Source organism: Ochotona curzoniae, unplaced genomic scaffold, assembly GCF_017591425.1.
Source record: "Ochotona curzoniae isolate NIBS_2020 unplaced genomic scaffold, NIBS_Ocur_1.0 scaffold_2683, whole genome shotgun sequence".
NCBI classification, from domain to species: Eukaryota; Metazoa; Chordata; class Mammalia; order Lagomorpha; family Ochotonidae; genus Ochotona; species Ochotona curzoniae.
In genome coordinates, this window is record NW_024467100.1 from 1 (window position 1) to 109,735 (window position 109,735).

At 62.6% G+C, this 109,735-nt stretch overlaps 1 protein-coding gene and 30 pseudogenes across 2 annotated transcripts; all 31 read left to right on the plus strand.

Annotated features, from left to right (window-relative positions):
* Nucleotides 1-1,090: 1,090 nt before the first annotated feature.
* On the plus strand, nucleotides 1,091-1,205 carry LOC121171692 (annotated as a pseudogene).
* Nucleotides 1,206-2,755: 1,550 nt separating this feature from the next.
* On the plus strand, nucleotides 2,756-2,870 carry LOC121171672 (annotated as a pseudogene).
* Nucleotides 2,871-4,418: 1,548 nt separating this feature from the next.
* LOC121171673 lies at nucleotides 4,419-4,533 on the plus strand (annotated as a pseudogene).
* A 1,557-nt stretch (nucleotides 4,534-6,090) lies between these two features.
* On the plus strand, nucleotides 6,091-6,205 carry LOC121171674 (annotated as a pseudogene).
* A 1,549-nt stretch (nucleotides 6,206-7,754) lies between these two features.
* On the plus strand, nucleotides 7,755-7,869 carry LOC121171675 (annotated as a pseudogene).
* A 1,547-nt stretch (nucleotides 7,870-9,416) lies between these two features.
* LOC121171676 lies at nucleotides 9,417-9,531 on the plus strand (annotated as a pseudogene).
* A 1,548-nt stretch (nucleotides 9,532-11,079) lies between these two features.
* On the plus strand, nucleotides 11,080-11,194 carry LOC121171678 (annotated as a pseudogene).
* Nucleotides 11,195-12,746: 1,552 nt separating this feature from the next.
* Nucleotides 12,747-12,861, plus strand: LOC121171679 (annotated as a pseudogene).
* Nucleotides 12,862-14,409: 1,548 nt separating this feature from the next.
* Nucleotides 14,410-14,524, plus strand: LOC121171680 (annotated as a pseudogene).
* A 1,548-nt stretch (nucleotides 14,525-16,072) lies between these two features.
* Nucleotides 16,073-16,187, plus strand: LOC121171681 (annotated as a pseudogene).
* A 1,549-nt stretch (nucleotides 16,188-17,736) lies between these two features.
* Nucleotides 17,737-17,851, plus strand: LOC121171682 (annotated as a pseudogene).
* Nucleotides 17,852-19,398: 1,547 nt separating this feature from the next.
* On the plus strand, nucleotides 19,399-19,513 carry LOC121171683 (annotated as a pseudogene).
* A 1,559-nt stretch (nucleotides 19,514-21,072) lies between these two features.
* Nucleotides 21,073-21,187, plus strand: LOC121171684 (annotated as a pseudogene).
* Nucleotides 21,188-22,735: 1,548 nt separating this feature from the next.
* LOC121171685 lies at nucleotides 22,736-22,850 on the plus strand (annotated as a pseudogene).
* Nucleotides 22,851-24,390: 1,540 nt separating this feature from the next.
* On the plus strand, nucleotides 24,391-24,505 carry LOC121171687 (annotated as a pseudogene).
* A 1,546-nt stretch (nucleotides 24,506-26,051) lies between these two features.
* LOC121171688 lies at nucleotides 26,052-26,166 on the plus strand (annotated as a pseudogene).
* Nucleotides 26,167-38,496: 12,330 nt separating this feature from the next.
* LOC121171691 lies at nucleotides 38,497-38,605 on the plus strand (annotated as a pseudogene).
* A 1,719-nt stretch (nucleotides 38,606-40,324) lies between these two features.
* Nucleotides 40,325-40,433, plus strand: LOC121171662 (annotated as a pseudogene).
* A 1,720-nt stretch (nucleotides 40,434-42,153) lies between these two features.
* LOC121171677 lies at nucleotides 42,154-42,262 on the plus strand (annotated as a pseudogene).
* A 1,693-nt stretch (nucleotides 42,263-43,955) lies between these two features.
* LOC121171668 lies at nucleotides 43,956-44,064 on the plus strand (annotated as a pseudogene).
* A 1,697-nt stretch (nucleotides 44,065-45,761) lies between these two features.
* Nucleotides 45,762-45,870, plus strand: LOC121171689 (annotated as a pseudogene).
* Nucleotides 45,871-47,552: 1,682 nt separating this feature from the next.
* Nucleotides 47,553-47,661, plus strand: LOC121171695 (annotated as a pseudogene).
* Nucleotides 47,662-49,365: 1,704 nt separating this feature from the next.
* Nucleotides 49,366-49,474, plus strand: LOC121171698 (annotated as a pseudogene).
* Nucleotides 49,475-52,948: 3,474 nt separating this feature from the next.
* Nucleotides 52,949-53,057, plus strand: LOC121171693 (annotated as a pseudogene).
* Nucleotides 53,058-54,749: 1,692 nt separating this feature from the next.
* On the plus strand, nucleotides 54,750-54,858 carry LOC121171666 (annotated as a pseudogene).
* A 1,714-nt stretch (nucleotides 54,859-56,572) lies between these two features.
* Nucleotides 56,573-56,681, plus strand: LOC121171694 (annotated as a pseudogene).
* A 1,691-nt stretch (nucleotides 56,682-58,372) lies between these two features.
* LOC121171671 lies at nucleotides 58,373-58,481 on the plus strand (annotated as a pseudogene).
* A 1,691-nt stretch (nucleotides 58,482-60,172) lies between these two features.
* LOC121171667 lies at nucleotides 60,173-60,281 on the plus strand (annotated as a pseudogene).
* Nucleotides 60,282-61,980: 1,699 nt separating this feature from the next.
* On the plus strand, nucleotides 61,981-62,089 carry LOC121171669 (annotated as a pseudogene).
* Nucleotides 62,090-63,727: 1,638 nt separating this feature from the next.
* On the plus strand, nucleotides 63,728-63,836 carry LOC121171690 (annotated as a pseudogene).
* Nucleotides 63,837-76,572: 12,736 nt separating this feature from the next.
* CREG1 (cellular repressor of E1A stimulated genes 1) lies at nucleotides 76,573-93,309 on the plus strand. 2 transcript variants are annotated; one of them, XM_041003191.1, is made up of 4 exons: nucleotides 76,573-76,963; nucleotides 87,837-87,956; nucleotides 88,943-89,127; nucleotides 93,043-93,309. In XM_041003191.1, exons 1-4 carry the CDS (start codon nucleotides 76,610-76,612, stop codon nucleotides 93,044-93,046), a joined length of 663 nt encoding a protein of 220 aa, XP_040859125.1. In that variant the 5' UTR covers nucleotides 76,573-76,609; the 3' UTR covers nucleotides 93,047-93,309. The 2 variants fall into 2 exon arrangements, with proteins under 2 accessions (XP_040859125.1, XP_040859126.1); XM_041003192.1 differs by lacking the exon at nucleotides 93,043-93,309 and having other exon boundaries at nucleotides 88,943-89,131.
* Nucleotides 93,310-109,735: the final 16,426 nt, after the last annotated feature.

The window sequence follows — 109,735 nt, forward strand, 5'->3', positions numbered from 1 at the left end:
TCCTGTGCCAGGCCTGGGGAGAAACTTGCCTGCACGCCACCTGCCAGAGCCCACCCGAGGGACCCCCTCACCACCCACCCAGCCGGCAGGCAACCCTCTAGTTGGCACCCTCCCCTGGCCCCCGCAGACACACCCCCACCTCAGACACCCGCAGCAGTCCCGCCCGTGGGTGTAGGAGATGCCCAGGCGCCGCACTGTGGCCTGGGCAAACCTGCCCTGTGGACCGAAATCCCTCTTGTGCCTCGAAGCCTGTGGGTGGTGTAGGACTGAGTGCGTGCCTGCTGCCTGCGTGCTGGCCTGTGCGTGCGTGTGTGCATCAGTCGGTGGGTGAGGGTGACCCCGTGCGCTGGAGTGTGCCGTGCGGCGCGGCCCGGCCACCCCGGCTCCCTCGCGACCCTCGGCTCCCGGTGCCCGGTCCCAGGTCCCGACCCGTGGTGGTGCCCAGCGTGGCTGATTGCTTGCTGCCTGGCTTGCTTGCTCGGCGGGAGCGAGGGTGGCTCTGGGGAGGGAAGGGGTGGGGATGGGAGAGGTGTCCCAGGTCCCGACCCGTGGTGGTGCCAGCGTGGCTGATTGCTTGCTGCCTGGCTGCTTGCTCGGCGGGAGGAGGGTGGCTGTGGGGAAGGGTGGGGATGGAGAGGGGTGGGATGGGGAGCGTCCCCGGGCCCCAGGTCTCCAAGGGGCCCGCCCGCTCGCCCACCCGCCCTCCGGCCAGGGCTGGGTGTGTGGGACCCCGTGGGTGCGTGGGTGCGTGCGTGCGTGTGCCAGCTGCCGGGGCTCCCAGCATCGTGCCCAGCCGTAGGAGGGCAGGGCGCAGCAGTGTGAGGCGGCCCCTCGAAGCCTGGCGGCGAAGTCCACCCCTCCAGCGCTCTCCAGTGGAGGAGGAGGCAGCAGCACCTCCCCAGCTGCGGGAGGCGGGCAGGAGGAGGAGAATGCGGGGGTGCAGGGTGAGGCGCCCTGGCTGCGGGCAGGGGGAGGCGGCCTGGGAAGAGAGCTGGAGTGTCCTGGGGGTCGCTGAAGCAGGAGGTGGGCCGGTGTTGGCCTGGCGGTGCGGTGCGGGCAGGGGCGGCAACAGGCTGAAGAGCGGCTGTGAGGCGGTGTACCACCCTGAACGCGCCCGATCTCGTCTGATCTGGGAAGCTAAGCAGGGTGGGACCTGGTTAGTACTTGGATGGGAGACCGCCTGGGAATACTGGGTGCTGTAGGCTTTTGCCCCCAGCCCGTGCCCGCTCCCTCCTTTTCCTGCCTGCCTGCCCGCCCCGCTCGCCCACCCAGCCCCAGCCCACACACCCGACCACCTCGGAACCCCGGCACACAACCAGCGCCCGGCCTGCTTGCCCTGCCACCTGCTGCCCTGCCTACCTGCTCTGGTCTGCCCAGCTTCCCTTCCCACACGCCTCCCACGCCCCATGCAACCCAGGGGCCCGCCGCCACCGCCGCGTGCAGTGCTGCCCACCCCGAGGCCCCCCACACACTAGCCAGCGCCCCAGCCCGCCCTACCCTGCACAGCCACCTGCCACACACACACACACACAGCCGCCCAGCCAACCTCTTCTGCCAAGCACGCACACACTCACGCACGCCACGCCACCATCTGCCCTCGGCCCGCAGCTCCCTGGGCACCTGCCCCCACCCACACCCACACCCACACCCGGAATCGGGCCCCTCCAGGGCACACAGCGCCCGCAGCCAGCCCCCAACAGCACCAACAGCAGCACCACCTCGCCAGCCCAGGCTCGCCACTGCGCAGGGCCCGGCTGCACGCACACTCAGTGTTCCTGTGCCAGGCCTGGGGAGAAACTTGCCTGCACGCCACCTGCCAGAGCCCACCCGAGGGACCCCCTCACCCACCCACCCGGCCGGCAGGCAACCCTCCGGTGGGCACCCTCCCCTGGCCCCCGCAGACACACCCCCACCTCAGACACCCGCAGCAGTCCCGCCCGTGGGTGTAGGGGATGCCCAGGCGCCGCACTGTGGCCTGGGCAAACCTGCCCTGTGGACCGAAATCCCTCTTGTGCCTCGAAGCCTGTGGGTGGTGTAGGACTGAGTGCGTGCCTGCTGCCTGCGTGCTGGCCTGTGCGTGCGTGTGTGCATCAGTCGGTGGGTGAGGGTGACCCCGTGCGCTGGAGTGTGCCGTGCGGCGCGGCCCGGCCACCCCGGCTCCCTCGCGACCCTCGGCTCCCGGTGCCCGGTCCCAGGTCCCGACCCGTGGTGGTGCCCAGCGTGGCTGATTGCTTGCTGCCTGGCTTGCTTGCTCGGCGGGAGTGAGGGTGGCTGTGGGGGAAGGGGTGGGGATGGGAGAGGGGGTGGGATGGGGAGCGTCCCCGGGGCCCCAGGTCTCCAAGGGGCCCGCCCGCTCGCCCACCCGCCCTCCGGCCAGGGCTGGGTGTGTGGGACCCCGTGGGTGCGTGCGTGCGTGCGTGCGTGTGCCAGCTGCCGGGGCTCCCAGCGTCGTGCCCAGCCGTAGGAGGGCAGGGCGCAGCAGTGTGAGGCGCCCCCTCGAAGCCTGGCGGCGAAGTCCACCCCTCCAGCGCTCTCCAGTGGAGGAGGAGGCAGCAGCACCTCCCCAGCTGCGGGAGGCGGGCAGGAGGAGGAGAATGCGGGGGTGCAGGGTGAGGCGCCCTGGCTGCGGGCAGGGGGAGGCGGCCTGGGAAGAGAGCTGGAGTGTCCTGGGGGTCGCTGAAGCAGGAGGTGGGCCGGTGTTGGCCTGGCGGTGCGGTGCGGGCAGGGGCGGCAACAGGCTGAAGAGCGGCTGTGAGGCGGTGTACCACCCTGAACGCGCCCGATCTCGTCTGATCTGGGAAGCTAAGCAGGGTCGGGCCTGGTTAGTACTTGGATGGGAGACCGCCTGGGAATACTGGGTGCTGTAGGCTTTTGCCCCCAGCCCGTGCCCGCTCCCTCCTTTTCCTGCCTGCCTGCCCGCCCCGCTCGCCCACCCAGCCCCAGCCCACACACCCGACCACCTCGGAACCCCGGCACACAACCAGCGCCCGGCCTGCTTGCCCTGCCACCTGCTGCCCTGCCTACCTGCTCTGGTCTGCCCAGCTTCCCTTCCCACACGCCTCCCACGCCCCATGCAACCCAGGGGCCCGCCGCCACCGCCGCGTGCAGTGCTGCCCACCCCGAGGCCCCCCACACACTAGCCAGCGCCCCAGCCCGCCCTACCCTGCACAGCCACCTGCCACACACACACACACAGCCGCCCAGCCAACCTCTTCTGCCAAGCACGCACACACTCACGCACGCCACGCCACCATCTGCCCTCGGCCCGCAGCTCCCTGGGCACCTGCCCCCACCCACACCCACACCCACACCCGGAATCGGGCCCCTCCAGGGCACACAGCGCCCGCAGCCAGCCCCCAACAGCACCAACAGCAGCACCACCTCGCCAGCCCAGGCTCGCCACTGCGCAGGGCCCGGCTGCACGCACACTCAGTGTTCCTGTGCCAGGCCTGGGGAGAAACTTGCCTGCACGCCACCTGCCAGAGCCCACCCGAGGGACCCCCTCACCCACCCACCCGGCCGGCAGGCAACCCTCCGGTGGGCACCCTCCCCTGGCCCCCGCAGACACACCCCCACCTCAGACACCCGCAGCAGTCCCGCCCGTGGGTGTAGGGGATGCCCAGGCGCCGCACTGTGGCCTGGGCAAACCTGCCCTGTGGACCGAAATCCCTCTTGTGCCTCGAAGCCTGTGGGTGGTGTAGGACTGAGTGCGTGCCTGCTGCCTGCGTGCTGGCCTGTGCGTGCGTGTGTGCATCAGTCGGTGGGTGAGGGTGACCCCGTGCGCTGGAGTGTGCCGTGCGGCGCGGCCCGGCCACCCCGGCTCCCTCGCGACCCTCGGCTCCCGGTGCCCGGTCCCAGGTCCCGACCCGTGGTGGTGCCCAGCGTGGCTGATTGCTTGCTGCCTGGCTTGCTTGCTCGGCGGGAGTGAGGGTGGCTGTGGGGGAAGGGGTGGGGATGGGAGAGGGGGAGGGATCGGGAGCGTTCCCGGGGCCCCAGGTCTCCAAGGGGCCCGCCCGCTCGCCCACCCGCCCTCCGGCCAGGGCTGGGTGTCTGGGACCCCGTGGGTGCGTGCGTGCGTGCGTGCGTGTGCCAGCTGCCGGGGCTCCCAGCGTCGTGCCCAGCCGTAGGAGGGCAGGGCGCAGCAGTGTGAGGCGGCCCCTCGAAGCCTGGCGGCAAAGGCCACCCCTCCAGCGCTCTCCAGTGGAGGAGGAGGCAGCAGCACCTCCCCAGCTGCGGGAGGCGGGCAGGAGGAGGAGAATGCGGGGGTGCAGGGTGAGGCGCCCTGGCTGCGGGCAGGGGGAGGCGGCCTGGGAAGAGAGCTGGAGTGTCCTGGGGGTCGCTGAAGCAGGAGGTGGGCCGGTGTTGGCCTGGCGGTGCGGTGCGGGCAGGGGCGGCAACAGGCTGAAGAGCGGCTGTGAGGCGGTGTACCACCCTGAACGCGCCCGATCTCGTCTGATCTGGGAAGCTAAGCAGGGTCGGGCCTGGTTAGTACTTGGATGGGAGACCGCCTGGGAATACTGGGTGCTGTAGGCTTTTGCCCCCAGCCCGTGCCCGCTCCCTCCTTTTCCTGCCTGCCTGCCCGCCCCGCTCGCCCACCCAGCCCCAGCCCACACACCCGACCACCTCGGAACCCCGGCACACAACCAGCGCCCGGCCTGCTTGCCCTGCCACCTGCTGCCCTGCCTACCTGCTCTGGTCTGCCCAGCTTCCCTTCCCACACGCCTCCCACGCCCCATGCAACCCAGGGGCCCGCCGCCACCGCCGCGTGCAGTGCTGCCCACCCCGAGGCCCCCCACACACTAGCCAGCGCCCCAGCCCGCCCTACCCTGCACAGCCACCTGCCACACACACACACACAGCCGCCCAGCCAACCTCTTCTGCCAAGCACGCACACACTCACGCACGCCACGCCACCATCTGCCCTCGGCCCGCAGCTCCCTGGGCACCTGCCCCCACCCACACCCACACCCACACCCGGAATCGGGCCCCTCCAGGGCACACAGCGCCCGCAGCCAGCCCCCAACAGCACCAACAGCAGCACCACCTCGCCAGCCCAGGCTCGCCACTGCGCAGGGCCCGGCTGCACGCACACTCAGTGTTCCTGTGCCAGGCCTGGGGAGAAACTTGCCTGCACGCCACCTGCCAGAGCCCACCCGAGGGACCCCCTCACCCACCCACCCGGCCGGCAGGCAACCCTCCGGTGGGCACCCTCCCCTGGCCCCCGCAGACACACCCCCACCTCAGACACCCGCAGCAGTCCCGCCCGTGGGTGTAGGGGATGCCCAGGCGCCGCACTGTGGCCTGGGCAAACCTGCCCTGTGGACCGAAATCCCTCTTGTGCCTCGAAGCCTGTGGGTGGTGTAGGACTGAGTGCGTGCCTGCTGCCTGCGTGCTGGCCTGTGCGTGCGTGTGTGCATCAGTCGGTGGGTGAGGGTGACCCCGTGCGCTGGAGTGTGCCGTGCGGCGCGGCCCGGCCACCCCGGCTCCCTCGCGACCCTCGGCTCCCGGTGCCCGGTCCCAGGTCCCGACCCGTGGTGGTGCCCAGCGTGGCTGATTGCTTGCTGCCTGGCTTGCTTGCTCGGCGGGAGTGAGGGTGGCTGTGGGGGAAGGGGTGGGGATGGGAGAGGGGGTGGGATGGGAGCGGGAGCGTCCCCGGGGCCCCAGGTCTCCAAGGGGCCCGCCCGCTCGCCCACCCGCCCTCCGGCCAGGGCTGGGTGTCTGGGACCCCGTGGGTGCGTGCGTGCGTGCGTGCGTGCGTGTGCCAGCTGCCGGGGCTCCCAGCGTCGTGCCCAGCCGTAGGAGGGCAGGGCGCAGCAGTGTGAGGCGCCCCCTCGAAGCCTGGCGGCGAAGTCCACCCCTCCAGTGCTCTCCAGTGGAGGAGGAGGCAGCAGCACCTCCCCAGCTGCGGGAGGCGGGCAGGAGGAGGAGAATGCGGGGGTGCAGGGTGAGGCGCCCTGGCTGCGGGCAGGGGGAGGCGGCCTGGGAAGAGAGCTGGAGTGTCCTGGGGGTCGCTGAAGCAGGAGGTGGGCCGGTGTTGGCCTGGCGGTGCGGTGCGGGCAGGGGCGGCAACAGGCTGAAGAGCGGCTGTGAGGCGGTGTACCACCCTGAACGCGCCCGATCTCGTCTGATCTGGGAAGCTAAGCAGGGTCGGGCCTGGTTAGTACTTGGATGGGAGACCGCCTGGGAATACTGGGTGCTGTAGGCTTTTGCCCCCAGCCCGTGCCCGCTCCCTCCTTTTCCTGCCTGCCTGCCCGCCCCGCTCGCCCACCCAGCCCCAGCCCACACACCCGACCACCTCGGAACCCCGGCACACAACCAGCGCCCGGCCTGCTTGCCCTGCCACCTGCTGCCCTGCCTACCTGCTCTGGTCTGCCCAGCTTCCCTTCCCACACGCCTCCCACGCCCCATGCAACCCAGGGGCCCGCCGCCACCGCCGCGTGCAGTGCTGCCCACCCCGAGGCCCCCCACACACTAGCCAGCGCCCCAGCCCGCCCTACCCTGCACAGCCACCTGCCACACACACACACACAGCCGCCCAGCCAACCTCTTCTGCCAAGCACGCACACACTCACGCACGCCACGCCACCATCTGCCCTCGGCCCGCAGCTCCCTGGGCACCTGCCCCCACCCACACCCACACCCACACCCGGAATCGGGCCCCTCCAGGGCACACAGCGCCCGCAGCCAGCCCCCAACAGCACCAACAGCAGCACCACCTCGCCAGCCCAGGCTCGCCACTGCGCAGGGCCCGGCTGCACGCACACTCAGTGTTCCTGTGCCAGGCCTGGGGAGAAACTTGCCTGCACGCCACCTGCCAGAGCCCACCCGAGGGACCCCCTCACCCACCCACCCGGCCGGCAGGCAACCCTCCGGTGGGCACCCTCCCCTGGCCCCCGCAGACACACCCCCACCTCAGACACCCGCAGCAGTCCCGCCCGTGGGTGTAGGGGATGCCCAGGCGCCGCACTGTGGCCTGGGCAAACCTGCCCTGTGGACCGAAATCCCTCTTGTGCCTCGAAGCCTGTGGGTGGTGTAGGACTGAGTGCGTGCCTGCTGCCTGCGTGCTGGCCTGTGCGTGCGTGTGTGCATCAGTCGGTGGGTGAGGGTGACCCCGTGCGCTGGAGTGTGCCGTGCGGCGCGGCCCGGCCACCCCGGCTCCCTCGCGACCCTCGGCTCCCGGTGCCCGGTCCCAGGTCCCGACCCGTGGTGGTGCCCAGCGTGGCTGATTGCTTGCTGCCTGGCTTGCTTGCTCGGCGGGAGTGAGGGTGGCTGTGGGGGAAGGGGTGGGGATGGGAGAGGGGGAGGGATGCGGGAGCGTCCCCGGGGCCCCAGGTCTCCAAGGGGCCCGCCCGCTCGCCCACCCGCCCTCCGGCCAGGGCTGGGTGTCTGGGACCCCGTGGGTGCGTGGGTGCGTGCGTGCGTGTGCCAGCTGCCGGGGCTCCCAGCGTCGTGCCCAGCCGTAGGAGGGCAGGGCGCAGCAGTGTGAGGCGGCCCCTCGAAGCCTGGCGGCAAAGGCCACCCCTCCAGCGCTCTCCAGTGGAGGAGGAGGCAGCAGCACCTCCCCAGCTGCGGGAGGCGGGCAGGAGGAGGAGAATGCGGGGGTGCAGGGTGAGGCGCCCTGGCTGCGGGCAGGGGGAGGCGGCCTGGGAAGAGAGCTGGAGTGTCCTGGGGGTCGCTGAAGCAGGAGGTGGGCCGGTGTTGGCCTGGCGGTGCGGTGCGGGCAGGGGCGGCAGCAGGCTGAAGAGTGGCTGTGAGGCGGTGTACCACCCTGAACGCGCCCGATCTCGTCTGATCTGGGAAGCTAAGCAGGGTCGGGCCTGGTTAGTACTTGGATGGGAGACCGCCTGGGAATACTGGGTGCTGTAGGCTTTTGCCCCCAGCCCGTGCCCGCTCCCTCCTTTTCCTGCCTGCCTGCCCGCCCCGCTCGCCCACCCAGCCCCAGCCCACACACCCGACCACCTCGGAACCCCGGCACACAACCAGCGCCCGGCCTGCTTGCCCTGCCACCTGCTGCCCTGCCTACCTGCTCTGGTCTGCCCAGCTTCCCTTCCCACACGCCTCCCACGCCCCATGCAACCCAGGGGCCCGCCGCCACCGCCGCGTGCAGTGCTGCCCACCCCGAGGCCCCCCACACACTAGCCAGCGCCCCAGCCCGCCCTACCCTGCACAGCCACCTGCCACACACACACACACAGCCGCCCAGCCAACCTCTTCTGCCAAGCACGCACACACTCACGCACGCCACGCCACCATCTGCCCTCGGCCCGCAGCTCCCTGGGCACCTGCCCCCACCCACACCCACACCCACACCCGGAATCGGGCCCCTCCAGGGCACACAGCGCCCGCAGCCAGCCCCCAACAGCACCAACAGCAGCACCACCTCGCCAGCCCAGGCTCGCCACTGCGCAGGGCCCGGCTGCACGCACACTCAGTGTTCCTGTGCCAGGCCTGGGGAGAAACTTGCCTGCACGCCACCTGCCAGAGCCCACCCGAGGGACCCCCTCACCCACCCACCCGGCCGGCAGGCAACCCTCCGGTGGGCACCCTCCCCTGGCCCCCGCAGACACACCCCCACCTCAGACACCCGCAGCAGTCCCGCCCGTGGGTGTAGGGGATGCCCAGGCGCCGCACTGTGGCCTGGGCAAACCTGCCCTGTGGACCGAAATCCCTCTTGTGCCTCGAAGCCTGTGGGTGGTGTAGGACTGAGTGCGTGCCTGCTGCCTGCGTGCTGGCCTGTGCGTGCGTGTGTGCATCAGTCGGTGGGTGAGGGTGACCCCGTGCGCTGGAGTGTGCCGTGCGGCGCGGCCCGGCCACCCCGGCTCCCTCGCGACCCTCGGCTCCCGGTGCCCGGTCCCAGGTCCCGACCCGTGGTGGTGCCCAGCGTGGCTGATTGCTTGCTGCCTGGCTTGCTTGCTCGGCGGGAGTGAGGGTGGCTGTGGGGGAAGGGGGGGGGGGGGAGGGGGGGTGGGATGGGGAGCGTCCCCGGGGCCCCAGGTCTCCAAGGGGCCCGCCCGCTCGCCCACCCGCCCTCCGGCCAGGGCTGGGTGTGTGGGACCCCGTGGGTGCGTGGGTGCGTGCGTGCGTGTGCCAGCTGCCGGGGCTCCCAGCATCGTGCCCAGCCGTAGGAGGGCAGGGCGCAGCAGTGTGAGGCGGCCCCTCGAAGCCTGGCGGCGAAGTCCACCCCTCCAGCGCTCTCCAGTGGAGGAGGAGGCAGCAGCACCTCCCCAGCTGCGGGAGGCGGGCAGGAGGAGGAGAATGCGGGGGTGCAGGGTGAGGCGCCCTGGCTGCGGGCAGGGGGAGGCGGCCTGGGAAGAGAGCTGGAGTGTCCTGGGGGTCGCTGAAGCAGGAGGTGGGCCGGTGTTGGCCTGGCGGTGCGGTGCGGGCAGGGGCGGCAACAGGCTGAAGAGCGGCTGTGAGGCGGTGTACCACCCTGAACGCGCCCGATCTCGTCTGATCTGGGAAGCTAAGCAGGGTCGGGCCTGGTTAGTACTTGGATGGGAGACCGCCTGGGAATACTGGGTGCTGTAGGCTTTTGCCCCCAGCCCGTGCCCGCTCCCTCCTTTTCCTGCCTGCCTGCCCGCCCCGCTCGCCCACCCAGCCCCAGCCCACACACCCGACCACCTCGGAACCCCGGCACACAACCAGCGCCCGGCCTGCTTGCCCTGCCACCTGCTGCCCTGCCTACCTGCTCTGGTCTGCCCAGCTTCCCTTGCCACACGCCTCCCACGCCCCATGCAACCCAGGGGCCCGCCGCCACCGCCGCGTGCAGTGCTGCCCACCCCGAGGCCCCCCACACACTAGCCAGCGCCCCAGCCCGCCCTACCCTGCACAGCCACCTGCCACACACACACACACAGCCGCCCAGCCAACCTCTTCTGCCAAGCACGCACACACTCACGCACGCCACGCCACCATCTGCCCTCGGCCCGCAGCTCCCTGGGCACCTGCCCCCACCCACACCCACACCCACACCCGGAATCGGGCCCCTCCAGGGCACACAGCGCCCGCAGCCAGCCCCCAACAGCACCAACAGCAGCACCACCTCGCCAGCCCAGGCTCGCCACTGCGCAGGGCCCGGCTGCACGCACACTCAGTGTTCCTGTGCCAGGCCTGGGGAGAAACTTGCCTGCACGCCACCTGCCAGAGCCCACCCGAGGGACCCCCTCACCCACCCACCCGGCCGGCAGGCAACCCTCCGGTGGGCACCCTCCCCTGGCCCCCGCAGACACACCCCCACCTCAGACACCCGCAGCAGTCCCGCCCGTGGGTGTAGGGGATGCCCAGGCGCCGCACTGTGGCCTGGGCAAACCTGCCCTGTGGACCGAAATCCCTCTTGTGCCTCGAAGCCTGTGGGTGGTGTAGGACTGAGTGCGTGCCTGCTGCCTGCGTGCTGGCCTGTGCGTGCGTGTGTGCATCAGTCGGTGGGTGAGGGTGACCCCGTGCGCTGGAGTGTGCCGTGCGGCGCGGCCCGGCCACCCCGGCTCCCTCGCGACCCTCGGCTCCCGGTGCCCGGTCCCAGGTCCCGACCCGTGGTGGTGCCCAGCGTGGCTGATTGCTTGCTGCCTGGCTTGCTTGCTCGGCGGGAGTGAGGGTGGCTGTGGGGGAAGGGGTGGGGATGGGAGAGGGGGAGGGATCGGGAGCGTTCCCGGGGCCCCAGGTCTCCAAGGGGCCCGCCCGCTCGCCCACCCGCCCTCCGGCCAGGGCTGGGTGTCTGGGACCCCGTGGGTGCGTGCGTGCGTGCGTGCGTGTGCCAGCTGCCGGGGCTCCCAGCGTCGTGCCCAGCCGTAGGAGGGCAGGGCGCAGCAGTGTGAGGCGCCCCCTCGAAGCCTGGCGGCAAAGGCCACCCCTCCAGCGCTCTCCAGTGGAGGAGGAGGCAGCAGCACCTCCCCAGCTGCGGGAGGCGGGCACTAGGAGGAGAATGCGGGGGTGCAGGGTGAGGCGCCCTGGCTGCGGGCAGGGGGAGGCGGCCTGGGAAGAGAGCTGGAGTGTCCTGGGGGTCGCTGAAGCAGGAGGTGGGCCGGTGTTGGCCTGGCGGTGCGGTGCGGGCAGGGGCGGCAGCAGGCTGAAGAGTGGCTGTGAGGCGGTGTACCACCCTGAACGCGCCCGATCTCGTCTGATCTGGGAAGCTAAGCAGGGTCGGGCCTGGTTAGTACTTGGATGGGAGACCGCCTGGGAATACTGGGTGCTGTAGGCTTTTGCCCCCAGCCCGTGCCCGCTCCCTCCTTTTCCTGCCTGCCTGCCCGCCCCGCTCGCCCACCCAGCCCCAGCCCACACACCCGACCACCTCGGAACCCCGGCACACAACCAGCGCCCGGCCTGCTTGCCCTGCCACCTGCTGCCCTGCCTACCTGCTCTGGTCTGCCCAGCTTCCCTTCCCACACGCCTCCCACGCCCCATGCAACCCAGGGGCCCGCCGCCACCGCCGCGTGCAGTGCTGCCCACCCCGAGGCCCCCCACACACTAGCCAGCGCCCCAGCCCGCCCTACCCTGCACAGCCACCTGCCACACACACACACACAGCCGCCCAGCCAACCTCTTCTGCCAAGCACGCACACACTCACGCACGCCACGCCACCATCTGCCCTCGGCCCGCAGCTCCCTGGGCACCTGCCCCCACCCACACCCACACCCACACCCGGAATCGGGCCCCTCCAGGGCACACAGCGCCCGCAGCCAGCCCCCAACAGCACCAACAGCAGCACCACCTCGCCAGCCCAGGCTCGCCACTGCGCAGGGCCCGGCTGCACGCACACTCAGTGTTCCTGTGCCAGGCCTGGGGAGAAACTTGCCTGCACGCCACCTGCCAGAGCCCACCCGAGGGACCCCCTCACCCACCCACCCGGCCGGCAGGCAACCCTCCGGTGGGCACCCTCCCCTGGCCCCCGCAGACACACCCCCACCTCAGACACCCGCAGCAGTCCCGCCCGTGGGTGTAGGGGATGCCCAGGCGCCGCACTGTGGCCTGGGCAAACCTGCCCTGTGGACCGAAATCCCTCTTGTGCCTCGAAGCCTGTGGGTGGTGTAGGACTGAGTGCGTGCCTGCTGCCTGCGTGCTGGCCTGTGCGTGCGTGTGTGCATCAGTCGGTGGGTGAGGGTGACCCCGTGCGCTGGAGTGTGCCGTGCGGCGCGGCCCGGCCACCCCGGCTCCCTCGCGACCCTCGGCTCCCGGTGCCCGGTCCCAGGTCCCGACCCGTGGTGGTGCCCAGCGTGGCTGATTGCTTGCTGCCTGGCTTGCTTGCTCGGCGGGAGTGAGGGTGGCTGTGGGGGAAGGGGTGGGGGTGGGAGAGGGGGTGGGATGGGGAGCGTCCCCGGGGCCCCAGGTCTCCAAGGGGCCCGCCCGCTCGCCCACCCGCCCTCCGGCCAGGGCTGGGTGTCTGGGACCCCGTGGGTGCGTGCGTGCGTGCGTGCGTGCGTGTGCCAGCTGCCGGGGCTCCCAGCGTCGTGCCCAGCCGTAGGAGGGCAGGGCGCAGCAGTGTGAGGCGGCCCCTCGAAGCCTGGCGGCGAAGTCCACCCCTCCAGCGCTCTCCAGTGGAGGAGGAGGCAGCAGCACCTCCCCAGCTGCGGGAGGCGGGCAGGAGGAGGAGAATGCGGGGGTGCAGGGTGAGGCGCCCTGGCTGCGGGCAGGGGGAGGCGGCCTGGGAAGAGAGCTGGAGTGTCCTGGGGGTCGCTGAAGCAGGAGGTGGGCCGGTGTTGGCCTGGCGGTGCGGTGCGGGCAGGGGCGGCAACAGGCTGAAGAGCGGCTGTGAGGCGGTGTACCACCCTGAACGCGCCCGATCTCGTCTGATCTGGGAAGCTAAGCAGGGTCGGGCCTGGTTAGTACTTGGATGGGAGACCGCCTGGGAATACTGGGTGCTGTAGGCTTTTGCCCCCAGCCCGTGCCCGCTCCCTCCTTTTCCTGCCTGCCTGCCCGCCCCGCTCGCCCACCCAGCCCCAGCCCACACACCCGACCACCTCGGAACCCCGGCACACAACCAGCGCCCGGCCTGCTTGCCCTGCCACCTGCTGCCCTGCCTACCTGCTCTGGTCTGCCCAGCTTCCCTTGCCACACGCCTCCCACGCCCCATGCAACCCAGGGGCCCGCCGCCACCGCCGCGTGCAGTGCTGCCCACCCCGAGGCCCCCCACACACTAGCCAGCGCCCCAGCCCGCCCTACCCTGCACAGCCACCTGCCACACACACACACACAGCCGCCCAGCCAACCTCTTCTGCCAAGCACGCACACACTCACGCACGCCACGCCACCATCTGCCCTCGGCCCGCAGCTCCCTGGGCACCTGCCCCCACCCACACCCACACCCACACCCGGAATCGGGCCCCTCCAGGGCACACAGCGCCCGCAGCCAGCCCCCAACAGCACCAACAGCAGCACCACCTCGCCAGCCCAGGCTCGCCACTGCGCAGGGCCCGGCTGCACGCACACTCAGTGTTCCTGTGCCAGGCCTGGGGAGAAACTTGCCTGCACGCCACCTGCCAGAGCCCACCCGAGGGACCCCCTCACCCACCCACCCGGCCGGCAGGCAACCCTCCGGTGGGCACCCTCCCCTGGCCCCCGCAGACACACCCCCACCTCAGACACCCGCAGCAGTCCCGCCCGTGGGTGTAGGGGATGCCCAGGCGCCGCACTGTGGCCTGGGCAAACCTGCCCTGTGGACCGAAATCCCTCTTGTGCCTCGAAGCCTGTGGGTGGTGTAGGACTGAGTGCGTGCCTGCTGCCTGCGTGCTGGCCTGTGCGTGCGTGTGTGCATCAGTCGGTGGGTGAGGGTGACCCCGTGCGCTGGAGTGTGCCGTGCGGCGCGGCCCGGCCACCCCGGCTCCCTCGCGACCCTCGGCTCCCGGTGCCCGGTCCCAGGTCCCGACCCGTGGTGGTGCCCAGCGTGGCTGATTGCTTGCTGCCTGGCTTGCTTGCTCGGCGGGAGTGAGGGTGGCTGTGGGGGAAGGGGTGGGGATGGGAGAGGGGGTGGGATGGGGAGCGTCCCCGGGGCCCCAGGTCTCCAAGGGGCCCGCCCGCTCGCCCACCCGCCCTCCGGCCAGGGCTGGGTGTGTGGGACCCCGTGGGTGCGTGGGTGCGTGCGTGCGTGTGCCAGCTGCCGGGGCTCCCAGCGTCGTGCCCAGCCGTAGGAGGGCAGGGCGCAGCAGTGTGAGGCGCCCCCTCGAAGCCTGGCGGCGAAGGCCACCCCTCCAGCGCTCTCCAGTGGAGGAGGAGGCAGCAGCACCTCCCCAGCTGCGGGAGGCGGGCAGGAGGAGGAGAATGCGGGGGTGCAGGGTGAGGCGCCCTGGCTGCGGGCAGGGGGAGGCGGCCTGGGAAGAGAGCTGGAGTGTCCTGGGGGTCGCTGAAGCAGGAGGTGGGCCGGTGTTGGCCTGGCGGTGCGGTGCGGGCAGGGGCGGCAGCAGGCTGAAGAGTGGCTGTGAGGCGGTGTACCACCCTGAACGCGCCCGATCTCGTCTGATCTGGGAAGCTAAGCAGGGTCGGGCCTGGTTAGTACTTGGATGGGAGACCGCCTGGGAATACTGGGTGCTGTAGGCTTTTGCCCCCAGCCCGTGCCCGCTCCCTCCTTTTCCTGCCTGCCTGCCCGCCCCGCTCGCCCACCCAGCCCCAGCCCACACACCCGACCACCTCGGAACCCCGGCACACAACCAGCGCCCGGCCTGCTTGCCCTGCCACCTGCTGCCCTGCCTACCTGCTCTGGTCTGCCCAGCTTCCCTTGCCACACGCCTCCCACGCCCCATGCAACCCAGGGGCCCGCCGCCACCGCCGCGTGCAGTGCTGCCCACCCCGAGGCCCCCCACACACTAGCCAGCGCCCCAGCCCGCCCTACCCTGCACAGCCACCTGCCACACACACACACACAGCCGCCCAGCCAACCTCTTCTGCCAAGCACGCACACACTCACGCACGCCACGCCACCATCTGCCCTCGGCCCGCAGCTCCCTGGGCACCTGCCCCCACCCACACCCACACCCACACCCGGAATCGGGCCCCTCCAGGGCACACAGCGCCCGCAGCCAGCCCCCAACAGCACCAACAGCAGCACCACCTCGCCAGCCCAGGCTCGCCACTGCGCAGGGCCCGGCTGCACGCACACTCAGTGTTCCTGTGCCAGGCCTGGGGAGAAACTTGCCTGCACGCCACCTGCCAGAGCCCACCCGAGGGACCCCCTCACCCCCCCACCCGGCCGGCAGGCAACCCTCCGGTGGGCACCCTCCCCTGGCCCCCGCAGACACACCCCCACCTCAGACACCCGCAGCAGTCCCGCCCGTGGGTGTAGGGGATGCCCAGGCGCCGCACTGTGGCCTGGGCAAACCTGCCCTGTGGACCGAAATCCCTCTTGTGCCTCGAAGCCTGTGGGTGGTGTAGGACTGAGTGCGTGCCTGCTGCCTGCGTGCTGGCCTGTGCGTGCGTGTGTGCATCAGTCGGTGGGTGAGGGTGACCCCGTGCGCTGGAGTGTGCCGTGCGGCGCGGCCCGGCCACCCCGGCTCCCTCGCGACCCTCGGCTCCCGGTGCCCGGTCCCAGGTCCCGACCCGTGGTGGTGCCCAGCGTGGCTGATTGCTTGCTGCCTGGCTTGCTTGCTCGGCGGGAGTGAGGGTGGCTGTGGGGGAAGGGGTGGGCGTGGGAGAGGGGGTGGGATGGGGAGCGTCCCCGGGGCCCCAGGTCTCCAAGGGGCCCGCCCGCTCGCCCACCCGCCCTCCGGCCAGGGCTGGGTGTGTGGGACCCCGTGGGTGCGTGGGTGCGTGCGTGCGTGTGCCAGCTGCCGGGGCTCCCAGCGTCGTGCCCAGCCGTAGGAGGGCAGGGCGCAGCAGTGTGAGGCGGCCCCTCGAAGCCTGGCGGCGAAGTCCACCCCTCCAGCGCTCTCCAGTGGAGGAGGAGGCAGCAGCACCTCCCCAGCTGCGGGAGGCGGGCAGGAGGAGGAGAATGCGGGGGTGCAGGGTGAGGCGCCCTGGCTGCGGGCAGGGGGAGGCGGCCTGGGAAGAGAGCTGGAGTGTCCTGGGGGTCGCTGAAGCAGGAGGTGGGCCGGTGTTGGCCTGGCGGTGCGGTGCGGGCAGGGGCGGCAACAGGCTGAAGAGCGGCTGTGAGGCGGTGTACCACCCTGAACGCGCCCGATCTCGTCTGATCTGGGAAGCTAAGCAGGGTCGGGCCTGGTTAGTACTTGGATGGGAGACCGCCTGGGAATACTGGGTGCTGTAGGCTTTTGCCCCCAGCCCGTGCCCGCTCCCTCCTTTTCCTGCCTGCCTGCCCGCCCCGCTCGCCCACCCAGCCCCAGCCCACACACCCGACCACCTCGGAACCCCGGCACACAACCAGCGCCCGGCCTGCTTGCCCTGCCACCTGCTGCCCTGCCTACCTGCTCTGGTCTGCCCAGCTTCCCTTGCCACACGCCTCCCACGCCCCATGCAACCCAGGGGCCCGCCGCCACCGCCGCGTGCAGTGCTGCCCACCCCGAGGCCCCCCACACACTAGCCAGCGCCCCAGCCCGCCCTACCCTGCACAGCCACCTGCCACACACACACACACAGCCGCCCAGCCAACCTCTTCTGCCAAGCACGCACACACTCACGCACGCCACGCCACCATCTGCCCTCGGCCCGCAGCTCCCTGGGCACCTGCCCCCACCCACACCCACACCCACACCCGGAATCGGGCCCCTCCAGGGCACACAGCGCCCGCAGCCAGCCCCCAACAGCACCAACAGCAGCACCACCTCGCCAGCCCAGGCTCGCCACTGCGCAGGGCCCGGCTGCACGCACACTCAGTGTTCCTGTGCCAGGCCTGGGGAGAAACTTGCCTGCACGCCACCTGCCAGAGCCCACCCGAGGGACCCCCTCACCCACCCACCCCGGCCGGCAGGCAACCCTCCGGTGGGCACCCTCCCCTGGCCCCCGCAGACACACCCCCACCTCAGACACCCGCAGCAGTCCCGCCCGTGGGTGTAGGGGATGCCCAGGCGCCGCACTGTGGCCTGGGCAAACCTGCCCTGTGGACCGAAATCCCTCTTGTGCCTCGAAGCCTGTGGGTGGTGTAGGACTGAGTGCGTGCCTGCTGCCTGCGTGCTGGCCTGTGCGTGCGTGTGTGCATCAGTCGGTGGGTGAGGGTGACCCCGTGCGCTGGAGTGTGCCGTGCGGCGCGGCCCGGCCACCCCGGCTCCCTCGCGACCCTCGGCTCCCGGTGCCCGGTCCCAGGTCCCGACCCGTGGTGGTGCCCAGCGTGGCTGATTGCTTGCTGCCTGGCTTGCTTGCTCGGCGGGAGTGAGGGTGGCTGTGGGGGAAGGGGTGGGCGTGGGAGAGGGGGTGGGATGGGGAGCGTCCCCGGGGCCCCAGGTCTCCAAGGGGCCCGCCCGCTCGCCCACCCGCCCTCCGGCCAGGGCTGGGTGTGTGGGACCCCGTGGGTGCGTGGGTGCGTGCGTGCGTGTGCCAGCTGCCGGGGCTCCCAGCGTCGTGCCCAGCCGTAGGAGGGCAGGGCGCAGCAGTGTGAGGCGGCCCCTCGAAGCCTGGCGGCGAAGTCCACCCCTCCAGCGCTCTCCAGTGGAGGAGGAGGCAGCAGCACCTCCCCAGCTGCGGGAGGCGGGCAGGAGGAGGAGAATGCGGGGGTGCAGGGTGAGGCGCCCTGGCTGCGGGCAGGGGGAGGCGGCCTGGGAAGAGAGCTGGAGTGTCCTGGGGGTCGCTGAAGCAGGAGGTGGGCCGGTGTTGGCCTGGCGGTGCGGTGCGGGCAGGGGCGGCAACAGGCTGAAGAGCGGCTGTGAGGCGGTGTACCACCCTGAACGCGCCCGATCTCGTCTGATCTGGGAAGCTAAGCAGGGTCGGGCCTGGTTAGTACTTGGATGGGAGACCGCCTGGGAATACTGGGTGCTGTAGGCTTTTGCCCCCAGCCCGTGCCCGCTCCCTCCTTTTCCTGCCTGCCTGCCCGCCCCGCTCGCCCACCCAGCCCCAGCCCACACACCCGACCACCTCGGAACCCCGGCACACAACCAGCGCCCGGCCTGCTTGCCCTGCCACCTGCTGCCCTGCCTACCTGCTCTGGTCTGCCCAGCTTCCCTTCCCACACGCCTCCCACGCCCCATGCAACCCAGGGGCCCGCCGCCACCGCCGCGTGCAGTGCTGCCCACCCCGAGGCCCCCCACACACTAGCCAGCGCCCCAGCCCGCCCTACCCTGCACAGCCACCTGCCACACACACACACACAGCCGCCCAGCCAACCTCTTCTGCCAAGCACGCACACACTCACGCACGCCACGCCACCATCTGCCCTCGGCCCGCAGCTCCCTGGGCACCTGCCCCCACCCACACCCACACCCACACCCGAATCGGGCCCCTCCAGGGCACACAGCGCCCGCAGCCAGCCCCCAACAGCACCAACAGCAGCACCACCTCGCCAGCCCAGGCTCGCCACTGCGCAGGGCCCGGCTGCACGCACACTCAGTGTTCCTGTGCCAGGCCTGGGGAGAAACTTGCCTGCACGCCACCTGCCAGAGCCCACCCGAGGGACCCCCTCACCCACCCACCCGGCCGGCAGGCAACCCTCCGGTGGGCACCCTCCCCTGGCCCCCGCAGACACACCCCCACCTCAGACACCCGCAGCAGTCCCGCCCGTGGGTGTAGGGGATGCCCAGGCGCCGCACTGTGGCCTGGGCAAACCTGCCCTGTGGACCGAAATCCCTCTTGTGCCTCGAAGCCTGTGGGTGGTGTAGGACTGAGTGCGTGCCTGCTGCCTGCGTGCTGGCCTGTGCGTGCGTGTGTGCATCAGTCGGTGGGTGAGGGTGACCCCGTGCGCTGGAGTGTGCCGTGCGGCGCGGCCCGGCCACCCCGGCTCCCTCGCGACCCTCGGCTCCCGGTGCCCGGTCCCAGGTCCCGACCCGTGGTGGTGCCCAGCGTGGCTGATTGCTTGCTGCCTGGCTTGCTTGCTCGGCGGGAGTGAGGGTGGCTGTGGGGGAAGGGGTGGGCGTGGGAGAGGGGGTGGGATGGGGAGCGTCCCCGGGGCCCCAGGTCTCCAAGGGGCCCGCCCGCTCGCCCACCCGCCCTCCGGCCAGGGCTGGGTGTGTGGGACCCCGTGGGTGCGTGGGTGCGTGCGTGCGTGTGCCAGCTGCCGGGGCTCCCAGCGTCGTGCCCAGCCGTAGGAGGGCAGGGCGCAGCAGTGTGAGGCGGCCCCTCGAAGCCTGGCGGCGAAGTCCACCCCTCCAGCGCTCTCCAGTGGAGGAGGAGGCAGCAGCACCTCCCCAGCTGCGGGAGGCGGGCAGGAGGAGGAGAATGCGGGGGTGCAGGGTGAGGCGCCCTGGCTGCGGGCAGGGGGAGGCGGCCTGGGAAGAGAGCTGGAGTGTCCTGGGGGTCGCTGAAGCAGGAGGTGGGCCGGTGTTGGCCTGGCGGTGCGGTGCGGGCAGGGGCGGCAACAGGCTGAAGAGCGGCTGTGAGGCGGTGTACCACCCTGAACGCGCCCGATCTCGTCTGATCTGGGAAGCTAAGCAGGGTCGGGCCTGGTTAGTACTTGGATGGGAGACCGCCTGGGAATACTGGGTGCTGTAGGCTTTTGCCCCCAGCCCGTGCCCGCTCCCTCCTTTTCCTGCCTGCCTGCCCGCCCCGCTCGCCCACCCAGCCCCAGCCCACACACCCGACCACCTCGGAACCCCGGCACACAACCAGCGCCCGGCCTGCTTGCCCTGCCACCTGCTGCCCTGCCTACCTGCTCTGGTCTGCCCAGCTTCCCTTGCCACACGCCTCCCACGCCCCATGCAACCCAGGGGCCCGCCGCCACCGCCGCGTGCAGTGCTGCCCACCCCGAGGCCCCCCACACACTAGCCAGCGCCCCAGCCCGCCCTACCCTGCACAGCCACCTGCCACACACACACACACAGCCGCCCAGCCAACCTCTTCTGCCAAGCACGCACACACTCACGCACGCCACGCCACCATCTGCCCTCGGCCCGCAGCTCCCTGGGCACCTGCCCACACCCACACCCACACCCACACCCGGAATCGGGCCCCTCCAGGGCACACAGCGCCCGCAGCCAGCCCCCAACAGCACCAACAGCAGCACCACCTCGCCAGCCCAGGCTCGCCACTGCGCAGGGCCCGGCTGCACGCACACTCAGTGTTCCTGTGCCAGGCCTGGGGAGAAACTTGCCTGCACGCCACCTGCCAGAGCCCACCCGAGGGACCCCCTCACCCACCCACCCACCCCTCCGGCAGGCAACCCTCCGGTGGGCACCCTCCCCTGGCCCCCGCAGACACACCCCCACCTCAGACACCCGCAGCAGTCCCGCCCGTGGGTGTAGGGGATGCCCAGGCGCCGCACTGTGGCCTGGGCAAACCTGCCCTGTGGACCGAAATCCCTCTTGTGCCTCGAAGCCTGTGGGTGGTGTAGGACTGAGTGCGTGCCTGCTGCCTGCGTGCTGGCCTGTGCGTGCGTGTGTGCATCAGTCGGTGGGTGAGGGTGACCCCGTGCGCTGGAGTGTGCCGTGCGGCGCGGCCCGGCCACCCCGGCTCCCTCGCGACCCTCGGCTCCCGGTGCCCGGTCCCAGGTCCCGACCCGTGGTGGTGCCCAGCGTGGCTGATTGCTTGCTGCCTGGCTTGCTTGCTCGGCGGGAGTGAGGGTGGCTGTGGGGGAAGGGGTGGGGATGGGAGAGGGGGTGGGATGGGGAGAGGGGAGCGTCCCCGGGGCCCCAGGTCTCCAAGGGGCCCGCCCGCTCGCCCACCCGCCCTCCGGCCAGGGCTGGGTGTCTGGGACCCCGTGGGTGCGTGCGTGCGTGCGTGCGTGTGCCAGCTGCCGGGGCTCCCAGCGTCGTGCCCAGCCGTAGGAGGGCAGGGCGCAGCAGTGTGAGGCGCCCCCTCGAAGCCTGGCGGCAAAGGCCACCCCTCCAGCGCTCTCCAGTGGAGGAGGAGGCAGCAGCACCTCCCCAGCTGCGGGAGGCGGGCAGGAGGAGGAGAATGCGGGGGTGCAGGGTGAGGCGCCCTGGCTGCGGGCAGGGGGAGGCGGCCTGGGAAGAGAGCTGGAGTGTCCTGGGGGTCGCTGAAGCAGGAGGTGGGCCGGTGTTGGCCTGGCGGTGCGGTGCGGGCAGGGGCGGCAGCAGGCTGAAGAGTGGCTGTGAGGCGGTGTACCACCCTGAACGCGCCCGATCTCGTCTGATCTGGGAAGCTAAGCAGGGTCGGGCCTGGTTAGTACTTGGATGGGAGACCGCCTGGGAATACTGGGTGCTGTAGGCTTTTGCCCCCAGCCCGTGCCCGCTCCCTCCTTTTCCTGCCTGCCTGCCCGCCCCGCTCGCCCACCCAGCCCCAGCCCACACACCCGACCACCTCGGAACCCCGGCACACAACCAGCGCCCGGCCTGCTTGCCCTGCCACCTGCTGCCCTGCCTACCTGCTCTGGTCTGCCCAGCTTCCCTTCCCACACGCCTCCCACGCCCCATGCAACCCAGGGGCCCGCCGCCACCGCCGCGTGCAGTGCTGCCCACCCCGAGGCCCCCCACACACTAGCCAGCGCCCCAGCCCGCCCTACCCTGCACAGCCACCTGCCACACACACACACACAGCCGCCCAGCCAACCTCTTCTGCCAAGCACGCACACACTCACGCACGCCACGCCACCATCTGCCCTCGGCCCGCAGCTCCCTGGGCACCTGCCCCCACCCACACCCACACCCACACCCGGAATCGGGCCCCTCCAGGGCACACAGCGCCCGCAGCCAGCCCCCAACAGCACCAACAGCAGCACCACCTCGCCAGCCCAGGCTCGCCACTGCGCAGGGCCCGGCTGCACGCACACTCAGTGTTCCTGTGCCAGGCCTGGGGAGAAACTTGCCTGCACGCCACCTGCCAGAGCCCACCCGAGGGACCCCCTCACCCACCCCCCCCGCCGGCAGGCAACCCTCCGGTGGGCACCCTCCCCTGGCCCCCGCAGACACACCCCCACCTCAGACACCCGCAGCAGTCCCGCCCGTGGGTGTAGGGGATGCCCAGGCGCCGCACTGTGGCCTGGGCAAACCTGCCCTGTGGACCGAAATCCCTCTTGTGCCTCGAAGCCTGTGGGTGGTGTAGGACTGAGTGCGTGCCTGCTGCCTGCGTGCTGGCCTGTGCGTGCGTGTGTGCATCAGTCGGTGGGTGAGGGTGACCCCGTGCGCTGGAGTGTGCCGTGCGGCGCGGCCCGGCCACCCCGGCTCCCTCGCGACCCTCGGCTCCCGGTGCCCGGTCCCAGGTCCCGACCCGTGGTGGTGCCCAGCGTGGCTGATTGCTTGCTGCCTGGCTTGCTTGCTCGGCGGGAGTGAGGGTGGCTGTGGGGGAAGGGGTGGGCGTGGGAGAGGGGGTGGGATGGGGAGCGTCCCCGGGGCCCCAGGTCTCCAAGGGGCCCGCCCGCTCGCCCACCCGCCCTCCGGCCAGGGCTGGGTGTGTGGGACCCCGTGGGTGCGTGGGTGCGTGCGTGCGTGTGCCAGCTGCCGGGGCTCCCAGCGTCGTGCCCAGCCGTAGGAGGGCAGGGCGCAGCAGTGTGAGGCGGCCCCTCGAAGCCTGGCGGCGAAGGCCACCCCTCCAGCGCTCTCCAGTGGAGGAGGAGGCAGCAGCACCTCCCCAGCTGCGGGAGGCGGGCAGGAGGAGGAGAATGCGGGGGTGCAGGGTGAGGCGCCCTGGCTGCGGGCAGGGGGAGGCGGCCTGGGAAGAGAGCTGGAGTGTCCTGGGGGTCGCTGAAGCAGGAGGTGGGCCGGTGTTGGCCTGGCGGTGCGGTGCGGGCAGGGGCGGCAGCAGGCTGAAGAGCGGCTGTGAGGCGGTGTACCACCCTGAACGCGCCCGATCTCGTCTGATCTGGGAAGCTAAGCAGGGTCGGGCCTGGTTAGTACTTGGATGGGAGACCGCCTGGGAATACTGGGTGCTGTAGGCTTTTGCCCCCAGCCCGTGCCCGCTCCCTCCTTTTCCTGCCTGCCTGCCCGCCCCGCTCGCCCACCCAGCCCCAGCCCACACACCCGACCACCTCGGAACCCCGGCACACAACCAGCGCCCGGCCTGCTTGCCCTGCCACCTGCTGCCCTGCCTACCTGCTCTGGTCTGCCCAGCTTCCCTTCCCACACGCCTCCCACGCCCCATGCAACCCAGGGGCCCGCCGCCACCGCCGCGTGCAGTGCTGCCCACCCCGAGGCCCCCCACACACTAGCCAGCGCCCCAGCCCGCCCTACCCTGCACAGCCACCTGCCACACACACACACACAGCCGCCCAGCCAACCTCTTCTGCCAAGCACGCACACACTCACGCACGCCACGCCACCATCTGCCCTCGGCCCGCAGCTCCCTGGGCACCTGCCCCCACCCACACCCACACCCACACCCGGAATCGGGCCCCTCCAGGGCACACAGCGCCCGCAGCCAGCCCCCAACAGCACCAACAGCAGCACCACCTCGCCAGCCCAGGCTCGCCACTGCGCAGGGCCCGGCTGCACGCACACTCAGTGTTCCTGTGCCAGGCCTGGGGAGAAACTTGCCTGCACGCCACCTGCCAGAGCCCACCCGAGGGACCCCCTCACCCACCCACCCGGCCGGCAGGCAACCCTCCGGTGGGCACCCTCCCCTGGCCCCCGCAGACACACCCCCACCTCAGACACCCGCAGCAGTCCCGCCCGTGGGTGTAGGGGATGCCCAGGCGCCGCACTGTGGCCTGGGCAAACCTGCCCTGTGGACCGAAATCCCTCTTGTGCCTCGAAGCCTGTGGGTGGTGTAGGACTGAGTGCGTGCCTGCTGCCTGCGTGCTGGCCTGTGCGTGCGTGTGTGCATCAGTCGGTGGGTGAGGGTGACCCCGTGCGCTGGAGTGTGCCGTGCGGCGCGGCCCGGCCACCCCGGCTCCCTCGCGACCCTCGGCTCCCGGTGCCCGGTCCCAGGTCCCGACCCGTGGTGGTGCCCAGCGTGGCTGATTGCTTGCTGCCTGGCTTGCTTGCTCGGCGGGAGTGAGGGTGGCTGTGGGGGAAGGGGTGGGGGTGGGAGAGGGGGTGGGATGGGGAGCGTCCCCGGGGCCCCAGGTCTCCAAGGGGCCCGCCCGCTCGCCCACCCGCCCTCCGGCCAGGGCTGGGTGTGTGGGACCCCGTGGGTGCGTGCGTGCGTGTGCCAGCTGCCGGGGCTCCCAGCGTCGTGCCCAGCCGTAGGAGGGCAGGGCGCAGCAGTGTGAGGCGGCCCCTCGAAGCCTGGCGGCGAAGTCCACCCCTCCAGCGCTCTCCAGTGGAGGAGGAGGCAGCAGCACCTCCCCAGCTGCGGGAGGCGGGCAGGAGGAGGAGAATGCGGGGGTGCAGGGTGAGGCGCCCTGGCTGCGGGCAGGGGGAGGCGGCCTGGGAAGAGAGCTGGAGTGTCCTGGGGGTCGCTGAAGCAGGAGGTGGGCCGGTGTTGGCCTGGCGGTGCGGTGCGGGCAGGGGCGGCAACAGGCTGAAGAGTGGCTGTGAGGCGGTGTACCACCCTGAACGCGCCCGATCTCGTCTGATCTGGGAAGCTAAGCAGGGTCGGGCCTGGTTAGTACTTGGATGGGAGACCGCCTGGGAATACTGGGTGCTGTAGGCTTTTGCCCCCAGCCCGTGCCCGCTCCCTCCTTTTCCTGCCTGCCTGCCCGCCCCGCTCGCCCACCCAGCCCCAGCCCACACACCCGACCACCTCGGAACCCCGGCACACAACCAGCGCCCGGCCTGCTTGCCCTGCCACCTGCTGCCCTGCCTACCTGCTCTGGTCTGCCCAGCTTCCCTTCCCACACGCCTCCCACGCCCCATGCAACCCAGGGGCCCGCCGCCACCGCCGCGTGCAGTGCTGCCCACCCCGAGGCCCCCCACACACTAGCCAGCGCCCCAGCCCGCCCTACCCTGCACAGCCACCTGCCACACACACACACACAGCCGCCCAGCCAACCTCTTCTGCCAAGCACGCACACACTCACGCACGCCACGCCACCATCTGCCCTCGGCCCGCAGCTCCCTGGGCACCTGCCCCCACCCACACCCACACCCACACCCGGAATCGGGCCCCTCCAGGGCACACAGCGCCCGCAGCCAGCCCCCAACAGCACCAACAGCAGCACCACCTCGCCAGCCCAGGCTCGCCACTGCGCAGGGCCCGGCTGCACGCACACTCAGTGTTCCTGTGCCAGGCCTGGGGAGAAACTTGCCTGCACGCCACCTGCCAGAGCCCACCCGAGGGACCCCCTCACCCACCCACCCGGCCGGCAGGCAACCCTCCGGTGGGCACCCTCCCCTGGCCCCCGCAGACACACCCCCACCTCAGACACCCGCAGCAGTCCCGCCCGTGGGTGTAGGGGATGCCCAGGCGCCGCACTGTGGCCTGGGCAAACCTGCCCTGTGGACCGAAATCCCTCTTGTGCCTCGAAGCCTGTGGGTGGTGTAGGACTGAGTGCGTGCCTGCTGCCTGCGTGCTGGCCTGTGCGTGCGTGTGTGCATCAGTCGGTGGGTGAGGGTGACCCCGTGCGCTGGAGTGTGCCGTGCGGCGCGGCCCGGCCACCCCGGCTCCCTCGCGACCCTCGGCTCCCGGTGCCCGGTCCCAGGTCCCGACCCGTGGTGGTGCCCAGCGTGGCTGATTGCTTGCTGCCTGGCTTGCTTGCTCGGCGGGAGTGAGGGTGGCTGTGGGGGAAGGGGTGGGCGTGGGAGAGGGGGTGGGATGGGGAGCGTCCCCGGGGCCCCAGGTCTCCAAGGGGCCCGCCCGCTCACCCACCCGCCCTCCGGCCAGGGCTGGGTGTGTGGGACCCCGTGGGTGCGTGGGTGCGTGCGTGCGTGTGCCAGCTGCCGGGGCTCCCAGCGTCGTGCCCAGCCGTAGGAGGGCAGGGCGCAGCAGTGTGAGGCGCCCCTCGAAGCCTGGCGGCGAAGTCCACCCCTCCAGCGCTCTCCAGTGGAGGAGGAGGCAGCAGCACCTCCCCAGCTGCGGAGGCGGGCAGGAGGAGGAGAATGCGGGGGTGCAGGGTGAGGCGCCCTGGCTGCGGGCAGGGGGAGGCGGCCTGGGAAGAGAGCTGGAGTGTCCTGGGGGTCGCTGAAGCAGGAGGTGGGCCGGTGTTGGCCTGGCGGTGCGGTGCGGGCAGGGGCGGCAGCAGGCTGAAGAGCGGCTGTGAGGCGGTGTACCACCCTGAACGCGCCCGATCTCGTCTGATCTGGGAAGCTAAGCAGGGTCGGGCCTGGTTAGTACTTGGATGGGAGACCGCCTGGGAATACTGGGTGCTGTAGGCTTTTGCCCCCAGCCCGTGCCTGCTCCCTCCTTTTCCTGCCTGCCTGCCCGCCCCGCTCGCCCACCCAGCCCCAGCCCACACACCCGACCACCTCGGAACCCCGGCACACAACCAGCGCCCGGCCTGCTTGCCCTGCCACCTGCTGCCCTGCCTACCTGCTCTGGTCTGCCCAGCTTCCCTTCCCACACGCCTCCCACGCCCCATGCAACCCAGGGGCCCGCCGCCACCGCCGCGTGCAGTGCTGCCCACCCCGAGGCCCCCCACACACTAGCCAGCGCCCCAGCCCGCCCTACCCTGCACAGCCACCTGCCACACACACACACACAGCCGCCCAGCCAACCTCTTCTGCCAAGCACGCACACACTCACGCACGCCACGCCACCATCTGCCCTCGGCCCGCAGCTCCCTGGGCACCTGCCCACACCCACACCCACACCCACACCCGGAATCGGGCCCCTCCAGGGCACACAGCGCCCGCAGCCAGCCCCCAACAGCACCAACAGCAGCACCACCTCGCCAGCCCAGGCTCGCCACTGCGCAGGGCCCGGCTGCACGCACACTCAGTGTTCCTGTGCCAGGCCTGGGGAGAAACTTGCCTGCACGCCACCTGCCAGAGCCCACCCGAGGGACCCCCTCACCCACCCACCCGGCCGGCAGGCAACCCTCCGGTGGGCACCCTCCCCTGGCCCCCGCAGACACACCCCCACCTCAGACACCCGCAGCAGTCCCGCCCGTGGGTGTAGGGGATGCCCAGGCGCCGCACTGTGGCCTGGGCAAACCTGCCCTGTGGACCGAAATCCCTCTTGTGCCTCGAAGCCTGTGGGTGGTGTAGGACTGAGTGCGTGCCTGCTGCCTGCGTGCTGGCCTGTGCGTGCGTGTGTGCATCAGTCGGTGGGTGAGGGTGACCCCGTGCGCTGGAGTGTGCCGTGCGGCGCGGCCCGGCCACCCCGGCTCCCTCGCGACCCTCGGCTCCCGGTGCCCGGTCCCAGGTCCCGACCCGTGGTGGTGCCCAGCGTGGCTGATTGCTTGCTGCCTGGCTTGCTTGCTCGGCGGGAGTGAGGGTGGCTGTGGGGGAAGGGATGGGGGTGGGAGAGGGGGTGGGATGGGGAGCGGGGAGCGTCCCCGGGGCCCCAGGTCTCCAAGGGGCCCGCCCGCTCGCCCACCCGCCCTCCGGCCAGGGCTGGGTGTCTGGGACCCCGTGGGTGCGTGCGTGCGTGCGTGTGCCAGCTGCCGGGGCTCCCAGCGTCGTGCCCAGCCGTAGGAGGGCAGGGCGCAGCAGTGTGAGGCGCCCCCTCGAAGCCTGGCGGCGAAGGCCACCCCTCCAGCGCTCTCCAGTGGAGGAGGAGGCAGCAGCACCTCCCCAGCTGCGGGAGGCGGGCAGGAGGAGGAGAATGCAGGGGTGCGGGGTGAGGCGCCCTGGCTGCGGGCAGGGGGAGGCGGCCTGGGAAGAGAGCTGGAGTGTCCTGGGGGTCGCTGAAGCGGGAGGTGGGCCGGTGTTGGCCTGGCGGTGCGGTGCAGGCAGGAGCGGCAGCAGGCTGACGAGCGGCTGTGAGGTGGTGTACCACCCTGAACGCGCCTGATCTGATCTGGGAGGCTAAGCAGGGTCGGGCCTGGTTAGTACTTGGATGGGAGACCGCCTGGGAATACTGGGTGCTGTAGGCTTTTGCCCCCAGCCCGTGCCTGCTCCCTCCTTTTCCTGCCTGCCTGCCCGCCCCGCTCGCCCACCCAGCCCCAGCCCACACACCCGACCACCTCGGAACCCCAGCACACAACCAGCGCCCGGCCTGCTTGCCCTGCCACCTGCTGCCCTGCCTACCTGCTCTGGTCTGCCCAGCTTCCCTTCCCACACGCCTCCCACGCCCCATGCAACCCAGGGGCCCGCCGCCACCGCCGCGTGCAGTGCTGCCCACCCCGAGGCCCCCCACACACTAGCCAGCGCCCCAGCCCGCCCTACCCTGCACAGCCACCTGCCACACACACACACACAGCCGCCCAGCCAACCTCTTCTGCCAAGCACGCACACACTCACGCACGCCACGCCACCATCTGCCCTCGGCCCGCAGCTCCCTGGGCACCTGCCCACACCCACACCCACACCCGGAATCGGGCCCCTCCAGGGCACACAGCGCCCGCAGCCAGCCCCCAACAGCACCAACAGCAGCACCACCTCGCCAGCCCAGGCTCGCCACTGCGCAGGGCCCGGCTGCACGCACACTCAGTGTTCCTGTGCCAGGCCTGGGGAGAAACTTGCCTGCACGCCACCTGCCAGAGCCCACCCGAGGGACCCCCTCACCCACCCACCCACCCGGCCGGCAGGCAACCCTCCGGTGGGCACCCTCCCCTGGCCCCCGCAGACACACCCCCACCTCAGACACCCGCAGCAGTCCCGCCCGTGGGTGTAGGGGATGCCCAGGCGCCGCACTGTGGCCTGGGCAAACCTGCCCTGTGGACCGAAATCCCTCTTGTGCCTCGAAGCCTGTGGGTGGTGTAGGACTGAGTGCGTGCCTGCTGCCTGCGTGCTGGCCTGTGCGTGCGTGTGTGCATCAGTCGGTGGGTGAGGGTGACCCCGTGCGCTGGAGTGTGCCGTGCGGCGCGGCCCGGCCACCCCGGCTCCCTCGCGACCCTCGGCTCCCGGTGCCCGGTCCCAGGTCCCGACCCGTGGTGGTGCCCAGCGTGGCTGATTGCTTGCTGCCTGGCTTGCTTGCTCGGCGGGAGTGAGGGTGGCTGTGGGGGAAGGGGTGGGGGTGGGAGAGGGGGTGGGATGGGGAGCGGGGAGCGTCCCCGGGGCCCCAGGTCTCCAAGGGGCCCGCCCGCTCGCCCACCCGCCCTCCGGCCAGGGCTGGGTGTCTGGGACCCCGTGGGTGCGTGCGTGCGTGCGTGCGTGTGCCAGCTGCCGGGGCTCCCAGCGTCGTGCCCAGCCGTAGGAGGGCAGGGCGCAGCAGTGTGAGGCGCCCCCTCGAAGCCTGGCGGCGAAGGCCACCCCTCCAGCGCTCTCCAGTGGAGGAGGAGGCAGCAGCACCTCCCCAGCTGCGGGAGGCGGGCAGGAGGAGGAGAATGCGGGGGTGCGGGGTGAGGCGCCCTGGCTGCGGGCAGGGGGAGGCGGCCTGGGAAGAGAGCTGGAGTGTCCTGGGGGTCGCTGAAGCGGGAGGTGGGCCGGTGTTGGCCTGGCGGTGCGGTGCGGGCAGGAGCGGCAGCAGGCTGACGAGCGGCTGTGAGGTGGTGTACCACCCTGAACGCGCCTGATCTGATCTGGGAGGCTAAGCAGGGTCGGGCCTGGTTAGTACTTGGATGGGAGACCGCCTGGGAATACTGGGTGCTGTAGGCTTTTGCCCCCAGCCCGTGCCTGCTCCCTCCTTTTCCTGCCTGCCTGCCCGCCCCGCTCGCCCACCCAGCCCCAGCCCACACACCCGACCACCTCGGAACCCCAGCACACAACCAGCGCCCGGCCTGCTTGCCCTGCCACCTGCTGCCCTGCCTACCTGCTCTGGTCTGCCCAGCTTCCCTTCCCACACGCCTCCCACGCCCCATGCAACCCAGGGGCCCGCCGCCACCGCCGCGTGCAGTGCTGCCCACCCCGAGGCCCCCCACACACTAGCCAGCGCCCCAGCCCGCCCTACCCTGCACAGCCACCTGCCACACACACACACACAGCCGCCCAGCCAACCTCTTCTGCCAAGCACGCACACACTCACGCACGCCACGCCACCATCTGCCCTCGGCCCGCAGCTCCCTGGCCACCTGCCCACACACCCACACCCACACCCGGAATCGGGCCCCTCCAGGGCACACAGCGCCCGCAGCCAGCCCCCAACAGCACCAACAGCAGCACCACCTCGCCAGCCCAGGCTCGCCACTGCGCAGGGCCCGGCTGCACGCACACTCAGTGTTCCTGTGCCAGGCCTGGGGAGAAACTTGCCTGCACGCCACCTGCCAGAGCCCACCCGAGGGACCCCCTCACCCACCCACCCACCCGGCCGGCAGGCAACCCTCCGGTGGGCACCCTCCCCTGGCCCCCGCAGACACACCCCCACCTCAGACACCCGCAGCAGTCCCGCCCGTGGGTGTAGGGGATGCCCAGGCGCCGCACTGTGGCCTGGGCAAACCTGCCCTGTGGACCGAAATCCCTCTTGTGCCTCGAAGCCTGTGGGTGGTGTAGGACTGAGTGCGTGCCTGCTGCCTGCGTGCTGGCCTGTGCGTGCGTGTGTGCATCAGTCGGTGGGTGAGGGTGACCCCGTGCGCTGGAGTGTGCCGTGCGGCGCGGCCCGGCCACCCCGGCTCCCTCGCGACCCTCGGCTCCCGGTGCCCGGTCCCAGGTCCCGACCCGTGGTGGTGCCCAGCGTGGCTGATTGCTTGCTGCCTGGCTTGCTTGCTCGGCGGGAGTGAGGGTGGCTGTGGGGGAAGGGTGGGGGTGGGAGAGGGGGTGGGATGGGGAGCGGGGAGCGTCCCCGGGGCCCCAGGTCTCCAAGGGCCCGCCCGCTCGCCCACCCGCCCTCCGGCCAGGGCTGGGTGTCTGGGACCCCGTGGGTGCGTGCGTGCGTGCGTGTGCCAGCTGCCGGGGCTCCCAGCGTCGTGCCCAGCCGTAGGAGGGCAGGGCGCAGCAGTGTGAGGCGCCCCCTCGAAGCCTGGCGGCGAAGGCCACCCCTCCAGCGCTCTCCAGTGGAGGAGGAGGCAGCAGCACCTCCCCAGCTGCGGGAGGCGGGCAGGAGGAGGAGAATGCGGGGTGCGGGGTGAGGCGCCCTGGCTGCGGGCAGGGGGAGGCGGCCTGGGAAGAGAGCTGGAGTGTCCTGGGGGTCGCTGAAGCGGGAGGTGGGCCGGTGTTGGCCTGGCGGTGCGGTGCGGGCAGGAGCGGCAGCAGGCTGACGAGCGGCTGTGAGGTGGTGTACCACCCTGAACGCGCCTGATCTGATCTGGGAGGCTAAGCAGGGTCGGGCCTGGTTAGTACTTGGATGGGAGACCGCCTGGGAATACTGGGTGCTGTAGGCTTTTGCCCCCAGCCCGTGCCTGCTCCCTCCTTTTCCTGCCTGCCTGCCCGCCCCGCTCGCCCACCCAGCCCCAGCCCACACACCCGACCACCTCGGAACCCCAGCACACAACCAGCGCCCGGCCTGCTTGCCCTGCCACCTGCTGCCCTGCCTACCTGCTCTGGTCTGCCCAGCTTCCCTTCCCACACGCCTCCCACGCCCCATGCAACCCAGGGGCCCGCCGCCACCGCCGCGTGCAGTGCTGCCCACCCCGAGGCCCCCCACACACTAGCCAGCGCCCCAGCCCGCCCTACCCTGCACAGCCACCTGCCACACACACACACACAGCCGCCCAGCCAACCTCTTCTGCCAAGCACGCACACACTCACGCACGCCACGCCACCATCTGCCCTCGGCCCGCAGCTCCCTGGGCACCTGCCCACACCCACACCCACACCCGGAATCGGGCCCCTCCAGGGCACACAGCGCCCGCAGCCAGCCCCCAACAGCACCAACAGCAGCACCACCTCGCCAGCCCAGGCTCGCCACTGCGCAGGGCCCGGCTGCACGCACACTCAGTGTTCCTGTGCCAGGCCTGGGGAGAAACTTGCCTGCACGCCACCTGCCAGAGCCCACCCGAGGGACCCCCTCACCCACCCACCCACCCGGCCGGCAGGCAACCCTCCGGTGGGCACCCTCCCCTGGCCCCCGCAGACACACCCCCACCTCAGACACCCGCAGCAGTCCCGCCCGTGGGTGTAGGGGATGCCCAGGCGCCGCACTGTGGCCTGGGCAAACCTGCCCTGTGGACCGAAATCCCTCTTGTGCCTCGAAGCCTGTGGGTGGTGTAGGACTGAGTGCGTGCCTGCTGCCTGCGTGCTGGCCTGTGCGTGCGTGTGTGCATCAGTCGGTGGGTGAGGGTGACCCCGTGCGCTGGAGTGTGCCGTGCGGCGCGGCCCGGCCACCCCGGCTCCCTCGCGACTCTCAGCTCCCGGTGCCCGGTCCCAGGTCCCGACCCGTGGTGGTGCCCAGCGTGGCTGATTGCTTGCTGCCTGGCTTGCTTGCTCGGCGGGAGTGAGGGTGGCTGTGGGGGAAGGGGTGGGGGTGGGAGAGGGGGTGGGATGGGGAGCGGGGAGCGTCCCCGGGGCCCCAGGTCTCCAAGGGGCTCGCCCACCCGCCCTCCGGCCAGGGCTGGGTGTCTGGGACCCCGTGGGTGCGTGCGTGCGTGCGTGTGCCAGCTGCCGGGGCTCCCAGCGTCGTGCCCAGCCGTAGGAGGGCAGGGCGCAGCAGTGTGAGGCGCCCCCTGGAAGCCTGGCGGCGAAGGCCACCCCTCCAGCGCTCTCCAGTGGAGGAGGAGGCAGCAGCACCTCCCCAGCTGCGGGAGGCGGGCAGGAGGAGGAGAATGCGGGGGTGCGGGGTGAGGCGCCCTGGCTGCGGGCAGGGGGAGGCGGCCTGGGAAGAGAGCTGGAGTGTCCTGGGGGTCGCTGAAGCGGGAGGTGGGCCGGTGTTGGCCTGGCGGTGCGGTGCGGGCAGGAGCGGCAGCAGGCTGACGAGCGGCTGTGAGGTGGTGTACCACCCTGAACGCGCCTGATCTGATCTGGGAGGCTAAGCAGGGTCGGGCCTGGTTAGTACTTGGATGGGAGACCGCCTGGGAATACTGGGTGCTGTAGGCTTTTGCCCCCAGCCCGTGCCTGCTCCCTCCTTTTCCTGCCTGCCTGCCCGCCCCGCTCGCCCACCCAGCCCCAGCCCACACACCCGACCACCTCGGAACCCCAGCACACAACCAGCGCCCGGCCTGCTTGCCCTGCCACCTGCTGCCCTGCCTACCTGCTCTGGTCTGCCCAGCTTCCCTTCCCACACGCCTCCCACGCCCCATGCAACCCAGGGGCCCGCCGCCACCGCCGCGTGCAGTGCTGCCCACCCCGAGGCCCCCCACACACTAGCCAGCGCCCCAGCCCGCCCTACCCTGCACAGCCACCTGCCACACACACACACACAGCCGCCCAGCCAACCTCTTCTGCCAAGCACGCACACACTCACGCACGCCACGCCACCATCTGCCCTCGGCCCGCAGCCTCCCTGGCCACCTGCCCACACCCACACCCACACCCGGAATCGGGCCCCTCCAGGGCACACAGCGCCCGCAGCCAGCCCCCAACAGCACCAACAGCAGCACCACCTCGCCAGCCCAGGCTCGCCACTGCGCAGGGCCCGCCTGCACGCACACTCAGTGGTCCTGTGCCAGGCCTGGGGAGAAACTTGCCTGCACGCCACCTGCCAGAGCCCACCCGAGGGACCCCCTCACCCACCCACCCACCCGGCCGGCAGGCAACCCTCCGGTGGGCACCCTCCCCTGGCCCCCGCAGACACACCCCCACCTCAGACACCCGCAGCAGTCCCGCCCGTGGGTGTAGGGGATGCCCAGGCGCCGCACTGTGGCCTGGGCAAACCTGCCCTGTGGACCGAAATCCCTCTTGTGCCTCGAAGCCTGTGGGTGGTGTAGGACTGAGTGCGTGCCTGCTGCCTGCGTGCTGGCCTGTGCGTGCGTGTGTGCATCAGTCGGTGGGTGAGGGTGACCCCGTGCGCTGGAGTGTGCCGTGCGGCGCGGCCCGGCCACCCCGGCTCCCTCGCGACCCTCGGCTCCCGGTGCCCGGTCCCAGGTCCCGACCCGTGGTGGTGCCCAGCGTGGCTGATTGCTTGCTGCCTGGCTTGCTTGCTCGGCGGGAGTGAGGGTGGCTGTGGGGGAAGGGGTGGGGGTGGGAGAGGGGGTGGGATGGGGAATGGGGAGCGTCCCCGGGGCCCCAGGTCTCCAAGGGGCTCGCCCACCCGCCCTCCGGCCAGGGCTGGGTGTCTGGGACCCCGTGGGTGCGTGCGTGCGTGCGTGTGCCAGCTGCCGGGGCTCCCAGCGTCGTGCCCAGCCGTAGGAGGGCAGGGCGCAGCAGTGTGAGGCGCCCCCTGGAAGCCTGGCGGCGAAGGCCACCCCTCCAGCGCTCTCCAGTGGAGGAGGAGGCAGCAGCACCTCCCCAGCTGCGGGAGGCGGGCAGGAGGAGGAGAATGCGGGGGTGCGGGGTGAGGCGCCCTGGCTGCGGGCAGGGGGAGGCGGCCTGGGAAGAGAGCTGGAGTGTCCTGGGGGTCGCTGAAGCGGGAGGTGGGCCGGTGTTGGCCTGGCGGTGCGGTGCGGGCAGGAGCGGCAGCAGGCTGACGAGCGGCTGTGAGGTGGTGTACCACCCTGAACGCGCCTGATCTGATCTGGGAGGCTAAGCAGGGTCGGGCCTGGTTAGTACTTGGATGGGAGACCGCCTGGGAATACTGGGTGCTGTAGGCTTTTGCCCCCAGCCCGTGCCTGCTCCCTCCTTTTCCTGCCTGCCTGCCCGCCCCGCTCGCCCACCCAGCCCCAGCCCACACACCCGACCACCTCGGAACCCCAGCACACAACCAGCGCCCGGCCTGCTTGCCCTGCCACCTGCTGCCCTGCCTACCTGCTCTGGTCTGCCCAGCTTCCCTTCCCACACGCCTCCCACGCCCCATGCAACCCAGGGCCCGCCGCCACCGCCGCGTGCAGTGCTGCCCACCCCGAGGCCCCCCACACACTAGCCAGCGCCCCAGCCCGCCCTACCCTGCACAGCCACCTGCCACACACACACACACAGCCGCCCAGCCAACCTCTTCTGCCAAGCACGCACACACTCACGCACGCCACGCCACCATCTGCCCTCGGCCCGCAGCTCCCTGGGCACCTGCCCACACCCACACCCACACCCACACCCACACCCGGAATCGGGCCCCTCCAGGGCACACAGCGCCCGCAGCCAGCCCCCAACAGCACCAACAGCAGCACCACCTCGCCAGCCCAGGCTCGCCACTGCGCAGGGCCCGGCTGCACGCACACTCAGTGTTCCTGTGCCAGGCCTGGGGAGAAACTTGCCTGCACGCCACCTGCCAGAGCCCACCCGAGGGACCCCCTCACCCACCCACCCACCCGGCCGGCAGGCAACCCTCCGGTGGGCACCCTCCCCTGGCCCCCGCAGACACACCCCCACCTCAGACACCTGCAGCAGTCCCACCCGTGGGTGTAGGGGATGCCCAGGCGCCGCACTGTGGCCTGGGCAAACCTGCCCTGTGGACCGAAATCCCTCTTGTGCCTCGAAGCCTGTGGGTGGTGTAGGACTGAGTGCGTGCCTGCTGCCTGCGTGCTGGCCTGTGCGTGCGTGTGTGCATCAGTCGGTGGGTGAGGGTGACCCCGTGCGCTGGAGTGTGCCGTGCGGCGCGGCCCGGCCACCCCGGCTCCCTCGCGACCCTCGGCTCCTGGTGCCCGGTCCCAGGTCCCGACCCGTGGTGGTGCCCAGCGTGGCTGATTGCTTGCTGCCTGGCTTGCTTGCTCGGCGGGAGTGAGGGTGGCTGTGGGGGAAGGGGTGGGGGTGGGAGAGGGGGTGGGATGGGGAGCGGGGAGCGTCCCCGGGGCCCCAGGTCTCCAAGGGGCTCGCCCACCCGCCCTCCGGCCAGGGCTGGGTGGCTGGGACCCCGTGGGTGCGTGCGTGCGTGCGTGTGCCAGCTGCCGGGGCTCCCAGCGTCGTGCCCAGCCGTAGGAGGGCAGGGCGCAGCAGTGTGAGGCGCCCCCTCGAAGCCTGGCGGCGAAGGCCACCCCTCCAGCACTCTCCAGTGGAGGAGGAGGCAGCAGCACCTCCCCAGCTGCGGGAGGCGGGCAGGAGGAGGAGAATGCAGGGGTGCGGGGTGAGGCGCCCTGGCTGCGGGCAGGGGGAGGCGGCCTGGGAAGAGAGCTGGAGTGTCCTGGGGGTCGCTGAAGCGGGAGGTGGGCCGGTGTTGGCCTGGCGGTGCGGTGCGGGCAGGAGCGGCAGCAGGCTGACGAGCGGCTGTGAGGTGGTGTACCACCCTGAACGCGCCTGATCTGATCTGGGAGGCTAAGCAGGGTCGGGCCTGGTTAGTACTTGGATGGGAGACCGCCTGGGAATACTGGGTGCTGTAGGCTTTTGCCCCCAGCCCGTGCCTGCTCCCTCCTTTTCCTGCCTGCCTGCCCGCCCCGCTCGCCCACCCAGCCCCAGCCCACACACCCGACCACCTCGGAACCCCAGCACACAACCAGCGCCCGGCCTGCTTGACCTGCCACCTGCTGCCCTGCCTACCTGCTCTGGTCTGCCCAGCTTCCCTTCCCACACGCCTCCCACGCCCCATGCAACCCAGGGCCCGCCGCCACCGCCGCGTGCAGTGCTGCCCACCCCGAGGCCCCCCACACACTAGCCAGCGCCCCAGCCCGCCCTACCCTGCACAGCCACCTGCCACACACACACACACAGCAGCCCAGCCAACCTCTTCTGCCAAGCACGCACACACTCACGCATGCCACGCCACCATCTGCCCTTGTCCCGCAGCTCCCTGGGCACCTGCCCACACCCACACCCACACCCACACCCACACCCGGAATCGGGCCCCTCCAGGGCACACAGCGCCCGCAGCCAGCCCCCAACAGCACCAACAGCAGCACCACCTCGCCAGCCCAGGCTCGCCACTGCGCAGGGCCCGCCTGCACGCACACTCAGTGTTCCTGTGCCAGGCCTGGGGAGAAACTTGCCTGCACGCCACCTGCCAGAGCCCACCCGAGGGACCCCCTCACCCACCCACCCACCCGGCCGGCAGGCAACCCTCCGGTGGGCACCCTCCCCTGGCCCCCGCAGACACACCCCCACCTCAGACACCCGCAGCAGTCCCGCCCGTGGGTGTAGGGGATGCCCAGGCGCCGCACTGTGGCCTGGGCAAACCTGCCCTGTGGACCGAAATCCCTCTTGTGCCTCGAAGCCTGTGGGTGGTGTAGGACTGAGTGCGTGCCTGCTGCCTGCGTGCTGGCCTGTGCGTGCGTGTGTGCATCAGTCGGTGGGTGAGGGTGACCCCGTGCGCTGGAGTGTGCCGTGCGGCGCGGCCCGGCCACCCCGGCTCCCTCGCGACCCTCGGCTCCCGGTGCCCGGTCCCAGGTCCCGACCCGTGGTGGTGCCCAGCGTGGCTGATTGCTTGCTGCCTGGCTTGCTTGCTCGGCGGGAGTGAGGGTGGCTGTGGGGGAAGGGATGGGGGTGGGAGAGGGGGTGGGATGGGGAGCGGGGAGCGTCCCCGGGGCCCCAGGTCTCCAAGGGGCTCGCCCACCCGCCCTCCGGCCAGGGCTGGGTGTCTGGGACCCCGTGGGTGCGTGCGTGCGTGCGTGTGCCAGCTGCCGGGGCTCCCAGCGTCGTGCCCAGCCGTAGGAGGGCAGGGCGCAGCAGTGTGAGGCGCCCCCTGGAAGCCTGGCGGCGAAGGCCACCCCTCCAGCGCTCTCCAGTGGAGGAGGAGGCAGCAGCACCTCCCCAGCTGCGGGAGGCGGGCAGGAGGAGGAGAATGCGGGGGTGCGGGGTGAGGCGCCCTGGCTGCGGGCAGGGGGAGGCGGCCTGGGAAGAGAGCTGGAGTGTCCTGGGGGTCGCTGAAGCGGGAGGTGGGCCGGTGTTGGCCTGGCGGTGCGGTGCGGGCAGGAGCGGCAGCAGGCTGACGAGCGGCTGTGAGGTGGTGTACCACCCTGAACGCGCCTGATCTGATCTGGGAGGCTAAGCAGGGTCGGGCCTGGTTAGTACTTGGATGGGAGACCGCCTGGGAATACTGGGTGCTGTAGGCTTTTGCCCCCAGCCCGTGCCTGCTCCCTCCTTTTCCTGCTTGCCTGCCCGCCCCGCTCGCCCACCCAGCCCCAGCCCACACCCCCGACCACCTCGGAACCCCAGCACACAACCAGCGCCCGGCCTGCTTGCCCTGCCACCTGCTGCCCTGCCTACCTGCTCTGGTCTGCCCAGCTTCCCTTCCCACACGCCTCCCACGCCCCATGCAACCCAGGGGCCCGCCGCCACCGCCGCGTGCAGTGCTGCCCACCCCGAGGCCCCCACACACTAGCCAGCGCCCCAGCCCGCCCTACCCTGCACAGCCACCTGCCACACACACACACACAGCCGCCCAGCCAACCTCTTCTGCCAAGCACGCACACACTCACGCACGCCACGCCACCATCTGCCCTCGGCCCGCAGCTCCCTGGGCACCTGCCCACACCCACACCCACACCCACACCCGGAATCGGGCCCCTCCAGGGCACACAGCGCCCGCAGCCAGCCCCCAACAGCACCAACAGCAGCACCACCTCGCCAGCCCAGGCTCGCACCCCGTGGCGGCAGCGGGTGCAGCAGGGCTGGAGGGTGGGCTTGGGCAGGCGGTGCAGCTGGTGTGCGGGCTTGGGTGGGCTTGGGCGGGCAGGCGGTCGGGCAGGGTGGTCGAGCAAAGCAGGGCAGGGCTGGGCAGGGGCGGGCAGGGGCGGCAACAGGCTGAAGAGCGGCTGTGATGTGGTGTGTGTCGTCTACGGCCATACCACCCTGAACATGCCCGATCTGGGAAGCTAAGCAGGGTCAGGCCTGGTTAGTACTTGGATGGGAGAGCGCCTGGGAATACCGGGTGCTGTAGGCTTTTGCCCCCAGCCCGTTTCCGCTCCCTCCTTTTCCTGCTTACCTGCCCACCCCGCTCGCCCACCAAGCCCCAGCCCACACCCCCGACCAGCTCAGAACCCCGGCACACCACCAGCACCCTGCCACCTGCTCCCCTGCCTACCTGCTTTGGCCTGCCCAGTTTCCCTTCACACTCGCCTCCCAGGTCCCATGCATCCCAGGCCCCCCCGCCACCGCCAGGTACAACGGTGCCCACCCCGAGGCCCCACACACACTAGCCAGCGCCCCAGCCCGCCCTACCCTGCACAGCCAAATGCCACAAACACACACACACACACACACACACACACACACACACACACACAGAGCCAACCTCTTCTGCCAAGCATGCACACACTCACGCACGCCACGCCACCCTCTGCCCTCGGCCCGCAGCCTCCCTGGCCACCTGCCCACACCCACACCCACACCCGGAATCGGGCCCCTCCAGGGCACACAGCGCCCGCAGCCAGCCCCCAACAGCACCAACAGCAGCACCACCTCGCCAGCCCAGGCTCGCCACTGCGCAGGGCCCGCCTGCACGCACACTCAGTGGTCCTGTGCCAGGCCTGGGGAGAAACTTGCCTGCACGCCACCTGCCACAGCCCACCCGAGGGACCCCCTCACCGACCAACCCACCCACACACCCACCCGGCCAGCAACCCTCCGCTGGGCACCCTCCCCCGGCCCCCGCAGACACACCCCCACCGCAGACACCAGCCGCAGTCCCGCCCCTGTGTGTAGGGGATGCCCAGGCGCCCCACTATGGCGTGGGCAAACCTGCCCTGTGGACCGAAATCCCTCTTGTGCCCCGAAGCCTGTGGGTGGTGTAGGACTGAGTGCGTGCCTGCTGCCTGCGTGCTGGCCTGTGCGTACGTGTGTGCATCAGTCGGTGGGTGAGGGTGACCCCATGCGCTGGAGTGTGCCGTGCGGCGCGGCCCGGCCACCCCGGCTCCCTCGCGACCCTCGGCTCCCGGTGCCCGGTCCCAGGTCCCGACCCGTGGTGGTGCCCAGCATGGCTGATTGCTTGCTGCGTCACTTGCTTGCTCGGCGGGAGTGAGGGTGGCTGTGGGGGAAGGGATGGGGGTGGGAGAGGGGGTGGGATGGGGAGCGGGGAGCGTCCCCGGGGCGCCCGTTCTCCATGGGGCCGGCCTGCCTGCCTGCTCGCCCGCCGGGGCTGGGTGTCCGGGACCCCGTGGGTGCGTGCGTGCGTGCGTGTGCCAGCTGCCGGGGCTCCCAGCGTCGTGCCCAGCCGTAGGAGGGCAGGGCGCAGCAGTGTGAGGCGCCCCCTCTAAGCCCAGCCGCGAAGGCCAGCCCTCCAGCCCTCCGGCGGCGGCAGAGGAGGCAGCAGCGCCTCCCGAGCTGCAGGAGGCCTAGGGACCAGGAGAATGCGGGGGTGCGGGGTGAGGCGCCCTGGCTGGGTGCAGGGGGAGGCGGCCTGCGATGAGAGCTGGAGTGTCCTGGGGGGTCGCTGAAGCAGGAGGTGGGCCGGTGTTGGCCTGGCGGTGCGGGCAGGGGCGGCAGCGGGTGCAGCAGGGGTGGAGGGTGGGCTTGGGCGGGCGGTGCAGCTGGTGTGCGGACTTGGGTGGGCTTGGGCGGGCGGTCGGGCAGGGCAGGGTGGTCGAGCAAAGCAGGGCAGGGCTGGGCAGGGGCGGGCAGGGGCGGCAGCAGGCTGAAGAGCGGCTGTGATGTGGTGTGTGTCGTCTACGGCCATACCACCCTGAACGTGCCCGATCTCGGAAGCTAAGCAGGGTCGGGCCTGGTTAGTACTTGGATGGGAGAGCGCCTGGGAATACCGGGTGCTGTAGGCTTTTGCCCCCAGCCCGTTTCCGCTCCCTCCTTTTCCTGCCTGCCTGCCCGCCCCGCTCGCCCACCAAGCCCCAGCCCACACCCCCGACCAGCTCAGAACCCCGGCACACCACCAGCACCCTGCCACCTGCTCCCCTGCCTACCTGCTTTGGCCTGCCCAGCTTCCCTTCCCACACGCCTCCCACGCCCCATGCAACCCAGGGCCCCCCCACCACCGCTGCGTGCAACGGTGCCCACCCCAGGCCTCACACACACTAGCCAGCGCCCCAGCCCGCCCTACCCTGCACAGCCAAATGCCACAAACACACACACACACACACACACACACACACACACACACAGCCAACCTCTTCTGCCAAGCACGCACACACTCACGCACGCCACGCCACCATCTGCCCTCGGCCCGCAGCCTCCCTGGCCACCTGCCCACACCCACACCCACACCTGGAATCGGGCCCCTCCAGGGCACACAGCGCCCGCAGCCAGCCTCCAACAGCACCAACAGCAGCACCACCTCGCCAGCCCAGGCTCGCCACTGCGCAGGGCCCGCCTGCACGCACACTCAGTGGTCCTGTGCCAGGCCTGGGGAGAAACTTGCCTGCACGCCACCTGCCACAGCCCACCCGAGGGACCCCCTCACCCACCAACCCACCCACCCACCCACCCGGCCAGCAACCCTCCGCTGGGCACCCTCCCTCGGCCCCCGCAGACACACCCCCACCGCAGACACCAGCCGCAGTCCCGCCCCTGTGTGTAGGGGATGCCCAGGCGCCCCACTGTGGCGTGGGCAAACCTGCCCTGTGGACCGAAATGCCTCTTGTGCCCCGAAGCCTGTGGGTGGTGTAGGACTGAGTGCGTGCCTGCTGCCTGCGTGCTGGCCTGTGCGTGCGTGTGTGCATCAGTCGGTGGGTGAGGGTGACCCCATGCGCTGGAGTGTGCCGTGCCATGCGGCACGGCCCGGCCACCCCGGCTCCCTCGCGACCCTCGGCTCCCGGTGCCCGGTCCCAGGTCCCGACCCGTGGTGGTGCCCAGCATGGCTGATTGCTTGCTGCGTCACTTGCTTGCTCGGCGGGAGTGAGGGTGGCTGTGGGGGAAGGGATGGGGGTGGGAGAGGGGTGGGATGGGGAGCGGGGAGCGTCCCCGGGGCGCCCGTTCTCCATGGGGCCGGCCTGCCTGCCTGCTCGCCCGCCGGGGCTGGGTGTCCGGGACCCCGTGGGTGCGTGCGTGCGTGCGTGCGTGTGCCAGCTGCCGGGGCTCCCAGCGTCGTGCCCAGCCGTAGGAGGGCAGGGCGCAGCAGTGTGAGGCGCCCCCTCGAAGCCCAGCCGCGAAGGCCAGCCCTCCAGCCCTCTGGCGGCGGCAGAGGAGGCAGCAGCGCCTCCCGAGCTGCAGGAGGCCTAGGGACCAGGAGAATGCGGGGGTGCGGTGTGAGGCGCCCTGGCTGGGGGCAGGGGGAGGCGGCCTGCGATGAGAGCTGGAGTGTCCTGGGGGTCGCTGAAGCAGGAGGTGGGCCGGTGTTGGCCTGGCGGTGCGGGCAGGGGCGGCAGCGGGTGCAGCAGGGCTGGAGGGTGGGCTTGGGCGGGCGGTGCAGCTGGTGTGCGGGCTTGGGTGGGCTTGGGCGGGCGGTCGGGCAGGGCAGGGTGGTCGAGCAAAGCAGGGCAGGGCTGGGCAGGGGCGGGCAGGGGCGGCAGCAGGCTGAAGAGCGGCTGTGATGTGGTGTGTGTCGTCTACGGCCATACCACCCTGAACGTGCCCGATCTCGGAAGCTAAGCAGGGTCGGGCCTGGTTAGTACTTGGATGGGAGAGCGCCTGGGAATACCGGGTGCTGTAGGCTTTTGCCCCAGCCCGTTTCCGCTCCCTCCTTTTCCTGCCTGCCTGCCCGCCCCGCTCGCCCACCAAGCCCCAGCCCACACCCCCGACCAGCTCAGAACCCCGGCACACCACCAGCACCCTGCCACCTGCTCCCCTGCCTACCTGCTTTGGCCTGCCCAGCTTCCCTTCCCACACGCCTCCCATGCCCCATGCAACCCAGGGCCCCCCCGCCACCGCCGCGTGCAACGGTGCCCACCCCGAGGCCCCACACACACTAGCCAGCGCCCCAGCCCGCCCTACCCTGCACAGCCAAATGCCACACACACACACACACACACACACACACACACACAGAGCCAACCTCTTCTGCCAAGCACGCACACACTCACGCACGCCACGCCACCATCTGCCCTCGGCCCGCAGCCTCCCTGGCCACCTGCCCACACCCACACCCACACCCACACCTGGAATCGGGCCCCTCCAGGGCACACAGCGCCCGCAGCCAGCCTCCAACAGCACCAACAGCAGCACCACCTCGCCAGCCCAGGCTCGCCACTGCGCAGGGCCCGCCTGCACGCACACTCAGTGGTCCTGTGCCAGGCCTGGGGAGAAACTTGCCTGCACGCCACCTGCCACAGCCCACCCGAGGGACCCCCTCACCCACCAACCCACCCACCCACCCGCCCGGCAACCCTCCGCTGGGCACCCTCCCCCGGCCCCCGCAGACACACCCCCAACCCAGACACCAGCCGCAGTCCCGCCCCTGGGTGTAGGGGATGCCCAGGCGCCCCACTGTGGCGTGGGCAAACCTGCCCTGTGGACCGAAGACTGTGGGTGGTGTAGGACTGAGTGCGTGCCTGCTGCCTGCGTGCTGGCCTGTGCGTACGTGTGTGCATCAGTCGGTGGGTGAGGGTGACCCCGTGCGCTGGAGTGTGCCGTGCGGCACGGCCCGGCCACCCCGGCTCCCTCGCGACCCTCGGCCCCCGTTGCCCGGTCCCAGGTCCCGACCCGTGGTGGTGCCAAGCGTGGCTGATTGCTTGCTGCGTCACTTGCTTGCTCGGCGGGAGTGAGGGTGGCTGTGGGGGAAGGGATGGGGGTGGGAGAGGGGGTGGGATGGGGAGCGGGGAGCGTCCCCGGGGCGCCCGTTCTCCATGGGGCCGGCCTGCCTGCCTGCTCGCCCGCCGGGGCTGGGTGTCCGGGACCCCGTGAGTGCGTGCGTGCGTGCGTGCGTGTGCCAGCTGCCGGGGCTCCCAGCGTCGTGCCCAGCCGTAGGAGGGCAGGACGCAGCAGTGTGAGGCGCCCCCTCGAAGCCCAGCCGCGAAGGCCAGCCCTCCAGCCCTCTGGCGGCGGCAGAGGAGGCAGCAGCGCCTCCCGAGCTGCAGGAGGCCTAGGGACCAGGAGAATGCGGGGGTGCGGTGTGAGGCGCCCTGGCTGCGGGCAGGGGGAGGCGGCCTGCGATGAGAGCTGGAGTGTCCTGGGGTTCGCTGAAGCAGGAGGTGGGCCGGTGTTGGCCTGGCGGTGCGGGCAGGGGCGGCAGCGGGTGCAGCAGGGCTGGAGGGTGGGCTTGGGCGGGCGGTGCAGCTGGTGTGCGGGCTTGGGTGGGCTTGGGCAGGCGGTCGGGCAGGGCAGGGTGGTCGAGCAAAGCAGGGCAGGGCTGGGCAGGGGCGGGCAGGGGCGGCAGCAGGCTGAAGATCGGCTGTGATGTGGTGTGTGCCGTCTACGGCCATACCACCCTGAACGTGCCCGATCTCGCAAGCTAAGCAGGGTCGGGCCTGGTTAGTACTTGGATGGGAGAGCGCCTGGGAATACCGGGTGCTGTAGGCTTTTGCCCGTGCCTGCTCCCTCCTTTTCCTGCCTGCCTGCCCGCCCCGCTCGCCCACCAAGCCCCAGCCCACACCCCCGACCAGCTCAGAACCCTGGCACACCACCAGCACCCTGCCACCTGCTCCCCTGCCTACCTGCTTTGGCCTGCCCAGCTTCCCTTCCCACACGCCTCCCATGCCCCATGCAACCCAGGGCCCCCCCGCCACCGCCGCGTGCAACGGTGCCCACCCCGAGGCCTCACACACACTAGCCAGCGCCCCAGCCCGCCCTACCCTGCACAGCCAAATGCCACACACACACACACACACACACACACACACAGAGCCAACCTCTTCTGCCAAGCACGCACACACTCACGCACGCCACGCCACCATCTGCCCTCGGCCCGCAGCCTCCCTGGCCACCTGCCCACACCCACACCCACACCTGGAATCGGGCCCCTCCAGGGCACACAGCGCCCGCAGCCAGCCTCCAACAGCACCAACAGCAGCACCACCTCGCCAGCCCAGGCTCGCCACTGCGCAGGGCCCGCCTGCACGCACACTCAGTGTTCCTGTGCCAGGCCTGGGGAGAAACTTGCCTGCACGCCACTTGCCACAGCCCACCCGAGGGACCCCCTCACCCACCAACCCACCCACCCACCCGGCCGGCAACCCTCCGCTGGGCACCCTCCCCCGGCCCCCGCAGACACACCCCCACCGCAGACACCAGCCGCAGTCCCGCCCCTGTGTGTAGGGGATGCCCAGGCGCCCCACTGTGGCGTGGGCAAACCTGCCCTGTGGACCGAAATGCCTCTTGTGCCCCGAAGCCTGTGGGTGGTGTAGGACTGAGTGCGTGCCTGCTGCCTGCGTGCTGGCCTGTGCGTGCGTGTGTGCATCAGTCGGTGGGTGAGGGTGACCCCGTGCGCTGGAGTGTGCCGTGCGGCGCGGCCCGGCCACCCCGGCTCCCTCGCGACCCTCGGCTCCCGGTGCCCGGTCCCAGGTCCCGACCCGTGGTGGTGCCCAGCATGGCTGATTGCTTGCTGCGTCACTTGCTTGCTCGGCGGGAGTGAGGGTGGCTGTGGGGGAAGGGATGGGGGTGGGAGAGGGGGTGGGATGGGGAGCGGGGAGCGTCCCCGGGGCGCCCGTTCTCCATGGGGCCGGCCTGCCTGCCTGCTCGCCCGCCGGGGCTGGGTGTCCGGGACCCCGTGGGTGCGTGCGTGCGTGCGTGCGTGTGCCAGCTGCCGGGGCTCCCAGCGTCGTGCCCAGCCGTAGGAGGGCAGGGCGCAGCAGTGTGAGGCGCTCCCTCGAAGCCCAGCCGCGAAGGCCAGTCCTCCAGCCCTCTGGCGGCAGCAGAGGAGGCAGCAGCGCCTCTGGAGCTGCAGGAGGCCTAGGGACCAGGAGAATGCGGGGGTGCGGTGTGAGGCGCCCTGGCTGGGGGCAGGGGGAGGCGGCCTGCGATGAGAGCTGGAGTGTCCTGGGGGGTCGCTGAAGCAGGAGGTGGGCTGGTGTTGGCCTGGCGGTGCGGGCAGGGGCTGCAGCGGGTGCAGCAGGGCTGGAGGGTGGGCTTGGGCGGGCGGTGCAGCTGGTGTGCGGGCTTGGGTGGGCTTGGGCGGGCGGTCGGGCAGGGCAGGGTGGTCGAGCAAAGCAGGGCAGGGCTGGGCAGGGGCGGGCAGGGGCGGCAGCAGGCTGAAGAGCGGCTGTGATGTGGTGTGTGTCGTCTACGGCCATACCACCCTGAACGTGCCCGATCTCGGAAGCTAAGCAGGGTCGGGCCTGGTTAGTACTTGGATGGGAGAGCGCCTGGGAATACCGGGTGCTGTAGGCTTTTGCCCGTACCCGCTCCCTCCTTTTCCTGCCTGCCTGCCCGCCCCGCTCGCCCACCAAGCCCCAGCCCACACCCCCGACCAGCTCAGAACCCCGGCACACCACCAGCACCCTGCCACCTGCTCCCCTGCCTACCTGCTTTGGCCTGCCCAGCTTCCCTTCCCACACGCCTCCCATGCCCCATGCAACCCAGGGCCCCCCCGCCACCGCCGCGTGCAACGGTGCCCACCCCGAGGCCCCACACACACTAGCCAGCGCCCCAGCCCGCCCTACCCTGCACAGCCAAATGCCACAAACACACACACACACACACACACACACAGAGCCAACCTCTTCTGCCAAGCACGCACACACTCACGCACGCCACGCCACCATCTGCCCTCGGCCCGCAGCCTCCCTGGCCACCTGCCCACACCCACACCCACCCCCGGAATCGGGCCCCTCCAGGGCACACAGCGCCCGCAGCCAGCCTCCAACAGCACCAACAGCAGCACCACCTCGCCAGCCCAGGCTCGCCACTGCGCAGGGCCCGCCTGCACGCACACTCAGTGGTCCTGTGCCAGGCCTGGGGAGAAACTTGCCTGCACGCCACCTGCCACAGCCCACCCGAGGGACCCCCTCACCCACCAACCCACCCACCCACCCGGCCGGCAACCCTCCACTGGGACCCTCCCCCGGCCCCCGCAGACACACCCCCACCGCAGACACCAGCCGCAGTCCCGCCCCTGGGTGTAGGGGATGCCCAGGCGCCCCACTGTGGCGTGGGCAAACCTGCCCTGTGGACCGAAGCCTGTGGGTGGTGTAGGACTGAGTGCGTGCCTGCTGCCTGCGTGCTGGCCTGTGCGTGCGTGTGTGCATCAGTCGGTGGGTGAGGGTGACCCCGTGCGCTGGAGTGTGCCATGCGGCACAGCCCGGCCACCCCGGCTCCCTCGCGACCCTCGGCTCCCGGTGCCCGGTCCCAGGTCCCGACCCGTGGTGGTGCCCAGCATGGCTGATTGCTTGCTGTGTCACTTGCTTGCTCGGCGGGCGGGAGTGAGGGTGGCTGTGGGGGAAGGGATGGGGGTGGGAGAGGGGGTGGGATGGGGAGCGGGGAGCGTCCCCGGGGCGCCCGTTCTCCATGGGGCCGGCCTGCCTGCCTGCTCGCCCGCCGGGGCTGGGTGTCCGGGACCCCGTGGGTGCGTGCGTGCGTGCGTGCGTGTGCCAGCTGCCGGGGCTCCCAGCGTCGTGCCCAGCCGTAGGAGGGCAGGGCGCAGCAGTGTGAGGCGCCCCCTCGAAGCCCAGCCGTGAAGGCCAGTCCTCCAGCCCTCTGGCGGCGGCAGGGGAGGCAGCAGCGCCTCCCGAGCTGCAGGAGGCCTAGGGACCAGGAGAATGCGGGGGGGGGCGGGGTGAGGCGCCCTGGCTGCGGGCAGGGGGAGGCGGCCTGCGATGAGAGCTGGAGTGTCCTGGGGTTCGCTGAAGCAGGAGGTGGGCTGGTGTTGGCCTGGCGGTGCGGGCAGGGGCGGCAGCGGGTGCAGCAGGGGTGGAGGGTGGGCTTGGGCGGGCGGTGCAGCTGGTGTGCGGGCTTGGGTGAGCTTGGGCGGGCGGTCGGGCAGGGCAGGGTGGTCGAGCAAAGCAGGGCAGGGCTGGGCAGGGGCGGGCAGGGGCGGCAGCAGGCTGAAGAGCGGCTGTGATGTGGTGTGTGTCGTCTACGGCCATACCACCCTGAACGTGCCCGATCTCGGAAGCTAAGCAGGGTCGGGCCTGGTTAGTACTTGGATGGGAGAGCGCCTGGGAATACCGGGTGCTGTAGGCTTTTGCCCGTGCCTGCTCCCCCCTTTTCCTGCCTGCCTGGCTGCCCCGCTCACCCACCAAGCCCCAGCCCACACCCCCGACCAGCTCAGAACCCCGGCACACCACCAGCACCCTGCCACCTGCTCCCCTGCCTACCTGCTTTGGCCTGCCCAGCTTCCCTTCCCACACGCCTCCCACGCCCCATGCAACCCAGGGCCCCCCCGCCACCGTCGCGTGCAACGGTACCCACCCCGAGGCCTCACACACACTAGCCAGCGCCCCAGCCCGCCCTACCCTGCACAGCCAAATGCCACACACACACACACACACACACACACACACACACACAGAGCCAACCTCTTCTGCCAAGCACGCACACACTCATGCACGCCACGCCACCATCTGCCCTCGGCCCGCAGCCTCCCTGGCCACCTGCCCACACCCACACCCACACCTGGAATTGGGCCCCTCCAGGGCACACAGCGCCCGCAGCCAGCCTCCAACAGCACCAACAGCAGCACCACCTCGCCAGCCCAGGCTCGCCACTGCGCAGGGCCCGCCTGCACGCACACTCAGTGGTCCTGTGCCAGGCCTGGGGAGAAACTTGCCTGCACGCCACCTGCCACAGCCCACCCGAGGGACCCCCTCACCCACCAACCCACCCACCCACCCGGCCGGCAACCCTCCGCTGGGCACCCTCCCCCGGCCCCCGCAGACACACCCCCACCGCAGACACCAGCCGCAGTCCCGCCCCTGGGTGTAGGGGATGCCCAGGCGCCCCACTGTGGCGTGGGCAAACCTGCCCTGTGGACCGAAATGCCTCTTGTGCCCCGAAGCCTGTGGGTGGTGTAGGACTGAGTGCGTGCCTGCTGCCTGCGTGCTGGCCTGTGCGTACGTGTGTGCATCAGTCGGTGGGTGAGGGTGACCCCATGCGCTGGAGTGTGCCATGCGGCGCGGCCCGGCCACCCCGGCTCCCTCGCGACCCTCGGCTCCCGGTGCCCGGTCCCAGGTCCCGACCCGTAGTGGTGCCCAGCGTTGCTGATTGCTTGCTGCGTCACTTGCTTGGCGGGCGGGAGTGAGGGTGGCTGTGGGGGAAGGGATGGGGGTGGGAGAGGGGGTGGGATGGGGAGCGGGGAGCGTCCCCGGGGCGCCCGTTCTCCATGGGGCCGGCCTGCCTGCCTGCTCGCCCGCCGGGGCTGGGTGTCCGGGACCCCGTGGGTGCGTGCGTGCGTGCGTGCGTGTGCCAGCTGCCGGGGCTCCCAGCGTCGTGCCCAGCCATAGGAGGGCAGGGCGCAGCAGTGTGAGGCGCCCCCTCGAAGCCCAGCCGCGAAGGCCAGCCCTCCAGCCCTCTGGTGGCAGCAGAGGAGGCAGCAGTGCCTCCTGAGCTGCAGGAGGCCTAGGAACCAGGAGAATGCGGGTGTGCGGGGTGAGGCGCCCTGGCTGCGGGCAGGGGGAGGCGGCCTGCGATGAGAGCTGGAGTGTCCTGGGGGGTCGCTGAAGCAGGAGGTGGCCTGGGGTTGGCCTGGCGGTGTGAGCAGGGGCGGCAGCGGTTTGCAGCAGGGGTGGAGGGTGGGCTTGGGCGGGCGGTGCAGCTGGTGTGCGGGCTTGGGTGGGCCTGGGCGGGCGGTCGGGCAAGGCAGGGTGGTCGAGCAAAGCAGGGCAGGGCTGGGCAGGGGCGGGCAGGGGCGGCAGCAGGCTGAAGAGCGGCTGTGATGTGGTGTGTGTCGTCTACGGCCATACCACCCTGAACGTGCCCGATCTCGGAAGCTAAGCAGGGTCGGGCCTGGTTAGTACTTGGATGGGAGAGCGCCTGGGAATACCGGGTGCTGTAGGCTTTTGCCCGTGCCCACACCCTCCTTTTCCTGCCTGCCTGCCCGCCCCGCTCGCCCACCAAGCCCAGCCCACACCCCCGACCAGCTCAGAACCCCGGCACACCACCAGCACCCTGCCACCTGCTCCCCTGCCTACCTGCTTTGGCCTGCCCAGCTTCCCTTCCCACACGCCTCCCATGCCCCATGCAACCCAGGGCCCCCCCACCACCGCCGCGTGCAACGGTGCCCACCCCGAGGCCCCACACACACTAGCCAGCGCCCCAGCCCGCCCTACCCTGCACAGCCAAATGCCACACACACACACACACACACACACACACACACACACACACACACAGCCAACCTCTATTGCCAAGCACGCACACACTCACGCACGCCACGCCACCATCTGCCCTCGGCCCGCAGCCTCCCTGGCCACCTGCCCACACCCACACCCACACCCGGAATCGGGCCCCTCCAGGGCACACAGCGCCCGCAGCCAGCCTCCAACAGCACCAACAGCAGCACCACCTCGCCAGCCCAGGCTCGCCACTGCGCAGGCCCGCCTGCACGCACACTCAGTGGTCCTGTGCCAGGCCTGGGGAGAAACTTGCCTGCACGCCACCTGCCACAGCCCACCCGAGGGACCCCCTCACCCACCAACCCACCCACCCACCCGGCCGGCAACCCTCCGCTGGGCACCCTCCCCCGGCCCCCGCAGACACACCCCCACCGCAGACACCAGCTGCAGTCCTGCCCCTGGGTGTAGGGGATGCCCAGGCGCCCCACTGTGGCGTGGGCAAACCTGCCCTGTGGACCGAAGCCTGTGGGTGGTGTAGGACTGAGTGCGTGCCTGCTGCCTGCGTGCTGGCCTGTGCGTACGTGTGTGCATCAGTCGGTGGGTGAGGGTGACCCCGTGCGCTGGAGTGTGCCATGCGGCACAGCCCGGCCACCCCGGCTCCCTCGCGACCCTCGGCTCCCGGTGCCCGGTCCCAGGTCCCGACCCGTGGTGGTGCCCAGCATGGCTGATTGCTTGCTGCGTCACTTGCTTGCTCGGCGGGAGTGAGGGTGGCTGTGGGTGAAGGGATGGGGTGGGAGAGGGGGTGGGATGGGGAGCGGGGAGCGTCCCCGGGGCGCCCGTTCTCCATGGGGCCGGCCTGCCTGCCTGCTCGCCCGCCGGGGCTGGGTGTCCGGGACCCCGTGGGTGCGTGCGTGCGTGTGCCAGCTGCCGGGGCTCCCAGCGTCGTGCCCAGCCGTAGGAGGGCAGGGCGCAGCAGTGTGAGGCGCCCCCTCGAAGCCCAGCCGCGAAGGCCAGCCCTCCAGCCCTCTGGCGGCGGCAGAGGAGGCAGCAGCGCCTCTGGAGCTGCAGGAGGCCTAGGGACCAGGAGAATGCGGGGGTGCGGGGTGAGGCGCCCTGGCTGCGGGCAGGGGGAGGCGGCCTGCGATGAGAGCTGGAGTGTCCTGGGGGGTCGCTGAAGCAGGAGGTGGGCCGGTGTTGGCCTGGCGGTGCGGGCAGGGGCGGCAGCGGGTACAGCAGGGCTGGAGGGTGGGCTTGGGCGGGCGGTGCAGCTGGTGTGCGGGCTTGGGTGGGCTTGGGCGGGCGGTCGGGCAGGGCAGGGTGGTCGAGCAAAGCAGGGCAGGGCTGGGCAGGAGCGGGCAGGGGCGGCAGCAGGCTGAAGAGCGGCTGTGATGTGGTGTGTGTCGTCTACGGCCATACCACCCTGAATGTGCCCGATCTAGGAAGCTAAGCAGGTTCGGGCGTGGTTAGTACTTGAATGGGAGAGCGCCTGGGAATACCGGGTGCTGTAGGTTTTGCCCGTGCCCGCTCCCTCCTTTTCCTGCCTGCCTGCCCGCCCCGCTCGCCCACCAAGCCCCAGCCCACACCCCCGACCAGCTCAGAACCCCGGCACACCACCAGCACCCTGCCACCTGCCACCTGCTCCCCTGCCTACCTGCTTTGGCCTGCCCAGCTTCCCTTCCCACACGCCTCCCACGCCCCATGCAACCCAGGGCCCCCCCTCCACCACCGCGTGCAACGGTGCCCACCCCGAGGCCCCACACACACTAGCCAGCGCCCCAGCCCGCCCTACCCTGCACAGCCAAATGCCACAAACACACACACACACAGCCAACCTCTTCTGCCAAGCACGCACACACTCACGCACGCCACGCCACCATCTGCCCTCGGCCCGCAGCCTCCCTGGCCACCTGCCCACACCCACACCCACACCCACACCCGGAATCGGGCCCCTCCAGGGCACACAGCGCCCGCAGCCAGCCTCCAACAGCACCAACAGCAGCACCACCTCGCCAGCCCAGGCTCGCCACTGTGCAAGGCCCGCCTGCACGCACACTCAGTGGTCCTGTGCCAGGCCTGGGGAGAAACTTGCCTGCACGCCACCTGCCAGAGCCCACCCGAGGGACCCCCTCACCCACCAACCCACCCACCCGGCCGGCAACCCTCCGCTGGGCACCCTCCCCCGGCCCCCGCAGACACACCCCCACCGCAGACACCAGCCGCAGTCCCGCCCCTGGGTGTAGGGGATGCCCAGGCGCCCCACTGTGGCGTGGGCAAACCTGCCCTGTGGACCGAAATGCCTCTTGTGCCCCGAAGCCTGTGGGTGGTGTAGGACTGAGTGCGTGCCTGCTGCCTGCGTGCTGGCCTGTGCGTGCGTGTGTGCATCAGTCGGTGGGTGAGGGTGACCCCGTGCGCTGGAGTGTGCCGTGCGGCGCGGCCCGGCCACCCCGGCTCCCTCGCGACCCTCGGCTCCCGTTGTCCGGGCCCAGGTCCCGACCCGTGGTGGTGCCCAGCGTGGCTGATTGCTTGCTGCGTCACTTGCTTGCTCGGCGGGAGTGAGGGTGGCTGTGGGGGAAGGGATGGGGGTGGGAGAGGGGGTGGGGCGGGGAGCGTCCCCGGGGCGCCCGTTCTCCATGGGGCCTGCCTGCCTGCCTGCCTGCTCGCCCGCCGGGGCTGGGTGTCCGGGACCCCGTGGGTGCGTGCGTGCGTGCGTGCGTGTGCCAGCTGCTGGGGCTCCCAGCGTCGTGGCCAGTCGTAGGAGGGCAGGGCGCAGCAGTGTGAGGCGCCCCCTCGAAGCCCAGCCGCGAAGGCCAGCCCTCCAGCCCTCTGGCGGCGGCAGAGGAGGCAGCAGCGCCTCCTGAGCTGCAGGAGGCCGAGGGACCAGGAGAATGCAGGGGTGCGGGGTGAGGCGCCCTGGCTGCGGGCAGGGGGAGGCGGCCTGCGATGAGAGCTGGAGTGTCTTGGGGGTTGTTGAAGCAGGAGGTGGGCCGGTGTTGGCCTGGCGGTGCGGGCAGGGGCGGCAGTGGGTGCAGCAGGGGTGGAGGGTGGGCTTGGGCGGGCGGTGCAGCTGGTGTGCGGGCTTGGGTGGGCTTGGGCAGGGGTCGGGCAGGGCAGGGTGGTCGAGCAAAGCAGGGCAGGGCTGGGCAGGGGCGGGCAGGGGCGGCAGCAGGCTGAAGAGCGGCTGTGATGTGGTGTGTGTCGTCTACGGCCATACCACCCTGAATGTGCCCGATCTGGGAAGCTAAGCAGGTTCGGGCGTGGTTAGTACTTGGATGGGAGAGCGCCTGGGAATACCGGGTGCTGTAGGCTTTTGCCCGTGCCCGCTCCCTCCTTTTCCTGCCTGCCTGCCCGCCCCGCTCGCCCACCAAGCCCCAGCCCACACCCCCGACCAGCTCAGAACCCCGGCACACCACCAGCACCCTGCCACCTGCCACCTGCTCCCCTGCCTACCTGCTTTGGCCTGCCCAGCTTCCCTTCCCACACGCCTCCCACGCCCCATGCAACCCAGGGCCCCCCCGCCACCACCGCGTGCAACGGTGCCCACCCCGAGGCCCCACACACACTAGCCAGCGCCCCAGCCCGCCCTACCCTGCACAGCCAAATGCCACAAACACACACACACACAGCCAACCTCTTCTGCCAAGCACGCACACACTCACGCACGCCACGCCACCATCTGCCCTCGGCCCGCAGCCTCCCTGGCCACCTGCCCACACCCACACCCACACCCACACCCGGAATCGGGCCCCTCCAGGGCACACAGCGCCCGCAGCCAGCCTCCAACAGCACCAACAGCAGCACCACCTCGCCAGCCCAGGCTTGCCACTGCGCAGGCCCGCCTGCACGCACACTCAGTGGTCTTGTGCCAGGCCTGGGGAGAAACGTGCCTGCACGCCACCTGCCAGAGCCCACCTGAGGGACCCCCTCACCCACCAACCCACCCACCCACCCGGCCGGCAACCCTCCGCTGGGCACCCTCCCCCGGCCCCCGCAGACACACCCCCACCGCAGACACCAGCCGCAGTCCCGCCCCTGGGTGTAGGGGATGCCCAGGCGCCCCACTGTGGCGTGGGCAAACCTGCCCTGTGGACCGAAATGCCTCTTGTGCCCCGAAGCCTGTGGGTGCTGTAGGACTGAGTGCGTGCCTGCTGCCTGCGTGCTGGCCTGTGCGTGCGTGTGTGCATCAGTCGGTGGGTGAGGGTGACCCCGTGCGCTGGAGTGTGCCGTGCGGCGCGGCCCGGCCACCCCGGCTCCCTCGCGACCCTCGGCTCCCGTTGCCCGGGCCCAGGTCCCGACCAGTGGTGGTGCCCAGCGTGGCTGATTGCTTGCTGCGTCACTTGCTTGCTCGGCGGGAGTGAGGGTGGCTGTGGGGGAAGGGATGGGGGTGGGAGAGGGGGTGGGGCGGGGAGCGTCCCCGGGGCGCCCGTTCTCCATGGGGCCTGCCTGCCTGCCTGCCTGCTCGCCCGCCGGGGCTGGGTGTCCGGGACCCCGTGGGTGCGTGCGTGCGTGCGTGCGTGTGCCAGCTGCCGGGGCTCCCAGCGTCGTGCCCAGCCGTAGGAGGGCAGGGCGCAGCAGTGTGAGGCGCCCCCTCGAAGCCCAGCCGCGAAGGCCAGCCCTCCAGCACTCTGGCGGCGGCAGAGGAGGCAGCAGCGCCTCCCGAGCTGCAGGAGGCCTAGGGACCAGGAGAATGCAGGGGTGCGGGGTGAGGCGCCCTGGCTGCGGGCAGGGGGAGGCGGCCTGCGATGAGAGCTGGAGTGTCCTGGGGGGTCGCTCAAGCAGGAGGTGGGCCGGTGTTGGCCTGGCGGTGCAGGCAGGGGCGGCAACGGGTGCAGCAGGGGTGGAGGGTGGGCTTGGGCGGGCGGTGCAGCTGGTGTGCGGGCTTGGGTGGGCTTGGGCGGGCGGTCGGGCAGGGCCGGGTGGTCGAGCAAAGCAGGGCAGGGCTGGGCAGGAGCGGGCAGGGGCGGCAGCAGGCTGAAGAGCGGCTGTGATGTGGTGTGTGTCGTCTACGGCCATACCACCCTGAATGTGCCTGATCTCAGAAGCTAAGCAGGGTTGGGCCTGGTTAGTACTTGAATGGGAGAGCGCCTGGGAATACCGGGTGCTGTAGGTTTTGCCCGTGCCCGGTCCCTCCTTTTCCTGCCTGCCCGCCTGCCCCGCTCGCCCACCAAGCCCCAGCCCACACCCCCCCCGACCAGCTCAGAACCCCGGCACACCACCAGCACCCTGCCTGCTTGCCCTGCCACCTGCTCCCCTGCCTACCTGCTTTGGCCTGCCCAGCTTCCCTTCCCACACGCCTCCCACGCCCCATGCAACCCAGGGCCCCCCCGCCACCACCGCGTGCAACGGTGCCCACCCCGAGGCCCCACACACACTAGCCAGCGCCCCAGCCCGCCCTACCCTGCACAGCCAAATGCCACAAACACACACACACACAGCCAACCTCTTCTGCCAAGCACACACACTCACGCACGCCACGCCACCATCTGCCCTCGGCCCGCAGCCTCCCTGGCCACCTGCCCACACCCACACCCACACCCACACCCGGAATCGGGCCCCTCCAGGGCACACAGCGCCCGCAGCCAGCCTCCAACAGCACCAACAGCAGCACCACCTCGCCAGCCCAGGCTTGCCACTGCGCAGGGCCCGCCTGCACGCACACTCAGTGGTCTTGTGCCAGGCCTGGGGAGAAACTTGCCTGCACGCCACCTGCCAGAGCCCACCCGAGGGACCCCCTCACCCACCAACCCACCCACCCGGCCGGCAACCCTCCGCTGGGCACCCTCCCCCGGCCCCCGCAGACACACCCCCACCGCAGACACCAGCCGCAGTCCCGCCCCTGGGTGTACCCTGTGTGTAGGGGATGCCCAGGCGCCCCACTGTGGCGTGGGCAAACCTGCCCTGTGGACCGAAATGCCTCTTGTGCCCCGAAGCCTGTGGGTGCTGTAGGACTGAGTGCGTGCCTGCTGCCTGCGTGCTGGCCTGTGCGTGCGTGTGTGCATCAGTCGGTGGGTGAGGGTGACCCCGTGCGCTGGAGTGTGCCATGCGGCGCGGCCCGGCCACCCCGGCTCCCTCGCGACCCTCGGCTCCCGGTGCCCGGGCCCAGGTCCCGACCCGTGGTGGTGCCCAGCGTGGCTGATTGCTTGCTGCGTCACTTGCTTGCTCGGCGGGAGTGAGGGTGGCTGTGGGGGAAGGGATGGGGGTGGGAGAGGGGGTGGGATAGGGAGCGGGGAGCGTCCCCGGGGCGCCCGTTCTCCATGGGGCCTGCCTGCCTGCCTGCCTGCTCGCCCGCCGGGGCTGGGTGTCCGGGACCCCGTGGGTGCGTGCGTGCGTGCGTGCGTGTGCCAGCTGCCGGGGCTCCCAGCGTCGTGCCCAGCCGTAGGAGGGCAGGGCGCAGCAGTGTGAGGCGCCCCCTCGAAGCCCAGCCGCGAAGGCCAGCCCTCCAGCCCTCTGGCGGCGGCAGAGGAGGCAGCAGCGCCTCCCGAGCTGCAGGAGGCCGAGGGACCAGGAGAATGCGGGGGGTGCGGGGTGAGGCGCCCTGGCTGCGGGCAGGGGGAGGCGGCCTGCGATGAGAGCTGGAGTGTCCTGGGGGGTCGCTGAAGCAGGAGGTGGGCCGGTGTTGGCCTGGCGGTGCGGGCAGGGGCGGCAGCGGGTGCAGCAGGGGTGGAGGGTGGGCTTGGGCGGGCGGTGCAGCTGGTGTGCGGGCTTGGGTGGGCTTGGGCGGGCGGTCGGGCAGGGCCGGGTGGTCGAGCAAAGCAGGGCAGGGCTGGGCAGGAGCGGGTAGGGGCGGCAGCAGGCTGAAGAGCGGCTGTGATGTGGTGTGTGTCGTCTACGGCCATACCACCCTGACCGTGCCCGATCTGGGAAGCTAAGCAGGGTCGGGCGTGGTTAGTACTTGGATGGGAGAGCGCCTGGGAATACTGGGTGCTGTAGGCTTTTGCCCGTGCCCGCTCCCTCCTTTTCCTGCCTGCCTACCCGCCCCGCTCGCCCACCAAGCCCCAGCCCCCCCCCCGGACCAGCTCAGAACCCCGGCACACCACCAGCACCCTGCCACCTGCCACCTGCTCCCCTGCCTACCTGCTTTGGCCTGCCCAGCTTCCCTTCCCACACGCCTCCCACGCCCCATGCAACCCAGGGCCCCCCCGCCACCACCGCGTGCAACGGTGCCCACCCCGAGGCCCCACACACACTAGCCAGCGCCCCAGCCCGCCCTACCCTGCACAGCCAAATGCCACAAACACACACACACACAGCCAACCTCTTCTGCCAAGCACGCACACACACACGCACGCCACGCCACCATCTGCCCTCGGCCCGCAGCCTCCCTGGCCACCTGTCCACACCCACACCCACACCCACACCCGGAATCGGGCCCCTCCAGGGCACACAGCGCCCGCAGCCAGCCTCCAACAGCACCAACAGCAGCACCACCTCGCCAGCCCAGGCTTGCCACTGCGCAGGGCCCGCCTGCACGCACACTCAGTGGTCCTGTGCCAGGCCTGGGGAGAAACGTGCCTGCACGCCACCTGCCACAGCCCACCCGAGGGACCCCCTCACCCACCAACCCACCCACCCACCCGGCCGGCAACCCTCCGCTGGGCACCCTCCCCCGGCCCCCGCAGACACACCCCCACCGCAGACACCAGCCGCAGTCCCGCCCCTGGGTGTAGGGGATGCCCAGGCGCCCCACTGTGGCGTGGGCAAACCTGCCCTGTGGACCGAAATGCTTCTTGTGCCCCGAAGCCTGTGGGTGGTGTAGGACTGAGTGCGTGCCTGCTGCCTGCGTGCTGGCCTGTGCGTGCGTGTGTGCATCAGTCGGTGGGTGAGGGTGACCCCGTGCGCTGGAGTGTGCCGTGCGGCGCGGCCCGGCCACCCCGGCTCCCTCGCGACCCTCGGCTCCCGTTGTCCGGGCCCAGGTCCCGACCCGTGGTGGTGCCCAGCGTGGCTGATTGCTTGCTGCGTCACTTGCTTGCTCGGCGGGAGTGAGGGTGGCTGTGGGGGAAGGGATGGGGGTGGGAGAGGGGGTGGGGCGGGGAGCGTCCCCGGGGCGCCCGTTCTCCATGGGGCCTGCCTGCCTGCCTGCCTGCTCGCCCGCCGGGGCTGGGTGTCCGGGACCCCGTGGGTGCGTGCGTGCGTGCGTGCGTGTGCCAGCTGCTGGGGCTCCCAGCGTCGTGGCCAGTCGTAGGAGGGCAGGGCGCAGCAGTGTGAGGCGCCCCCTCGAAGCCCAGCCGCGAAGGCCAGCCCTCCAGCCCTCTGGCGGCGGCAGAGGAGGCAGCAGCGCCTCCCGAGCTGCAGGAGGCCGAGGGACCAGGAGAATGCAGGGGTGCGGGGTGAGGCGCCCTGGCTGCGGGCAGGGGGAGGCGGCCTGCGATGAGAGCTGGAGTGTCTTGGGGGTTGTTGAAGCAGGAGGTGGGCCGGTGTTGGCCTGGCGGTGCGGGCAGGGGCGGCAGCGGGTGCAGCAGGGGTGGAGGGTGGGCTTGGGCGGGCGGTGCAGCTGGTGTGCGGGCTTGGGTGGGCTTGGGCAGGGGTCGGGCAGGGCAGGGTGGTCGAGCAAAGCAGGGCAGGGCTGGGCAGGGGCGGGCAGGGGCGGCAGCAGGCTGAAGAGCGGCTGTGATGTGGTGTGTGTCGTCTACGGCCATACCACCCTGAATGTGCCCGATCTCGGAAGCTAAGCAGGTTCGGGCGTGGTTAGTACTTGGATGGGAGAGCGCCTGGGAATACCGGGTGCTGTAGGCTTTTGCCCGTGCCCGCTCCCTCCTTTTCCTGCCTGCCTGCCCGCCCCGCTCGCCCACCAAGCCCCAGCCCACACCCCCGACCAGCTCAGAACCCCGGCACACCACCAGCACCCTGCCACCTGCCACCTGCTCCCCTGCCTACCTGCTTTGGCCTGCCCAGCTTCCCTTCCCACACGCCTCCCACGCCCCATGCAACCCAGGGCCCATCAGCCACCACCGCGTGCAACGGTGCCCACCCCGAGGCCCCACACACACTAGCCAGCGCCCCAGCCCGCCCTACCCTGCACAGCCAAATGCCACAAACACACACACACACAGCCAACCTCTTCTGCCAAGCACACACACTCACGCACGCCACGCCACCATCTGCCCTCGGCCCGCAGCCTCCCTGGCCACCTGCCCACACCCACACCCACACCCACACCCGGAATCGGGCCCCTCCAGGGCACACAGCGCCCGCAGCCAGCCTCCAACAGCACCAACAGCAGCACCACCTCGCCAGCCCAGGCTTGCCACTGCGCAGGGCCCGCCTGCACGCACACTCAGTGGTCTTGTGCCAGGCCTGGGGAGAAACGTGCCTGCACGCCACCTGCCAGAGCCCACCTGAGGGACCCCCTCACCCACCAACCCACCCACCCACCCGGCCGGCAACCCTCCGCTGGGCACCCTCCCCTGGCCCCCGCAGACACACCCCCACCGCAGACACCAGCCGCAGTCCCGCCCCTGGGTGTAGGGGATGCCCAGGCGCCCCACTGTGGCGTGGGCAAACCTGCCCTGTGGACCGAAATGCCTCTTGTGCCCCGAAGCCTGTGGGTGCTGTAGGACTGAGTGCGTGCCTGCTGCCTGCGTGCTGGCCTGTGCGTGCGTGTGTGCATCAGTCGGTGGGTGAGGGTGACCCCGTGCGCTGGAGTGTGCCGTGCGGCGCGGCCCGGCCACCCCGGCTCCCTCGCGACCCTCGGCTCCCGTTGCCCGGGCCCAGGTCCCGACCCGTGGTGGTGCCCAGCGTGGCTGATTGCTTGCTGCGTCACTTGCTTGCTCGGCGGGAGTGAGGGTGGCTGTGGGGGAAGGGATGGGGGTGGGAGAGGGGGTGGGGCGGGGAGCGTCCCCGGGGCGCCCGTTCTCCATGGGGCCTGCCTGCCTGCCTGCCTGCTCGCCCGCCGGGGCTGGGTGTCCGGGACCCCGTGGGTGCGTGCGTGGGTGCGTGCGTGTGCCAGCTGCCGGGGCTCCCAGCGTCGTGCCCAGCCGTAGGAGGGCAGGGCGCAGCAGTGTGAGGCGCCCCCTCGAAGCCCAGCCGCGAAGGCCAGCCCTCCAGCCCTCTGGCGGCGGCAGAGGAGGCAGCAGCGCCTCCCGAGCTGCAGGAGGCCTAGGGACCAGGAGAATGCAGGGGTGCGGGGTGAGGCGCCCTGGCTGCGGGCAGGGGGAGGCGGCCTGCGATGAGAGCTGGAGTGTCCTGGGGGGTCGCTCAAGCAGGAGGTGGGCCGGTGTTGGCCTGGCGGTGCAGGCAGGGGCGGCAACGGGTGCAGCAGGGGTGGGGGGGGGGCTTGGGCGGGCGGTGCAGCTGGTGTGCGGGCTTGGGTGGGCTTGGGCGGGCGGTCGGGCAGGGCCGGGTGGTCGAGCAAAGCAGGGCAGGGCTGGGCAGGAGCGGGCAGGGGCGGCAGCAGGCTGAAGAGCGGCTGTGATGTGGTGTGTGTCGTCTACGGCCATACCACCCTGAATGTGCCTGATCTCAGAAGCTAAGCAGGGTTGGGCCTGGTTAGTACTTGAATGGGAGAGCGCCTGGGAATACCGGGTGCTGTAGGTTTTGCCCGTGCCCGGTCCCTCCTTTTCCTGCCTGCCCGCCTGCCCCGCTCGCCCACCAAGCCCCAGCCCACACCCCCGACCAGCTCAGAACCCCGGCACACCACCAGCACCCTGCCTGCTTGCCCTGCCACCTGCTCCCCTGCCTACCTGCTTTGGCCTGCCCAGCTTCCCTTCCCACACGCCTCCCACGCCCCATGCAACCCAGGGCCCCCCGCCACCGCCGCGTGCAACGGTGCCCACCCCGAGGCCCCACACACACTAGCCAGCGCCCCAGCCCGCCCTACCCTGCACAGCCAAATGCCACAAACACACACACACACAGCCAACCTCTTCTGCCAAGCACGCACACACTCACGCACGCCACGCCACCATCTGCCCTCGGCCCGCAGCCTCCCTGGCCACCTGCCCACACCCACACCCACACCCACACCCGGAATCGGGCCCCTCCAGGGCACACAGCACCCGCAGCCAGCCTCCAACAGCACCAACAGCAGCACCACCTCGCCAGCCCAGGCTTGCCACTGCGCAGGGCCCGCCTGCACGCACACTCAGTGGTCTTGTGCCAGGCCTGGGGAGAAACGTGCCTGCACGCCACCTGCCAGAGCCCACCCGAGGGACCCCCTCACCCACCAACCCACCCACCCACCCGGCCGGCAACCCTCCGCTGGACACCCTCCCCCGGCCCCCGCAGACACACCCCCACCGCAGACACCAGCCGCAGTCCCGCCCCTGGGTGTACCCTGGGTGTAGGGGATGCCCAGGCGCCCCACTGTGGCGTGGGCAAACCTGCCCTGTGGACCGAAGCCTGTGGGTGGTGTAGGACTGAGTGCGTGCCTGCTGCCTGCGTGCTGGCCTGTGCGTGCGTGTGTGCATCAGTCGGTGGGTGAGGGTGACCCCGTGCGCTGGAGTGTGCCGTGCGGCGCGGCCCGGCCACCCCGGCTCCCTCGCGACCCTCGGCTCCCGGTGCCCGGGCCCAGGTCCCGACCCGTGGTGGTGCCCAGCGTGGCTGATTGCTTGCTGCATCACTTGCTTGCTCGGCGGGAGTGAGGGTGGCTGTGGGGGAAGGGATGGGGGTGGGAGAGGGGGTGGGATGGGGAGCGGGGAGCGTCCCCGGGGCGCCCGTTCTCCATGGGGCCTGCCTGCCTGCCTGCCTGCTCGCCCGCCGGGGCTGGGTGTCCGGGACCCCGTGGGTGCGTGCGTGCGTGCGTGCGTGCGTGTGCCAGCTGCTGGGGCTCCCAGCGTCGTGCCCAGCCGTAGGAGGGCAGGGCGCAGCAGTGTGAGGCGCCCCCTCGAAGCCCAGCCGCGAAGGCCAGCCCTCCAGCCCTCTGGCGGCGGCAGAGGAGGCAGCAGCGCCTCCCGAGCTGCAGGAGGCCGAGGGACCAGGAGAATGCGGAGGTGCGGGGTGAGGCGCCCTGGCTGCGGGCAGGGGGAGGCGGCCTGCGATGAGAGCTGGAGTGTCCTGGGGGGTCGCTCAAGCAGGAGGTGGGCCGGTGTTGGCCTGGCGGTGCGGGCAGGGGCGGCAGCGGGTGCAGCAGGGGTGGAGGGTGGGCTTGGGCGGGCGGTGCAGCTGGTGTGCGGGCTTGGGTGGGCTTGGGCAGGGGTCGGGCAGGGCAGGGTGGTCGAGCAAAGCAGGGCAGGGCTGGGCAGGGGCGGGCAGGGGCGGCAGCAGGCTGAAGAGCGGCTGTGATGTGGTGTGTGTCGTCTACGGCCATACCACCCTGAATGTGCCCGATCTGGGAAGCTAAGCAGGGTCGGGCCTGGTTAGTACTTGGATGGGAGAGCGCCTGGGAATACCGGGTGCTGTAGGCTTTTGCCCGTGCCCGCTCCCTCCTTTTCCTGCCTGCCTGCCCGCCCCGCTCGCCCACCAAGCCCCAGCCCACACCCCCGACCAGCTCAGAACCCCGGCACACCACCAGCACCCTGCCACCTGCCACCTGCTCCCCTGCCTACCTGCTTTGGCCTGCCCAGCTTCCCTTCCCACACGCCTCCCACGCCCCATGCAACCCAGGGCCTCCCCGCCACCACCGCGTGCAACGGTGCCCACCCCGAGGCCCCACACACACACTAGCCAGCGCCCCAGCCCGCCCTACCCTGCACAGCCAAATGCCACAAACACACACACACACAGCCAACCTCTTCTGCCAAGCACACACACTCACGCACGCCACGCCACCATCTGCCCTCGGCCCGCAGCCTCCCTGGCCACCTGCCCACACCCACACCCACACCCACACCCGGAATCGGGCCCCTCCAGGGCACACAGCGCCCGCAGCCAGCCTCCAACAGCACCAACAGCAGCACCACCTCGCCAGCCCAGGCTCGCCACTGTGCAAGGCCCGCCTGCACGCACACTCAGTGGTCCTGTGCCAGGCCTGGGGAGAAACTTGCCTGCACGCCACCTGCCAGAGCCCACCCGAGGGACCCCCTCACCCACCAACCCACCCACCCACCCGGCCGGCAACCCTCCGCTGGGCACCCTCCCCCGGCCCCCGCAGACACACCCCCACCGCAGACACCAGCCGCAGTCCCGCCCCTGGGTGTAGGGGATGCCCAGGCGCCCCACTGTGGCCCGAAATGCCTCTTGCGCCCCGAAGCCTGTGGGTGGTGTAGGACTGAGTGCGTGCCTGCTGCCTGCGTGCTGGCCTGTGCGTGCGTGTGTGCATCAGTCGGTGGGTGAGGGTGACCCCGTGCGCTGGAGTGTGCCGTGCGGCGCGGCCCGGCCACCCCGGCTCCCTCGCGACCCTCGGCTCCCGTTGTCCGGGCCCAGGTCCCGACCCGTGGTGGTGCCCAGCGTGGCTGATTGCTTGCTGCGTCACTTGCTTGCTCGGCGGGAGTGAGGGTGGCTGTGGGGGAAGGGATGGGGGTGGGAGAGGGGGTGGGATGGGGAGCGGGGAGCATCCCCGGGGCGCCCGTTCTCCATGGGGCCTGCCTGCCTGCCTGCCTGCTCGCCCGCCGGGGCTGGGTGTCCGGGACCCCGTGGGTGCGTGCGTGCGTGTGCCAGCTGCCGGGGCTCCCAGCGTCGTGCCCAGCCGTAGGAGGGCAGGGCGCAGCAGTGTGAGGCGCCCCCTCGAAGCCCAGCCGCGAAGGCCAGCCCTCCAGCCCTCTGGCGGTGGCAGAGGAGGCAGCAGCGCCTCCCGAGCTGCAGGAGGCCTAGGGACCAGGAGAATGCGGGGGTGCGGGGTGAGGCCCCTGGCTGCGGGCAGGGGGAGGCGGCCTGCAATGAGAGCTGGAGTGTCCTGGGGGGTCGCTGAAGCAGGAGGTGGGCCGGTGTTGGCCTGGCGGTGCGGGCAGTGGCGGCAGCGGGTGCAGCAGGGGTGGAGGGTGGGCTTGGGCGGGCTTGGGCGGACGGTCGGGCAGGGCAGGGTGTCGGGCAAAGCAGCGCAGGGCTGGGCAGGGGCGGGCAGGGGCAGCAGCAGGCTGAAGAGCGGCTGTCAGGCAGTGTGTGTCGTCTACGGTCATACCACCCTGAACGCGCCCGATCTCGCAAGCTAAGCAGCGTCGGGCCTGGTTAGTACTTGGATGGGAGAGCACCTGGGAATACCTGGTGCTGTAGGGTTTTGCCCGTGCCCGCTCCTTCCTTTTCCTTCTCTGTCGGTTGCGGAGGAGGCAGCAGCGCCTCCGAGCTGCGGGAGGCAGATGGACAAGGAGAATGCGGGGGTGCGGGGTGAGGCGCCCTGTCTGCAGGCAGATGGAGGCGGCCTTGGAAGAGAGCTGGAGTGTCCTGGGGTGCTGGGATCTGTGCAGTAGGTATGGATGACACGAAGGTGTGAAGAGAACAGCTCCCCTGCTTGGCAGGACCTGGTGGAGCCTACAGCTGTTTGGCAGGGCCTGGCAGATTTCTCTCTGACCACCTTACGCAGTCTCACCTCCTGTTTGCATGGACACTCAACCACCCCAGTAAAAATTCTGCAATCTATTAGGCATAGTTTGCCCCTGTGAGATGGCTTTTACAACCAACATGAGCTTAAAAGTTAATGTTACCAGGGCCCGGCGCGGTGGCGCAAGTGGTTAAGTCCTCGCCTTACAACCCCGGGATCCCATATGGGCGCCGGTTCTGTTCCCGGCAGCCCCGCTTCCCTTCCAGCTCCCTGCTTGTGGGAACCTGCACCCGTGCGGGGGACCCGGAAGAGGCTCCTGGCTTCGGATCGGCATAGTATCGGCCCGTTGCGCTCACTTGGGGAGTGAATCATCGGACCGAAGATCTTCCTCTCTCTCTCTCCTCTCTCTGTATATCCAATGAAAAAATAATAAAATAATAAATCTTAAAAAAAAAAAAAAGTTAATGTTACTGATAATGTCTTGGTGAGTGGGCCTTTAACTGCGCATAGGATTACAACTTAGCCCATGCTGTTTCCAGACACCTTATTATGTGCCTAACCATTGCTGTGAGATCTGGCCCAAATATTTAGCATGCTTTCTGGGAAATGGCCTGATAAGAGTTTCACAAACTAATGGAAGTGATGGGAGTATGGGTTGAAATTGCTATGACAAAAAATATAGCTATCCTGTTACTGGGACCCTAAAGGTTATCCTGTGACCCCAAAAGGCCATCCTGCTATGGCAAAACTATAGTTACTGTGATCCTAAAGGCTATCCTGCTATGGCAAAATATAGCTACTGTGACCTTAAAGGTTAGCCTGTCCTTGCAACTCTCAACTCTTTAGAACATAGTAAATGTAGTTGCTTTGGCTGCCTTCATAATTATAAGGACTTACTCCAATATCCCACCCTGGACCCTGCGCCATTTCTTCTTCCTCACTGCTCACGGAATTCGCACCAGTCCAGCCATCCACCAATCAGATGTAACCTGGCATTCCACCTGAGAATCCCACCCCCAATCTCCCAGCCCCTTCCCCAAACCCGCCCACTCGCCAATCATCCCCAGGCATTCACCTGCAGGCACCAATCCCCTGGGGCCTGCCCTCAATCCCTCTGAATCCCCGCCCCCCCCACACCTGGCAGACAAAAAAGGCCCCCAGGTGCGGTTCGCCCTTTTTTGCTCTCTCTCTTCCTCTCCTTGGTTCCTCTCCCCTGCTCTTCCTCCCTTCCCTCCCCTTCCCTTGTTCCTGCCCCACTCGGTTCTCTCTCTCTCTCTCTTGCTCTCTCTCTTGCTCTCCCTTGCTCTTGCTCTTGCTCTCTCCTTGGTTCCTCTCCCCTGCTCTCCCTCTCCTCCTTCTTACCTCCCTTCCCCCTCTTTCCCCTTCCCTTTTTCCTGCCCCGCTGGAATAAACCTCTAAGATAACTTCTTAAGATATGTCGTTGCGTCTGGTGTTTTCAGCTCACGGTAAAGAACCAGGTTGCGAGAATTAGCTGCACGTAAAGTATCTTAATATCGTATAACCTAAAACTAGAACTCTTCCACTCTTTTAAATAACTAACAATAATTTTTAACTAGAGGAAATAGGGTGACTTTACTAACATCATGTATACTTTTGATTATTGTTTGATTATTTATGAGGTTGTAGAGCCTACAATTGTAGAGGGATTTAATGTTTGAAACTTTTGCCTTAGATTTTTATATTTCTTCTCTTTTAATGCATTTCTCTCATTAAGTGATGGATAAGTTATAGAATAAGAATTGTAGTAGGAGTGTATTACTGAATAAGATGTGTCGTCTACTGAGAAAATGTTGGCTGCAACATCAGAATGGATAATGTCCTGTCTTAAGGTGAAACTATCTGTAGAGTTTTCTTTGGAAACATTTACTTGCCCTTTGTAGAGCAGAAACCTAAATAGAGTAAACATGGCTCATTGCTAATTGCAGTTCCTTCCGTCGTTGTAACTCTTGCTTAGTTAGCAAACTGTGTGGGCCTGCAGACCTAATGAACTTTGGTGCCAATACCCTAATCCCCATAAACCAAGTTCTCAGCCCTTTTCCCATGCATAATTCAAGGTAGGGATCTGGTTGTCACAGACAGTGCCAAGGATGGGACCCAGACTTGAGGGAAGTAAGTAGGGGCTGGCAAGCCGAGAAAGAATGTGGGATCCTCCCTCACTCGCCTCTCAAGCGGTTGTAAATTGTGCCCCCCTTGAAGCTATGTCAAAATGCCCTAAAAAAAGAGACTGTGTACTACTTCTGAATAAATAAAGCAGACAGCTTTCTCGCGTGGTCCACAATGATGTTGGAATTGTAGTGGTCCGTCTCTTCTTTCTACGCCTACTTCACGCACCCTTCTCGAGCTCCGAACTCAGCTGGAGCTGGACTCCGGCAGCTGTCCAACCTGTTCTGTTCTGTCTTTTGACATGGCACTTGACGTCCTCTGCAGGCCTAAATGAGCTGGTCATCATGTCCCCCATATGCACAAGGCATGTCATCTATTGCACAGGCATCAGCAATCATGGAGGTCCAGTCCTGACAAATGCATTCTAATGTTGGACCACAAATCCTACAATCCTCCCTGTGGCCAGAGCTTTCAGTCCAGTGGTCTAGCCAGGGAGTCCCCTAAACTTCACCTGGGGTGACTCTTGTATATGCCAGCCAGTACAGGGTCTAGTTTAGTTTGTCACCCGCATCATACAATGTATACTCATGTATACATTGGTGATTATACTTGCCTGGTTAGTTCCAACCCCAGCCCCATGTCCTATGCAAATCAATGGGTACTGCAGCCTAATCTGCCACAGACCTGGCCAGTATGCACACAGGCAGGAACTGCAGCCTAGTTGGGATGGCCCCCAATAACCCTCTCCAAGACCACCCCAACCCCAGTCTCTGTGTGTACAGATGACTAGCCCAGTCAGTACCACATCTCAATGGGACTCTTGTATACACTGTTGGTCTTGCAGCTTAACTCAGCCAAACTCACCCAATGAACCAGTCCACACATATGCCAAAGAATACCACCTTGTCCAGCCTGGTCCACCCACTTGTCCTGGCTCTCATGCACATCAATGGGAGCTGCAGCCTAACAGGGGAGTGCAAACAGTTTCCCTACTAGGCCCACTCCCAGTCCTGGGTCTTGCACTCTCTAGGGGGTACTGTGGTCCAGCCTGACACAATTTGTACCCTGTCCTGGCCTTTGCCAGTGAATGCTGAGGCAAAACCTGGCCAGTCAGCACTTGTCCTGGCTCTTGCATGTGCCAGTGAATGCAGTGGCCTGGCCTGGCCTCTCTCAAACCTAGTTTGCATGCAGTTTCTTGCAGCCTTCCCAGCCCAGACCACCCCCCAGTCCTAGCTCTCGTGCTTCCCCAGTCTGAACAGTAGCCTAGCTTTCGAGCAAAGCAGCAGGTCCCCCCACAGCCAATTCAATGGACTCACTCCTGGCCTGGGGTCTTGTGCATGCCAGTATGTGCTGTGGCCCAGTCTGGCATGGCTCATCTCACTTGGCATTTGCTGGTGCCTGTTGCAGTCTGCCTCTGCCTGGCCTGCCTTCAGTCCCAGCTTACGTTTGGGGGTGTTGCAGCTTAGCCCAGCCCAGCCCAGCCAGCCCCCAGTCCCTGCTCTAATGTAAACTGGTGACTTTTGTTTCCCAGCATGACTTGGCCTGCACCTTGTCTTGACCCTTGCAACTGCCAGTGGGTGTTGCAGACTGGCTCAGCCTGGCCCACCCCAGAGCCTGATCCACATGTATGCCAACAGGTACTGTAACCCAGCCTGGTTTAGACTGCCCCAGCCTTAGTTCTTGTGCTCAAAACCCAGGGCTGTATCTTAATAAGGGAGTTCCCCAAGCTCCCCTATCAGCTCAGCTCCCAGTTGCAGATATCACACATTTGTGGGTGCTTGGCTCAGCCTGACTTGGCCCACCTCCAATCCAGACATTCATTGGCAGTTACTGTGGCCTTGCCAGATCACCCCACACCCATTCTGGCTCTCATGGGTGGGTGACACATCCCAATTCTGCCTGGCTCACCCCCAGATCCGAACCTCACATGAATCAGCGGGTGCTGTGACCTAGCTCAGTCGGTTCCCATAGCACTCTGGCTCTTGTAAGTGCCAGCAGCTACTGGAGTCTGGATCAGTCTGGCACACATCCAGACCCAGGCCACACATATGCCGAGTGGTGTTGCAACCATATTCAGCCATGTCTGCCCCCATTCCTGGTTCTCACGTTCACCACTGGAAATTACCACCCAGCAAGTACATCTCCTTAGCTCTATTACCAGGCCTGCTTCCAGCCCAGATCTTGTGTGTGCCAATGGTTGCTCCAACTCAGCTTAGCTCTTGCCATCGGATACTGCAGCCTGGCCTGGCTTGGTCTGCCCTCAGTCCCAACTCTCACTGGTGGATGCTGCAGCCTAGCCCTGCCCAGCTTTTCCCCATATTTTGCTTTCGTGAATAGCCAGCGTTCATGAATACCCCATCCTGGCTCCTGTGCATGCCAGTATGCTATGGTTTGGTTCAGCTCTGCCAGTCTGTCCCCCAAACCATTGACCAGTGGAGCAGCTTTGCCTGATTTAGACCATACCCAGCCCTCACTAACTTGCTCACCAGCAGGAGGTACAGCCCACTAGAGGAGTTCCATAAGTTCCCCCACCAGGTACTCTCAGACCCAGATCTCAGCCAGCGGGTACTAGGCCCCTATCCAATATAGTGTATCCCCCCATACCTTATATGGGCTGGTGGATATTGCAGCTTGGCCTGCCCTACACCCAATAAATGGGTGCAACCTGTGTATGCTTCAGCCTGGACCAGCCTGATCTGTTCCCAACCACAGTTCCCACAAGTATAGGTGAATTCCATGGTCATGCTTAGCTCAAACCGTTGCCTCTCCCAGCTAGCAAGCAAAGCAGCAGATATTGCATTTCCTCAGGGGTGAGCCCATATATCCCCCACAGTATCTGCCCCCAGACCTAGTTCTCTTGTGTGCTGGCTAGTGTCATGGCCCAGCCCAATGTGATTCTCCCCCTGCCCCAACAATCACTGGCAGGTACTGCAGCTTACTCCCTGCCAGGCAGACCCCTCACAAGCCCTCGCTTTTGTGTGTGCCAATGGGTGATGGTCAATGCTTCCTAGCCCAGTTTAAGTCTCCCACATGAGCAGGTGCATTGTTCTGACCCAGACATGTCCTCTGGTGTCCCTCCTTCAACCCCTTCGTTTACCTGCAAGTGCAGCTGCGTTGTCAATGGAAGTCTTCCAGAAGTCATTTCTCATCTGTAACGTGCTCCCTCAGCAGTCTCCCCTCCCACACATCCCCTTACCCCCTTCCCTGAGCAATCTATAGCCCCTGTACCTGCAAGTGCATGGCTTCTTGAATCCAGTCATCTGGTGGCATGCTAACCTGGAGTCCTGCCTGCCTGCTGGGATTCAAGTATGTGCACGGGTCCCTGGGCCCGGTCTGCCTGCATGCCACGCCTGTGTGCCAGCCTCGAGCCCACCATTTATTGTTTCTTAATATATAAGAATTTCAGCCGGGTGCCTAGTGAGGAGTGAAATTTCTGAGCCCTATTTATGAGATGCAGCCAATCAGCTTCCCAAGTGAATAAACCAAGTACCATTCCCTAGGGGTCCATGACAGCCCCCACCTTCCACACACTCACCAATCTTTGCCATTGTCTACCTTGTCATATTTGGCTATTCTTTGGAGTATATATTCATATCTCAATGTTATTTTAAATTGCAGCTCGTAAGTGTCTGTGACTTTGTCCGTCTTTTGATGGGCAGATTCACTCCAGAACACCTGTGGAGAGGGACTGTGTTAGCACGCGCTGCAGTCTGGCTTCTCTCCCTCCTCAGTCCTCCTTTTTTGCATCGGTGGGGATCCTCTGCAAGTACTCGACAGGTAATGTTGGCTTCTAAGGAATCCGATCTGTACCAGTGTGTCTGCCCTGCGAAGACTGGGTTCTTACTACCATCTTCATCACTATCATTTGTAGTAATTTTAACCTATAAACTTTTGCAAATACACACATGTATTGAAGGTAGTAAAACTGACCTAAGTCCTATTTATGTTATCTTTTGGTATATTTGTTAATTATATTTTGTAAATTTTTTAAAAGAAAATTATTTGGTATTTATTTGCAAGACAGGGAAGAGAGAGAGAGAGAGAGAGAGAGAGAGGGAGGGAAAATCTTGATTCAGCAGGTTTAGTCCCCAGTGGTACAACAGCAACAGGAGCTGTACCATATTGAGCTCAGGTGTCTGGAAGTCCATCTGGGTCTCCCGCTTAGATGCCAGGGACCCAAATCCTTGAAACATCATCTGCTGCTTTCCAGATGTATTAGCAAGAAGCTGGATCAGAAGTGGAACATCTGGGGCCCAGCGCAGTGGCCTACTGGCTAAAGTCCTCACCTTGTATGCTCCAGGATACTATGTGGGCACCGTTTCATATCCCAGCTGCTTCACTTCCCATCCAGCTCCCTGTTGTGGCCTGGGAAAGCAGTTGAGGACTTCCATGAGAACTTGCATCTACAAAGGAGTCCCAGAAGAAGCTCCTGGTTCCTGCTTTTGGATCGGCTCAGCTCCAGCTGTTGCAGCTGCTTGGGAAGTGGACTAGGAGACAGAGATCTTTCTCTCCGTCTCTCCTCATCTCTGTAAGTCTGCTTTCCAATAAAAATAAATAAATCTTAAAAGAAAAAGTAGAGCATCTGAGACTTGAACTGAAACTCTAATATAGGATGTGACTGTCCCAAGTGACACTAACCCACCCACAATGTCACAGTACATATTCCTAAAATGATGTTTTAAAAATTTGAGTTGGCTCGTTACTTGCACATTTTTTGGTAAGATGATAGCACATCTGAAATTTTAAGGCAAAGCTCCCTTTATTTTTTCACAAAGATGTTTTGGCTGCTCCTATGCAGTTGTAATTCTTGGTAAATTTCAGAAGGAGTTCATCATTCCTCTGGTGAATCCTGAAGGGATTTGGTGAGGAAACTCATCGAATTCATAGACTAACTTGGGTAAAACTGGTATCTTTACAAATTTGCATCTTCTTGTCCAAAAATAAGCCATGTTTGTCTTCATGTCCTTTGTTTATTCTTCTTGTGAGGAGCAAAGTCCATATATAGTTTTCTCATGATATGTACATTTTCATGACTTTTCGATGACCTGTTATATGCATGTCTTCAAAATTTTTTGCACCAAATTAAACGTACCTGTTAATTCCATTTCCATGAACTTTTTGAATTACCACAGTATAAGACATGTTTGTCTCAAGTCTTCTGAGCATATTCTATACCACGATCTTTCTGACACGGGAACTTCTCACTGATTTTCAAGGTCCAACACTCTTCTCATCATTTCCTCTCCCCAGTTGAACATGCCCAGCTCACATCATTAATTCTCTATAACACACAGTAACTGTTTCTAACACAACATGTCTTCCTGCCTACACACATTCTGTGTTCCCCCACAGAGAGCCCCTCACTCCTCTCTCTCCCACCTTCTCATTTTCTGATAGCTTCTATGTACCCCTCATATTTCAGCTCAAATGTCAGCTCTGATATGAAGCTGCCCTCCAGGCTGACTCAGGCCCCTCTATCCATGTCTCCACGGCCCTTCTAGGGTCTTCCCCATGCACCAGTGACATTAGATTATAAACAGAAGCTGGCAGCTGGCACATACCAGAATGAACACACTAAGCTCATTTGCCACCTATAGTTCTGTGGTGCTCGCATTCCAGATGAACACCCAGTTCAAGTACTGGCTTCTCTATTTCTGATCCAGCTCCCTGATGATGTCACTGGGAAAGCAGAGGAGGATGGCCCCAGTGCCTGGGCCCCTACACCCAGGGGCCAGCTCCCTAGCTCCCAGCTCTGGCCATTATAGCCATTTGAATGAACTCTCACTTTTTATTTTTTTTTTTTTAAGATTTATTTATTTTTATTGAAAAAGCGGATATACAGAGAGGAGAAACAGAGGAAGATCTTCCATCCGATGATTCACTCCCCTAGTGACTGCAACAGCCGGTACCTCTTCCGGGTCTCCCATGTGGGTGCAGGGTCCTAAAGCATTGGGCCATCCTCGACTGCTTTCCCAGGCCACAAGCAGGGAGCTGAATGGGAAGTGGAGCTGCCGGGATTAGAACCAGCACCCATATGGGATTCCGGCGCGTTCAAGGCAGGACTTTAGCTGCTAGGCCATGCCGCCGGGCCCTCTCCTTCCTATTGTTTTCTCCTTCTCTTTCTCTCTGTAATTCTGCCTTTAGAAAAAAAAAAAGAAACTAAATAATCTCATTATTATGTCTAAAATAAACATTGAAATGTTTAAATAAAGTATAAATGATCTCTTTGCTTACTTTCAGTTACACAATGTTTTTTTTGAGGGTAAGGCAATGTCTATGAATGTTTGCTAGCAACTACCACAGTATGCAAGGCTCAACTGGCATGTAACAATATTTGTTAAACGTCTAAATTTAAGGTACAAGTACATAAGGACTGGAAACATTGGCACTTGGCAGGCAGGCCAATGGGAACATATTTTAATAATGGCACTCTTTCACTTGCGCCTTTTTTTTTTAATTTGAGAGGCAGAGAGAGGTAGAGAGAGAGAGACCATGTTCCCATTCACCAGCCCACTCTCCAAAAGCCTGCAAGTGCAGAAGCCGGGAGCCAGGACTCCATCCAGGCTTCCAACAGGAGTGGTAGAAAGCCAAGCACTGAAGCCATCACCACTCCCTACTAAGGTCTGGACTCACAGGAAGCTGGAGCGGAGAATCTGATGCAGGAGCTTTGATGTGCAACTCGGGCATCCCAACCGCCTCCTCAGCACTCAGGCTGAATAGTGGCCTCACCTGGGCTACTAACTTACTATGTAAGTTACTACCAGTAATAATGTGAAAGGTTGACCTTGACTTAGTGCAGATTCTAGCTTAATCATTTTCTCCTGATTCAGAATTAATTTCTTTTTCTGCATTGTATTCTAGACACATTGAAATACCAGAAACTACTTTTCTACAGCTCTTTTGCTTTTAGATGTGTTTCTTTATTAGAAAGTCAGAGTTCCAGAAAAAGACAGAGAAAGAGATCCTTCAGTTTGCTTGCTGGTTTACTCCCAAGATGGCGCCACAAGGGCCAGGAATGGGCCAGGCTGAAGACAGAAGCTCCATCTAGGCATCCCACACAGGGATTTTCAAGCATTTGGGCCATCTTTCACTGATTTCCCAGGCACACTAACAGGAAGCTGGATCAGAGGTGGAGCATCCAGGATGTGAACCAGCATCCATATGGGATGCTAGCATCTCAGGCAGCAGCTTGAGTCAGCATATCACAATGCTCGTCCCAAAATGGTTTTGCTGTTGTTTGATTTAAATTGGATTTTAATGTTCATTAGAAAGGTGAGAGGATTACAGACCCATGTGGAACACTGGTTGGCCCAAAATATTTTTGTAAACTTAAAATGTCAGTGTAGTTTCTGCAGAAACACACTGCTTTATCTTGGCATGGTGGCATCCACGGGCACATCTTGCATGGAGGAGTGCTGCAGAGTGGTGTTAGCAGGCCTTGAAACGGGCACAGAGCTGTACCAAGAGATTCCAGGTCCTGTTGACCGTGATAAAGCCCACTTCCCATGAACCTAAGCTTAATAAGTTTATCATGCCCTCATTGTATCCTGTCACAAAAATAATCTACGGATTGATAGAGCAGGAGGTGGAACAGATGTGATGGAACAAAAACTAGCAATTACACAGAGCCAACAGTGATGAACATGTCCTGGTTGGAGGCACAGTGCTGGGTATTTTACACATTTACTCTCTCTCCTCATTCCCTTCCCACCTGATCCAATGAGGCAGGATCCAATTATTGTTAATGATAAGGAAATAAAGGTCCAGTATCATCCTAACTAAGGTCTTGCTGGGTGGCCAACTCCAAAACTAACCCTTTTCACCACTTGTCCGGGGACTGTGTCTCTCCCTCTCTCTCACTCAGCTTTCAGATAAAACTAAACAAATTAAAACAAAAACCAAGAACCTAAAGCTTAAGAAACGGCAGATAACCTGCGGACTCTGTGCACTTGGTGTAACTGTTCTGATGCAAATCATTCTGCCAAGAACATGTAGCAGGTGTCTTGTGGCAGTCTTGTGCCATGTTTGGTGCTAGCACATGGAGATGACCAAGTCACTGTTTCTGACCTAGAAGGAACTCCAGCCGGCGGTTGCATGGACACAGGGAAACATCACACGAAAGAGGGAGCTTCCAGGGTGGGTCCATCCACAGGACAGAACCCAAGCGACGAGACAATAACAACTTCACAGGAGCCATTTGGGATGAGGGTGAATGCAGGCTGTACGGAGAGAAGTATTCCATCAGGAGAAGCAGAAGGAAGGCTGACATTGGCCACCTCTGGCTAAGTTTTCCCCCAAAACCCCGTGAGGGAGGGGCTTGCTAGCTAAGGGCAAAAGCACCTGGTTGTCACCCTGGAGACTTTCCATGCACCACCCTTACCTGCCCAAGTGGGTTTGGTGCAGTTTTACATGTACAGTATTCATCCAGCCAGGCGGCCATCTCATTAGGATGTGCTGAGAGCCCACGCTGTGCCCTGGGGATCTGGACAGGACAGACAGCATTCCAGCCCTCCCAGAGCTGCTAACACTGGCGCTCATTAGCAAGTCATTAACCAAACACAGGCAGTCATCACAGACGTGATGATGACTACAAAAGAGATCAACATGAATGACTTCTAGCAAGAGTGGCCCAGAAGTCACCTCGGATTGGACACCCTGATGGTGATGAGGCGGCCATGGCCGTGGCAGAAGGCAGCGCACTGCAGGCAGAGGGACCAGCAAATTCAAAGTAGAGAGGGACTCCTAGACTTCGGTCTCACGCTCCAATGTGGGAGGGCAAGTTCTGACCATTCTTTTGTCCTGAGCTTGTGTGCATGTGTGCCATATGTATGTTAGCAATCCTGGGAATAGCAGGAAATATTAATTTTTAAATCCTCTTACAAAAAATTCACATTCTGAGGCTTACAAAGCACTCGTCTTTTGTGTTAATAGAAAAAAAAAAACCAAAGAGTTAGATGAGGCACCTTATCAACCAGCTCCTCGTTTAGACAAGAAAATTGGAGCCTCAGAAGGCTGATGACTCAGTAGCAGTTTGGCCTACCACAGTGAATTCCAGATCTGAAACCACGTGTGTTTCCTTCCCTGGCGGGATAAGGATGACCTATTTATGATGGGTAGGCCATCAAATGATCTGCTTCAGGTACCTGTCTTGATTGAAAAGGATAAACGGTACTTTCTTCCCGTTAAAGTTCTCCGATTTAACCTTCCATCTGATTGTTTTTAAAAAGGGCAAACCTACTGGAGCGTTTCTTCACATTCCTTTCACCTGGATGAAAATTAGTGGTTGTAACCTCCCCGGGCCAGCAGAGGGAGGTGTAGTAGAGGATCCCGCAGTCAGAACTTGGCGCCGGATAGCAGGAGCTTGGGTGTGGGACGGCAAGCAGGAGCCGGACTGGCCTGACACCTGTTGTTGACACCTACTCGCGTGACTGGCCGGGGCAGCTGGGTGAAATTGCTTTTGGGAAGCATAGCCTCCTCAGAGGGCCAGGTGTGGGTCAAAGCCAGATGTGGACAAGCTGACAAAACCCTTGCTACCGACACAGATGAGGAACCTCTATAACAACAACTACAGAGGGAGGTTGAGAGCAGACCAACAAGAGCAAGACGCGCTGTCAGAAGATGTGACTCAGACTGTCCAGCACAGAGGTTGCACCGGCCGGTGAGGGGCTGGAGGGAGGTTCACCTTATTTACCCAGCTCCGGGACAGGAAAAGCAGCCCTGAACGGGTGGGAAAGTCCTTCTGGGAAGAACCCAAACAAGTGCTACTTCCGCGGGGCGGGGCGGCCGGCGAGGACAGCACCCCCAGCTCATGACAGACCCCCCGAGCTTGTGTTCGAGCGTGGACACCGAGACGGACAAGGCCTTCGTGTGTGTCTCCTGGCCAGCGGCTTGAACTTTGGGGCTTCTCCCTTTACTACCGGCAGCCTTGCTGCTGTTTGGCACTGCCCGGGGAGTAAACAGGAGGCGCTTCTGTCCTCCAGGAGGCCAGATAGCCAGAATGCAAAAGTATTCAAACAAAGGGCGCGAGGAGGAGGGTCTGGTGCCAGAAGTCTGACTCGCGCAAGTTGCTAAGTTCCTCCAAGCCTGCTTTTCCCGTCTGGAACCTAAACAAAACAAAGGTCGCGGTTCGGACCGAGCGGCGGCGCGGAGGGCAGATCCTCCTGAGGCTCCTCCCGCAGGTGGCCCAGAGACCCCGCCCACCGCCCGGGCCTGGCGCGCTGATTGGCCATCCCGGGGACGGGGCCTGTCGGGAGTGGGGCCTGCCTGGGGCGGGGCCTTCCCGGGGGCGGGGCCTTCCCGGGGGCGGGGCCTTCCCGGGGGCGGGGCCTGTCTGGGCGGGGCCGCGAGCCGGGGTGAAGGCGCCCGGACTCCCCGCGGACGCGCAGCCATGGCCGGGCGCGTCGTGGGCTCTGCGCGCGCGCTGCTCGCCGCCCTGCTGGCGCTGGCGCTCTGGGCGCTGCTGGTGTCGCCGGCGCGAGGCCGGGGCGGCCGGGACCACGGGGACTGGGAGCCGGCCACGCCGCTGCCTCCGCTGCCGCCCCGCGAGGACGCGGCGCGCGTGGCCCGCTTCGTGGCGCACCTCTGCGACTGGGGCGCGCTGGGCACCATTTCCACCCTGGAGGAGGTGCACGGCCAGGCCTTCGCCGACATCCTCTCACTCAGCGACGGGGTCCCGGGCGCCAGCACCGGCGTGCCCTACTTCTACCTGAGCCCACTGCAACTCACCGTGCACAACCTGCAGGTGAGCCGGAAGGGCCGCGGCGGCGTCGGGGCGCTGGGGAGCGGGGCTCGGGGGAGAGGGGCGCAAGGGAGCGGGGCGCGGGGGCGCAGGGGGAGAGGGGCGCGGGGGAGAGGGGCGCAAGGGAGCGGGGCTCGGGGGAGAGGGGCGCGGGGGAGCGGGGCGCGGGGGAGCGGGGCGCTGGGGAGCGGGGCACGGGGGAGAGGGGCGCTGGGGCGCTGGGGCGCTGGGGAGAGGGGCTCGGGGGAGCGGGGCGCTGGGGAGCGGGGCGCAGGGGGAGTGGGGGAGAGGGGCGCGGGGGAGCGGGGCGCGGGGGAGCGGGGCGCTGGGGAGAGGAGCGCCGGAGTTCTTCCCGCAAGGGAGAACGTGGCTGCTCCAGACAGGACTGGTCGTGTAGGGTCCGTGCCAGCGGGGAGGGCATTGCAGCATCCCAGTAACAAGGCCGGGAGTTCCACGTACGTCCCAGCACTGGGAGGCGCACCTTTGCGAATTCTTTCGCAGTATCCCGGGATGTCCCATCCGCGAGTCACCTTGGGAAGCCTTGTCTCCATTGCTTTGCAGGGGTGCCTTCGGGTTTCTCGGTTTTGTTATTGTTGTTGTTTCTTTCTGTTTTTTGTTGTTGTTGTTGTTGTTGTTTGTTTTTTTAACCTCTGCTTCCGAATTGAGGATTTTCCTGCCAGCAGTTCATGGACAACACTATGTTGGTCATTTTTTCTTCTTTTATTTATTTTTTTTTAAGATTTATTAATTTTTATTGGAAAGGCGGATATACAGAGAGGAGGAGAGACAGAGAGGAAGATCTTATGTCCGATAGTTCACTCCCCAAGTGGCCACAACGGCTGGAGCCGAGCCAGTCCGAAGCCAGGAGTCAGGAGCTTTTCGGGGTCTCCCATGTGGGTGCAGCGTCCCAAGGCTTTGGGCCATCCTCGACTGCTTTCCCAGGCCACAGGCAGGGAGCTGGATGGGACGTGGGGCTGCCAGAATTAGAACCAGTGCCCATATGGGATCTTGGCGCGTGCAAGGCAAGAACTTCAACCACTACGCTATCGCACTGGGCCCTTCTTCTTTTAAAGATTTATTTGTTTGAAAGGCAGAGTTAGAACAAAGGAGAGATCCCCCATCCTTCGGTTCACTTTCCCGGATGGTCAAAATGCCTTGATGGGGGAGCCCAGAGCTTTGCTGCGGGGGGGTGCGGGGTGTGGGGGGTGTCCCATGTGGGCGCAGTGACTCAAGTACTTGGGCCATCCTCTGCTGCTTTCCCAGATGAAGTGGCAGGAGGTTCCTGGGAAGTGGATCAGCCAGGACTTGAACCTGTGATCCTATTGGCTGTCAGCACAGCAGGTGACAGCTTTACTTGCTGCACCACTGGCCTAGCCCAGTATTTAGGCACACATCTGCACAGCAGAAAGCAGTCTGGCCTCCCCACTTGGGGGCCAGGCCTGCAACGTTGTTGGGCCTCTGCTATCCCAAGGATGGGGACACTCATCTCAGGCTAGAGCCACGCTGGTCTAGGAATGGGACCTGATTTGGTAAGAGGTTCTCTGGGACAAAGATCTGGAATTTGATGTTAACTAGGAAAGTATGTATTTTTTAATAAAGATAAAGGAATGGTTAGTTACACACCTGCTCTGTCAGGATGACTTCAGTTCCACTGATTTTCCGTTCATCATCTCTCCCAACACTCCTGTTAATCCCATTCCCCAGTGGAGGAACGCAAGGCTTGGAGAGGTTAAATCACACACAAAGCCAAACTCAGAGACCCCGCAGGTCTGGCTGCTTTCGAACCACATCTCACCGACCTGTGGCCCGTGAGCAACAAACATCGCACACACTGGTTTTCTTTGCTCATACAGAGCCCGACTTAGCTTTCAGTAAGTTGGAGTTTACTTACAACATTCAGCATTGAGAGTCTGCCTAAGTCCAAACTTGGACCTCCTGTTGAGAAACTGGAAGAGCACTTGGCATTGGAGGCCTACGTTTTCTGAGAAAAACAGAGGCGCTGCTTGCTTTAGCCAAAGCAGAGATGGCCCTGCCCACTATTTTCCTATTTCCACTCCTCTCCAGCACTTGATCCAACACCAACTCACTCTACTTCAGAGACGCTCAACTTTGCCTGTAAGTCAGCTTACCCGGATGACATTGAAAAATGCAGGACCAAGGCATTATGTAAAGACCCTTTGGTTTGAAACACCTCTATCCCCCCTACCTGATACTAACTAATCGGGGAAGCTGGAGAAACCGCTGCTATAAACAAATAGGTGCGCTGTGGGTGGAAGTTGGTCACCTGACTCGGAGCACAGAGTGCCTGGGTTCGAGTCCCTGCTTCATGCACACCCTGGAGGCATGCCAGGCTCGAGCCCTTGGGCAGTGAGTCAGCAGGTGGCAGTCCTCTCCGGCCTGCTTTTCTACCTAGCTGGAGTCGAGAGTTAGGGAACTGCCGTGGTCATCATCCCCATGTCCGCAAGGAGGGAATTAAGCCTCTGGTGCTGCAGGCAACCCTGCAGAGCCAAGGACTGATCAGCTGGAAGGACAACCTTGCCACACCCAGGATGATCTGGGCAGGTTGTGTCTGTTCGGGAGATGTTGAAGCAGCAGACAGCCGAAAGTTAAATGGGAAGAAAAAAAAGAAGAAAATGTCAGTGTTATCAGAGTTAGAAATCAGCTTATTCCTCTGCCTGTTTGAGAACATGCTTAATATTATGGCCCAACCAAGAAAGGGAAAGAACAGCAGAGGTAGGTTACATCCTGAGAAACATACATCCCCAAAAGTTATGAAAGTTAAAAAGTTAAGTTTTTCCATCTGCTTACGAGTTGCACGCAGGGGCCTGCTTTGTGGATAAAACCTCTGCTTGTGGCGCCAGCACCCTGGGTGGACACCAGTTTGCGCACCAGCTGCTCCATTGCCAATCTAGCTCCTTGCTAATGGCCTGGGAAGCAGCTGAGGACGGTCCACGTGTTTGGAACCTTGCCATCCGTGTGGATGATGCTGATGAAGCTGCTGGCTTTAGCCTGGATCTGCCGTGACCATTGTGGCCATTTGGGAAGTGAACCAGCAAATGGATGATTTCTCTAACTCTCTTTCAGAAACATAAGTATTAAAAAAAATTAAATTGGGCCTGGTGCGATAGCGTAGTGGTTAAAGTCCCATGTGGGCGCTGGTTCTAGTCCCAGCAGCCCTGCTTCCCATCCAGCTCCATGCTTGTGGCCTGGGAAAGCAGTTGAAGACGGTGCAGAGTCTTGGGACCCTGCACCCGCATAGGAGACCTGGAGGAAGTTCCTTGCTCCTGGCTTCAGATTAGCACAGTACCGGCCATTGCGGCTTCTTGGGGAGTGAATCATCAGACGGAAGATCTTCCTCTCTGTCTCTCCTCCTCTCTGTACATCTCACTTTCCAATAAAAATAAATAAATCTTTTTTAAAAATAAAATTGCATCCACAGGTTAATCCAGAAAGATAAATCCCTGTTTATCTTGAGATGTTTCCTAAGGATTTCCAGGGGGATTACTTACCCAAGATAAAATTCTTCAAGAAATTGCTAGCTCAGATTGAATCTTGAGAAATTCCTGTTTCAACAAAAAATTTCACAAGGTGTCATTATGTCCAAAGGACAAAACAGCGAGTGGCGCAGGAGCAACCGAGATGGCCCACTCCGTGCCTCCACAGTCCCATCGCACAAGTGCAGTCTCCTGGCAGTTTGTGGGTGACCTCCTCTGCTCCCCACCCTGTGTGGGATCTCAGCCCCAAGAGCCTGGGCCGGGCCCAAGTCTTCCCCTCGTGTTCGGTGCCCAATCTTATATTCACAGGATGGTACTTTCTTATTGAATAAACTTTTGCTGCCTTTAGGAAAAAAAAAAGTGCAGTTTAGAGACTCACTTGTGGGCATCATGCTGGCTGCCAGCTAGGTCTCTACCCACGTTAGGAAGACACGTCTCACGTAGGAGTTCAGGTGCCCACGAGGGCCACGCTAGAATGTCTGAGCCTGGTCCTAGCAGCTGACCGGTCACCTCGGTGTGTGCTGCCTCTTCTTGGTCCCCCTTCGGATCTCCAGGGAGTACTTTCTGTCCTCTTGCTGGGGTCGAGTAGCCTGGAAGGAGCAGAAAGTCCTGGGTTGGGGACCGCTCTGACTTGGGGGGTGGGCTAAGTCACCCGAATGGGTTTGGTGCCTCGTGTTTCTTGGGGGTATTTTTCCCTTGGCTGTATGTTTGTACAGTAAGTGTTATAGGAAGATGGAGCTGCTGCCAGTTGGCGCTGGACTCGCTGAGTCAGCGATGAAATGTCAGGGTTTCATTCTTTTGTGGCAAGATCTCCAACTGTTGGCCTCCCTTCCTTCTTGGCATCCTCGTGGTACACTTCTCTCTTCTGGCCAGACTTGACTTATTTCCTTGATGCACTAAAACGAGTGTTCCCTAAAGCCTCCTTTTTAAAATCCTCTTTTCGGTATGACTCAGGGATCACATAACACTCTTGGGGTGCCACTTCCACTTACTCGGATTCACTTCCACTTGCTGACCTCTGTGAAGTTGGGTTCCTGTCTGTGGGCGTTTTCACCTCCTTGGTGAGCCACAACCTCACATGTGACATGTGCAAATTCAAACCCGCCTCCCCCTCCCTGGTTAGGTTTTAGGACTTTGAGGGTTCCAAAAAGCCACGGAGGCAGCTTGGAAAAGGGGGGGGTCAGAGTGAGGGAGGTTATGAGAATGGGACTTGGGCCCGCCCAGACAGAACAGGGCGGGTGAGGGGTGCACGTGTTGAAGCCGGGATGCATTCTGTTTGAGCGGCAGGCAGGGTACACTCTTCTTTTTTTTTTTTTTAAGATTTATTTTATTTAATTATTTATGTGTCTTTAGATTTATTTGTTTATCTTTGTTGCTAAGTCAGATATATAGAGAGGAGGAGAGACAGAGAGGAAGATCTTCCATCCGATGATTCACTCCCCAAGTGACCGCAGTGGCTGCAGCTGAGCTGATCCAAAGCCAGGAACCAGCAATTCCTCCAGGACTCCCACGCGGGTGCAGGGTCCCAAGGTTTTGGACCATCCTCAACTGCTTTTCCAGGCCACAGGCAGGGAGCTGGATGGGAAGCAGTGCTGGCAGGATTAGAACCGGCATCCATATGGGATCCTGACACATGAAAGGCGAGGAGTTTAGCTGCTAGGTTACCACGCTGGGCCCCGGATACCTTCTTAAGCTGTTTGTTAGAGGAGGTACAGAGCACCCCAGGCACCCCAGTGAGGCAAAGCGGGGGATTGCAGACAAACTCCTTGGTAAAGTTACCATATATTGTCCCATTAGCAGTGATTAATCCCAGTGCCTAAAATAGCAAGCTTGATATGGCACAGCCTGAGTTTGGCATCATTTGATGATCTGACAATGTATTTTACACAATGACAGTTCTTCCTCCCAGTTGAGAGCTGTGTCTTTCGAGAGTTGCAGGAATCCAGCCAGAAGCCTCAAAGTCAAAGACTCAATTTGAAAACTTTAAATCCAAAGAAGTGTCAGAGGTTGAAACTGGTCATTTTAATCAAAGCTGTGGGCCAGATTTATTCAGAGTTCAGGTGATCACTTAACGTTTAAAAAATAGGCAGGTAAAAATAATTCCTTTAACATTCAGGTTATTAAATTTTTATTTATTTTTTTATTTTTTAAAAGATTTATTTATTTTGTTGGAAAGTCAGATATACAGAGAGAGGGAGAAATTGAGAGAAAATCTTCCATTTGCTGTGTCACTCCCTGAGTGGCCGCAACAGCCCAAGCTGAGCCAGTCAGGAGCCCGGAGCCTTTCCACGTCTCCCACACAGGTGCAGGGTCCCGAGGCCTTGGGCCGTCCTCAACTGCTTTCCCAGGTCACAAGCAGGGAGCGGGATGGGAAGTGGGGCAGGAGGGACATAAACTGACACCCATATGGGATCCTGGTGCATGCAAGGCAAGGATTTAGCCACTGAGCCATTGCACTGGGCGCCCCCCCCCCTCGATTAAATTTAATAAAGGCATAAGATGCATAAAATTTTGCTACCTAGATTAGTAACTGCAGCTTTTGAATTTTTGGAGGAATTAAGAAGAAAAGGGGTCCTTGACCGAAGTGTTGCGTACTTTAGGAGTCTTAGGAAAATATGCAGCCTAGAGGACAGGACTTTTAGGCATAGTATCAACAGCACTTCCTTAGAAGGCATGGGTATTGGGCCCAGCGCGGTGGTGCAGTGGTTAAGGTCCTCGCCTAGCCCGCCCGGGATCCCATATGGGTGCCGGTTCTAATCCCGGCAGCCCCGCTTCCCTTCCAGCTCCCTGCCTGTGGCCTGGGAAAGCAGTCGAGGACGGCCCAAAGCTTTGGGAACCTGCACCCGCGTGGGAGACCCAGAAGAGGCTCCTGGCTTCGGATCGGCATAGCATCGGCCTGTTGCGCTCACTTGGGGAGTGAATCATCGGACGGAAGATCTTCCTCTCTGTCTCTCCTCTCTGTATATCCGCCTTTCCAATAAAAAATAATAAAAATAAATCTTTAAAGAAAAGAAGGCATGGATATTGTTGAGAATCGCGTTGTGGATGAGAAAAGATCTTGATGAGTCATGAGTGCAACAGTGACTCGGCAGTTTATAGCATTTTAGGAAGCAAAGCAGGCTTCGCTGACCTTTGCACTTTTAGATCTGAAAGCTCTCCAGTTTAACAAGGCACGCACTGACAAGGGGGCATCTTCAAAAGGTGGGCAGAGACACTTTTGTTTGGATAGAGCAGCTGGGGGACACCCTTGTCAGTTGACAAAAACTTGAGGGGGAGATTGGAAAACACCACCCTGCGGGGAGCCATCTCTACATGAGCTCAGAAACAGCTCTTGTCAATGTCTTTTTCAAAATGGCGGCAGAGAGGGCAGGGAAATGAGGCTCGTGGTGAGTTGTAATGGGGAAGGCCAGCACCTCCTCCCCCATCCCCGACTCCACCTGCAGCCTCTGAGATGGCAGAGGAGGATGTGGTAGATGGGGTCAGGGGGCCCAGGTGGGGAGTGTGAGAGAGCTGGCCTGCAGGTCTGGTAAGATGTTCCTCCTGCCTGAATGTGGTACAGAGACTGGCTGAAGAGCAGAGCAGGGAGAGGCCAGAGGGGCTGGGTGAGCCTGTGTCTGTGAGACATTGGCAAAGACTTGGGCTGGGGAAAGACCGGGAGCGGGCTACGCTTAGCGTCACCTCGCGGTGAAGTTGCTCAGGACCTACCGCTGTTCCTGTGTGTCTTGGCTGGTTCTCTGAAATATATGGCTGAAGCGTAGGTTTTGTATTTGTGCAAGAAAGAATTTAGATGTGCGACAGAGAGAGTAAATTAGGATAGCAAGGGTTAAAGGGATATGGCATTCATCAGGACAAATGTGCACCCCTCAGGGTGTGGTGGCTGGGGAGGGCAGCCATTCAGACTAGAAAAAGTGAGGTTACGTTGTTTAATGAAGAGAATATACCCGAGCCCCAGCCACTTCTCAGAGAGGGGTGCAGGGCCGGTTGGTGCCGTGGGGTGAGCAGCTGCAGTATTAATATGGGAATGGGCTATAGGGGCAAGAGGAGGAGGGTGAGGGGAAGAAGGGGGTGGAGAAGGTTTGGAAAGAAGGGGTAACCTTTTGGAAGGAGCTTGTTGGAAGTGTGAACGAGCAGTGAGGGGAGGGGACGGGAGGAGGGAGCCTGGAAGAAGGAGACTGAGAAAGATGTTTGGGAACATGAGGATGGTTTTGAGCTGGGTGCCTGAGCTGGGTGCAGGAGCAGGCGTAAGGAGGAGGCAGGTGCAAGGATGTGATTGGCCGGGTTAACGTTAAACTCTAGGCTCAGGAGTTCAGTTCCTGACTGCTTCACTCAGGAGGCGAGTCTGATGGATGATGGAACAAAAGGAGCTGATGGAGAGAGGTCTACCTGGACATAGTCGCATTTTCCATTGTGACTGATGGAGTTGTCTGCCTTGGGGAATTTGTGAGTGCAAGGTCCCATCTTTGGACCGCTAACGACTGCAGGGGCATGTGTAAGACAGTGGGGGTGAGTTCCAGAGAGAGAAAAATTTGAAATTTCCCTCTCCACCCTGATTGGAGTATAAGCGTTGACAGGGCACAGGGTTAGAAGCCAGCTTCATTCCCTTCGGGCATCGGGCAGAGTCCCCTCTTAAGCTGCTCATGGGGTGGGGGTGGGGGGGTTGAGGAGAGATGCAGAGCCCCGAGTGCATCCTGAGAAGGTGGGTGGGTGACCTGCACTTGGTGAAGTTTACAATGCATTGTTTCAGTAGACTGCGATATGCTGGGTGCGGGGCGTTCCTGAGCAGTAACCCTCCCACCAGCCTTAGATGCCCTGGTTGTGCCCAGCTTCAGCAGGTTTGGAGAACAAGGCATGGGGATCCTAACAGGTCCTAACACTGTAGGTCCTCTGTGTCTCACCCCGAAGGCAGTTGTTTCCTTGGCATTCACGGTTGCCATTCTCTTACCCCCTCCCCACCAGCCCACTGTTCCCAAACGCTGTTTTCCTTTACTGTTTTATTTGCACCCTTATTCCTTCCTCTCTATTTTTGCCACCCATCTTTTCTTTTCTTTAAGATTTTTTTTTTACTTTTATTGGAAAATCATATTTACAGGGAGAAGAAGAGCTAGAAAGATCCCCCATCCACTGGTTCACTCCCCAAGTGGCCACAACGGCTAGAGCTGAGCCGATCTGAAGCCAGGAGCCCGAAGGCTCTTCCAGGTCTCTCACACAGGTGCAGGGTCCCAAGGTTTTGGGCTGTCCTCGACTGCTTCCCCAGGGCACAAGCAGGGAGCTGGATGGGAAGTGGGGCTGCTGGAATACAAGCTGGTACCCATATGGGATCATGGCATGTGCAAGGTGAGGACTTTAGTCACTAGGCTACCATGCCTGGCAACGTTACCACCCATCTTTAGGTGAAGTCCTTATCACCCTATGTTTAGAAGTACCAGGGTATCTCTTAACTCACTTCTGTGCTATGCCCACCCGATGCCCATGAACAAGATGCCTCTCGCAGCCCTGCCCCCTGCTCAGAGCATCTGAAATACACTCCAGGGCATGACAGTTGCCTGGTGGTTTTTCGGAATGTGTATGCCAAAGGTGGCTTCGGGACAGCTGCATCCCATAGAGGAGTCTGAATCCGGCTCTGCTTCAGTTCCAGCTTCCTGCTAATGCAGCCCTGGGAGGTGACAGGTGTGGCATGAGAAGCCAGGTCCCTGGCATCCACGTGGGAGGCCTGGATGTTCCTAACCTTAGACTTCAGTCTGCCCCAGACCCACCTGTTGTGGGCGCTTCAAGGATGAGCCATTAGGCGGGAATGCTGGTTTCTTTCTGTCCTCCCTCCCGTTTTCAAATGAATAAAAAGCATTTTTTTAAGTGCAAATAATTAGCTGGTGATTTGGCTAGGAATCAGTATTTTCCACTCTCCCCAAGCAGGTGATATTGGAAGCCCTGGTCTGCAAGACCCCACCTAGACTCCTCAGCATGGATTTGAGCCAGTCTCTCCCACTTCAACATCCCTCCTCCCAGAGCCAGTCTGCTTTTTCCCACCCTCCTCGCAGCTTATGCTCTCCCACTTGAATGCTTTTCAGTCTTGCTTGCCTTGTCTGTAATCTGTCCTCCCACTCCTGCCCTCATTTTGAATGTCTGTTTAGAATGTGTTGCCTCTGGGCTGTGGGGGCCAGCTCTCTTACAAGGAACTCCGCAGCCTTGACCTCAGCCGGGACTTTGTTTCCCATCCCATAGTTTATGTCTGACTCTTCACCACATTGTATAGTGTAGACCCGAGAAAGAAGAGACCTTACCCAAGTCCCTTGAGTTCTCACTAGCTTCCTGCAGGGCCTTGCCCGGTCGTTTCAAGAGAGCCACTGTTTGGCTAACTGGGACCCAGGATTGCTGACAAATGGCAAAGCTCTCTACCACGACCCCCTAGGGCCAAAAGAGTCAAGTAGTTGGAAATGCACCACAGGAATATTGCTGTAAGCTTCATGGGCCAAAAATGCCTTTTGTGAAGCTGATGTGCGAATAAGAGAACTGAGGAAGTTTGTTGGCCTCACTTTTTGAAATGGAAGCAGGAATCTGCTTCTGTTGCCAGAGCAGGAATGAGCAACTTCTGTGGGGTTTTGCAAGTCATGTGGCTGCCTCTGCTGAGCCAAGATAGCCATGCAGCATGACTCAGCTGCTCTCAGGCTCATGTTGTGTAACTCGTTAGTTGATGGAGCAACTGTGGTTATTTTTCTGCATTTGGATTTGCATTAGAATTTAACCATTTGGATCTTTCCATGAAGGGTATAGACCAGCCTGGAATCTGGGTACTTGGAATTTTTCTGATAAATGTGGAATAAACTCAAAGTTTAAGAAAAAAGACTACGTAAAAATATATCTTTTTAAAAATTTTTCAAGATTTGCTTATTTGAAGGACAGATCTTGCATCTGTTGATTCACTCTCCAGATGCCTGCCACAGCTAGGGCTGGGCCAGGCCAAAGCCAGCAGTGTCTTCCAGGGTGTCACGTACACGCAGGGGTCCGAGGAGTTGGGTCATCTGCCGCAGCTTTTCCCATGTGCATAAATGTGGAGCTGGGTCCAAAGTGCAGCAACCGGGACTCAAACCAGCTCCCATATGGGATGCTGGCGGTTGCTCTATCCACTGCACTACAGCATCAGCCCTGAAAACAGTCCTTGTAAGTTAGTTAATTTTAAATACAAACACTTCCCTTTTGCAAGGGAATGCCAGGCTCAGTCTCTGGCCAGCAAATGTCTCTCCCTCTCAATATGAAGGTATTGTTGCATGGTTCCCAGTTTTTCAAAATGGTTTAGCTCTAGGGACTTTGTGTGCACAATGTGTAAAGTGTATTACCCATCCAGAAATCACGATTCCCATGAGCGAGACTGAACTTTCTCTCCACAGGAGAATCCCCGTGCCACCCTGCTCCTGTCCTTGGCACAGACTGCCTTCTGCAGGAAGAAGGGATTTGATCCCCAAAGTCCCCTCTGTGTCCACATCATGCTGTCAGGCTCCGTGACGAAGGTAAGGAATTGTCCTCCAAGGAGGGACGTGGCCTCAGAAGAGCACTGTTCATTGGCAGTGAAAGAAGGAACTCTTTGAGGATAAAGCACAAGTGGGTTTTGATTGGGATAATATTAGCATATGTTGTGATAGGAGGGATCTTAGGAAAGTTCTGGGAAATGTGTGCTGTGAAAAAACTGGCATGGATTTCAAAATGTTTCAACAAAGTATGCCTAAATGGTTCCATTTTCTGTGAATTTAAGGAACATCTCGTCAACCACAGCCTGCTACTCCAGCGTGTTGCACACTTTGTTACTTTCCTTGCCTGAGCTCCTTGTCTCTGTATTGGGCCAAGAAGAAGAGTTTGGGTGCCTAAAAATCTAGACCTCCCCTGGGGTAGTTTGGGATGAGTGTGGGCTGGGAGAAGTTCAGCAAAATCCCTGGCAAGGCGGCGAGCAGGTGTCAGCATGCCGTCTGGTGGTGGACCCGACAGACTTGCCGCTGGTCCTGACAGTCAGGGACTGGGAACTCCTCAGAGGAATTTCATTTGTCACTCTTGGCTGTAGCTGTGCAGCTGGGTATCTTCTGGGCCAAGGAACGAGGGAGGAGCTACAAATGTTCCTGAACCCTACTAAAGACTTTTCCCCTTCGCATGCAATTCTAGCCATGCTTATTAACGTGTGCATGTGATGGAGTGACGATGGCAGTGCTGTGCGTGTCAGGCACCAGTTACATTCTGAGAAAGCGCCTTGGGCCAGTTACCCTGGAGGCTCAAAATGAAGTTTGGTATCCCTAATGGTTTCTCATCTCTGCACATCTGCTGGTGACGGTATCAGGCCTCCTTTGTTTTCTCTGGGTTCCTTAAGATCAGCATTTACAACTAGCTGAGTTCTGAGGGTTTGTAGAATGCTGAAATCTCATATTTTTTTAAAAAAAAGATATCTATGTATGTATGTGTATGTATTGCACACTGCTGTGAGTAGGCTTATTGTACTGATTTCTCTTAGGTGAATGAAACAGAAGCAGCCCTCGCCAAGAAGTCCTTATTCACGCGGCACCCTGAGATGGAGACCTGGCCTTCCAGCCACAACTGGTTCTTTGCCAAGTTGAATATCACTAATATTTGGGTCCTTGACTACTTTGGCGGGCCTAAGATCGTGACGCCTCAAGAATATTACAATGTCACATTTCAGTGAGTACTGGGCCATCTCTGTCCTTTCTGCATCTATAGCCTTTGCCTTGGTCTGCAGCTTTCCAAGCTTTCCAAGTTGCCTATGCCTTGGACCCCTTGACCTCTTCTGAGGATATTTTTAAGTGCATCAATTACCTAGGATTACAAAGCAAACCAACTATGTTGAAATACTTTTAAAGGGCCAGAGCATTGGCTTAGCAAGCGATTCCTTGCCTACAGCACTGGCATCCCGTATGGGTGCTGACCTGCATCCCGAATGTTCTAGTTCTGATCTAGCTCCGTAGTAATGATCGGGGAAAGCAGCAGAGTATAGCCCAATACCTTGGGACCCTGCATCCACGTGGAAGACGCAGAAGCTGCTCCTGGCTTCCAAGTCCAGACCTGCTCAGTTCTGGCCATTGCAGCCTTTTAGGGAGTGAACCAGTAGATGGAAGATCTCTCACTCTCTTTTTCTATCTCTATGTAACTTTCCTTTTAAAGATTTATTTAAAGACAGATTTACAGAGAGAAGGAAAAACAGAGAGAAAGATCTTCCATCTATTGATTCATTCCTCAAGTGTCTGCAATGGCCAGAACTGAGCCAAGCCAAAGTCAGGAGCTTCTTCCAGGTCTCCCACACAGGTACAGGATCCCCAAGACTTTGGGCTGTCCTCCACTGCTTTCCCAGGCCACAAGCCGGGAGCTGAATGGGAAGTAGAGCAGCTGGGACACAAACTGGCATTTGTATGGAATCCTGGTGCATATAAGGCAAGGATTTAGCCACTGAGCCATTATTCCAGGCCCTGTAATTCCGACTTTCAAGTAAAAAATCGATACATCTTAATTTTTTTTTTTTTTTACAAAGTATGAAGTGGCAATCTTGCCATTATTCACATTAACTAATATGAGATTAAATAATCTGTGAATAATTTGTTATGTTGAGTTGAGAAGCAGAGTGACACAGAGGGAGACAGAGAGGAAAAGAGATCTCCCCAAGTGGCCCCAACAGCCAGGAATAGGCCAGGCCAGACCAAAGCCAGGTACAGTTTCTTACCTGTGTGGCATCTCACCTGGGCCATCTTCCACTGATTTCCCACTTGCGTTAGCAGGGAGCCGGATCAGAGGTGGAGTAGCCAGGATTAGCAGTCTGATATGGGATGCTGGCGTCACCAACAGTGGCTTAACCTGCTGCCTCACACTGTGGTCCGTGTAACTCTGCCTAAAGGACTAAAGATGGTGCTCGAAGACATCTGCTCATTTCAGTTAGAGCTTAACAACAACAACAACAACAAAAGAATCCCACCTACGTTCACAGCACCCTGAACTCCAGCTGCAGGCCTGGGCACAGGTTGAAATCCTGACCGATGGCTCCGAGCAGAGCCCAGCAACACCCACCCAGGAGGGTGTCTTCCCAAGACAAGCCGACTGGCGGCTTCTGCACTGTGAATGTGCCCCAGGCGTATCTGAGCAGGTGGCCCCATTCGATCCCTCTGCCTCCAGGACTATGCATGCCAGGGTGAGAGATGTGGTTCATTCCAGCAGGAAATGGATGCTTGGGACAGAGGAATCACCAGAGAGCATGTGAGAGAAGCTGAGTGGGAAGGGGAAAGGGGTCAGGAAAGAAGGCCTGGCCACGCTGGCATCCGAGTGAAGCAATTCTGGCCATCACCAGCCTCCATCTGCCTCATCAGTAGGTGACAGTGATGAATCCTACAGGAGCAGCTGGTATGCGCCAGGCTTGTGCTGCTGGCTGCGCCAACCCAGAGGCTGAGTTTGTGAGTTCACTGTCAGATGCAGTGCTAGGGCACAGAGAAACCTGGGAAGCAGGGGTGTCCCCAAGCCCTGAGCTCCCTTCTCATCCTCAGGCGCTCCTGCCCCTTTGGGTTACCTGCGTGGAGCCGGCCAGTTCTCAAATCCCGTGTGATTGCAATGCACTTTGTCCTTGCTGTGACTGACTGTGGGGAGAACAAAGGGAGGAGGCCAGTCTCCCTTGGGGGCCTGGAGTTCTTGGTGTTTGTTCATCCTGTATTTTACTGTGCTGTAGTAGGATGGTCTTGGGGAAGAACCATCTGGACAGCAAAGCTTGAGGACGAGGGGACAGTGCAGGCCAGAGCAGGTGTTTAGGCAGCTTTGTCTAGCTTGCCTATGTGCCACCAAGGTTCCAGCAGTACTGGCATCTATCTGGCTGCCACGCATGCCGGGCAGGAGGCTTGGGCACTCCTTTCCAAAACTGGCACTGACATCCTGTTTAAAAAGAAAAGAAAGAAAAATGTGTTTATTTTATTTGAAAGAGTTACAGAGAGACAGAGAAAAAGCTCTTTCGTCATGTCCCAAATGGCGGCGACTGCCAGACCTGGGCCAGTCCGAAGCCAGAAGCCAGGAGCTTCTGGGTCTCTCACGTGGGCACAGGGAGCTGAGCACTTTGGCCATTCTCTGCTGCTTCCCCAGCATCTTCTGCTGCTTTCTCAGGCCATTAGCAGGGAACTAGATGGGAAGCGGAGTAGTTAGGAATTAACGGATGCCTATATGGGATGCTGGTGCTGCAAGCAGAGGCTTAGGATGCTGCACCACAGCACTGGCCCCAGCCATCCTGGAACAGAGGCAGCAGTTACAGTAGGATGACCAGGTACCAGATTATCCAAGAAGGGACTTTGGTGGGGCTGCTCCTCGAGGTGTGTGTTTACATTCACAGGATACCATGATCTGTGAAATGCGGGTAGCTTTGTGTATGCCCAAGGACCACACTTACCTAAATGACACCGCTGTTTCCTCCCAAGGCTGCACTGTGGGACAGTGAGTAGAACAGGTCATCTGTGACCGCTGCTGGTGACAACATTTTTCCCTTGTCCTCAAGCAGCTGCATGCCGAGATCCAGGAATGAGCAGTGTCCACAGCTGCCCTGTCTGGCCAGGCCCTCTAACTGTTCCTCATCCATTTCAGAGTCTGCACTCAAGGCTCTTCCACCCCACTGCTCCACCCCTACATCAGCCACCAGAACTGCTTCATCCCGATCTGGGTTGAGGGCCACACATTTCGGGGGATCCACTCACAGGGGCCTCACAGCCAACCTGGACCTTCCCCAGTCTAGCTGCGTCCTCGCTCTGCCATCCAGAGCCACTTCAGGAAATGCATTTTCTCCCAATTGCACAAAGACCCCCAGCCTCTGAAATCAGTTCTCAGTGGAGCATAGCAGGACAACAGAATCAGTTCCACTTGCTAGAGCTGGCAGGGAGCCATGCTCGATGGGCTGCAGCTCCCTGGACTGCTGGGTCCAGACCCAGGAGCACACCTGCATGTCAAGTGCAAGGTTTTAGAGTGTTGACCCGGCGTGTTTGCTGCACCACAGAGTCCATAGCTCTGAGCCTTGCTTTCTGCCTCTATTAAGCTGAGCATCACTGTTGCCCCGGCCTCATCTTATCTCCTCTGCCGCATCCGGATAATTCCAAGCAAAGACAGGCGTACCCAAAGGTCATGAATTACAAGTTCACCCAGCAGCTGTTGCCTGGAGATGGATTTCCTGATCAGCTGTGGCCTACATGGAGAAGTGAGACAAAGGCTCAGGGGTGTTAGACACTGGCAGGTCCCCGTTCCTTTGCCCCAGCGTTCAGGTCCCCAGCTGCTCTCAACCTGCTCTGTCTTAAATAGCAGCCACTACTGTAGCACCGGCGTGCTTGTTGCTATTCACGGGCAGCATTGCATAGCTGTGTCAGACTCCTACCAGGAGGCAGTACACGTTTGCTGAAATGCAGCTTCCTGGCTGACTCCACTACACCTGTCGGAAGCAGAGCGCGGCCCTCTGCATCTTAGCCATGTCAGCACACCGAGGTGACTGGAGGCAACTCAGCACCTTCAAGGTGTCACCCAGGAGTCTCCCTGGTCATCTCCTAGAAGGAATGCATCAGATAACACTTGGTCCTCTCTCTTTCCTCTCTCCAGGTGAAGCAGAATGTGATGCATTGAACGCCCTGGACCGACTTCTGAGGGTGGCTCACACACGCCGATGGGCCTCGGGTTGACCTGAGGGGTCCACCCGGAGTGCTGGCCGGTGTCTGTCATGGGTCTGCTTGCTTGCTAATTCCACAACGACTTGGCTCTCTGCAGAATCTTCTGGAAGATCTGGCTGCTGGATGTTGTTCACACTAGGAAAGCACTTTTCTCAGAGAACAGTGTCTTTGATTCTAATAAAAGAGGCTTTGTTCGGTCCGTTCCAGTGATTTCTCTCCCCGGCCCCCTAGAGGAGCTGCCTGAAGGTGGCAGGTGCCAAGTTTAGATTGTTCCTGGGTATTGGAGGGTACCAGGGCCTGTGCCCTTCATCCTGGAAGCTGCTCTGTGGTCAACAGGCTTACGATTCCCCCACTGTCTCCTGCACTGCCTAGGCCTAGTGCAGGAGTGTAGGTTCCTGAGCCAGAATCCTGTTGAAGGAGACCACAACAAAACACCAGCAGGCTCCCCTGCCAACCCCGGGCCTTGCTGATCCCCCTAGAGTGCAAACTCCCATCTTATGCAGCACTTTAAAAACAAACTTTTGGAGGCCAATGCCACAGCACAATAGGTTGGACCTCTGCCTACAGTGACAGGATCCCATTTTGCACCAGTTAGTGTCCCAGCTGCTTCACTTCCCATCCAGCTCCCTGTTAATAACCTGAGACAGCAGCTGAGGGTGGTCAATGTCTAAGGTCCCTCTATGCACTTGGGAGACCTAGAGGAGGCTCCTGGCTCCTGGCTTTGGATTGGCACAGTTCTGGCCATTGTGGTCATTTGGGGAGTAAACCAACAAATGGAAGAATTTGTGTCCTTTCTCTGTTACTCTGCTTTTCAAACAAAAATAAATCATTTTTAAAAGGCCTTTCCGTTTCTAAAACCACTCTTAGAACACACACACACACACACACACACTTCATGTCTCCTTCATTTGGTTTCCCCAGCCTAGGTGAATATTGTATAATCAGACTCCTCCTTCCAAAGCAGTCACAGGCACATGGGCACATCCAGACACACACACACATACACACACACACACACGTATGTTGCCATTAGGCCCCAGACAGGGAGTCACAAAGAGGAGGCAGGTTGCTGTATGTGGCCCTGGGGTTCTGTTCTCCGTGGAGCTAACCTGGGCATGCAGTGGCTTCAGCTTGGGTGTACACACCCTCCTGAAGCATAACAGAGCATCCACCTGGAGCTGGTCAGCAGGATGGGAGGGTGGTGTTTAAAAGGAAAGGTGTTTCGTCAGAGGAAGACACTGCAGAGTCATTACCAGTGTACATGATTTCAGAAGATCATCCAAGATTCCCTGGAAGAGGTGTGTCAGGAATCAAGGCGACAAATCCTTCAATGGCAAGACAAAGGAATTTGGAGGTGAGTCATCATGTTTAGCTGCAAAATGAACTGGAGTCTAGCAAAGAACATGCTTCAGCAGGCTAATCCTCTGCCTGTAGCGCTGGCATCCCATATGGGTGCTGGTTCTCCCAGCTGCTCTGACCTGAGAAAGCAGTGGAGGAAGGCCCAAAGCCTTGGGTCCCTGCATCCACGTAGGAGGCCTGGAAGAACTCCTGACTTGTGGCTTTGGGTCAGCTCAACTCCAGCCATCGAGGCCAAACCAACAGATGGAAGATCTCTCACTCCTTTTTAAAATCTGCCTTTCAAATAATAAATCTTTTCTGTAAAGAAGAAAACTGATTTCTCCTAAACAGTAAAATAGACTCAATGTGTCAGCAATTAAAAGCAGCATTTAAAGGAAATGCACTGTGCGTTGTTTCATTGTGCACCGTCTAAACCTGTTTGTGCTTTTGGTTTGGTTTACTCTTACATGAGCCACTGGTTGTCCCAGAGTGAGGAGAGTAACACTGCTTTTCCTAAAGGCAGCACACCATGTGTCCTAAAGTTCTGCACACAATGTACTAGAATTGGAGTCAGTGGGTACGTAGTGGATGGAGTCACTACTTGTGATGTGGGCATCCTGCATCGGTCTGCCGGTTTGAGTCCTGGCTGCTCAGCGTCCATCCAGCTTCCTTCTAATGTACCTGGAAGGGCAGTTGATGACGCCCAATTGCTTGGTCCCCTACCACTCACATGGGAGGTCACTGTGACTCAGAGCTGGCTGTTGCATCCATTTAGGAAGTGAACCAGCAGACGGAAGATCTCTCAGATGATTTATAAATTTCTACAAAGAAGGAGAAAGAGAGGTCTTCCATCATCTGGTTCACTCCCTAAATGACCACAATGGCTAGGGCTCAGCTGATCAGGAGCTTCTTCCTAGTCTCCCATGTGACTGCAGGGACCCAAGGCCTTGGACCATCCTCTGCTGCTTTTCCAAGCTATACACAGAGAGGTGGTTCAGAAGTGGAGCAGCCGGGACATAAACCAGTGCCCATATCAAATGCCAATGCTTGCTATGCTACCATGTCAACCCCACTAAATCTCTTTGTTTCTTTAAAGGGATTGGATTGAGGACATTCATCAGGGTTTCTCAATTTACTTCATATTGTGAGTTTTCCCTTTGGCATTTGCACCACACAAAAGCACATCCGTATTCAGGAAAGTTGCAATTATGCAAAGTAAAACCAACCGGTTTCATACAGCAGGTGTTGCGATTCCCTGCACTGTTTGGACACAAGAGGGCACTGCAGGCTACTTTTTGTGCAGAGGCACTGTCAGTGCAGGCCAGCTCATCAGCCTGGGAGCAAGTTGCTCTGAGCAGCTCAGGAGTGGGTGGCATTGATGACGATGCCCCAGTGTGCTGGGGTCCATGCAGTGGCTATGGATGACATGAAGGTGTGAAGAGAACAGCCCTGTTGGCAAGGCTGCGAGGAGCTTCCAGCTGTATGTCAAAGCTTGGCACATGTCTCTCTAACCGCCTCAACACAGCCTCATCCCTCTTTGCACGGACACTCAACCACCCCACTAAGAATTCCGTAATCTATTAAGGCATTGTTGTTTGCCCCTGTGAGATGGTTTTTGCAACTGATGCGAGCCCAGGAGTTAAGGTCGCTGATAATGTCTTGGTGAGTGGGCCTTTAACAATTTACACACAAGAGCACAATTAAGTCCATGCCATTTCTGGACACCTTATTTTGTGCCTAACTATTGCCTCAGAACTCAGACACATAGCATGCCTTCTGGGAAATGGCTTGATAAGTATCCTAAAAATTAATGGAAGCGATGGGAGTATAAGCTGAAACTGCTATGGTGATAAATATAGTTACTGTGACCTTGAAGGTTAGCCTGCCCTTGCAACTCTTTGGAGCATAGCAAATGTGTTTTAGCCACTTTTGTAATTTTTTGGTTAAAAGAGTTATAGGGTGCTTTAATTAATATTATAGAGATATGCTTTTAATTATTGTTTAACTGTTTATGGGGTCATAGAGCCTGCAGTTACAGGGGGATTTAATGTTTGAAACTTTTTGTCATGAGTCTTTTTTTCCTTTTTTGATGCATTTATCCAATTAAGTGATAGATAAGTTGTAGAAACAGAAATGCAGTGGGAATGTATTACTAATTTGTAGGTAACCACATGTGCCTTGGCCTTGGAGTCCTGGCTGTTGTCTAATGGTTGCTACTGAAGAATAAATAATGGCTTGCTTTGAAAAAACTGATTATAGCAACTTACAGAATTATCTTTAAGAGCATCTGGTTGACCAGGAAGTAAAAAAATTAATCAAACATCTGTGCATGCAGGCTTGGTCATGACGTTAAAAATAGAAAAATATGTGTGTGCAGAAGTGATGTGTCTGAGTAAATAAAGACAGCTTCTTGAGCTGTTGGCAGAAGGCACCAAGTGGTTGTATCTGGGTTTCTTTTTGCCAACTCCACACCCCTTCTCAAGCTCTGAACTTGAACTCAGTTGGAGCTGGCCTCTGGCACGAGTGGAGGCAGCAGAGCAGGGACAAGGCCTGCTTCGTGCTGCACTGCTGGTGGTCTTTGTGGGGGCCCTCACTGGCTTCTCTCCAGGAGCGCCCCACCCAGTGCTGCAGACCCTGCGACGTTCTTCAGAGGAGGGACGGAGGACCTTGCCTTCACTGGATAGGGAGTGAGAGCCGAGAGCAAGGCTGGCCCGGATCCGGAAATGCTATGCACAGAGCGGGCGTGGTGGAGGAGGCTGGAGCCAGAGAGCCCAGGGGCTGCTCTGGCTGCACTTGATCTTGGCTGTGGATCTCCATGCCATGGTCAAGACGTGTGTCCTCACCAATCCAGCCCAACAATCATGGCTTCTTGTGCCTTCTCATCCAGGTTCAAATTCCTTGCAGCTGTGTGTGTGTGTGTGTGTGTGTGTGTGTGTGTGTGTGTGTGTGTGTGTGTGTGTGTGGTGTGTGTGTGTGTAAATATCCTTTCTGGGGTGAGGCCAGGGACACCAAGGCAGCCGTGCTGCGACTGGAGGTAGCCGAGCCTGCTCCCTGGTGAACTCGGCATCTCACAGGTGTTCGGGAGGACTCACTCCCTGCCTCCAGCGGGTGGTGCTTCTCAGCTTCAGTGCCGAGGAAGTAACACTGCTTTCATCACCTGCTAGTGGGGCAGTGTTTTCTAGGGGAATTCCAAACTGCCTCTTCAAAACCAGGTGTTCTGTAAGTGTGCCTCTGCGAAGGTGATTTTCAGTTCTTTTCAGAATGAAGGGAGTAAACAATAGGTCAATCAAAACATCAATGTTTTGCTTCATTTTTTCCTAAGTACTTACGTGTGTGTGTGTGTGTGTGTGTGTGTGTGTGTGTGTGTGTGTGTGTGTGTCCTGAAAGGAATACGGGACTTGTATTCATTGAAGGGATCCCAGGCAGTCAGGCAGAAACTGCGAGCTAAGAAGCAGGTGTTTTGTTTAGAAGTTAGGACGCTCCCCAGCCAAGTCAGAGTACCTACTTTGGGCACGTGGCTGCAACGCCCTCCCAGCACAGGTGAAGGCTCAAGCAAATGGGCCCTTTCCACCCGTGGGAGGGGCCTGAATCCAGCTCTCAGCTTGAGCCTAGATCAGGCCGGTGAGGATGCATTTAGTAGATAACACCCACCAGCTCCTGAATGACAAACAATTTTTTTTCTCTATATTTTTATTTTGTTGATAATGTTTACAGAGTTGATTAGGGCACAAAGGGTCAAGGGCAAGAGGAAAGTGGGTGAGACCATTGTTATCACATTCTTTTTTTTTTTTTTCCTTCTTGTATCTGGGGGAAGTGGGGACATAGGAGTAAAGCCACACCCAGCCTCCCAACCATCCCAGGGTCCCCAATGTAGGGCCTGCTCTAAGGGCTCTGCTCAAGTGGTTTATAGTTCAACAATTCTGAATTGCTGCTAATCTCGCCACTCCAGGCACAATGAAATCTCTCCAGAATCCACTGGCTGACATAATCCATCTTAGAGTCTCCGTTTGCCTAGATTTTCACTGCCAACCCTTGGCTGGGGTAGTTGATCGATTTGTTCTGTCTTCGTCCTCTGTTGTGGTGCAGTGTCCTCTGCAGGTTCTAATGTGTCATTGTATCTTCCATGTGCCGGGCTCTCCACTGTTTCATCTAAGTCATTAATAACAATCATTCCACGTTCAGACCATGGACCCTGCCATTTTCTCCATGGTTGAAATTCTGAGTCCACTGGGTCAGTTGGGGGATCCCCAAAGAAACCCCATCTGAGGCAATCCCAGACCTAATTCTTTTTTTTTTTTTTTCATTGCAAAGGCGGATATACAGAGAGGAGAGACAGAGAGGAAGATCTTCCGTCCAATGATTCACTCCCCAAGTGAGCGCAACGGGCCGATACTATGCCGATCCGAAGCCAGGAGCCTCTTCCGGGTCTCCCACGCGGGTGCAGGTTCCCAAAGCTTTGGGCCGTCCTCGACTGCTTTCCCGGGCCACAGGCAGGGAGCTGGAAGGGAAGCGGGGCTGCCGGGATTAGAACCGGCGCCCATATGGGATCCCGGGCGTGCAAGGCGAGGACCTTTAACCACTTGCGCCACCGCGCCGGCCCCCCCCCCCCAGACCTAATTCTTGTGTGTGCTTGCCAAATCAGGGACCAGCGCAGTCCGTTGCCCCAATCAGCTTATATGTACACTGGTGACTGCGGCTGTTGGGTCAGTTCTGGTTCCAGTCCTGTCCTTTGTGCAAAGTAATGGGTGTTGCAGCCCAATCCAGTCCTACCCATCACATGGTTGGCCACCTAAACCAGTGGGAGCTGCAGCCTCGTTGGGGCAACGCTTTGCATGCCTAAGTCAGAGTAGGTGTGGGTTGGTTGGGCTTTGCTGCAGCATCAGCTGGCAGATGCTGGCATGGGGGGCAAATTCTGTCAAGTTAAACTGCAGAACCATCTGGAGAGTGCAAAATGTGGGAGTGGGCCCAGTAGGGAAATAGTGGGCACCTCCCCCTTGGGCTGCTACTGTGACTGATAAACATGAGAACCAGGACTGGGACAAGCATGACTAAATAGAGAGGCACCCCCTGGCAGGTGTGTGGGCTGGATAATGGGGCTGGTTGGGTTGAACTAGGCCTCAGTGCCCCTTGACACGTACGAGAGCTGAATGGGATATGGGACAGACTGGACCAGTCTACTGTACATATTGGCAGCCATGGGAACCAGGGCAGGGGTGTGCCTAGTGGGAATTTTCCTGTATTCTGATAGCCGGGAATTCTCAGCATGACTCTGTCAGCAATGAGAAGGAAAGCTGAGCTGGGCCCCTTTGTTCCATAGGCCTTTGGCTAGACAGTCTCTCCTGAGGACAGACACCTGGTGTCCTTTTGCTAGGTCTCTGGGGACTAGGATTGTCAGGGAATTATGGCTCTGTCCATGTCCCCAGCCAGTGGAGGTTGTCTAACAGACTCACACGAGAGACTTCAGAAAGTTCATGAAATACTGAATTAAACAGTGAATGTAGGTTGGTGCAAAAAAAGTTTTTGAGATGCAGGCAACCTTTTTTTTTTTTTAAGATCTGAATCTGCCACCAACTTTTAAAAGATCTCTGGTGTGCATGGATTTAAGAATATTTTTCCTTTTGCCCAAATTAGCTTGTCATTTAGTTCCATTGTCTGTGGTCTTCTTGATATCTTTTTATAGGGTCTCTCTCCAGATTATTAGGCAAAAGTCCTTATCTGGAGTTAAGTTCTGCCCATTGTCCCCCAGGGTGTGCCCTTCCTTGCAGTGGTGGGGAGCTGACCAGGCCTTGGGCTCCCCTGTGGACTCTGGGACCCCCTTCTGTCTGCCAGGCGTCCTCTCACCTCTCCACCTGCCTCTTTTTCAATACTGCAGGCCTGTTCTGTGTCTAACTCATTGATCATGTAGTCTCATGCCAAGTGCTCACTAGCCCATCAATGAGAGCCGAAGGAGGGTTTTCCTTGCAGACCACTTCAAAGCTTAACAAGTACACTGGACAAAGAAAGCAGAGCTTCCAACTTGCTGTGTGAGTTGGAATAAAGCAATTTCTTCCAGTTAGGCACATTGAAACCCATAGCTGGCCAACTCCCGTGAGACTTGGCTTGGCACCTTGGCAAAGCAAAGGATTTTAAAGGGAGATCATGATCGTGGCTTCAGTTTCCAGATTTCCAGGAGTGCGTCTCTATCTTTCGATCCCCCAAACATGGCGTGTAAATGCTGCTCAGAAATGCTTGTGTGAGGGCAGCGCAGCTCACCTAGGGCAAAGCCCGAGTTCCTCCCAGTGACTGTGAGGACGGGAATTCAGCACCTGCTGAGTCGCCCGCCCACGTCCCCTCCCACGGGGTTGCCAAGAGTCACCTCAGTCTGACTCATCTCGGTCTTGCTTTGCTGACATAACCACGGACCGCAGACCTGCCGGCTTCAACACCAGCCGACAGCTCTTGCAGTGCACTTCGGGAAGCTGAGAACCCAAGCCCCAGACCAGGGATGCCCAACGAGTTGGGCTGAGTGAGGGCTACTTTCTTGGCTTGCGTAGCTGTCTTTGGGAGCCTCTGGGGACTCCACCTTGAAGGAGGACAGTTGAGTATCAAACTCAAGTGTTCCAGCTCCTCTGGAGAACTGCAGAAGGGCAAGCCCCCACCCCACCACAAACTGTTTCAGTTGGGACAAGTTGCCGCCTCTGTGTGGGCTGCAGGATTCCCCTCTTACAGGAAAGCAGAGAGTAATAACAGAGCCTGCCTCCCAGACTTATCGAAAGAATTTAAGACAACCTGCAGCAAGCATAGAGAACGCATCTGGGGTATCAGACAGTAGGCTCCTGTTGTATTTCCTGCCTTTGGTTCAAATAGCAGTCACCAACCCATGGGATAAAATTTCTCAAAAGTAAGATTTACAGGGTTGGGTGCCATGGCTCAACAGGCTAATCCTCTATCCTGTGGTGCCAGTATCCCATATGGACACTGGTTCGTCTCCTGGATGTTCCACTTTGAATCTAACTCCCTTCTTATAGCCTGGGAAAGCAGCAGAGGATGGCCCAAGTCCTTGGGACCCTGTAGCTATATGGGAGACTTGACTGCCAACTTTAGATCAACTGAGCTCTGGGTCATTGTGGTCAATTGGGCAGTGAGCTAGCAGATGAAGCAGCTCCATCTCTCCTTCTCTCTGTAAATCTGCCTTTTCAATAAAAATAAAGAAATTTAAAAAGAAAGGTCATAATGACTAAAACGTATAATGGTGTGAGAATGTGCTTACACATGACTCAAACACCTCAGTCTGGCTCCAAGCCGAGAGGCTGGTGGGACACAGCTTATCCTCACAAATTCATGGAGGAGGCTGGAATTCCTACGTGGCTGGCCTGACAGTTTTGTGTCTAGCCCAGACCAGAACTCTGGCTCCATTACAGAATCCAAGGATGCTTCGGCGGCTGCCGTGGAAATTCACATTGAGGCGTGATTCCCAGAGTGATGGTGTGGGAAGCAGTGATTGGCTGTGGCTTCCTTGTGATCAGGCCAGCCATCGTGGGCATGGTACCCCTGCCCTGCCTGCCCCAGCGATGAGGCTGTACAAGGCCCTGGGGAGGAGCCGAGCCAGCAGGTGCAGCAGCTGCCTGCACTGGGACTCGGAAGAAAGGAAATCACCTGTCTGAAAACAGGCTCCTTCGCCGTGCATGGCCTGGGCTGGCCAAGGGCCACGTGTTTCCCTGCGTAGCATTTGGAAGCCTTTAGCACAGGCAGTCTGAGCTCCTGGCCCAGATGGCTAAATCCAGGTCAACCACTTAGCTGGTGGCCCTGGCCTATACTCCTCGCGTCTGTATCCCTGGTCAGATGATGGCTGTCGTCATCCATTACCTGCATCCACCAGGTGGAGCATGGCCTGAGGCCATGACACAGGTGCTCCGGTAAGGAAGGTCACGTCTGTCGTGTATGTGTGTCTGTGTGTGTGCTGGGGGGGCTCAGTCACCGGAAACCACGTGGCAACAGAACCCCGGGGGAACTTTCTGGGATCGTGGAGAAAGATTCCCTGTAGAAGGGTCGAAGGCAGAGGCCAGCAGCGGGAAACCGCAGTTTAACAAAATAGCCGCTAGAGGTCCCTATGGAGCCGCGCTGAAGGTCCCATTCCCTTCGCCCATGCTGGAACTGTGGTTTCCTCTTTGTCCACCTGCCTTCTTGCTGGTGACCATCCTCGGGGCTCTTCGGGACCCACGGGACCCTGACCAGCCATCGTCAGCCTTGCTCCTGGGCCAGGGGACTCAGCCTGTCTGGGGCAGTGGGGCTCCCCCTAGAGTTCATGCTGGGTGTAGAGCTGCCCCTTCATATACATTCTAAATTCTTTTGAGCAATGTGAACCATGCAACCTGTGTGAACTCCGGGCGTCCCCAGTAAAGTCGGACTCCACAGAAGCCTGCAGGCACAGTGAGGACCCTCACAGGGAAGTCCTAAGATGGAACCAGGGTACAGCAGCTAGGACCCAATGGGAGGCTGCTTGCAACCTCTCGTGTTGAGAACATGGGAGAAGCAGAACTGATTCTAATCAGTCTAATTTCCAGCCAGGTCAACCTCTCCATCCTTCTCAGGATCCAGAGAAGGAAAGCGACTTGATCAAGGTCACACAGCAAGGGAATGTCCAAGCAGGGACCGGATCCTGGAAATGTGCCATCTTGTCAATCGCACAGATCTGAGGGAAGACCACTTGGCAAAGTCAGAGCTGCAGGTAAATGCAGCCAGGGCAGAGGGAAGAAGTGGCTTGGCACTGCTTCGCCAGCGACGCCAGGGCCTGGGGTCTCACGACTGGAAGCCTCCTCATCTCACAGGGGGTTTTGTCTGTTCAGACCTCAGCAGGCTGTTGAAGCTAACAGCGGCGTCTCCAGTAACCCCCCAAGAACCGTCTGCTCTCTCCTGAGACGAAGCAGGTGTCTTGTCTGACTGAAGCCCTGAGAATGTGAGGACCACCCACACGAAACACACAGGTGCCTGTTCTGGGGACAGGGGCCTCCCTTGCCGTCATGGGAGGACCTGTCTACCACTGCCCCACTTCCCACCAGCAGTAGCCCCCTGCTTGTTCACTACCTCTGTCCTCGCGCTGGACTGCTGCCTTTGCTACGAAGATTAAGACTTTTTTTTTTTTTAATTGGAAATTCAGATTTACAGAGAGAAAGATCTTCTGTCTGCTAGTGCACTTCACAGGTGGTTGCAACGGCTGGAGCTGAGCTGATCCAAAGTCAGGAGCCTGGAACCTCATCCGGGTCTCCCACACGGGTGCAGGGTCCCAAAGCTTTGGGTCGTCCTTGACTGCTTTCCCAGGCCACAAGCAGGGAGCTGGATGGGAAGCAGGGCCGCCAAGATTAGAACCTGTGCTCATATGGGATTCTGGTGCATGCAAGGCTACCTCGCCAGACACCAAGGTTAGGGAGATTCTACTGGGTGGCTTAAGAACCCTTCCCTGTGCCTTTCCCAATAGTAGCAGTGGTTTCCATCCTACCCAAACGACACAGAAAAGAGGTGCCATCCCAGCCCCTCCCAGCACTCTCGAGGCAGGTGCTGCTGGCCGGTGTGGAAGGGGTCCAGGCAGCTATGACCTGATGGAGAGCCTAGCACCGGCTAAGGCTGCCTTCCAAGTGCAGGTCTGCCCCTTCAACAGCTGAGGCTTTCACGCCTCTGTGAGCTCATGCCCTGAGAACTTGAGTTTTAGTTTTCATTCAACCATTTGGCAGCTTTGTATCCTTTGGGCCAATTACTTACTTTTCAGTTTCTTTAACTACCCGATGGAAACTCTATACCAGGGCTAACTACCTTACTGAGTCATCAAGAAGGTGAAAATGAAGCTTATAAGAAAATGACGCGGAGCTATAAGGTACTCCTGTTAAAGATGAAAACGTCATTTTCCAGTGGAAAGTGTGGGGCTCCCGGCAGCGCTAGCTGCTCGGCTGGAACTGAGCTCCTCCCGCAACCGTGTCGGCTCTCACCCCACGCTCCCAGCTTCCCTTGGCCATCATTTTGGTCTTTTATATCTTCGTTCCATCTTTCATTTTTCCTGCCGTATTTAGATAGTAGCCTTGCTTTTCCTCCTTAAGGTTTGTTTCATGGAAGAAATATCTAGAATTAAAAAGAAATTTTTTTTTAAATTTATTTGAAAAATGAGTTACATAGAGAGAGGAGAGAGAGAGAGAGATCTTCCATCTGCTGGTCATGATGGCTGGGGCTGCGCCAGACTGAAACCAGGAACCAGGAGCTTCTACAGAGCCTCCCGTGTGGCTGCAGAGACCTGAGCAGTTGGGCCATCCTCTGTTGCTACTTTGCCAGGAACATGAGCCGGGAGCTGGCTCAGAAGAGGTGCAGGCAGGAATTGAACTGGTTCCCCTATGGTATGCTGGCTCTGCAGTCAGCAGCTTAACTGCTATGCCACAGGGCTGGCCCCAGAAATAAACTCCTGTGGTGTGATTTTTTTTCTTAAAGACCATCGGTCTTGGGAGGTCAAGGGGCCCCGCTGGAAATGGATATGCTTTGAGTTTATGCAGGAGTTAGGCACTGTGGAGAGGTGGTGAAATTCTGACGAGGTGAGACATGGTGGGGGATAATCAGGTCCCTGGGATCCTGTCCTCAGAAGCGATTAATGCAGGTTGGGGGGAGTGAGTGAGTTCTCATGGGCAGGGGCTATTCTAAAGGGAGGCCACGGTTCTCCCTCACCTGGTTGGTCCCTTCAGCCTGGGGCTAGTTCTCCTTATGTTGCACTTGCCTTGTACTACAGCTGAGGGGACACTTGGCAGGGGCGAAACAGATGGGGGTGCCCGATCTTGAACTTTAAGCCCTCAGGAAGAAGAGGTCAATTAGCCTGCTTTCTGGTGAAGATTTTGGCCACTGCTTCAGACCTGTCCGGTAAGGGGACAGCAGCAAGGGGAGCCCAGCCCAGTCTGACTCAGCATAAAACCCTCAGGCCACCATATAAACAACTGTCCAGGTTTTTTTTTTTTTTTTTTTTTTTTAAGATTTATTTTTATTGGAAAGGCGGATATACAGAGAGAAGAGACAGAGAGGAAGATCTTCCGTCCAATGATTCACTCCCCAAGTGAGCGCAACAGCCGATGCTATGCAGATCCGAAGCCAGGAGCCTCTTCCGGGTCTCCCACGCGGGTGCAGGGTCCCAAAGCTTTGGGCTGTCCTCGACTGCTTTCCTGGGCCACAGGTGGGGAGCTGGAAGGGAAGCGGGGCTGCCGGGATTAGAACCGGCGCCCATATGGGATCCCGGGCATGCAAAGCGAGGACCTTAACCACTGCGCCACCGCGCCGAGCCCCTGTCCAGGTTTTGTATGTTTCCAAGGCAAGAACAGGATGTCTGTCAGTGCTGGGTGTGATAGCCAGCTCTGGAGGAAGTGCCAAATGAGCCCTTGTATGCAGCTCACTCTTTCCCTTGATAGTCTTTGAGAAACCAATGGCTTAACAACCAGCTTGAGTATTTAACCATCGGGTGCTGTGTGCTGCAACAAGCCTGCTCCAGCATACCACTAGTTTTAGCTAAAAGAATGACTCTCCAACTTGTGTGTTTACGATATCCGTGAGAGTGGAGAGGGTGTGTTTTGAAGATCAGAGACTTTACTTGGTACCACCAAATTCACATTCAGAGACTGTCATCCCGTGGGCCACACCCAAAGCCAGCCAGCTCAGCTCTGCCAAAGCCTGGCAGTTACGGATTTGTCTATGCCTTTTTCCCTTTAGTCCCAGCCAAAGGGGAAGCCCTCTGCACTCTCCTCAAGTTAAGGCCAGAGAAGAAAGATCTTGGGACCTGAGGAATTGATCAGAGTTGTGGGAGACTCATCAGTGTGGAGGAAGTGGCAGGGAAGCCGCCTGATCCCAACTTAGCATCTGAGATGTGGTGGCTGGGGAGCCATGCAGCAGACAAGGGGGGCCCCTTTTTCCAGCCCCGGTGCCCCCTGCAGCAGCAGGTGGGGCCACGCCCTCTCACTCATTCAGTGCCCTCTGCTTGAGCTCCTCCTGCAAGCCAGGTGCTACATTCACCACCTGAGTGCGGGCTGCCACTAAAGGAGAAATCAGGAGGTGATTAGAAGCCTGGGAGGGTCCTTCTGGAGCTAGAGGCCGAGGGACAAAGCAGACGCTGCCCAAGAACAGACCAGCCTCCTCCCATGACGTTTTGATGTCTCCGAAGAGCAAAGCGGGGAACTTCTTGGCCCCAGGATTGAGGAGGGCAGGCAGCGGGCAACAGGGTCACCCTCCCAACTCCCAGCTCTGCTGACCTCTGTGCTGGTGGAGCCCCAGCAGGTTGTCTCACTGTGAGAAATGATGGCTTCCACAGCTCCAAGCTTTCACAAGCCTCATACTGCCCTCTCCCCTGGAATTCACTAAGAATCCTGAGAAAGTCTTGCCCTGGCCCTCCTGGAAATAGCTGTTGTAGGCAAGGGACGCTCTGGTTGGCTGGGGTCCGTACCTACCCACACCTAGGGCATATAGTGGTTTAAACTCTACTCAAAGCTCTGGACCAAGGGAGGACGTGGCCATCTCCAAGAGAGAGAAAAACGAGGTTGCAACTTCCAAACAAATAAGGGAAGCGATGTTGGGCAACTCAAAACAAAGTTTCACTAGAATCACTCATTGGAAGAATTACTGACTTCATTTAGCACCAGCATCCTCCTCTTCTGACCATGGGCTGGGTCCTTGACCTTGCACCCTTTCTGACGACAGATGAAGTCTGACACCCCGTGCGGGCCCAGGCCTGAGCCCCAGTGCCTGCCCTCCGTCTGGTCTCTACGCTGTCCTCATGCCACCCTGTTTCCCATGCAGCCCTCAGTGACAAGTGCCCTTTTGTGTGATGACGTCTTCTTAGCCACCAGTCTCCTGGGATAGCCTATTTAGTGTTCTAACTCATCCATGAGCCACACACCCAGTGCATTCATATATCCTCTCATCCAGAACTCACCCATCTACCCAACCATGCATCCACCCACCCATTGGAGCATATCGGGCACTAGGGATTCCATGGAGAACTGCAGATCTTGCCCCAGCATCGTCTCCTGTTTATCCAGACTGCTCCTAGCTCCAGTCCCTCCCTGCCTGTGTTTTTCTCTGAGAGGTGCACGTCCGGCTCTAGGTGCTGGCCCCACCAAGGCTATTGTTTTGTGTATGCCCAGAATCCTTTCCCTCCCCTTCTTCTAACACAAATGATTCTGTTGGTGCTGTGGGTCACAGTGTCCTGGCTGCCCGTTGCCCTGTGGGAAGCAATGGCTGGACCAGGAGCCGCCCCGAGGTGGACCCATTGGAGCATTCCTTGACATGGCTCTGCGGATGCTGAGTGCTCCACTTATCTACTGGTGTGCCCCAACTGTCCCAAACTTAGTGGCCCCTGCCTGCAGCTGTTTCAGCAGCTGCGACTAGGCTCAGCGGGGCAGTGCTTGGTCCTGGCCCCGCGTGTGGTCACTCATGTGGCTGTGGTCTCCCCTGTGGTCCTTGGGGGCTGGAGGCCAAGATGGCCTGATGTATCCTGAACCTGTGTCTCCGCAGGCTAGTGGAGCCTCCTTCACACAGAGCCTGAAGTCCCAAGACAGCGACAAATACACACAGCAAGCCTCCACGTGCAAATACTACACAAATATTTCAGGTTGTTTTTTTCTTTCTTTCAAGATGAGAGGGAGAAAAAAATACCCATATACTGGTGGGAATGGTTTGACTTAGAATAAAACATTGGTCTGCAAGGGAGGAAAGAGAGAATTTCTGGAGTCTTGGGAAATGAGGGAGATAAAAAGCAGTGGATGGGTCAATAGCCATCTAATGGGTTTAATAAGTGCATTTGCCACACTTTTCATTTTGATTTATCCTGTCGTTAGTGACGCTAATCATTTGATTTTTATTTACTGGAGGGCCATGTGTTCCTTCCCTTCCCATGGAATTTCTGTTCCAGTTCTGTGTTCGTTTTTCAAATGTGATTTCCTCCAGCTAGAAAACCTCACAGTGAGGACTCCTGGTCTGTTTCACGCCCGGTGACATCTTCAGCATCCCACAGTGCTTGGCTCCAGCCTGCTCTCGAAGATGCCTGTTGTAACTGAGTCATTCCATGCTGACGTTACAAGTCTCATTGTAACTGGCTGTACTACAACGCTGGCCCCCAGATGCACTTTGTATAACACAGAAGTCACCTTTTAAGAGTCTACACTTGAGTGGTTTTTAGTCTATTCCCTGTGTGGCGCACTATCTAACATATTTTTATCATGCACAGAGAAACCTCATGACTATTACTAGTTAGTCCTCATCCTGGACCTGCCCGTCTCTTGAGAATCACTCATCTACTTCCTGGATTTCTGGGTGTGTCTGTTCTGGACATTTGTTGTTGTTGTTGTTATGTATTTATTTGAAAGGCAGAATAGAGAAAGAGGAAGAGAGGAAGAGAAAAATCTTCCATCTGCTAATTCACTCCCCAAATGGCTACAACAGGCAGAGTTGGGCAGATATAAAGCCAGGAGCCTGGAGCTTCCTCTGGTCTCCCACGTGCGTGCAGGTGCCCAAGAATGGGGACATCCATCAGGGGACTGGATCAGAAGTGGACCCAGAAGGGATGCTGATGCCACAAGCAGTGGCTTCACCCACTACATCACAGCGCTGGCCCAGCTGAATATTCTTTAGAAATGCAACCACCCAGTGCGTGGCCTTTAGTGCCTGGATCCTATAGCTTACGGAAATGCTGCACTTGTTACTATAGCCGTCCTGGTGGGTGGGAAGTAACAGTTCACTGTGTTTTGATTTGGTGTTTTCTTAATGGTTCATGATGTCGAACATCTGTTTATGTGTTAATTGATCATGTGAATATTTTCTTTGAATAAGTACTATAGAAGTTATTTATGTGATCTAAATATTAGATCCTTGTCAGTATATGATTTGCAGATATTTTCTTTTAATATCTGAATTGTGTTGTCACTTTCTCAATAGAGTTCTTCGATGCACAAAAATTTAAGTTTTGATGAAATGCAATTTATCTATTTTGGGTTTGATTGCTTATATTTTGTTGCCTAGCCTAAGCACTTTTTTTTTTTTTAAGATTTACTCATTTATTAGAAAGGCAGATTTAAGAGAAGAGATGGAAAGAAATCAAATGGTTGCAATGGCTGGGGCTGAGCCGGTCCAAAACTAGGAGTCAGGAGTTTCTTCCTGGTCTCCCACATGGGCACAGGGTCCAAAGGCTTTCCCAGACCACGAGTGGGGAGCTGGGTGGGAATCAAAGCAGCCGGGACACAAGCCAGCACCCACACGGGATGCCAGCGCTTGTAGGCAGAGGATTAGCCAATTGCACTATC

What these genes read in the sequence shown, in the direction of transcription:
- CREG1 (XM_041003191.1), top strand. Translation starts at nt 76,610, where the DNA reads ATGGCCGGGCGCGTCGTGGGCTCTGCGCGCGCGCTGCTCGCCGCCCTG. An exon ending in TCACCGTGCACAACCTGCAG is followed by an intron (nt 76,964 to 87,836) that starts GTGAGCCGGAAG and finishes TTCTCTCCACAG; the next exon opens with GAGAATCCCCGTGCCACCCT. An exon ending in TGTCAGGCTCCGTGACGAAG is followed by an intron (nt 87,957 to 88,942) that starts GTAAGGAATTGT and finishes GATTTCTCTTAG; the next exon opens with GTGAATGAAACAGAAGCAGC.